Genomic DNA, 126,535 nt, shown 5'->3' on the forward strand with positions numbered 1-126,535 from the left:
ACCAGAGAGTACAACAGGGCAATTAACCCACTAATACACTAGGCTATTACATCCCTATGTCTCTTATTTTAGCCCGAGGTGATTTGAAACGCATTGGATTAAAGGATATTACAGGAGATAGCATGAAAAATAGCTTAATGTAATGAGCCATCCCGTGATGTCTGCTATTAAAGATGATTTGCAGTTGAAAACTACAACATACAGTAGTTCAGCCATTTAGAAACATGAGTAATTTAACCCTTTCCTAGCCTGTGCCCCTTAGATGAATCGGTGCTCCCTCTTCCCCCACCCCCAACTTTCAATGCCTTTATCTCAGGATTATCAAATGCACCTTATTAAAGTACAATGGTATCTTTGGGAGATTGGTGCCTGAGGTTGAGAGAAACCAGTAATCTGCTAATAACTTTTAAGACTAGATCCCTGAGCAAGTAAATAGGCTGAGGCAGAGGGAGGCTGTTTGACTGGCAACACATTCGTGAGATGGGAACTTGTAGCAAATTCCTAGACTAGCCTTAGGCCTGTCATATCAGTTTCAAATGGTAACTCAGAACTGGGAAACAAAAGCATCTTATCTTAAAATCTATGACTGTACAGCTTAGCATGGAAATGGCAGCACCCAGGGAGAGGAGGGCTCAGCAGTTGGAAAAGTTCCTGCCTGTGGAGCAGACTTGCCATGAAGACCTCTTTGATAGCTCAGGCACGTTCACTGCTGGGTTGGTGCTGCAGGTCACTGGCTTCTCATCTTTAGTTTAACCTGGCTTTGGTCAAGAAACCAGCACCAACAAGCCTGAGTACTGAATAAAGGCACCTAGAAGTCATCCTGTTCCCAAAGAGAAAAACACACTGGAGCAAACACTCTAAGCACAGAGCTTTGGCCATGGGCTTTATTCATCCTCACTGGCAAGGAAAGGACTGTGCTGCTGATGTGTGAAGGGGATGATGAACACATGGAGGTACTGGGTGGCAGATCCTGCCTGCATAAGAGCCCAAAATCTGCACTGCAGCCAAAGTGCCTTCCCATGAGTGGCTGTAGCACAGTTATGCATTAGCAGAGCTCTCCGCCAAATGATGCAGCTGTAAATCACCTTCCCAACCTGGATCTGCACAGACAGGTGATGGGGGAGCAGATGAGGAAAGTGAGGAAGAACTTCACTGTGCTCCTGCAGAAAGCCTGACTTTACGGAGCATCTGCCTGCTCAAGGCCTTCTTCAGATGAATTTTGAATTGTCCAAGGATGGAGATTCCCTCACACCTCGGGTGCTTCTTCCAGTGCTTGGTCACCATCAGTTAAAAAGTGGTTTTCTTATATCCAATCTGAATTGTATTTGCTGTTGCTTCTTCTTTCCTTTTATTGAAGACCAGGTAGAAACACCTACAGAAGACCCCTCCAGCCGCTACATCTGGTGTAAAGAAAGGGGAGAAATCAAGTATTCAGCAGGAGCAAATAAACTCAGAGCAGAACCATCCCATGGCCTCTCCCAGAAGCCAGCAGCCTGAAGCTGAGCCAAGGCAGCAAACCCCAACCCTGCCCAAGCTCAGGTACCCCACTAAGGTCTGAACAACGCTGGGGAAGGAGAGCCTGTCCCTTGGCTTGATGCTGGTTATGCTGATCTTCTAAACATAACACAGGTTTTAGTACTTACATCTGTGGGTATTTCAGCCCAGCTTGCCTCCTGCCAGCTGACATCCTCCCAGCCCAGATGCTGCTGATTTCAGTTCTCAGGAAAAATCACAGCGCTGGGAACCAGTTTCGACCTGGGCAGAGTGTGTTTCTCTTGCTCTTGTTTCTGTGTTTTCCCATCCTACCCAGAATGCAGTAAAATCATTAAATTCATGCTGTCAGTCATGAGGCTTTTTGTCTATGAGACAGGGACCCCAGGCACAATCTCTCTTTTTAAGAACCCCATTGACACAGAAATAGAGATGAACAAAACTGGCACTTATTTTTCCCCCAGGAAAAGATAGGATTTTTCTCCCCATGTTTCCTGTCAAAAAGTTTCTTTCTTCAACAAACAGAAAGAGAGTAAAAAATAAATCCCATGCAGCCCATTACAGACATTGCAGGGGGACTTGGGGAAGAGTTATAAGTACAGGAAGAAGTGGGCAGGATGGTTTGTAGGCAGGAGGACTCGACTGCTGCCTTGACCCACACCACCCAAGCATCCTCTGCTGCGGGTGCAGCTACTTGTTTCCCAGGAGTTTCCATGTGCACCAGCACTCCTGTGGGAGAGGTGGCCCAAAGCAGGGTCAGTGGCTACTCAAGGATGTGCCACTGGTTGTGTTTGCTTTCAGTCATTGCCCTGGGATTTAAAAGGGGTGTGCCAACTTGCACTGAAGTCATGAGGAGGATGGATGGCATCATTGTGGTTCCTTTGAGCAAAGTGTGAGGAATGAGGAAAAGAAACCCAAACACCAGCAAAACGCACTCTCAGGCTGAGATTCTTCTGGGCCTGAGCTGAGACATTTCTGCACCAAAGTGGAAAGAGAAGACAAGAAAAAGGCATTTCCCCAGCTGCCCCCTGTGCAGAGCATTCAGTGGGGATTTTAGGCAAAGGGTGGTGCTTTCCACAAACCTTTCTGCAAGGGCAGGAGGGAGGAGGTGGTGGGGACCTCCTTCTAATCAAAGACCTTGTCACTGTCACTTTGGCGTTAGCAGATGCCATGAACAATAACCAGGACCCCGTGCCTCTGAAATGCATTATTAACAGGCTACATTCATTGCTATCCACCCCTACTCCAGCCAGCTTTCCTTTTTGTTTCACTCTGGGCTGCCTGCATCCCAAGTGGCATGGGAACCTGTCATTTCTCATTTCCATCCAGAGGAACAAGTGATTTGGGAGAAGGGGAGAGGATGACCAGCGCTTTCTGACCTTTTCTCCTTCAATTTCATTCCTCTCCTCTGTGAGGAGAAAATGGCAATCACACTAGGTGGAACCGACAAACTCATCTCTGTGTCACTGCCTTACGTGTACAATAGCTGTGTCGCTCGGCGTCAGGATGAGGAGGCAGTGACGGGATTAGAGGCCCATGATGGCCCTTACCTGTGAGCAAATTTAAGCTTTCCCACTGCACCCCATGCTCGTTGGTGCCAGCCAAGGTAGGGTTATTTAACTGTGAGCATGGTGACGTGAAGCGCACCCAAAGAATCCCATGTGATTTGTCTGTTCTTCTTCTCCAAGTGGGATTGGTGTCTCCATGTGCTTGCAAAACCCCCCTCAAGGAGTAAGACCTTGTGATGGGGAAACTGAGGCACAGCCAAGTAATGGGGCTATCCCAAAGCCATGCCATACCTCTGTGGGTACTGAGCATCCAGGTCCCTGCTCCATTACCCCCAGGGCTGTCCTGCAGCCAAGCAGATGGGGATGCACAGTGCAGGAAAGCAGATGGATATCCAGGGGCAAACAGATGTGGCAGATGTGCCACCCCAAATCTGTTCCTCCTGCACCCACAATTATCCCATGGGGCGAAGATGAAGGACATCAAATGTCCCCAACACCTTGCAGCCACTACATGGAGGAAAGGACAGTCTGGAGCATCACAGCCACAAAGAACCAGCCCAAGGCATTACCAGAGTGCTGATGAACATAGCAATTAATAAACATCATTGCTTGCACAGGAGCAGAGTGGGCTCAGCCCCGGCATGAAGCCACCACCATGACGATGAAGCCACCATCAGCTCTAGTGCTTGGATGGGCACTGACAATTCCCATTTCACCTGGTTTTCAAACACACCTTGATTTGTGAGGGGGAATAGTTTATGGTAAATCAGGGACGCCACATTAAAGGGGATTTTCCTAAACCATTCTCAGCCTCCAAAGAATAGAGCCCAACACAAACCCACCAGAGACAAGAACAAAGAACAACTAAAGCATCATTTTAGTTAGCTGTAACTAGTCCTAGATGAGATACGGTGGGGCAGGATGATATATTCCTGTTGGCATGATGCAAACTGGCTGATTCCTCCTAATACTTGAATGGAAAAGTGCAGGAAGGTGAAGGGGGGAGTGGAGAGAGGCAGGGGAGAAGGTTTTGTACAGAGAGCTCTTCTGCAAGAAAACTCCCTTTTTGGAGGGTAGGAGGGACATTAGTTGGGAACAGCAAGAGCATAGATTTTTCAGCTCCTATAAATCATTATTACTGGAATGTCCCTGAGGGGATGAGAAGAATGAATCAGTTAGAGCCAAAACTTTTAGAGGGAGAAAGAGTAGGGAGGGGAAAAGGGAGAGAAGAGAGGGAAAAAGGGGAAAAAAAAGGGGGGAAGAAGAGAAAAAAAGGGGGGAAGAAGAGAAAAAAAGGGGGGAAGAAGAGAAAAAAGGGGGGAAGAAGAGAAAAAAGGGGGGAAGAAGAGAAAAAAGGGGGGAAGAAGAGAAAAAGGGGGGGAAGAAGAGAAAAAGGGGGGGAAGAAGAGAAAAAAGGGGGGAAGAAGAGAAAAAAAGGGGGAAGAAGAGAAAAAAAGGGGGAAGAAGAGAAAAAAGGGGGGAAGAAGAGAAAAAGGGGGGAAGAAGAGAAAAAAGGGGGGAAGAAGAGAAAAAAGGGGGGAAGAAGAGAAAAAAGGGGGGAAGAAGAGAAAAAAGGGGGGAGAAGAGAAAAAAGGGGGGAAGGAGAGAAAAAAGGGGGGAAGGAGAGAAAAAAGGGGGGAAGGAGAGAAAAAAGGGGGGAAGGAGAGAAAAAAGGGGGGAAGGAGAGAAAAAAGGGGGGAAGGAGAGAAAAAAGGGGGGAAGGAGAGAAAAAAGGGGGGAAGGAGAGAAAAAAGGGGGGAAGGAGAGAAAAAAGGGGGGAAGGAGAGAAAAAAGGGGGGAAGGAGAGAAAAAAGGGGGGAAGGAGAGAAAAAAGGGGGGAAGGAGAGAAAAAAGGGGGGAAGGAGAGAAAAAAGGGGGGAAGGAGAGAAAAAAGGGGGGAAGGAGAGAAAAAAGGGGGGAAGGAGAGAAAAAAGGGGGGAAGGAGAGAAAAAAGGGGGGAAGGAGAGAAAAAAGGGGGGAAGGAGAGAAAAAAGGGGGGAAGGAGAGAAAAAAGGGGGGAAGGAGAGAAAAAAGGGGGGAAGGAGAGAAAAAAGGGGGGAAGGAGAGAAAAAAGGGGGGAAGGAGAGAAAAAAGGGGGGAAGGAGAGAAAAAAGGGGGGAAGGAGAGAAAAAAGGGGGGAAGGAGAGAAAAAAGGGGGGAAGGAGAGAAAAAAGGGGGAAGAAGAGAAAAAAGGGGGAAGAAGAGGAAAAAGGGGGAAGAAGAGGAAAAAGGGGGAAGAAGAGAAAAAAGGGGGAAGAAGAGAAAAAAGGGGGAAGAAGAGAAAAGATTAAAAGGAGGGAAAGAAGAAAGAAGGCAAAAAGAGAAGGAAAGAAGAGTGAAAAATAAAAATAAGAGAGAAAGAAAAGCAAAAGAGGAGACAAAGGCAGGAGAAGGGGAGGAAGAGAGAGAACAAAAGCAAACAGAGAAGGAGGAAGAGAAAGGGAAGAACGAGAAGAAGGGAATCAATGAACTTTGGAAGCAATTTCTGATTCCTTTCACCTACATCATGAATTGAGCATGCGAAAAAAAGGAGGAGAAGGCGGCAGGAGGCAGGGAACTATTGCGCCTGGCATGCAGATTATCATTTGAAAAGCTTCTGTTGCTATGTTTTTGTCCCTGGGTGATGAAAATGAAATTGTCTGATGTGTGCGCCGTGTTAGATTTACCTTTGCAGGGTTCACCCACAATCAGTAGAGAGGGGTCATGCCACAATATGTCATCTCACAGCTCCATCACACCAACTCCAATTTATACGAGGAGGTATTATGCATTTCAAAGGAACCCCCTGCGCGTGGCTCTTGTTACTGATCTATATCACAGCTCAGCTGAGGGAAGATTAGTTCTGCTGCAAGGGCAACCAGACTTATTTGTTTATGATTATATTCCCCTTAAAGACGCACTATTCCTTTTTTTTAGTGTCTAATTTCAAGCATTGCGTTAAAGGGGTTGGGGAGAAAGGGGGGTTGGGATGTAAAAGGTGAGAGAATTCCACACTCCCTCCCCACAAGGAAACCTAATAGTCCAAGTCTCCCATGCATCCTGCTCATTAAAACCCAAAAAAAAAGCTCCATTTAAATGCAAATGTGAGTTTTAGCTGGGGACTCCCCCAAAAGCTTCTCTTGGAAGCACCAGGGAAATAGGATTCAGGAAGCTAAAATGGCTGACAGCAGCCAAACGCCTGCGGAAAACACTTCCCATCTAAACGCCCTCGTCTTTCCCCCTCCGATGCCCCCCGGTCCCGCATCCTCATCCTCAGCCAGCCCGGCTGGCTCAGGCGCAGCATCACTTATCACCGCTCTCCGCTGCAAGATTGTTTTACCTCAGGCAAACACCACCCCAGCGAGCTAAAACTGATAATATTAGCCTTTCAACTCCGGCTCGCTCTTGCTTTAATCAACGTTTGCCCAGAAAGTCGACGGTTTTGTCCCTGATAAAGGCTCTGAAGGATTTAATGAGGCTACCGAGTGCTGCAGACCCCAGGAAGCCCCTGCTCAGCACAGCTCCCTACGTGTTACTGAACATGGCTTTAATTTGGGGGGGTCCAGATGATAGTGGGCACCCAGGATATCACCAAGCAGCTGGCACTGATTCAATGTGGTCCCTGAGCTTTGGGGGCTGTGTAACCCCCAGTATTAAAAACCCAATGAGTCCTGGGAAGTTTTTACAGTGGAAAAGCTGATTTGTTTGATGGGGAAAGGATGTTTGTTTGATGCAGAAGGAAAGGACCTTGATGGGGGAAAGATGCAGAAGGAAAGGACCTTGATGGGGGAAAGATACAGAAGGAAAGGACCCTGTGGTCCTGCCTATGGTGGTGGGATGTTCAAAGCTGCCACAGCTGCTCCCAAACCTGCCCACCGCCGGTTACCCAGGGATGCTGCTCCCTGAGAAAGACCCCACACGCTGTGGGGCACCCCCCAAAAGCTGAATATAAAAATGGAATTGGGGTTTTCTAATGGAAAAAAGGGGAGATGTGGGATGAGGGAGGTGAGGACACCTGAGCTGTTCCCACAGTGGAAGGGTGTTTGCCTCCACAGTGAGAGCAGGGCAGGATTCATGCCGAGCTCTCACGCAGCAACACTTTCGCTTATCATCACCAGGCCAGTTTCTGACTCCTCTGCCCATGATTAACGTATCACTGCTTCTAATAAATAGGCCCATTCCCATCTAGGAAATAAATGGGTCCAGCAGGGACCTGCAAGGAGCAGAGACATGGAGCTGCTGCTCTCTGGCCCCATCTCCCGGTTCCTCCAGCCCCTCTGCAGAGCAGAGCCGGCAGCGCTGATGGGGTTCAGTGGGAGCAGAACAGCAAAGGTCACCCCTGCACCCCCAGCTTTTCTTACTGTTCTGATGATGCATTTTGCCAAAGTTTGCCAAATCCAGGCAGAATCAGGAGCATCGAAGCTGCTGTTGGCTTGGCTTCATATCACTGTCAGCCACGTCAGATGTGCAGGACTGAAAGCGATGCCCGTCTCTCTTCATGGTGCTGTCTGCCTGCTGGAACAACAGATGAACAGATAAATGTATATAGAAGACAATGAGCAGATTAATTAAGGGTGGAACCAGCTCACGTTTCACTTGAAACCTACCCAGTAGTTATGTGGAGTTTCCCCTCACTTGGGGTTTTGAGCACTTGGTGGGATGACTGTGGTACCCACCAGAATCCCACACCAAAGAGCTGCCAGCCCTGCGACAGGTCCCACTCACCCTAGGGGCCTGATCCTGCTCATCCTCATGCTAGGGGACACCCAGGGAACCCCCTAGCATTACTAAACCCCTGTGCATTGGCACAATCAGGAGGAATGTTCCCAGCAGCTCGGACCCAACGTGTTAAATATTTTCTGCTTAAGTGCAAAAATCTTTACAGCACAGCTCATTGAGCCCCTTCCTGCACTAGAGACTGAAAACCTGAGACACCAAAGGCCCCCAAAACCCACGTTCACCCAAACAGCCTCATGGCCATCAGGCTCTAACCGTGTGACACTCAATCTGTGCCAGCCACAGCACCGCCCTGGGTGAGGAACCAGGAGCCTGGAGCAGGCTGGAAGGCGTCCACCCCATCTTCAAGGGCCAGCCTTCCCTCTCCCTGCCATTTCCTCCCTTGTTCTTCGTGAAAAACACACTCATTCCACTACTTGGAAAGCTCGTAATATGATGGGTGAAAACAATTAAATGAAATAGACTGGTAATACCCATGGGAAAACATTTTTAGATATGATATTACAATCTTGTTTCAAAATTGGATTTTGCCAAGAGGAAATACAGTTTATTATAAAACACATTTTCTTTTAATTTAATTATATAATCTTTTGGCTTCAGAGAAGGGCTGCTTAAATCAGACCCATTTAATTTTCAAGTGTATTCACCCATCACCCAGGGCAAATTGGTTTAAATTAGTAGGTGACTACATAAGTTCGAGATATGTGTCAGACCAAAATTTATCTGCGAACCCTGTATCAAAGCCCATCTCCATCAGCAGCACAGCAGCAGAAATTACCAGGGATGAAGAGACAAGTGTCTGAAGAGCAGCATTTGCTCTGATTTCAATGACACCCACTACAAACCCCGACGTGGGGTTATTTATTTTTGCTCTTTGGGAATGTTTTGCCACATCAGTTCATCACGCTGCACGTCTGCACCGTGCCAATAAAACCTGATGACCTGCAGTTAGTTTCTACCAGGTGCATTAAATTCCCATAACGGGAACAGATCTTGCTAAGTCTACCATAGCCTCTTCTTTTGCAGAGATTACATTTCCAACCTAATGACAAGAGTGGTTTGTTCAGACACTGCAGTCACCGAACTCTGCCTGCGATCCGTCATGCTGGCCCGCTGCACGCCGCGCTCCTGCACCACAGCTCCACATGGACAATACCTTGTGAGTTATATCACGACTCTCTTCCCATCCCACCCTATTTTTCCCCATTACTCAGCTCCTAGAAGCCTGCTCCTGGTTCACATTTAAAAGTGACCAAAGAAAACGCATCCAAACCCATTCAAGCCTGGTTTCGCGCAAGCAGCCCTGCACTTACGGCTCCCAGAGCCTAAAGTGTGTGGTTTAGTGCTGCTCGCTGTGGTTTGGGATAATTACTTGCAAAGACAAGGGAGGAAATTCCTCAGCAAAGGGAAAATACTGCAGTGCAGTTGAGGCTGACTCAGAGGGAACACCACAGTAAGAATAAATAACACATGGGATTTGGAAGGGGTTTTTCATCACAGGTATCAAACCGCTCCCCATGAGTACTGGCTGGAGGAGGATGAGCTGCCCCTGAGCAGCCAACCCAGCCTCACCCTCAGCATCCTTCTGTGGGGCTCCTGCACGTGGGTCACGTTTGAGAAACCTCCTGCTCCAGCAATGGGTCTGGAGACCCAGCTGAGCCCTGGCTGAGTTCACCCCCATCAGCCCTCCCATAGATCCGCTCTCCTCAGCAAACACATCCAGTTTTGTACCCTCTAGAAAACCCATTGATGTGGTGCCACCAGCAGCAGCACAACCACTCTGATGTTAAATGAACCCCGAAAAGCAGAGGTTTCTGCCCTGGCCCACAAACCCAGCCAGCAGTAGATGGCAGAAAATAAAAGCAATAACAAAACAGGATTTGGTTCTTATTGGTCTTGCAAGGCTGGTCTGGTGTTAACCACAACAAAATATCGATCACGATTCTCATGTCAGGCAGCAAGTGCAGGTCCCTGTAAAGCAAAACCCTGGGAAGGCTCCCAATGCACCATCATCAACTGTATATATATATGTAGTATATATACATGTATACGTATATGTATATATATATATAACATGCATCAGTGTAGGGAAGTACTGAAAATGTGGTTTGAATGAGCTGAAAGTGTTGTTTAAAGGCAAATACTTTACTGAACTCCATCAAAACATTATCATACAGATAGATATAGGTAAGGAAGGCTCTGTGGAGACCTTAGAGCAGCTCCAGTGCCTAAAGGGGCTACAAGAAACCTGGAGAGGGGCTTTGGACAAGGGCCTATAGGGACAGGCCAAGGGGAATGGCTTTAACCTGCCAGAGGGGAGACTGAGATGAGCTCTTAGGCAGAAGCTCTTCCCTGTGAGGGTGCTGAGGCGCTGGCACAGGGTGCCCAGAGAAGCTGTGGCTGCCCCATCCCTGGCAGTGTTCAAGGCCAGGTTGGACACAGGGGCTTGGAGCAAGCTGCTCTAGAGGAAGGTGTCCCTGCCTGTGGCAGGGGTTGGAACTGCATGAGCCTTAAGGTCCCTTCCAACCCCAATGATTCCATGATTCTATGATTATTTCAACAGGTGTTGGACACCCACCTCCTTCTGGGTCTTTGCTGCTCTCCCATTCACTGCCCACTTTGGAAATGTACCCAACCCATCCCACAAGCCCAAACCCTGAGCAGCGCATCCCTGCCAGCTGCTGAGCTGCAGCTGGACCCCAAGTGTTATGAAAACATATGATCTCAGCCATGTCTGGCAAATAAACATTACAAGGGGCTGTTTCAAAGCTTTGTAGTAGCAAATCTCAGCACTTAACTAGTAATGCAATAAGTCCTATCAAGAGCATGCTGAAAGGTGGAATAAATTTCCTGGAGAACAATGAGGGTGATGGATGCACATGACCAACACACAATAAAACTGTAGAAGGGGAAGAAAAAAATGCATCCAGTCAATACAATAAAATCAGCACAAATATAGGCGATGGAAGCAAATAAATCCAACAATCCACAGATTTTACAACACTCTCACATGCAAAACATTTCTTTTTCCTTCTTCCCCAACCCCCCCCCCCCCCCCCGAAATCTTAGGGTAAAGAAAAAAATGGGCCTGTTTTGCATCTTGGTGCATTGTGAAGGCACCGGCGGCTGTCGGCACAAATTACCATTCATCTAGGCGTTGTTGTGGAAATTTTCAAGGGATTTGCAGTAATTATATGACAAAATGCTTGCAAATCTCACTCATTGCTGAATAGAAACACACGGGTCAAAGATTGAACACTCTCAGCTTGGTAATTTGTAAATGTCAATCAGACGGGGGCCACGGGAGGCACGCAGGCACAAGCAGTGAAAGGCAGAGCGATGCCGTAGCAACCAGAGAAAGCCTTTTCACTGCGTGGCTCGAAAAGGCACGGGATAGTTTTAGTTCCCAGCTAAAAACCCAAACTGATCACCTTGCACCAAGAGGAGGAGGAAAAGGAGGGGGAGAAGGGGAGGAGGGAAGGGAAGAAAGGAAGGAAAAACAGTTTAAATAAAACTGGGGAGATTAAATTAACTGATACATACATTGGCGGAGGGAGATGGTTGGCTCGGTAATAAATATGGGCTCCTATCTCCCCCTGTGCGAGACAGCAAGGAAAGCAAAATAAAATTAAAAGATATAACAATAAAAATTATAAATGCATTGCAGCCCCTCCGAGCAAGAGCTGGTAATGAACCCGCGGCGAGCCAGGCACAGCCTTATCTCCAGGGATCATAAAGAGGTAAAGGAAAGCAAGGTGATGGAATCCGGTGTCCCCCTCCCAAACCACCACCCTCCATAGGGACACAGAGCTTCTTTGAGAAGTCAACCCCACCTTCTTCCATGTTCCAGGAAGCAGGATTGGGAATTGAATTGTTTTAAACGATACAAAAGGAATAATCCGGGTGTCTCCCACTCCACAGGGAATACATTAAAGCGACCTGATTTGCCTCTAAAGAGAAGCATCTCTGCTCCATGAGGGCTGTTTCAGAGACAATTAGAGCCCGAGCTGGGGCGCTGGGAATTTGTGGCACTTGCCCTTGGGGCCCTGCAGCTTGGTCTCTATTGCAGTACTAACAAAAATGACATTTTTGGTTAAAAATGGGGATCTTTGAGGGTTCCTGAGGTTGATTCCCTTTGTTTTCTTAAAAAGAAAGGGGAAAAAAAGCCCATAGAAATGAGATGCTGCTGGTTTTGTCCTGGAGGCTATGATTTTAGGGCTGAAAAACCCATTGCAGGAGAGCTGCAACACCCCAAGAAGCCATCAACACGTTACTATGGATTCCTATTGGGTCATGCCCAAGTTTTCTTAAGTTCAGCTTCATTTTGGGTGACTTTCATGAATGCCAAAGCTGACAAGCTGCAGGGATGTTTTTTCCATACAAACCATCCCCATAATGGTAGCAAGATGCCATCACACACTGGGAAGGGCTGGCATCAGCCTAACATCAGGGGGAGGAGTTAACACCAAACCCATTTAACACCCTTAAAACTTAGAAACCTTGCCTTTGGTACAAGGAATCTACCAAACCAGAAAGGTTACAGTGAACAGAGCACACAATTTTGTCAATACCAAAGCCCGAGGCTGCCAAAACTCCCCTTGGTTTCAAAGGCAAGATTTCCCTCCTCCTGGCTCATGATTATGGAAGGCAATAACTGGTTTAACTGGTTCAAGAAGAGGAAAATTACCCTAATCCCACCATGGATGGAGAGCACCTTCGAAAGACACTGATGACCCCAAGAAACATTATCCTCCCTCTCCCAGGACTCCTAGGGCCTGCAGGAAATGCCCAGCATCCCTCTTGTGCTTGGTCTGGAGGCTGTTTCAGTATGATATAAACCCTAAGCAGATGCTGCTTCTTTCAGCTCTGAGGCCCCCAACACAAGAGGGATGTGGAGCTGCTGGAGCGAGTCCAGAGGAGGCCATGGAGATGCTGGGGGGTTATGGACTGCTCCATGGCACTGGGAATGCATCACCTGCCATTAGCTCCTCCCTCAATGGGATTTAATGAATCTGAGAGAAATTATGAAGTACCATAAAGCCACAAGTATCATAAAAAGTCTAATAAAATTGAGAAAAGCTATTAAGTTATAAATACAACCAATACATGCAGCATCACTCTGATGACAGAAACTAGCTATAAAATCAAGTCATTTTAGACCGTCACTCTACAAGTTACCAAGTCTTTTAAATCACAAGTCACACGTCCCTTTATGGCATCCAATCCTATTGTCTGTAGGACATCCATCTTCCAGTTAAACATACACGAGCCCTTATATACAATGTAGGACAAAGAACTTCAATCAGTGCTTTGGTACCTCTTGCAGGAAGTAGCTGGGCAAGTCTCCACTTTGTCCCTGTGTGATGTCTTATTTAACCCACTCCTTAAATATCTGCCACTGAAAGCAAATAACTCTAATAAGTTGCTTAGTAAGGGATGTATTTGTTTCTTTTATATATATGTGTGTGCATATATATATATATATGCATGTATATGTTATGTAGCAACTGCAAACCTGAGGGTTTACAGTGCAGGTGTATTGCTTTTTGCTCACTCAGTTTAAAGACAAGCCTTTGCTGATCATCCTCCCAATCACTGTGGAGCAGTTTCTTCCCTTTATTTTACTCTCAATGTCCTGTATGGATGAATATTCATTGAAATAATTAAACACCCCATTCACAGCCCGTTGCGTTCACCATTAGCCCAATAAAACCCAAACAGGTTAATGATGAGCTTTAATACGGGGATTTAATATCACTTCCCCTATATATTGGCTAAAAGTTTAGCTCCCCCTTTAAGCCTCATCAATTAACTGGAAATAAGTAACCTCCATAAAACCACACTGTGGCTGTAAGTCACAGGTACATGTGCTACATGGCTCTATGTATTTGTCTTCTGTGCTTTTTTAGCTGAGTTTCTCATTTTGGTTTTAGCTACAGTATTAGAGAGAGAAAAACTGAGCTGTGATTTCCCCCATTGAGGAATTATTCCCTCATTGATGAATTATTCTCAGTGCAATTGGTTAGTGGAAGGGGAGCACAGGCTGGACCAACAGTGGAAAAACACCTTGTTACTAACCAAAGACCGTGCCCTAGTAAGGAAGCCTCTTAAGGAACATTGGAATTGGTGCCTCTGCTTTTCCATGCGTTGAAGAGGCCACAGGAGCATCCTGGGCTCTGTCAGCATCAAAAGCAATGCTGGTACCTGCTAATTAACCTGCTCCAGTAAGGCCTAAGAGCTCCCCATTAGTAGTTCAGAGCAGGCTGTCAGAGACAGGCAGCGAGAACAGGAAGGACCAGCACAAATCAGGAGAGTTTATGAGGATAACTTACATTAATTTTATCCTTTATAGGCAATAAACCTTTGCTGGTTCATTACTGGCCACTGTTAAGTTTTAAGGGAGTTTTTTAACATGCAGGGGAGGTGCTGCCTCTCCCTGCAGGCTTCGCTGTGTGCTGGCATGTTGGAGGAGGAGAGGTAGGGTTTGGGATGTGGTGGGGTTGGTGATGGAACAGGAGAGGAGGCACTTTCAGCCTGGGGAGGCTTGAAAGTACAGAGGAAAAAGCACATTGGAACAGGGTGCCCAGAAGCTGTGGCTGCCCCATCCCTGGCAGTGTTCAAGGCCAGGTTGGACACAGCGGCTTGGAGCAACCTGCTCTAACGGAAGGTGTCCCCGCCTGTGACAGGGGGTTGGAACCGGATGAGCTTTAAGGTCCTTTCCAGCCCAAACCAGGCTGGGATTCTATAAATGCATCCCCATAGGGCTGGGGCAGTACCTGCTGCTACTGCCCATCTCCTCAGCGCAGGGCACCACCAGCTCGTTGCCATCACACGATGAAGATGAACCTCCCTTTATTTGCTGCTTAACTTCATCAGCTGAAAGACACTAAAAAAGCAAGTGTCAGAAATGACAGAGCAAAATACCCATCTGCAAGCAAAGTGATACTAAAGGTACAAAGCTGGAAAATAAAGAGAAAGGAGGAGTAACCTGCACACCCCACCAGTGCTGTATCTATAGCTTCACACTGATTAAACAGCATCAACTTGGCTGGAGACTTTCCCTAGGTCCTGAACATTAGAGAAATATTATTCTCAGAATTACCTGAAGTTTTATTTAATGCAATAAAAGCTCATTTTCGATGGGAATTAGTCCTGAAATAGATGACTATTAAGAAATGCTGGTTGATGCACAGCTCAGCCCTCCGAGCTAATGAACTCCAAATGGTGAAGTGCAGGGGAGGGGGCTGAGGGGTGTTTGGTGCCTTTCTGTGGGAGAGGTGGTGAACAGCACAAACAATGAGGAAAAGGCCTAATTTAGCACTGAAACCAGTGGAAGTCTCGGGACTTCCATTAGCTGAACAGCTATGCCTCAATCAGAGCTTTGGGATTCCACAGATGGAGCCCAAGCAAAGTTCCTCCCTTTTCCAAACTACTCAAAGGAGAAGAGAAACTAAAACCAAAGCAACAAACATCTCCTGTCCCAGAAGAAAGAGCAGGGGAAAACCAGAGGTTTTATGGGCTTTTACAAGGCATTTTCTATGAATAGAATTGTTAGCATCATTTAATGAGAGATTATTCCCAGGGTCCCCTCCAGCCTGAACCAAGAAGAGAAAAAGAGAAGGAGAAACCAGTAAGACAGAATCAGTAGCAGGGGGATGAGACAAGGACAACAGCAAACCTCCAATTCCCTTTGGAAGGCCCCAAGCTGAGGGTAGAAAAGGAAATGACTCAAGGAAATAACTCTGCATTTCAGGTATTTATAATCTGCAGCCATCCTTACCTGGCACCTGGATGGGAAAACTGAGGTTCCCAAGGGAAAGCTCCACCAGATGATGCCTGGGAAGCACCTGAGCGCTGCCTCCAGAGCTCCCACTGATGAATTAAGGGATAGGTTCATTTAGGAATCATTTGTTTCTCTGCAGTTTTATTTAACGCTGCAGTAGGTCTCAGCACCCCCCCAGCAGCAGCAGCTCTTTAACAAGTTCCCTTCAACATTCCACTGTACAAAAGGGATAATAAATCCCACTTCCAGAAGAAACCAGGGAAAAGGCAATGGGGAGAGGGAATCAGCTGCACTTTGGGGCAGTTTAGCCCAGAATCAATGTGTTTGGCACCAGGGCCGCCAGGAGCATCCCTTCCACCCCAGCTCTGGCATTGGGAAGCCGTGCAGGAATTCTGAGATCCAAAATGGATGGTGTGAAGGAGGAAGAACCCAACCTGGGAAAGCAGCTCCTGTCTGCTGGGTAAATGTCATCTCTTGTGAGGTTGTCCTTTTTAACTGTCTGTATAAATAAAGAGGCTCTCCATCGGCTCCATTGCTTCCGGCCGAGCTGCCTGTGCTCATTGTAGCAGTAAATGGAGTTCTTTAAAGAGGTGTATGGGAGCTCTCGGTGCTGATGGACACCATAGATCACACAGTAACACAATGCAGTGTGGATGTAGGGCCTGATCCTGCTCCCACAGGGATGTGGAAAGCTCTGGAAACCTCTGACCTGAACATGGCAAGGGTGAAGCCACCCCAGGAGCCGTGGTGCCCGGAGCAGGACTCATCTCCTGTGCTGGCAGCGGGAGGAGAGCACCACTGGCCTCGCAGAGGCAGGATCCCTAATGGCATCCTTTGCTGTCTCCCTCGCAGCATCCTTCATAGCATCCTTTGCTGCATCCATGATGGCATTGTTTGCTGCATCCCTTGTGGCATCCTTCATAGCATCCTTTGCTGCATCCATGATGGCATTGTTTGCTGCATCCCTTGTGGCATCCCTCATGGCATCCTTTGCTGCATCCCTTGTGGCATCCTTTGCACAGGGAATGGTTTGGCTTAACATCCCTGGCTCCCCTGTTGCATTCACGTCTGCCAGCATCTCCTGCCATCTTCTCTGTCTTCACATAGGGCTGCAAAGGGAGCAACCACCAATGTTATCTCCAAACTCTACAACAATGCCAGATATTGATTCACTTGAGTGAGTTCCTGTGTTCAGAACCAACACGGATGTGCTGGTTTGCACCCTGAGGCTGTGGGTGCTCTGGGAGGTGCTCCTGGCTGGAGCCATGCTCACATTTCACCCAGTTGTAAGCAAATGATCACACATGAGATTTGGAAAGAGGAGGTTTTGGCACCTCATAAACTCACACACAGTAAGGTGAAGCAATCTGGAATCTACTACTCCCATTAATACACTCTCTTGCGTGATGAATAATAACACGTCTTTATAAACATCTGTTGCTGCACAAATAAAAACAATTCTAAAAAAGAAACCTGATACAAACCAGAATGACTTTCTAAGTTTAGAAATTGAGCTGCAATCACAAGAAACAACCCATTTCAGACAGCAACAGAGATGTCTGCCTTGTCTTAAACACCAACCACACAATGAGCAGGAGGGAAAAGAGAGCCTTAAAATGCCATGCAGGGCCTCAACATTTCCCTCGTCTCCCACCATCCCATGGTCCTGCCCAAAGGGTGCCACCAGCAGCAAGTGCCTGGGTCCTGCCTCTAAGTACCCAAAGGGAAAGCACTGATGAGTACCAATGATGACTTCCTCACCCACCTCCATGCAGGCATTGGTCTGAGCAGACGGAGGGACCACAGCAGCGTCTATCACCCATCCCAAAGACAGACCCTGTTTGGAATGACCAGAAAAGGGTTTTTTCCCCTCATGTGCTCAGTGCTCTGCTGTGCCCCAGCAGGTTCCTCAGGACAGCCCTGCGCCATCTGCATCTCTCATGGGTGGAATGCACCATCTCCAGCAGCCACAGAGGAGATGGGCAGAGCTGGACCACAATGGGAGTTTCCACACCCAGCATGGCCGCATCCTGCCCCGCAACATCTCATGGCTGCTCTTCACCCAAGACCCTGATCCTTGGGGTTCCCCTTTTGCTTCCCATCACTTTGTCCTTCAGAGGGACCACAGGACCCCAGGGCTCATCCATGGGTGCGGGTTGGGCACCCATCCCTAACATCAGAGCTCCACCTAGCGCTGTGCAGCCCTTCCCACCACCAGCCTGGGCGAGGGGAGGTGGGAAAAGGGGGGAAAAGGAAGAAAATTAAAACATATTAAAGGTGTTAATAAGCGACTTATTTAAACGGAGCATCACACATTGAGCATTAATCACCCCGCAGTAAAAGTGTAATTAAGGAGTCACTCTGCCTTCTGGGGAAGGCTCGTGGAGGCCGAGAGGAAACGGGCTCTTTATTAACACAAATTATTTTATTTGGCTAAAGGTAATAATTCTAAGTGAGGTCAACGGGACTCGTGTGCATGGAGCAGCGCCGGGGCCCGGCCAGCGTTGCCATGGAGACTGAGCCAAGTTCATCCTCGCTGGGAATGGCTTTGCTCTGCCACCACCGCTTGGGATTGTTCCTTGGGAACAAACAGGCTTCAAGCCAGCAGCAGTGTCTCCTTGCTGGAGAAATCCCCTGGGAATTTCAAAGGGGAGTTTGCAGGAGCGCCCTGTTGAAAGAGTGAAAGCATCGTCCGCTTCCCAGCTGCTCAGCACCAAGGCTCATGGGATGGCACCCACCAAATGTTCTTCGTGTGGGAATGGTGTTCCACAAGCAGGACCAGCACTTGATGTTCATGTTCTCCAGCACAGCTACAGCCCAGGATGGCTGCGGGATGGTTGAAGGACCACGTCCATCCCAGCCACGCAGAGCCAAGCTGCGGGAATTCTTCCACATCACCGTCCCACGAGCGAGCCGGAGCTTTATGGGGCTGCAGCTTCCCTGGGGAACGCCACAAATGCACAAAGAACACCACGCCAGGGATGCGACCTGAGATGTTCTTTAGGCAAAACCACATTTTTCTCCCCATTTTAGCCCAGCTCTAGCAAATGCATTTGATGTCCTAACGGGACCAAGTCACAGCGAGTCATTTACCTGTGAGAGCACTTCCAGGCTCCTATAGCGCTGAGTGCAGGGACCAGCATATTTAAAAGTACATCTGATTCCCTAAAATCAAACTCTAATAAAGCCCTGAGTAAAAGCCAGCCAGGATTTGGGCTGTAAAGGCCCGTTTTCCCAAGCACATTCCTCTGCTCGGAGAACTCATGTGTTATTCTGTCTCCTGCAGATTATTGTCTGAACACAGCGGTGATTTATCTGTCTCCCATGTCATGTCATCCGTTTATGTACAGTATTATATGTAGAGTACAGCATTAACATTTTACTATTATTCTTACCTTTCAATGCAAAAAGATAAGAGAGTAAATCTGGGAGACAAGGGATGTGTCACCAGAGCTGAGGCAGCGCTCCCGGCATCCTCATCCTCCTCCCTCTGTGCTCCAAGGCTCAGTTCACCACAGGACCATGTTTAAGTGACCACAATGGGGATACTTCCATCACCAACACGTGGTGTCACCCATGATCCCCCCTCAATAAAACCACTCCCTTTAACAGGAACATCCCCCTTCAGCACAAACGTAACCCACCTCCCTGCCACACCAGAGGAGCAACAAACAGCCTGTTCCCAACTTACGGGCCCTAGTAACTTATTAGCACCTAGTCAAGATTAATCAAGCAGGGAAGACTAAAGCAGGTCCCTAATTAGTTGCTGATGATAACTATATTTGTCATCCTCTCCCAATTAGTCTACTGTACATTTTGGAGCTTAACTGCACCTTGTTCTTCATTTAAATGTCATCATTCTCCCCGTTCCTTAGGAAATTTGAGAAAAACTTGACATTAAATATAGATTATCTTTAGATTTTCATAATTAACACAACTGAACCCTCTTTGGCCTAAATACATCTCCTTATGCTATAAATCTGGCTGTGCACTTGGAAGCGGGTATCTCCAGGGATGCCATGGATGGGGGTTCGCATCTCCACGGCACTGCGGTCATGCACAGTTGGCAATGGTCAGGATGTGGCCTTAGGATCCCCCACAGAAGGAAGGGATGGGGCAGCCTTTGGGGTTTTGTTCTTTTGGGGATTTTTGTCTCCATTTCCATCGCTGAGAACATCTTAAAGAGCCTGATTGTGAATGGTGGGTCAGGTTATGCCCAAGGAAAAGTGAGGAGACTGATTCACCTCCCTCCATCCCGCTGCCAAAGCTGCTCTGGGCAGCCTCGCTCAGCCCTTCCACCCTGCAGCACCCTTAGGACAAGACACGCTGCTGCTCGACATGGATTGCACCCCGTTCCCGCAGATCCAGATTAGAGGATATTCAATATATTGATGTACAACAGAAAGCTCCAGCCACCATTAACCCTTCATTCACTGCCCGGAGCTCCCTGGCACGACTGTGCACCTCCAGCCTCCCCTGCCACCCACCAAAGATGTCACCAAGGCTGGGGTTACATCCAGCTGCAACACCCATGGGTGCCCTGCATCTGGTCACACGCCTGTTTGCTAACCTTGTGTCCCTGCATGCCATGGCAGCTTGGAGGAAGCAAGACCTGCGGAATGCTGACCATGAGCCATTCCCCACCATCACCACAGAATTCAAAGCCCCATCTGAGCGTAGAGCCTCTCTCCTGTTATATCCAACATACCCCAGCCATGTCCCTACACTGAGCCCCACTGCAAGGGGCTGAATCCAAAGTGATTGCCCAATGCACTAGGACTGCAGAAGGAGCTCCAGGGTGAGATGGGATGGGCCAGAATAGGGTCTGCCCTGCAGTGCCAGCATTCCAGCCACCATGTCCCATGGGGTCTCACACTCGCTGGCTCCCCGGAGCAATGGACCAGGACACAGCCATCCACATACAGGCACACAGGAGCTGCTCCACAGCCAAACTGATCAGAGCCAGAGGCAGGGACCAGCACAAGCCCCATTGCCCACCCCAGCCCACCAGGGCTGGATACAACCCATGGGGCACCCTCCTGGACACCCAGCAAGGTGTAGGAGCTGCTGAATGCCCAGCAGCTCTGCCCACAGCCCCTGCCACAGTGATGCTCTCACTGAGAACAACGGCCAGGCTTACAAAGAGGAGGAAGGAAAGGGAAAAAGCAATGTACGTTCCTACCTGTCCCTTAGGAAGAGGCTCAGCACACAGATCATCCCTACTGCCTATTAAGAGCCAAAAAGCCCACGTCGGTCTATGCATTTCCCAAGTGCTCCGGGGCTCGGCACATCCAGCACAGGGAATGCTGCTGCTCGCTTCCCCGGAGGAGGCTGCTGCTGCGCGAGTGGATGGGGAAGGAGAGGAGAAAGGAAAACTGAGGGGGGAAAATAAATAAATTAAATGAAGGAGTAGTCAAAAAGTGTATTAGAAGCAAATTTGGAAGGAAATCAATGGGCTGTAATTGGGTTTGATTTTTCTTCACGTTTTGTTTGGCTGGGGGTTAGGTACAGACTCCTCACATGAGCAGAGAGGAGAGATTAAAAGCACAGGGAAAGGTGCCGGATCACGAGCCAGTGGCCACCAAAGCATGACAGCTCCATCACCCTGTCAGGAGCACGGCAGGATCAACACAGAAAGGAATAAAGGGGAAACCATGCAGGGAGGAGATGGGCATTTGCTTATTTACTCTTGTAGCTGGTACTTCCCTATTGGGCGCATAAACCCATCCTGGCAGCAGGACAGGGGCTGTGCCCAATGCCTGCCCACTGGTGCTGAGGGGACCCAGATCAGTCCTGCCCAGTCATACACAATGATAGTGATGTCCCTAAAAGCATGGAAAAGGAATTCCGCATCCCTCTGGAAGAGATGCTCCTACATCCCCCGAGACCTTCACCCGTCCTGCTCCCAATACTGGTGTGAGGAGTGACATGGGTGCATGGTCCCTGGAAAATGAGATCATTTGTGCCAATTCATTCAATGTCTCCAGAGAGCATTGATACATGCCTTTAAAACCACACTTGTTCCTGCTGGAGGTCTTAGTTCTCCTCCTCTAAACAGGAGTGATCCATACAGTGCTTGGGAAGCAAAGCCGAATCCCTGCCCACAGGGATCCTGGTGTGCATCATTATTCTTTAGGTAAAACAGGTCAACAGGAGGCTGAAGAACGCTTCCCACACATCATAGTGTGGTTTGATGAACCTGAACTGATGGTGACCTTCAGTCCAGCACACTCAGAAAAAGAACCCACTGCTTTTCTCTTTGTACCAAACCTTTCCAGAGCTGAAGAGTCCAGCTCCATATGGCAGGGGTTGGAACTGGATGAGCTTTAAGGTCCCTTCCAACCCAAATCATTCTGTGATTATATGACAGTGTTGAGTGCCAACCCTCCCTCCTCATCCTCCCAAGTTATGAGCTGTTTTTCCTTTTACCCTTTAACCTTGAAAATTAACCTAAAACACAGGGCCCTGCGCACATGACTTACTCAAATAAATTGCATCCTTAATTATGAACACCCTTGGCTCCCGCGTGCTCCAGGCCACGCTGCCCCAGCGGACACCCCCCTCCTGATGAGTGGTTATTGAACACACGAACAACAATCAACACTAATTAAATACTCAGCTGTGGAGAGGAGACAATGTTTATCAAAAACTGCAAGAGGAGGGGAGAGCATCTTCTGTTTGCTATAATTAGTTTGCAATATTCCCCAGGCGGTCTTGGAAATCGAACTCGGGTTCGTTCACATCTGTTTGGCACAGGCAGACAAAGGCCACCACAGCCCTGGTCCCACTCTGTGTGTCCCCCCCCATCCCAGACTTACATCCCCAGTGAAGCATGTGGGGTGCAGCACCCGCATGGCATCGCTATGGCAGCACTGGGTGGCAGAGGAAGGCTGCCTGCCCTCCTCATCCCCTCTCTGTGGGTGTCACCAATGGGGATGACATTCAAGGGGGAATGGGCCAAGTGGAGGTATCCCAGCACTTCGGGGTCACTGGCAAGCAGTGGTGGGACAGGAGGGAAGGGGCAGGATGATGGCACAACACCTTCCCTCACCCCCCCCCCCCCATTAAAACCAAACCCCTCATCAGGAGGAAAAAATCATCTAAATGCAAATTTATACCTTTATAATTCTTTAATTCCGCTGTTTTCAGCCAAGGAAGAGCAGGACGAGGCCGTTAATTTCCCTCTGTCTCACATTATTACCAGCTTAAAGATCTACTCAGCGGCAGAGGACAGGAGTTAGAATTTCCCTGAAGGAGGGGAAATAAGGCGATTAGTGATCACCAGCCTCTGAATGCTGAAGCCTGGGACAGCTCCAGATAAGAAAACGCTGGTTTCATAGTGTGTACATGAACGAAGAACAACAGGAACAACAAAACCTCTCCGTCATACTCCACGCTCCGATATTTATCCAAGGGCTGCTGAACCATTCCCATCCTCTAGACCCACACTAGTATCACCCGGCTTCCTACACACTGTGGTAGTACAGATAGGCCAGTGGTGAAACTGGGTTTGCTAGAACACCAACCTCAGGCAATGCTCTGAAGTTACCACACTGGGAGTAGTGGTGAGCCCTTTGCACACACACCTATAGAAACTGCTAGACCTATAACACACACTGCCACATCTATAACAGATACTTATAATAGCAGTATATATATATAATATACTGCTACCATGCATAGGTACCCCCTGCATGAAGACACAATGCATCCAGATGGACACAAGTGCCCTTCTCAAGTCTATTCCACTACAATTCATCTTTCCAAACACTGTACATGATTCCATATTAAAGAACATTCCCCCTGCAGCACCATCCCCAGCCTGACCCTGGGGCGGGTGCTTCCCCTTGTGCTGGGATGATGCTGGGGTGATGCTCAGCACAAGCCCTGGGGACACCCCCACCACCGCACCTCCTGCTCCCGCCAGCAGCCGTTGCTTCCCAGCCTCATCCCTGTTCGATCCATCAATACTGGGCACAGTCACTGGGAAGGGCAGCCCCGGTCCTGATCAATAGCAGCAGCCGCCGGCTCTGTGGGTGCTGCACTTGTTGAGTGAGGCTGCAGTGGAAGAGAAGAAACCACATTGAATACATTGCTCCCCCATACAAATGTGATGGAGCAGAGGAGTAAAAACATCTTTTAGTGCCTTGGAGAGGATGAATAACACAAAAGCAAGTGCTGGGAGCTGGGGAGGAGCAGCGTTCAGGATGCGAGCACATCTGTATCCTTGCTCTTGGGCTTCATCTGATGCACCTGACACCACTTATAACAAACAAGATTTGGTAGTAAAATACACTGGAGAGAAGATTGAAGTTCAGCACAGCTCAGTGGTGCTGCTGGACCCCAGCCCTGTGCATGTGCGGGTGACAAGGGCTTCATCCCCACTTGCTCTAATCAAGAGAGAAAGTTTGCTGGGGATCAGGACGCAGCAAGTTTGAAGGTTACAATAAAGGGCAAGTCGTGTTTTCATGCCAGGGATCTCAAACCAATTCATTAATTATAGAATCATGGAATGGTTTGTGTTGGAAGGGACCTTAAAGCTCACCCAGCTCCAACCCCTGCCACGGGCAGGGACACCTTCCACTAGAGCAGCTTGCTCCAAGCCCCTGTGTCCAACCCGGCCTTGAACACTGCCAGGGATGGGGCAGCCACAGCTTCTCTGGGCACCCTGTGCCAGCGCCTCAGCACCCTCACAGGGAAGAGCTTCTGCCTAAGAGCTCATCTCAGTCTCCCCTCTGGCAGGTTAAAGCCATTCTCCCTTGGCCTGTCCCTACATCCCTTGTCCGAAGCCTCTCTCCAGCTTTCTTGTAGAGCAGGAATTAATCCACACTGCCTCCCTATGAGATGGGACATCACTGTGGATGGGAAGGGGATGGCATCAACACAGTGAGCCAGGATGAGCCGGGATGAACCAGGGTGGTGACAGAGCAGAAGCTGTTGTTGTTGTGGATGCACTTCCCAACTCAGCTTGCGGCATCAGCACTATAGCTTTATATAACCAGGCTGAGGAATCAGTACCATTGCCCTTGCGCTCCACTGTGATCTACCCTAAATACCTACAATATTTCTGGGAGTAAACAATCTCCAAGATTCATTTCTTCAAGCAGCAGCAGATGGTCAAGAGCATTTCCTGAAATTGAACTTTATAATGAATTTAGGATCGAGATGAATTTACATAATAATCTGGTTTAGATTCTGATAGTGAAGAAACCTACATAGAAACTGCTTCTTTTCAGCTCTTTGAATTAAAGTATAAATCCCCAAGTAGTTTAATTATAAACAAACTCTTCACTAGCCCAGATCCATGAGAGAAATTGAAAAATTAACTACCCAGAGAGGCTCAAGGCCACATGTCAGGCTTAATTCATCAGCGGGTTTACCTCTCGTGACCCAATGGCAGGAGCAGGATGCTCAGGGGCTGTGCCTGTTGCAGATGAGTTGAGATGTGGCTGATGCTGTCAAGTCTCCATCAAACTGTACGATCCACACCGGCTCAGCTCAGACTGGAAACATGTGGAGCTGCCCAAAGGCAAAAGCTCTTGAATCAGGGTGGAATCGTGGCCCTTTAATGTATTGCCATAAGGGGTCCACGTACCAGGAATGGATGGGGGTGAAATGAGAGGGGAAGGATGGGAACAAGGGAGATTCAGGTTGGATATAAAGCAGAAGTTCTTCCCTGTGAGGGTGCTGAGGCGCTGGCACAGGGTGCCCAGAGAAGCTGTGGCTGCCCCATCCCTGGCAGTGTTCAAGGCCAGGTTGGACACAGGGGCTTGGAGCAAGCTGCTCCAGTGGAAGGTGTCCCAGCCCGTGGCAGGGGTTGGAGCTGGATGAGCTTTAAGGTCCCTTCCAACCCAAACCAGTTTGGGATTCTATGAAGACCACCGTGGGGATCAGCTGTGCCCAGATCCTACTGGAGGAAGCATCTCCAGAACAGGCATGGTCACTGGGAACCAGGTCCCACTGTGCCTTCCTCTTGCTTCCCCCCCCAGACACAAAGGTGAGGCTGTGAAGCCCCTGAGGGTTCATCTCCCCATCGTGGCACCCAGCACAACCCTGGCAGAAACAGCCCCATGCACTGGGATGAACCCACCACAGGGGCAGCCGGTGCTCAGGGCTCTGGCAGAGACATCTCCATCCTCTCAGAGGTGCTGGACCACAGAAAGATGCTGCTTCCCCTCCTCACTCCGGGCGATGGAGAGGGCCTTCCCTGTTAGAAAAGCAAATATTTAGTGTAGATAAGCAACCCCGGGAGCGTTTTCCCCAGGTAATACTAGTAACTAAAATAATCACATTCACTTTGCTGGTTTAATTTTATATTTCCATTTCTACCTTATCTTTTTTCTGCAAGCATCATTAAACCCCACCATAACAAAAATACATGAACTGTTATTCTTTCAAGAGAAGCCATAAACCACCTCAAAGCTTTTCAAGTTTATTCTTATCTCGTACATCTTCCCCTGGTTCTTCCTTTTTTTCTTCCCCCCCTTCATGCATTTCAGAAAGGCAGTTTTCCCTAATGTTAAGAATAGTTGCATTGAAAATGAGATGCTGCCTCTGAAAAGCCCCTCTGGAGGATTAAGTAAGTAAAATATAGCCAGAAAATAAACTGGAACCTCATTAAAATAATTTTGCAAGGAGAAATCCTACTTTACAATAGGTTTTCAATATCACTTAGAAAATTCTTAGAGTCATATATATATGTTCTTAATTCAGGACCTTCCATTAAAAAAGACATTACAGAGGGAACTGAAAGGCCATTTAGTACCCTTGTTTATATAAAAATGTATATTAGGCACAGATGCAATCTCCAGCAAAAGCCCTGTGATACAGTTTGAATAAGCTCTGCTCTGCTGAGAGGTGCTAATGAGGGTTGGCAAAGCTGAGAAGGCACTGCCAGACACCTCCCCTTCATCTATTCTGCCAGGTGACACAAGCCCTCAGCACCACTCCTGCATCCCCCTTGCTCTTAACTGTTCCCTGCTTGTTAATACCCTGTGCCCAAGGTGGGTTTATGGCACCAACTTGCTCCATACTCAGTGGACAGGGATGGGGTTGCAAAACTGCCTGATTCACCCTATTTCATGGGAAGTAGCTCATGTGCCAGGAATTATCCCAAATGGAAAAGGGAAACTCTCCTTGCTGTAATTCCATGGGATATATATTTCATGTACGATGCTATCCCCCCACATTGATTGAAGCATCCTGGCGGGACAACCTCCATCCTGCACCACTTGCACCATCACTTCACATCCCCTACTTGTTCCCATGCAAGGACCCCCTCACTCCTGTTCCCACTCCCAATCCTAAGCCAGTACCCAAAGACCCAGCCTCAAAGTACAGAGGAAAAGGCATATTGGAACAGGGTGCCCAGAGAAGCTGTGGCTGCCCCATCCCTGGCAGTGTTCAAGGCCAGGTTGGACACAGGGGCTTGGAGCAAGCTGCTCTAGTGGAAGGTGCCCCTGCCCGTGGCAGGGGTTGGAACTGGATGAGCTTTAAGGTCAGGTGCTGGGACACTGGGGCAACACCTCTCCAGGAGCCTGAATCCACCTCTTCTGTACAAACCCTTCAAAGGCAGCTTTAAAATATACAGAGAAAGGACATTTATACCTAACTGCAGCTCTACAGCTTCCGTGGTCATGAAAAGGGAACCAGCAGAGTCAGGGCTGAATCCATGGGATGTGCAGGATGCAGGATGTTCAGCTGTCCAGAGAAAACAGCTGAGCTCTGGCTTGCCAAGCACAGGAAGCACTGCTGAGTTTGCAGCTTCTAAAACAGGGCAGTGAGAAACAAAATTGGCAGGTTTAACTCTGCATCAATTCAAAGCGTGCTGTTACATTTTAAAGTATATAAAACTATTGATCATAAGCAAGGCAATTACTTCTGCCTGTATTTAAAGCCACATGGAGGGTGATAAGGAGTCTCCACTGAACACACCCAGCCCTGGTGCAGGAGGGGGCAAAAACCTCCATCAGAGGGAAAAGCTCATGAGCGTGGGGTCCTCACACATGAGCAAAATAGAAAACAGCAAAAAAATAATGGAAATTGCCAAGCTGGGAACAGTCCTGAACATCCTACTTTACAAGGATCCCAGATTGGTTTGGGTTGGAAGGGACCTTAAAGCTCATCCAGTTCCAACCCCCTGCCACGGGCAGGGACACCTTCCACTAGAGCAGCTTGCTCCAAGCCCCTGTGTCCAACCTGGCCTTGAACACTGCCAGGGATGGGGCAGCCACAGCTTCTCTGGGCACCCTGTGCCAGCGCCTCAGCACCCTCACAGGGAAGAGCTTCTGCCTAAGAGCTCATCTCAGTCTCCCCTCCGGCAGGTTAAAGCCATTCCCCTTGTCCTGTCCCTACAGGCCCTTGTCCAAAGCCCCTCTCCAGGTTTCATGTAGCCCCTTTAGGCACTGGGAGCTGCTCTAAGGTCTCTCCTTAAGAAGCCTTCTCTTGCTGAGGCTGAAGCTAAGATACAGGTGACCTGCAGATGTACCCCCAGAGAACTGACAATTCCTTTATCTCCAAAGGCTTCAAAACCATCATACATGTAATTACTGTTCCATTGAAAACACACAAACTCCTTCAGCAACCTCCAAACCTCCATGATTTTGAGTTGGGCCTTGAAATAAGTGCAATAATCCTGAGCCTGAAGCCTAAGGGAGGTTAAAGTGCCTTCCCTTGAGGCAAACCAAGCCCTGAACCTCCCGGTCAGAACCCCCCCAGCCCTTAGGATGAAAGAGATCAGTGCAAATCCAGAGCTGTGTAGGTGTTATACACAGCACAGCCGCTGCAGAGACACCAAACCTGATCGCGCACGATATTTGGGTAGCAAGTTTTGTAGAGAATAAATATCACACTTCAATTTCATGGTAACTTAGGAGGGTTTACTGGCAAATACCATGGCTTTTACATGGTTCTACCAATTACTGAGCAATTACACGTAACCTAGATCTGGAGGACATACAGTAGGGCTATAATGTATTCCTCTCTCTGTTGAAAAGAAGGCAGTTAATAGAAAACACACTCTTCTATTATAAACCCGTCCACAATATTCCTGTGTGACATTAGTACAACTCCACATCGATACGAAACCCAAAGCAAAGCCTCTCTTCCCATTAACACATCACTTGCAGGATGATCAATAAAAATACACTTTAAACCGCACCATATGTCGCTCCCCACAAAGTTTTATTCTTCAGATTCAGCAGTTGGTACCTCAACCCCTGTGCAATTAAATCCCATTTAGCAGCACTGACCTTCTGATTTGAACTCATTCCTACGGCTGGTTTGGAGTCGAGCAGCGCTTTTAAAGAGTGAAACCAAACTGTCTGTGCGTTAAGGGTGGGATACACGGGAGCCTTCGCCGGGAAAGCCGCAACGGAGCAGGGAGAGGAGAAAAAGGGAACGGAAATAATAGTGCCAGCACATTTTAACATGTTGTAGCATATTTGTAAACATCGTTAATCAGGGATTAGCAGATGGTGATGTTAATTGCACCTGTGGAAGTAACAAGACCTCAAGGTTGATTACATTTACAAACTGGGAGTAGGGCTGTGGCGCAGCAGAGGATTCCTCACCACCGGCGAGGAAGGAGCCCTGTGGGCTCCTACACTCAGCAGCACCCCAGGTTGTTTCCTTCAGCCCTTCCAAGCTTTGCAAGGAGAGGTGTTCCCTGTCCCAAACCCAGCCCCAGGAATCCTCGCTGCAACCCAGTGATCGGATTGGATGGAATGGGATTCCTGCCTGTGTTGTTAACCTGTGCACTAAAGCAAAATCCAGGGCACAAGTTTCTCTTGCAGCCAGTTCTCCCTGGAGGTGATTTTGGGAGATGAAAAGGTTTGGGCTTGCCCCTGTCTGAGCACTAAAAGGCTGAGGCTCTGCATGCATCTTCTGAACCAAGGGGGACAAATATTGTGCCATTGTGCTCAGAGACACTTTGATTGTTGAGAAATCATTTTGGAAGGGCACTGACTACATTTTAAACTCCATTTGGTAAATAAGCCCCTGCCAAGCGGGGGGGGAGGGAAGAGCTGACTTTCACATTACACATACACACTTTATTCATATCTAAATATCAAAGAGACTGTATGTACAAACAGAAGTAATCAGGAAGCATGTTTTGATCTTGCTGATGTACACAAAAAATGACAATTAATGTCCTCCTTTTATGATACAAAGCTGGGAGTTTTTTACAGTTACATTACAGGGACGATTATAGTGAAGCTTAAGGCTAAAAATAATGAAAGACTATAAAAACTACATTTTAACATTTAAAAATACCCAGGAAATTAACTGCAGAAGTGGGCAATGATCCAATTAATGGCTCGCATTTATTAGATCAGGGGCAAGTCACACAGCACAAAGCTCCATCTCCAAAGGTGTGAGTGTGCAGAGGTCCCCATGCTCCTTACAGGCTTCAGCCTGAAGCAGGAGAAAGCATCATCCATGGCAGATGCATCCAAAAGCTGGCCAGAGGGGGGATCCCAGTGTGACAAAGTGAGGGCAGAACTTCCCACAGAGGGAAACAGGCTACATGGGAACGGCAGAGCCATCCAGAGTGGGATTACTGCACACACAAGAGCCTGTATTGCAGCTCTCAAGCAAAGAAGTCTGAGCTGCAGCCTTAGTTACACGTCTAAATCTCTGTCTCTCAAAATCCAAGCCTTATGCAACTGCCTGTAATCCTTGCCTGATACTCCAGTGCTGAATCAAGGTGCTCCATGGATACAGCAGCTGCACAGGGAAATCCGCAGGGGAGTCGCAATGTTCGATGGACAAATGGGAACTTCGATGTACCACATCATCCTGTTGGGAGAACTGCCGTGGGCATTGAGGTTTCAAAGGGTCTTGGGAGCCTCCTAGAAGTAAACTACCAGCTCCATCGTTACTCACCTGCCTCCTCATTTGGAATGGCTGAGAATAGTCCCATGGTGTTCAGCTTTCCGAAACACATGAAGCCAGTGAAATGCCTCCTCTGTTAAAGTACTGCTCAAATAAGTAAGAAAGTAAAAGGAGAAATAGCAGTTCCTATGAACCTGGAAATGTATATACTTACCTATAGGTCAAGAATAAAGAAATGGCTTTATCCTCATCCCTCCTTCTCCAAAGGAAGGATCCAGTCAGCCTCAAGTGCTGAACCTTTCCTCTGAGAATGAGCAAATCTGAGCCACGGGCACCCTCTGCTGGGGTACCCAAGGCGAGAGCTGTGCAGCGAGGCTGGTCTGCAGCCCCCCCGGCCCAGGGATGATTTATTTCAGCATTAAAATAGTGAAAAAAGGGAAGAAAAGGCACAATTCAGCCCACAAAATGCAAGAGATGTCACCCTAGTGATGCCACTGTTATTCAGTGGCCAGTTTGCCTTCAGATTCGGGGAACAAAGCCCTGTTTGCCACAACTGCTGTCATTTCAGAGGGATTTGGGGGTTGTCCTTGGAGAGGGCAAAGGGGCAGACACAGCTCAGGATATGTGCATCCACGCCAGGCACCCTTTCCCATCAGAGCCACAACCACACAAGTGAAGACTCAGCACCTTTCAGGTGCTCCATGTCCTGTCTCATCCCTATCCCAGGCATCAGAGGCGTTCCAAAGGCCAGGTGCTCTGAGGGAGACATGAAAAACCTCCACATCCACGGCCAGGTTTACAGACTTCATTTAGCTGAAAGGAAAGTCCTAATTAGTCACTGTGAGTGATTTACTTGTTCATCTGGAAGGGGGGAAGGGGGAGACTAAGCTGAATTGTTTGAAATTATCCCTAAAGGGCACTGTAAATTAAGTGTTAATGAGGAATCCTATGCAAAGGGCCACAGCAGCTAAACAAAATAATTAAGGTGCTAAGTGATAACATTCATTTGGTTCTCAGTAATTCAGCTTGGTTTCAACCAGGATATCTGCAAATGAAGGTGCCCTCACCCCACTGCCCATGCCATCAGCAGGATGGTGGTGCTGGGGCAGCCCAGCACCCAGGAGGATCAGGTCCACCGTAGACTAAGTTCCCTGGAAGAGTAATTCCTGATTCCTCTTCCCATCTGAAGGAAGTGCTCTGTTTCACTAGTCACACTCTGGATTTATGTATGATACAAAAAGGATTGATCCAAGTCTACAGCCAATCTTTTTGGAGGCTTTATTGCAATGGGCAGTGGTTTTTCCCCACTACAGCTGTTTTCTAACAGCTCATGTCCATCCTTTGGCAGGGCTGCAGACCTGTTTACAACCACATACAACACGGGGTGTTTTCAGACATCCAAGCACCAACAGGTAACAGAAAAACCACCTCATCATGAGGAAAATTGCTACCGAGTAGGCCTGAATCACACCTGGCTCTCACCAGCACCCTCTCAGCTGCTAAGGGGGTGGCAGCCTCAGGGCACTCTGAGAGGCAGCAGTTTCTCACCTAGAAGAACCCAAATTCTCTCCATAGCACAAGCAATGTACAAAGTCTCCCATGTAACAAGCACAAGTCTTAGCTGTCACCAGGAATTTTACTGCAAGAACTGAAGGATATGGCTGTCTGCTTTAAAAAACTACCTTTGCCTCCCTTCCTTACAGCTGCTCCTCCGAGGTGCTGGTGGGAGGTGGTACCCAGTACACGCAGCATTAAGCCAGGGTTCTGGTGGTACCGTGTGTCAGCCAAACTGAGCTCAAGTCAATATCTCCCCCTTGTAAAAGTTGCAGCGATGATGAAGACCCTGGAAAGGGCACTTCCATATCCACACCAACAGAGCACCGAGCAGCTTCCACCACCAAATCGAACATTTCAGTCACCGTGCCTCAGCTTTTGGCTGCAGATGGAGTGCAGGAGAATACCTGTAGCAAAGTAAATAAATAAATATATGTTTTAAACCACAAGAGTCATTCTGCAAGGCTGGATTTTGAATTTTAAATACAGAAAATGGGACTGTGAGGCCTTTGTGCTTAGAACTGCTCTCACCAGTAGCAACAGAGACGTTCAGTGATTCGATCCCAGGGTGAAGGGTTCTGCCAGGGGGTATGGCCAGCATCCGATGGCACAGGAGCTGTGTCTCTATGGACAGCCCGTCCCCTTCACTACCTGCAGAAGAAAGGCACTCAGGTCAGCTCACAGCTGCTGCTACATCCCTTCTCCCCCATCCTAAGTACAGTCCTTACTAATGCTCTGTTACAAGTACATCCTTGGTCTAAAGCTCACCACCAACAACGCAGAAACAGCCAAGAACTACCAGAGGTGAGAGGGGCACCTTCCTCGCCCACTCCAGCTCCCCAGATCTGTTGTCCAGTACGTGAAGTGGTTTTGAACAATACCAGTGCACCACATCTGCATGCAGAGCATAGAGCACAGACCCTTGTAGCTTGAATGCAAGCAGCCACTGTGCCCACATACACAAGCTGCTGCCAAAGGGATGAGGCAGCCAAGAGGCCATGGGCCTGATCTGGTCCAGCAAATCCCACATCCCTATTGATAGTGACGGGTTCAGCCTTTTCAGCACACAGTACCACCATCTGGGTGCAACTTGTGAATGCAGACAGTTTAACCAGAGGCTTCAATTGATTAGTTGTTAAACCATCCAACAGCCCTGATATGTTTGGGCTGATACACTGGTGAAACAGAGTTGAAATCTATCCCAGGTCATTAATAGTTGTTTGACTCACACTGTCACAAAGGGAAATGGAAAGGGAGAGGCTTTAAACAATCCTGCCCGCAGACAAGTGAGAATGCAGAAGACCACAGACCTCCCAGCCTGCTTGGCTCCCCAAAGAATTCTTCCACATTCATTATTTAGAGCTACCCAGACAGCTACACGGCTGCAGGAACAGCCAGCTCATTCCAAAGGCCTCTGACCAAAGAGGCTCAGCAGGTTGGAAGCCAAATGTTCCCCTTCAACAGCCATCCCCTGACCACAGCTGAAGTTCAAACCTGTGCTGGGACAGCAGTACCAGGGGCTTCTGCACCTCTGCCTGTGTGGCCACTGCTGTCTCACCTAAACTTAGATACTTACCTGAAGTTTTAGCAGCACTTTCTACGCCACTTACTCCTCCATAAGGCAAACAAGCTCCTCCCTGGGCTGACTTGCCACAGAACTCTCACTGGTGCCTGCTTCCAGCACTTCCCCAGCAGATCCCTGTGTATTGATCTGCACAACACCCCTCTGACCACACAGGGAAGGAAGATACTGTTATTCCCATTTCACAGACTGGAATCTTAAACTCAGTATCCCATTATGCTGGCCTGATTTAACCGGTAAGGTGCACTTTTGATAAGGAAAAGAATGCTTTGGGTAACGCATCTTGCATCACCTTCCTGCATGAAATAAGCCATGCAGGCAAGAGCCTCCTTTGGCTGAGGTAAAAGGAAACCAAAATCCCACTATCTTCCTCCTGCTGTAAGCCAGCAATGCAGGCAATGCCTGGGTGAGTTATCCAGGGTCATAGAAGAAGCCTGAGTGACACAGGAATAGAAGCCAGGCCTCCCACAGCCTGGCCTGCCTCTTCATTGCTAAGACTGTGGTTCTCCAGGGATGCTTCCAGAAAAGAAAACACATTATCCTACTTCTTCCTGATTCAACACAGAAAAGTCTTACAACTTACTGTCATATTTGCCTCCTAAGCCTCTCACACCACACTGTCATGGGACTCTCCAACTGGGACAGCAGCTATCACCAGAGGTGGGATGGCTCCTGGAGCAATCCTCTTCTCTCCCTGATAAGAGTCTTACAACTCCTAATAAAGACGGTAATTTTGCTTCCAGCTTTTACAAAGGTTCTTATGGCTCTGGCTGCTTAAAATAATGAGGAACCATAAATTCAGGGCAAAAAGACTTGCCCAGTGTGACACGAAGGAGGGAGTATTGACTGAATCAGATTAAATCCTAGTTTATACTGGTGAACAAAAACACTTCCCACTTCAGACCTTTGACTCCCATCTCTTAGCTTTATCCTTCACTGACAGCCCTCAAAGAGCAGAGCTCAAGCTTGGAGGAGATGATAAACCAGGTTTCCTGTCGCATTTACAATTAACACCAGTGTAACAACTGCAGCTCTCAGTGCAGGAAGTTCAAATCCAGGCAGAAGAGAGAAGATAAACCCACCAATTCCACAAACAGCCTTAAACCCTGAGCAAAAGACTGAAGGTGTAGGAACAAATTACCCAGAAGCTCTTCTTACACAGACGTTTAAGTGCTCCCAATCTGTTCCTGTTCACATACAGCTCCCAGTCTTTCGGGCAGCCAGCCTGCCTGTCACCTTCAGCAATGACTCCAGTGCAGACAACATTAAGCTGGACTGTCCAAATCACTCTCTGCCAAGCCAGCAAGGTGCCAGGAGGGTGAATTCAAGTCTGCAAATGCTTAACTTACAAGACAATCTGTGCAGTGCTCGGGAGCTCACGACCAAGCTGAATTATCTCTGCTGCAGCTACGCTACATATTCAGATGTAGGATGTTCCTTCCAACAACCTCAGCATCAGACGACTGTAATGTTCAATTTTCTTTTCAGCCAAGAGTTAGTGCTCAGCAGAGAGTTGAAATCATTACTGCTGCAAGGTCCGGGAGCTCTCCTCATGCATCTACCAATCAGCCTCCAATCTCCCCTGACAAAAGGATAGTTGGACTTTTTCCTGGAGAAATCTCTCATAACTCAAGGTAACGACACCACTGCCACTCTCGCCCCCTTCCTCTCTCCTGGTGTTGTCGTCATTTCTGGGATGCATTTCTTTGTGGTCCATCAGCAGTGCTGCCAGCCTCCCTGCTTCCTTTTGTAATATAGCTCCACACATCTTGCAGAGATGCCAGATTTGCGGCGTTGTCTTGTCAGTATTTCTAGGAGTTCAATAAACATTTTAATTAAAGGAATCTCTTCTGAGCCAAGGACACCACAGCACGGGGCAGGATTATAGCCCCTCGATGGCTCATCGCCAGCGTGACACTACTTCCAAGTGTAAAAGCTCAAAGCAGCCCTTGTGCCAGGTGACACGAAGTGGGGGAGCTACAGCATGGCCACACAACGGTGCCTACAGCAGCACTCTAGGGTGAATTTCCTTCTCCAGCTGCCATGAGGCTGCCATTCCCCTTTGCTGCTGCACAAACCCAAACCCTGCCTACAAAACAGCACATAGGTCTGGCAGGGAGGTTACACCTCCTCCTCCTGATGGTACCACAGCAGCAAACAGCTCCTGCTGCCTTCTCCTAGGTGTAGAAAGCCACCACTGACTGGTTTCTGTGACGGTCTCCATGCCACAAAGCCCAGCTGTGTTCAGACCATTCCCAGCGACAGCTCCTCATGCTTCTTTCTGGGCACAGACACACATTCCTGTATTTTTAAAGAGCAAACATGACAGAGCAAAGACATGGCTCAGCTCCTCCTTCCAGCCTCAGCACAGCAAAAGCAAACATGCACTTCCTGGGTCTCTCACTCAGGTTTGTGGTTTGCCAACACAGAAAATCCAGGTTCAAGACTCTAGGAAAGGACCAAAAGCACCACAGAACACAATGCAAAACAACAGCCTGTGGCTACACTGCCCCAGACCTGTCCTGCCACTGAAAACTGCCACCTAGACCCCATGCAGCTGCTAAATCCCCTGTTCGGCTACATGGACTGGTTTGTTCCTGCAACTTGTTCTTCTGGCTCCCTATTTCATTTGCAGCCAGCATTCCATTAGTTCTTTCTCAGCTCTTCGTTTCCAGACCAAAGTGTGATATGATGCAACAGACCCACAACTAGCTTTGGAGTGAAACATCACCCCTGTTGCTTCCTCACACGTGCACTTCCACCAAGCCCAAAGCTCAGTCAAATGCAATACCTATTACTATAATAACAGGTTTACTCCACTGAAATTCCGAGCAGCTGATGACAGGGATATTCTCTGCATCCTCAGGCTTGCTGACTGTTCCCAGGACTTCCCAGCCTTCTGCAGCTTTAGCCTAGAAAGAGAAGAGAAATAAAGGTTAAAAATCTGCCTCCTTTTCAAGCAAAAAAAGAAACTAAGCCATGTATATAAACACTTCTTTTTTACAGCAATAAAAAAAGTTTTTTTTCCCCATAAAACAGTTCTAGGAAGGTTTTTCTTTCTGCCAGGAAAGCACACAAAAAGAGTAGTGTTAAATATATTACTATCAGGCTAACCCACAGAGCAACGCAGTGGAAGTTCTCAAGTGCAGGCTCAGCCATCAGAAGCCCATGGTAACGCTTTCAAACACAAGTGCAAGTAAACTCAGCAGCCAAAACTCAGCTCATACAAAAAGCAGAGCACTCAGTGCCTCACATACCCAGAGAAGCAGCTTTCCCTCCTGTTCCCTAGTAAAAAGAGCTTTTATTGTTTGTATTGGAAATCCATTTTAACAATGAAGGAGCTGCTGTTTCTTGCCAGCTTCCTTTGAAACTGGCACCTTTTACATTACATTATATCACATCTGCACCAGCCAGGCAATGCCAAGGGTTGGGGGAGTGAATGTGGGTCCAATTAAATGAACTGCTGCAACGGTTCAATATGTTTCTAATTAAAGATTTACAGTCACAAAGTGATTCTTCCAGGTGTTTCAACTGAATATCAATGGGTTTGATGTATCTTTCATTTCACCATCATCCTGAAAGTGCCACACACCCATGTTTTCCCATGTGCATTCCCCTTCCTTTTGCAGCACGTTCTGCAAAGGGCCCTCTCTCATCTCACCACGTAAGTACAGGCGAAAAGATTCCCCGCAGCTCCTACCAGCCCTGGTTTCTCCGCTCTCTGATGCTCCAAAGGCTGCCCAATGCTGCCATCACGTGCCTGGGCCCCGGAATGCAACCTCCGACACACGCCGGGCAGGACCTGCTTCAGGCAGCAGCGGTAGCTTCGATCCCCACAGAAAGGAAGGGACACAGACCTCGTCTTACCGAGCTCGCAGCCCCTCAGGAGACAGACACAGCGTTATCCTGCTCTCGCCATCTTCCAGAACACCCACAACTCGGACCTGTTTCCCCACCGTTTGGAATGGGGTTGGTTATGCACACCCGTCAGAGGCGGTCCGCCAGCACAGACCACCGGCAGCAGAGAGGAATGCAGAACAGGAACACATGTACATAGGAATTCCTTTTCCTGTACTGCCTCTCTGTTCAACCCGTGCAGTATCTGAGGCTTCTTGATAGGAAAGGGAAAAAATGTGGATCACTCTACCTTCAAAAAGCTCTGGAGATCACCGGTGCTGTAGACATCGAGGACTTCCATAGCTCCAGAGCTAGCTTTGCTCACTGTTGGAGTCAGGGGGCAGCTGCAAGGCAAAAAGAAAGGAAAAGTATCACATAAAAGCAAAAAAAGGAAATCCAGGATAATTTTTGTTTCTCTATTTCCTTCTCTTGCCTCTGCAACCCAATTCCAACTAGTCCACTAGAAATCTTGTTCACCATGTGGATATATTTTCCTATGGAGAAGGGCTCAGAAATGAACCCAGGAAATAGGGTGCAGTTTTATGCACCAATGCACAACTGAAACACAAAGTGGGTTACAATAAAAGGCGCCCAGGGAGGTTCCTTTCCAGCCTGAAACACCACATCCCACAGCCTCCCTGCAGACTGCAGCACAAAGCAGCAGCTGCCCAAATTCAGCTCCAGCTCAGTTCTGGAAAGCCCTTTAAGAAGCTGTCGGGCTGGAAACCTCTTTGGGAGCCAGCAGGAAAAGACAGAGAAGAGCTGAAGGAGCAAACAACCAGCCCCATACCTGTTCCTCTGGCTTGTCACCACTCTGTCCACCCCCAGGAAGTATGCGGAGCGCAGCAGTGCCCCCAGGTTCATGGGATCCTGGATCTGCTCCAACACCAGCCAAATGAGCTGCCGGTTCGGGCCCTCTTCATCCCTCAAATCAGGCGTTTCAGCTTCCTCCAAACTCTTGAAACGCAGAGGAGTGGCCTCCAAACAAACTCCTTGGTGGACCTGACCTCTGCAAAGATCATCCAGCTGCTTCCTGTTGACATAGTGCACAGGGACTCCCCGGGCTGTGGCCTGAAGGACAAACTCACTCATAACAAACCGCCGGGAGCCACTGCTCTGCTTGAGGAACAACCTGAACAAGTCCCTTCTCGGCTGAGAGAGGGCCAGGGAACATGGGGAGATCCCAAACAAGATCTCGGAGCCTTTAGTCCTTGCAATGACCAGAGGCTTTCTCTCCAGCCTCTTCTTCGCCTTCCACAAGCCACCTTCTCTGGAGCTCCACAGCTCCCCGCTGGCAGGGCCAGCCAGCCTGGCCCCTCTCTCTTTGGATCTGTGCCCTGGTCTCGGCTGGCTCTGCGGCGCCAGGCTCTCAGGGGAGGTGCTGGAGGCCCGACAAGCCCCCGGCAGGGCTGGAGGGTGAAGCCGACCGCCACCTCCCATAGGGCCCGACGCTGCCTCAGGCCCACCTTTGGCCGAGCAGCCCCTCAGGCCCCTCCACCACGGGCCGCAGCGAGAGGGTGACAGCCCCGCAGCCCTCCACACGCGGGCCGTGAGCACCATTGGTGCCCCGAAGGCCCTTCCACGTGGGACAGGTACCCACGGGCACCGCGGGAACACACCGAGGCCCGCCCCGACCGCGGCGGCAGCACCGACACCGAGGAGCCCCGCGCCGCTTCCGGGTGGGCACATGATAGCACCACCGAGACGGGGTGAGCCGCCTCCCCCGGCAGCGCCGCCTGGGGGCGGGAGGGAGCGGACGGGCGGTCCACACGGCATCCACCGGGAACCGGGGTGTCTGCTGCCGGCCACAGCCATTCCATTAGCAAGGTCATTCCATTAGCAAGGTCATTTCATTAGCAAGGTCATTTCATTAGCAAGGTCATTTCATTAGCAAGGTCATTTCATTAGCAAGGGCAGCAAAGGGCTGTTTTCTCTCTGACCCCATTCCCAAAGGTGCTGTGTGCTCAGAGAGCCTGTAAAACCCACAATGGGAAAAAGAGGAAGGGCTCCAAGCATGTCCAGCATGCCCCGTGGCTCCCCAACTCACTCCTAACCTGTAACTCCAAACCAAAATGCTGCTCTTCTAATTATGTGCTATTTTATATCCATCTTTATTTCATAAATGGGTAGACAAAGGGCAGGCAAACAGGGAACCAGCTTATTCACAGCAATAGGTTTAGGGCTTCCAAGGGTTTATCCCACAGGAAAATACACCTGCACAGACTATGGGGGACAAACCACAATGATGTGATTGCAGGAGGATTTTGCAGATAGAAGCCACAGTGTTTTTCATTCCTCTTCTATACCATTACTCTGAAGCATTAACTTACATCAGGCCTCAAAAAATACCATGAAATTGCCTTTATAGGTTCAAAGATCTTAAGTGAAGTCATGTTTTTCCTGCTGCTTACCAGGGCCAGCTGTGCTCATGGTTCCTTCCCCCCAAAAATGAGAGCTGAGACTACTCACCTCATCCCAATCTGCCAGATAACGTTTGCTGATGCAGCTGCTCATGACTTACTGGCAAAAACTGTGGCTTTCAGTGACTGCAAATCTGAGCTCAGGAATGTGGCTCTGCACTTGGCCATGCTGAAAGGGGACTGGGAGACAAAAATGCCTTCAGTTAACACAACAATAACCTGTTTTGCTTCAAGGGGAAACTGAAATAGCTTAATATCCAAGTCTGAGAAGCAAGAGCAATTCATCCCTTGCATAGTTTAGTCAAACCCAGTCCATACCAGCAGCCTACCTGAGGATTTCAGTGACTCCACTGGAACAAGGATGGGCAAATCCAACCTCCACAAGTTACCAGTGAGACAACTGGATGCTGTTGTGCTCTGGAAAGCAACTATGAAGAACCAAACCCACACATTTCTCTCTGAACTCTCCACAAAAGGTTTAGCTGTGAAGAGTAAAAAGGATGTTATAGCACAAGGATGTTATAGCACAAGAACTGCAACATACACAGCAGGAGAACCACAGTGTGCCTCTCTTTTTATTCTTTATTTTACAGGTCACAATGAGAAACCTACTGATAAATTACACAGTTCACCCTTCTGTTTGGGGGTTTAAATGCCTTGGAGTTGTGCTGCCAATCCCATCTCATCCCAGGGAGGTGCCACCATGTTCACAAGGCAGAGCAGCCAGACAAACCCCTCCATGAGCCATGCTTCATGTGGGAAGTTAAGAGGCAGCAGCGATTACACCCTAAAACCACATTTGAAATGGAAAAATATACTGGATATCATTTCAAGGTTCCTTTATAGACTTGCAAATGTTACCAATGTTCTTAGGGAAAAGAACAGAACAAACTTCCAGACAAGTTAAATTTGCATGGAGCAAGTACCCAGAACGGCTCTCTCTCAAGGCCCTGCATCTTAAGCAATTCTCTCCAAAGCCTCTTTTACAGAGCAGAAAGATAAGTCAGGTCCCTTCTCAGCCATGGATTTCAAAATCTGCTTAACTCAGCACATAGTTGCAGCCATCAATATACATTTCACCGGTGCTATCCCACACTCTTGCTCCTTTTCTGCTCAGAAATATATATCTATATATATAACTCCTAATTTCTTAACCCTTTTTGAACTCCCAGTTCAATCATCTTCTCTTAAAAAGATGGCACACACTGCACAGCACATCTACTGCACTTCAACAAGCTCCTGCAAAAGAGACACTATGGAAAACATCAGTTTTTGTATCAAGTTTGGCTGAACATCACAGGGGTGTTACAGAAAGCACAGCAGAGACTGAACCTTCCTTAGCCAAATGCCTCTGAATGGAGGATCACAGTGGCTTGGAGACAGAAGAGCTTTTCCAGCTGGCAAAAGGGATTGCTGGCTGTGTGCAGACCTGGGCTGGCTGTTCCTTGCAGGACATGATCTAATCCAATGCCATGGCTGAAACCCAGCTCTGTGCAAAGAACCCAATACAAAGCCACCACCTCAACAAGGTGAAGAAGGGCAGTGCATTACAGGCCTCATGAGGCATGACTTTCACTCACAGTAAATGAAAAGGCCACCTCCAGAGATGAGGCTACAAGTACTTGCCAGCAGAAACTAGTGACAGAGGAAGAATGAACAGAACACACCATGAGCATGTATTTATAAAGAGGAAAAAAAGGGGCAAATTGCCTTTGTTTTGGCATTACAAAGTAAACGTTACCAGTTTTCTCCTTGTATCCTACAGTTGCTCACCTTTGGCACAAGGAATTCTAAGTATCACAAGATTTCATTAATAATAATACTTCATCTCAACACAGCACTTACACAGCGCTTCTCAGATCCAAAGTGCTTTACAAAAATCTGTGAGTCCTCACAACACCCCTGTGAGGTAGGTAAGTATTATTATCCCCATTTTACAGATGGGGAAACTGAGGCAGAGAGGTAAAGTGACTTGCCCAAGGCTGTATAGGGGGTTGAAACTCATGCTGTAGTGGCCCAATTTTAGTCTCTCTTATAGTGGTGGAACACAGATGAACTCCCACTTGTGTAAGCAAATCCACAACCCAAGTTTCTCTGGCTTCCAATCCTCCGCTCCAATCAACTGACCATTCCTACTCCACTGAAATCAACCTTTGCCTTCCAAAACACTACAGGAAGTCATAGAATCATAGAATAGTTAGGGTTGGAAAGGACCTTAAGATCATCTAGTTCCAACCCCCCTGCCATGGTCAGGGACACCCCACACTAAATCATGTCACCCAAGGCCTCATCCAATCTGGCAGGTCCAGCAGGAACCTCCAGAGACAGCAGGAACAAGTCTGCAACCTTAAGGCAACACGTACATTAACAGCTCCACAGCGAGTTGGACTACACACAGACGTGTTTCTGCCACACTCCAAGAGTCTTAAGACAACTCAAGTGGTCTCCAGCTCTGCATGTATCAGCTTTGAGGCTGATTCTCTTCTCCCCCAAGCTAGAATAAATCCAGAGCAAAACAATGGGGCTGCACCAGTGTAGAACTAACACAAGATCTGAACCAGACCTTTCACCTGCTGCTTGGCAGGCAAATCTTTTCCTTTTGGACAGCTTCGGCATGGTTCATTTCACTCTCACTCTCTCCAAAGTGTGTAACTCTGCATATAAGCAAACTTTCAATGTTCCCAGCTCACCAGCATTTAAACAGAACCAGCATTTACACATCTTTCTAAGACTCATCAGTATTTCCAGAAAAGTGTCAATGCATGCAAATATCACATACAGAAACATCAAGAGTGCTGGGAGATGATACCAAGGATAGAGGTGATCACAAGACAGCGCACATTTAGTTTTTATTTAAATTACCAAACAACTCACTCTTACTGTAACTATATCACTTAGATTATCATTCTAACCTGCAGAAGTGCAGGTGCTTGTCCTCCAACTATTTACCTACCTACCTAGAAAGAAAGAGAAATATCAAGCACACACATTTATACTTCCTCAAACTCGGCAGGCATGATCCATGTGAATGGGAAAGGAAGGCTTGGGGAGGTGGGTGAGATTGTACACTGGGTTTAGGGCAGTGGAGTAAGAAGTAGAAAATATCACATGCATCATTACCATCAGTAATCAATCTGATGAAAATAAACCCCAGAATTAGATGGATTCATGTATGACATCTCAAACCCTAAGCACACTGAAGCTGGCAAACACCTTGCGCCACTTCCCCTCTGTCCAGACACAGCATCAGCAAATAACATCAAATAAACCTTATAAAGAAAGCAAAAGGAAGAATAAACCAGCCTGGAGACAACGATCTTCCACAAACCACTTCCCTGCATTATTTGCAAATACATTTTACTCTTAAAACAGTGTGTTTTGTGGGCACAAGAGACCCACCACTGGTTTTTCATACGCTGGCTCAGCACCAGCACCAACTCAGAGAGAGGGAGAGAAAAACAATTCTTCAAACATGATCCTTGGTACTTGATTAAAACGTTGCCAGCCAGCTGATGGAACCCTGGAATTGCCAGAGGGTTCGAAGTGGAGTGGATACACGGTGCTGCTCACAGTCCTCTTCATCTGCTATGATATCTGTTCTGTGGGCCTCATCTGTATATCTCCAATCTGGAAGAGACCAACAGAGGATTTTATTGGAGCACTGAGGTTTCATTTTATATCCTGCACTGGGCACTTCCATGCTGCAGCATTAGTGACAAGCTGCACGTGAAGAATGTTCCTGTGGCTAGAAATGTGCTTGCTTAACTGAGGTATTAGGAAGGAATGTATGGTGAATGTGACTGCTCTGCCTTCAGCAGAAGGGATAAAAGCATAAATATGGGCAGAAAAGGTGCAAGATGACACTAATTACAAACTCAAGCTTTTAGTTTAGTCCTGCTCATAGGGAGCCAAGCAGAAGCACTGCTTGATCAGCCACAGGCTGGACTTTTAATGTTAAGACAAGGCAGCCAGCTATCCCAGTGACAAGACAGCCACATCTTGCTCCAAAGGAGCAGAGTTCACATGAGGGGCTGCTAAACCTCTCCTGATCAAAGTTTGCTTTTGCAACAGGAACTTTTTGCATATACTAAACTTTGACACCGCTCCTGCCTCCAGCCCAAAGCTGGTCACTTATTTATTGTTTCACAGGAGGGAAGCCCCTTTAGCAGCACAAGCATCTCACACTATCCCTCCCGTTCCCATTGCCTTTCACGGTACTCCTCCAGAGTCAGAGCAGCCTTTGCTGAATCCTCCACAGTCCTCCAACCCAGACCAGCCTACCTGTACATGAGGTGGGGCACTGAGGACATATATGACAGCATTAGCCATATCTTCAGCTTTGAGACACTGCAAAGACACCAAAGAGATTCTCAGTCAAAGGGCACCTCAGAAAGTTAACCACAACATCACTCCTTTCCTAACATCAATAATGAGTTTCAACAGTGTCACTGGGGCATGTTAGGAAGGTGCAAGCAAGCAGGAAAGTAGTAATTCACTGAAAATTTATCAAAGGACATGTCTGGTGCTGATAATTCTCCATTTGCTGTGAATACTCTTATTCTACTGGCACAGTAATTCTGCCAGGTCAGGCATTGCCACTCTTATCAAAAATGCCCAGAGAAGCACAAGAAATCCTGTGCTAGCCACCTGCACAACAGGCTCTCCCGTCTCTTCTTGTGCAGGCATATTGTATCTCCTCATCAATAAAGAACTCACAGCCTGCAAAACATCAGAGCTGATATTTATTTATAGTGACATCCAAATAAAAGGAAAACAATAGGGAGTTGAAAATTGAATCCAAATGAAAGTCTAATGTGTAAATATCAGTGCAAAATCTGAGCTTTGAGTGCTGAGACTCTGGGGATGCTGATAATATCTTGGAAAGCACTAGGCACTCTGCAAGGAAGAAGTTCTGCAAGAGCCAGTTCCTTGTGCTATCAGCTAGGAAACTGCTAAACTATAATCAAAGTCACTTCCCTCTCTTTCCATTCTTCCATGTCCTACCCGAATGCTCTCGTAGGTTGCAGCAGCTCTCTCGGGGTCATTGTCATGAAGTTTAAAAGCAAATCCTGTTTCCACCAGTCCTGGGGAGATACACTGGAAAAAAGCAGAGCATATCCTAATAGGATTTGTCATTCCCCTTCAGTAAAAGAATAAGAAAAAAAAAGAAAACAGAGAACACTTTTTTAGCACTGAAAAAGCAAAAGCAAACCAAACCCCAGCCCCCTTTCTATTGTTCTCCTTCCCCACCCTCCTTTTACTAGAGGAGTAGTTCCAGTGAGCAGGTTTTGCCTCAATGATTGTTGTGGCAGGCACTTCCCTCTTCATGCCCCAGAGGGACAGAGAAGCAGAGAAAATGATGGAAAAGCTAGCAATACAAATTCAGTTCTGGACACATCACTCTTGAGATGCAAGCTGTGAACAAGAGCAAACAGCCCAGCTGACTGCCATGAGCTCCCCTTGCCCCTCAACAAGCAACTGCCCGCTTTGTGCACCCAAAAAGCTCATTCCCTGACACAGCTCATTGCTGCCCGGCTTTCTGCACCCCAGACTCTCTGCCTGTGAGAGAGGTGGCCAGCAACAACTAGCCACAGGACTTGAACATTCCCAGTTTTACACTTCCTTGCCTGTCTTCCAGAGGGAAAAACCTCTGCCCCATAAAGCCTGCCAGCTTTCTACCACCCACAAAAGCAAGAGAGATGAGGAGAGCCCACGGTACTCACTGTAGCTCGTATATGAGTCTTTGCTTCTCTGAGTTCTTGCCTCAGGCCCTCCGTGAGGGCTGTAACTGCATATTTGGTGGCACTGTAGAAATGCACCACTGACTGTGGCACAACACTGTGGCCATTCATGCTGAGGAGAGAGCAGAAAGGAAAGTGCTGAGAGGTGCAGGCAAACAGAGGACCAAGAAGAAACCAACAGGATATTCAAACCACTGTAACAAACACAGAAAGAGAGGCTGACACAGCAGGTAAATGAAGAATTCCCTGCTCCTGCAGCAAACGTGTATCACCAGAGGCTCCTCTCCACATAGTCTGATGGAGCTGGTTGAGAAGTTTCAATCTTCAACCTTGCACCATCACAAGTGGTTGGCATTATCCTTTTCCCCTTGGTTTGGTTTTTTTTTTTTTGCATTTAGACCAGCAGAGGTTAAAAACAATGGTTTGAAAAATCAATCATCCCAATCCTTGGAAAATCCATTCTTGGGCACCACCAGTTCACTTCAAGATTAAAGCTCTGCTGCTTAAATCCTCTTTATGAGACAGAGAAGAGGAAGCCCATGTGGCTGATCTGACATTCCCCCCTTGCATACCTGTTAATGTTAATAATATGCCCATCATCAATGTTTCTCTCTTTCATGGACTGGTAGGCCTCTCGGGTGCAGATGCTTACAGCCATCACATTTACCTGAGGGATGAGAAAAGAAGAAGAAACTAAGGCCAGCAGCCATGCCTGGCACCCTTTGACTTCCCCACACATGTATGAAGCCAAGAATGCAAGTTCCAGTCCCCAAACCCACCACAGTTCCCACAAACAGAGGGAAATGCACACCCACATCACTGCCACCAAGCTGGGGCTCAGTCACAAGGTGCTTGGGGCACAGATACCCAGCTTGTGAGACAGCCGTGGCTTGGTTAAACTCAGCCATATCACCTCTGCAATGTGCCACCTTTAATGCACTGATGCCTTGGGCATTTGCTGACCATAAAACACAGAGTCAAAGGTTCCAGGAAGATGGAGATATGGAAGCTCCCCCAGCTGAAATACAAAGCAGCCAGAGGTATGTGCAAGACTGATGAGCAAGTCATCTCAGCAGCAAAAATTGCTCAAGTTTATAGTGGTTTAGATTTGCAGAAGTGCCTGAAAGGTAGAAAGTCTTTGCTGACACTGCCTAGAAAGGATGCAGCCATTTCAAAGCAGGTCCTACCTAATGACACGTCACTTTGCCAACTAAATGAGCAGCCCAAACAGGACTAAAAACACCACTTGAACTAAATACCCAGGAAGAGCTAGATTTCTGATGAATCACAAGTCAGGTGCAACTATAAATGGGAGGAGCAGCAGGAACAAGGCCATGTGGCAGTGAGCAAAAGATATGTGAGAGGGCTGGCGATCATCACTGTGAAGCTTACAAACAAGAGTAGGGCAGGCTAAGCAGGACTTGCTAGCACAAAAGGATGTCCACCTTAGTTTGGAGACCAGAAGCTAAGAGGCAAAAAGGGATGGATTTGAGATGCAATTACTGAGCAGCACATAAAAGACCAACAGGGTCAGCTGAAGGATCTTCTGGTCTCTGCTTCTGCCTCAGATGTTATTTCCTATTGATTACTAGAGGCCCTGCTTGTGAGCTTTTGTCTTGGCAGCAGATAACTGCATGCTTATCTGATCCTGGAAGCACCGAGGCAACAAGCAGAGTCATCATCCTCATCCAAGTGCACTTTGGTTAAGCACACAGTAACTGCCAGGTATCTCAGTCATCATACTAGAACTACAGATAAATTTCCTGGCATTAGGTTGAAAATTTACCTTGACTGTGCAAGGAAGAGTTAGCAGACATGTCACCTCAGCACTGGAGCGAAGCCCAGAGCAGGAGGGCATCTGAAGGCTTTTGGATTTCACAGTAAGGTGGTCAAGGAAAGCAGGAATAACCTGCTCCAGTTTGATACACTAACCAAGTGCGGAGCCAGTCCTTCCAGATACGGATCTGGGCAACTGTCAGTATGAAAAGCGTTCATGACAAGCAATATCCCCGCTTTCCTCCCTGCCCCAAGACACCCTAAACCTACCAGGCACTGAGTCTTTGGTGCAGTCACTTCCCAATTCCACTCCATCTCCAGAAGCCACTAGAGGGTAACATCATCCTAAAGCCTGAGACCCGGCTCCACCGCTGTGCTGAGGAATGCTTCCTTGTGTGGGAAGATTTACAACATTGTGACAACTCCTGGCAAAGCAAGATACTAATAACAGCCACATGGGAAAGTCCAGAGCCTGTATGATAAGACACCTGGGACAACAAGTGGCTAAAGGCAGCTGAGCTGGGAATGCCTCACTGCCTTTTCCTGATAGCACCCACTGGATTTTTAGGTGAAATCCTGTTTCAAAATGTGGAACAGGCACTCAGAAACCTAACAAAACATGCCTGGAATAATAAGCAAGCCTTAGGGCTCTATCACTTTGAGAAACAATCTACAGGTTGTTGTCACAAATACCCACACAAGATGGTTTTCAGCCTTGTTGCCATTTTAAGAACAAAAGGTTCAAAAGTCCCTCAGCAAAGATGGCCAACATATCTGTGCTCTGCTTCTGCACACATTCATGCTCTGCTCCTGCACAGCACGCTGCAGGTCTGTGACCACCACGTGTGTGTGCTAATGCAACAGAAACAACAGCAGCACAGTTTCTAGTCGTTAATGAGTTCCAATTGCCAGGCTGGGAGAATATAAAAGACACTGTTCCTGGAAGGCTGAGCACTTCCCAGAATCAGCCTTTTCTATAAAGCTTCAAAATGAGTATCATAGCTCCTAAGCACATAGAAAAACACAGGTTACAGAAAACTTATATACCATCTGTGCTGAGATATAATCAAGAACAACAGAGCCTTGCTGCTCAATGAATAATGCCAAGAAGAATCAACCCCATTTAGCATCTAGAGCAGCGAGAGGATGTGTGCTGCAGTCCTTTGTGCCCTGAGCAGTGCAAATGGAAAGTTCAGCTTGAATGCCTGGCTGTAAAGGTCAGTAGGTAGAATGTGAAGGAGTTGTTCAAACCCCAGTGCCTGGAGTCAGCGTGTACACAGCACCTGGCCCCAGCGACTCCTGTGCAAGTCGGGAAAGGCTGGAGGACTTTGGTCCAGCCTCATGTCAAGCACAACCTCACAACCAAGAGGAGAGAGAAGGGGGGAAGCTGCGAGCCAAAGGACGATGGGCTCAGAACCTGCCTGAGATAACACTCACACACCAGATTTGCTGTCTGGCAGCACTGGGCTCTGTGCTGCTGTAAAGCAACAGAGACAATTCCTAATCCAAGACTCCTGCAGCCCAGGGAGAAACAGCTTCCCCCTTGGGAATAAATACCAGCCAATAAGGAATGGACCATTAAAACAAAGGAGGAACATGTAAATAACAACATGATTTTGACTGTTAGATGTATAGCAATAAATTTTATGGAATAGGTATATTGAAGAGAGGAGCCTGGAAGGAGCCTCAAAGCTCATGAAAAATGAATGGAAGCAAAAATCAATTTACCAAAAAGAAAAATATGCCTTTAATTTAAGGCCCTAATGCCTCCTAAATTGATATATCAATGGCTGTTTAGAAACTTCTCCTGTCTTGCAGCCAGAAGCACAGTGAAACTCTAACAGCATCTCAGACCATGCTGTTCTCTAACACCCTTCTCCAAGGGACCTTTGGAAGAAGCCTCTCTGCTCCCGCCTAGCTCTGCAAAGCCCAGTGATCCATGGAAGGTGCCGTCAACTCTCCCCCACCCTGACCCTCTGAGAGCTTCAGAGCATGTAGGAGAAATGATTGAGTTTCCTTGGGGCTGGTGTGCCACAGCGGGGAGAGCTGTCACTGCAGATCTCTCCCCAGACCCCACTGCCACAGCATGAGAGAGACTACCACACAGGGAGGCTGCAGCCACAGAACAGGGGCACACAGCAAAAGGAAAAACCCTTTTCTACCCCTTATCAGCAGGGTAAAAAGCAAAGCTCAGGCTTGTCAGGCTGCTTAGGTTGAGCTGGATGAAGTGTTTGGCTCTGCAGTTTCCCAAGGCTTCACCTTTGCATTAAAGGTGTAATTCAATTACACACAAGTCAAGAGCAGCTGCTGGGAAGCTGGTGAGAGGACAAAATCTGCCAGTGGGATGAAAGTTTGGGTGTCTTAATCTGTTCTCTGTGCCACAACAGCATTTTTGTCAAGCAATGAGAGTAGATATAGCTGCACAGATCACCTCTGGGAATAAAACATGCCCCCAGGCTGGTTTCCTAATGCTGCCCTTGCAAAGCCATCACCTTTCCTCTCCTCCCACCCCATCCATCACCCCAAAGCAGCTCCCAAGGGTGCACACAGCAAGTACCCACAACAAGAGGGACACCACAGGCTTTCAGCTGCTGCAAATACCAATGCTGGAGTGCCTCATACAGGACAATCCTTATTCCAAAGTATTTCTGCCTAAAAAGTGGTGGAAGGTGAGATAAAGGAAGCACTCCCACCTGAGCAGCCAGGGAAGGAACACAAAGAGGGGAAGGGCCTTCAGCTGGCAAAAGCCACATGTTTCCCCACTGCCTGCCCACCTTATAGAGAACAAAAGGTCAGAAGAACAAAGACAAATCAGTGCAAGGGACTTGCAGCATCCACAGAGCCCTCCACACAAGATGAAATCACAGTGATCAGGACAAGGGGTTTACAAGGCACAGGCAACCAGCCAGACAGCACTAGGGAATGTCCTGCTTTACACCAGCTCAGCCTCAGCTACACTTCATTTTCTTTAAAGACTCCATGGCAACCGGGACAGGGAGATGCGGCTGTGCAGTGACCCAGGCTGGGCAGCCCATAAAAGCCTGCCTGGGCAGACAAAGCTGAGCTGAGCTTGCTTTGGCTGCAGTCACAGCGACCAGCAGACTGGCCAAAACCCTAACAAGAGCTTAATTAGTCAGGATACAGCAGCTCTTGCCCTGACAGCAGGAGCTGGAGGCCTCAACAGGCTTCTCTCGCTTTACACAGCCCCTGAAACTACTCCTGATGAACAGCCACTGGCTGCTGCAGGAGCCAACAGACCCCTGCTGACTCCACTGTCAGACATAGAGGACCTGAGCCTCCAGCTTTGAGCAGCTTTTCTAATAGACATGTCTTTTCCTTCACTAGGACAAGCTCTCCTAGCTGCTGGAGGGGCTACAAGGCTTATTCAAGGTTTATTCAAGGCCATGTTTCAGCATCTCACTGGCCAGAGCTGCAAGGTGGACACTAAAGTAGAGCTGTCGCAAGAGCATGCAAACTGGCCTGGGGTCCCACAGCTGTAGCTGCCACTGCTACATGCAGAAAGGGCCATCACATAATGACAAAAGATGGTGAAACCCCCAAAAGACATAGAGCAGGACCTCAGGGCAGCAAGACCCAGGGAGAAGTGCTGCTGGTACATGGCAAAATCCTAGCTGAGCACAGGAAATTACCTCATTCACATCCAGCTCTAACCAGATCATGGGCAGAAAACTAAGCTATGAAGACAAAAAGCATTACAGCTTTTAAAGCCAAAAAGAATCTGCCCATTTTACAACCCACTGCTACAACTAACAGGATTAACTACAAAAGCCAGTGCTTGGCATTCAACTCCCTATTTTATTGAAGCAAAAAGCGTGAGGCTCATCACCCTTTAGAAAGCCACTGAGTTACAGGGGGAAAGTGCTACTGAAGGTATTGAGTGTTTTCATACTCCAAAGTGAAGGCATGTGCCTCAGCAGTGCATGATGTCTTTCCACTTAACAATCAGCAAACCCAGGCCATATGGGAAGCAGGTCCTCAGCTTTACATACATGCAATAAATAGATGGAGACAATGATGCTGGTGGCCAGAAGAAATCAGAATCTAGCACAGTTCCCACTCCATGTGGCGCTACTCACATCTATCATCGTCCGCCAGCCCTCTGTCTTCCCCGAGAGCAGGGGCTCCGGGCGAGCCAGCCCCGCATTGTTGATGCACACATCAACTCCTTGGTGAAGGGTCTTGATGGCAGAGAACATTGACAGGATCTCCTCTTCATTGGAGAGATCACACTTGTACGGGATGAGGGTTCCAGGGTAGCCAGCACTCTGGCATTCAGCTGCTAGTTTCTAGGGAAGAGAAAGGAAGGAAGAAAACAGCCATCAGCCTCATCTCCTCCTGGAGCAGCTTATCCAGCCGTCTGCTTATAAACACACCCTGGGGCTAACAAAAACCAGCAGGCTTCTGGTGAGCCTGTCTTAGAAGCAGGGACTAGGGAAGTCATTGGAAATGCTAAGAAAAAAGAAATATCCATATTCATGAGAGTCTGAGCACTTCAGCATTGAAGTTATTAAACTTGAGGACACATTCTGTGCTCATCCACCACCCCAGGCAATACAGGTTGAGGTGAGGAGGTGTTAGCAAAATACAAATAAATACTGCCATGGCACCAGGCTGCCAGACTGCTGTGTGGATAAAGGATGTGGCAATAACATGCCTGACAATGTTACCAACAATTATTCCAAGCATCCACATCTTTTATCAGAGTAGGTGATATAAAGCAAATGAAAGGCCAAGAGCTGTGTTAATGATGTGGCAGCCACCACGCCAAATCCTCTGGAGGATGCCCTTTACCCTTTGATGTTAATATGAAGCAGCATCTCATCTCCGATGTGTGGTATTAGAGACACTGACAGCTTCCAGCATGGGGAGAGCCACATGATGTCTGGTTTCTGTGCAGACAGACCCCGGCTACAAGCGTCCACCAAATCACTCGAACACCATCACCCGCAGTGGCTTCACCAACGTCACATCTCAGCGGGTGCAGTGAAGCTTTCCCTGGCCAGAGGCAGCTTTCCCACTCCTCCCCACATACCAAAGACTGCAGTTCCCAGCTGTTTATGAAAGGAGGAGTGAGGCCTAGCACAGGAGTCACCCAGCTGGAAGCAGAGGGCAGAGGACAGACTGGACATAAAGGCAGCTGTTGGAGCAGTGTCTGCCCTGAAGCTCACCCAGCCTTGGGTGAAACAAGGATGCAGGGAGGCCAGGACACCAGCCACGGCGCCCCAGGAGCATCCAGAACATCCCTAGGAAGCTCACACACGAGGGATGCTGATGTTCTTTTTGCTTGCTACGAGGTGCAGCATGACTTCCCAAATCATAACACGTGCTCATCATCAGTGGCTTTTTCAGTGACTAACTTTCTCTTAGCCAAGTTTTACACAGAGCAGGGCTGAGCATCCTCACTGGGAGAGAGACAGACAAGCCAGGACCTCCAAACCCCTCTCTGCACCCCAAGCACATTCATCTTACTCCAGGGCAAGTGGCTCTGTTTGGTAAATGATTTCCAACCTTTCTCAATACCTAAGGCTGCAGAAGTTGGCCAAGTCCCTCAACAGTGAGCTTAAGCTTTTCTGATTTGTTTTTCACAGCAATCCACAGCTCTCACAGACCACAGACCGAAATCAGCCCAGGTCTATGGGACTGCTCCAGAAGCTGCTCTCCTGTCTGGGTACAGTTTCAGTGGAGGCACTGCAGTAACACAAGAATTATTATCGCTCTCACAGCACCAAGCAGAAAGGGGATGGACACGCTGAGTCCAGCCCAGGGATCAATACCTCCCAACAGCATCACGCTCTGGAGAGCTCTGCTTGGGCTGAGCTAGACAATATTGCTGCTCAATAATAAAGGTGCTTCTGGGGCTGAATCGTACCTCTCTGTACCTCCTGGAGCTGGTTCCACTTTGCTATACATGAAATCTTGTTGATTATGTGCTGGTAATAGTAGAAATACGTGTACTTTTTAAAGATCAGAGTAGCCACTTGAGAAAACAGTTGGAAGAAAATCTGCCAGAGCAGCATTTAGAAAATGAAAAGCAGTATGAAGGTGCTAAGCCACTCCAGGGACAGGACTCATTCCTGCAAAGACAGTGGAAGGCAATATAGACAAAGAGCTATCAGTCACATTCTTCATGATGTGGCACCAAGGTGACAGCCTCAGAGCTCTCTCCATCCCACTGCCCAAACTCGACCACTCCACTACAGGATCCATTCCACTCAGTATTTGCTTGTAAAGTACCACAGCTCACATCTGGTACTTTTTCCTCATAGCTCACCAGGTGATGGCCAGAAGTATGACTCTGTCCTCTCCTGAAAAATAAAGTATCTCTCAAGCTCCTTCTTTTCCTGTCTGGTGTCTCCCTGCCTCAAATGAGCCTCAACACAGATCCTTTCATCTCTCAGGGTACACTTCTATTAACAAATTCTCTTTGAAAATGAAGTGCCAAACACCACTGACATGCAGGCAGAGCTGAACGTGCTTCAACCAGCTATAGATAAAGAGTCATCACAGGATCTTCAAAGAAACATCAACTGCAGGCAAGTTTGCAAGAGAAGACACAGGTAAAGCAACTCTCTGAATTAGGGAGCTTGCAATACTCTTTCAGAGCACCCATTAAATCACTCAAAGCTCATTCCACTTTAAGCACACCACATGCACAAGGAGGGGAAGGAAAAAAAAGCTGGTTTTCCAGATTTGATAAGCAACTTGAGTGACCACATAATACAACACCAATACAGACGAGGGCCAGTGCACCTTCAGCAACTGGAGAGGAAGATTTGAAACAAGACCTGAGCACTTCCATACCAAAATGTTGTCACTGGATGCCTGGAAATGGACAGCCAGAAGCTAGACCTACTAGCACAAACTGGGATAATGCAATATAAAGAAGAAACAGATACCCTGTTATGCTAAAACATTTAACCTAGAGCCATCCCCTGCCATGGACGGAAGCCCTCACCCTGCAGTTCTGATATACCTAGCATGAGCACAGTGCCCAGCAAGTCAGTTCTCCCAAGAAGGGGTTAATGCTCTTCATGCATATGATGCTTGGAAAGGGCACAGTGCCATGCATTTAGATTCAGTCTTGGTTAAATGGTTTAACAAAACTAATTGATATAAAAATTTAAAGAGACTCTTAAGGGGAGTGGAAAAAAAGAAGAGAGTCATGTAGAGCTTTATTTGGGAAATGATCCCATTAACTTCAGACACATTTAGTTCAGAGAGATTAAAGCAGAAGAAGCCATTAGGTAATTTTTAATCTAACCTGCCATTCATCACAGGTGTTTGCATCCTACTGATTTAGCTTATGCTTAAATACACAGCTAGACCAAGAAACCAACTGGAAAGAAACCAAAGTCATCCCAATTACTTTTGCTGTCTAAAGGAAATGAAGGGGAAAAAGCATAATGAGCAGCATCACAGTTGTGAAAGATAACTGGGGGCTTCAAAATCCTTTTATTGTACTGATTGGCAAGTTTGAAGCTTCTTTTAATTAAGATTTAATACCAGTGCAAGAGCATAATAGAAGAAGAGATATATAGTGAATAAAGCACTAAACTGGGGTTTGTTTCCATAGTGAGCTCTGTGACTATGGGCAAGATTCAGAGCTGATTCCCCATCTGTAAAGAGCAATAATCACACTGAGCCCCTTCCTAGAGCTGCTGGGTACCCAGCGCTTTTTGCCTGCATCTGATCCAAGGATCAGTGTTGTTTCACATTTCTTCCAGGTCCTTTTGCCTGGATCCAGGTGCCCAGAGAGGGCCTCTGTGGGAGTCTAAAGGGAGTTTTCAAATGAATAAAACAGTAAAGTGATTCTCCTTCCCTCTCCTGAGCTTTAAATTGATACTTCTCGATGATTGCTTGCTGATCCCCACTCCTCAGCTCAGATCTGTGCCTGCTTCAGAACAGAATGCAGAACAGTGGTGATGGGAAAGCATGGAAAATAAGATTTAAATGGAAAAGCAAGTGCGCAGTACTCTGCTGTGCACCCATGCCAAAACCTAGCACAGATGAAGAAAACTAGCACCAGTTTCAGACTGTTTACCTGAAGTACACCTCAAATACAGGCTGCTCGGTAAGGGAAACTGAACTTTTCAGACTGCTCCAGAAACCTACCACCTCTTGGCACAGGCAAAGGTGAAAGAATGACCAAAAGCTCCAATGCCCTTGCCAGACTCCCTGCTAAACAGGGATGTCACGAGTGCTCAGCCATATCAAACATCCAAGATGATTTTTATTTAGCTCATTTAGTTCTAAATTTCCAGTGTCATACAACAAGCCAAATCACCCCATTTACACTGCCCTAAACATCCCTGCTACCTTAAGACATTCAAACAATCACTCCTTACATCAAGGCTGAAGGCACTTGTTTTTTTGCTCAGATCACATTGCTCCAGACTGGCATGGGGGAGGAGGAAACACTGCTCCTATGATGACAGCTCATTAGAGCAATCTCTCTTGCTTATTCTGAGGTATGACTATCCAAAACAAGCACCACAGGTGCCTGCCTGCTCTTCAGCTCCAACATGCATAAAACAGATTCCCACACAGCCAGGCACATAGATGTTCTCCTTCCTCAGAAAACCCTTATACTCTTACTAATGAAGCTGCTCTATAGCAGCCACCCATGGTCCTCCTCCAGCCCTGGGCTGCCTTCACAAGCAGGGTTCAAAGACCGAGTGGTTCAACACACCCAAATGCCTACAGACAGCAAACCTCAAGCCACAGGCTGGATCACTGCCTGCTCAAGCAACTGATTTCCAAGGCAACCTGCAAACACAGCTCTCAGAGGGCAGAGCTGAGCATGAGCTTCAGCCTGACACCCTCAGATCATTGAATCATGGAATGGTTTGGGTTGGAAGGGACCTTAAAGCTCATCCAGTTCCAACCCCCTTGCCACAGGCAGGGACACCTTCCACTAGAGCAGCTTGCTTCAAGTCCTGTCCAACCCGGCCTTGAACACGGCCAGGGATGGGGCAGCCACAGCTTCTCTGGGCACCCTGTGCCAAGGGCTCTGCACTCTCACAGGGAAGATCTTCTGCCTAAGAGCTCATCTCAGTCTCCCCTCTGGCAGGTTAAAGCTATTACCCCCTTGTCCTGCCCCTACATACCCTTGCAGCACCCCGGCTCCTTCCAACCCAAACCCTTCAGTGACTCTACAATATTGTCACCCAGGAAATAACCATTAACACTTCCCACATGGACATTGGCAGAAGTCAGGGCTAAAGCTCGACTTTAGCACAGCCACTACTTTCTGCAGAGCCCCAGGAAAACCACCATCATATTTACTCCCCACCACTGCCGGCTGCATCTGTGCCTCCCCACCCAGGGACACACTCCATTAACCCAAAAACCAAGTCAGAAAATGCCTCTATGTGTGAACACTGCTCCTGTACAACCTTCCCACCTCCCCAGAGCAGCACAGCCAGGTTTTACACAGGGAAACTGAGGCACAGGACAGTGACCTGATCCATGCTGTTACACAGCAAGGCAGAGGCAGAACAAGCACCCAGCACACTTCCAAAATCCTGGGAAAAGCTAAGTTACTACTTATTTTTAGGGCTGTAAACACAACATACACCTATTGCAAAGCCAAAGGGAACAGGAGAGACACAGAGAAAGGGGAGCTGCTACAACAAGACAAATTTAAAGCATATTTTGGGGGTAGAAGGATGAAACCAACCTGGTTTAAAAGCAACCCTTCCCCCAAGCACCTCCTGAGCTTCAAGGCTGAGAAAAACCATCAGACAGCAAAGCATTTATTCCCATTACTCAGGACAGCAATTACAGGGATCTCTTTCACATTTATCAAGAAAGGTCAGGGACAAAGTGACAATAAAAGCACCTCAGAGCACCCACCCTCGGCCTTCACCAAACACAAAACAAGCCCTTCCAGAGGCCAAGGAGATTCCGAAGGTCATTTATTTACACCTGACAGTGCTGTGGGATTATCCTGCCTGAAGCTGCTCCTGCCTTAAAAAATAGCTCATCGGGCTACTGAGCAGCTCTGCAGCATGCAGGCTGTGAAAGCAACACACAGGCCAGTGGAAGAGGAGATGGGGAGCCTCAGCCAGGCTGCCCAGCAGTGAGAGTCAGGCACTAAAAGTCATCCCTCACAGTCAGCCACGAGCCTGTTGCTTTAAGTCACAAGATTAAGACAACACAGGCTCAGAGGTGAAACCTGTGGTTTGGGGAATGCTCCGTGAAACCCAGCCCCAGCTGTAAGGGGTTTCACAGACCCCACTGCAGGGACATCCATGGTTCAACTCAACAGACGTGACAGCTAAAGGAGGAGGCCAAGATGTTAACCACTGGCACAGGGTGCCCAGAGAAGCTGTGGCTGCCCCATCCCTGGCAATGTTCAAGGCCGGGTTGGATGGGGCTTGGAGCAAGCTGCTCTAGTGGAAGGTGTCCCTGCCCATGGCAGGCGGTTGGAACTGGATGAGCTTTAAGGTCCCTTCAACCCAAACCACCCTATGGTTCTATGATAATTAACCACCTTGGCTCACCAAAGGGATCAAGAGTCACCTTACAGCCCAGCCAGTGACTGGTGGAAGCAACCATCCAGCCTACAAAGAGCTACCTGGGATGCTCAGTTCCCAGAAGGAAGGCTCAGCTACTTCTTCCTTCTCCCACACTGCCATGGTGCAGCTCAACAGAGAGAACACTAACCTCTTCAGAGATTGGACTGCTTGAATCTGCAATCGATAGCTCAGCTTATCAAAGGCTATTTCCTCAGCAAGAGATAACCTTGACAATGCAGTCCCTGGTTATAAATGTTACCTTTGATCAATAACTGTCACAAATGCATTAGAATTAATTGTTAAACCTTGTGTTTTAAACCACATTTATTGCTTCCTGCACAGCTCATTCTCCACACACCAACAAAGGAAAAGAGAAATATGTTTCTTAGAACATGACATCCATGACTAAATCTCTCCAACACCTTGACACAGGCCATTGCCCATGGGCCTCAATCTCACCTTGCTCACTGACACAGCCTCTGGAGATCGTTCCCCCACCAGCATCCTGGTCCTCTGGCAGCACAGCCAGGTACTGCTGCCTCAGGGGATGCTCCCAAGAGTGCTTTATTTGGCCTGCTTTAAGGTCTCTTCCAAGCCAAACCAGTCTGGGATTCATGAAACTCTCACAGGATGAACTGACTGTGACTTAACGTGCTGTCATGTACCAGATGAGTTGTGTCAAATCATTAAATCCCAGCAAGTCTTCCCACACACTGGAGAACCTAGTGATCAACAACAGTATCCCTGTGAAGGTGATCATCTAATACGGAGTAGTTTCCACCAAAGCTTGGTCTTACAGGCTGCTATAAACTCTTGGCTAACTCATTTAAGCACTAACACTTGCTCCTGACTTGGAACATGTGTAGGTATCTGAAGAACAGAAAACATTGAGCAAGAAAACATGCCAAATCATCTGTTAGCACCTCAAGGTTTCTCACTGAAAACAACCTTTCAACCTTAATTATTTCCTGGCATTCAAAAGTACAATAAAGCATTTGAACTACATTTTATTCCTCGATGTCTGACTATTACAGTTACTGTGGGATGACCCACATGAAGAGTCCCCACTCACAATAGCAGCATGAAAAAAAAAAAAAAAGAAGGATTTTTGCAGTTTTTGTAAGCCATTAACATTTTTATTTCAAAGTCAAATAAAGAGCACTGGAGTCATGACCAGCTCTAACACCAAATCCACAATTCTGCAATTCCTTCAGTATCTTGCCTCAAGCCCTTACCTGATTTTCCAAGAGATTAAGAAATCTTGACAGAGCATTTACTGCCCAAGTTAAACTCCCTACAAAACATCACTAGTTTACAGGAGGTGATAAAACCACCACATAGAATGGTTCCAGCCACTTTACCTTCAAATGGATGACTAGTGTCTAACATTAATGAAAACATAAGCTTTTGGGCTACAAAGCAAGCTCTGTGCTCCTAGTTTTAAACTGTACCATTTGAACTCTTCCCATTTCAAGCTACTTTGATTTATTTTGGGGGCTTACTCCTCTGTACACCATTATTCACAGTGGTATTTATCAAATTAGTGAATTTTAATACAGCAACAAAACCTATCCTGCAGCAACTACAGCCATGATGCTCTAACCTCCCCTTTATTCAGATCTGGCAACACCAAGCCCGTAGCTCCTTCATATTTCTCTCCTCTAGTCCCTCCATCACTGGACATCAGCACCACTTCCCAATCACACTCTTATGTGCAAGCTGCTCTTCCTGATACCTTGAGTCCCGACCAAGGCTTCCCACAGGGATGCTGTCCCCTAGCTCCCAACCAACAATGACTTGAAAATTCAGGTGCCCGAGATAATAGCTTGTGGACAGATCTGACTATACAGCAATCCAGGTAACGACATGCTCGAAGAGCACTGATAGCACAGACTTTCCTGTTCCCTTCTATGTTCAGTGCATCTGAAGCTTCTCTGGCAGCTCCCGAGAGACGGCCTGGCTGTATCACCCAGCACAGTCAACCCCACACACACCACCAACTCCTGCTCCTCCAGATGCCATGTCCAAAGTCAAGCTCCAGGTCACTGAGCTCAATAGTCTGATGCCTAAATTTCTTTTTAAAGAAAAAACCCACAAGGCGAAGCTCCCAGAGGAAAGATTTGTTACAAACAACTCCACTCCAAAGGCACAGCAGGAGTGGGTGAGGAGCTTCATCTACGCTGGCACAAGCATCCCTGGCAGCCAGGCAGTGATGGACCTGTTCCCAGAGTGACCTGGCTCCAGCACTGTCCCTTCCCCACATGAGCAGCACCTCTGGGACTTTCTTCCTCTTTAAGGAAACATGCTGCACAATAAATAAAACCAAGAATAGCAACAGAGCAACACAGAGTCCAGACACCTACCAAAACAAATGACAGTGTGCTGTGAACACAATTCAGTCCTCAGAGAGGACAAGAATGAAGCAGGGACAAACATAAGTTGCAATGTTAAGCACAAGAGGTTACAACACAACAGTAACAAGAGGCTTGGAAGATGCGCAACAGTCAGCATTGTCTGGTATGTGTGCACACCATGCAAGCCAGATAAATCACCTATATCAAACATGACTGCATTCTGAGCAGGTTCAAATAAAAAGGCAAAGCCTATAAAAGAGTATTCTTAAATATATACTGTGTTTCTGCCTGAAAACTTTCAGAAAGGTAAGCTTCCAGGATTCAGAAAGGAAGGAAACTCCTCAGAAGCACTGAAGGAAAATACAAGTTTCATTCATGTTCTTTACCAAAAAAAAAAAAATCAAAAGATCTCAAAGTCCAATACTGGAAGCAACAGTATTGGAAATGGCTTTTCTGTTGTTTTTGGAGGAGAATGGGAGACAGCATCCTTTACCAGCCTCCTGAAGCCAGGCTGTGGAAGTGCATTAAACACCATCAGCCACACATGGGAAAGCCTTTGGAGAGCTCAGCTTTTCCTGAAACCACAGTATCAGAACACTGGGAAGCCCAAAAATTAGAAGCAAGCCCCAAAGGATAGTTAAATAAGCCACACTGGTGCATGTTCTCTCTGCAAGTGGCATCTTTCTGATTCATGATGTAGAACAGGAGAAGTTTTGTTTCTTTCAAGTGTTTCTTTATTTAACCCCACTTCCCAGCAGCATTATCAAGCCTTGGTTTCCATAATTTTTTGGGGCACAACTTTATCTTGGTGTGGTCAACTGTGCACAGCAAATCCTTTGCTAAGGAAATACAGACACTGGATGTTCACATCCATCTCCTTCAGCTTGACAAGCACCAACTGAGATGACAATATTTACGCTGACTAAACTTCTTTCTTCCCTCCCAGGAAACTTCTTGAGAAGTAAATAAGCTTTCGCTTACACCACTGCAAGATGAAACCTACAAATGCATCCGACTACAAAAAAGAGATCCCACAGAAACGATTTCATTTAAGCACCTTCTAAGCCAACAGCAGGAGGTTTTTGACTTAGTTCTAGTGATGCTCATATCACAGGGATAAAATCACATTAGGGACTGAATCTCTATTTTAACGTTGTCCCAAAAGCTTGCTGTATGTTTTTAAGAGGGTTCAGTCTCCCGAAGGCCAGCGGTGGGGCAGAAGTGCCTTACACCCCACACATCAAGCAGGGTTTAACGTGCCCGTGGACGCTTCTCAGCCCAGACCAACTCCTCATAGCGCTCCGCCGGGTCACGCAGATGCTATTTATACCCTCGGTAAGAGGCAGCTCAACAAAAAACCCCCAGAACTGAACCTGCTCCTCGGTAACTTCCAGCCAACCGTCCCTGCTCCTCCAGAGGGGGAAAACCCCACCGGGAACTCCGCCCGGCCAGGGCAGCCCCCCGCCCCGGCTGGACCCGGCTTCTTCCCCGAGGCGGGCTCCAGGAACCGGGGCGGGAACACCGCGGGATCAGCCTCCTCCTGCCGGGTACTCTTCACAGCCAGCCCCCACCGTGCAGCCGGACGGGAGCGAGCCAGGCGCGGCCCCCGCCCCGCCGAGTCCCCGCCTCACACAGCCCGCGGCCCCGGCCCTGCTGCCGGTAGCCCTCCCATCCCGGCCAGGCCCCGCAGAGAGGTGGCCGCTCGCTCCGAGGCCCGCCCGTAGAGGCAGCCGCCACAGAAAGATGCCCCCAAGCCCCCGCCCCGGTACCTCGATCTTGTCGACGCTGCGAGCGCACCCCACCACCTTCATGCCGTGCTGCACCAACGCCCGCGCCACGGCCGCGCCGATACCCACGGAGGCACCGGTGACCAGCGCGACGCGCCCGGTCCAGCGCTCCATGGCCCCGGCCCGGCCCCGCCGCCGCGCACAATGCACCGCCCGCCCGCCCTGAGGCCACGCCCCCTACGCCCTAAACCACGCCTCTGATGCCTCGTCACGCCCATGACCACGCCCACAACTACCACGCCTCCCGCCTTGCATGCATCGAGTTTGTGAGGGCTCAGCCGGCGGTGGGCGGGGAACGGTCACAACCAGATTTGGGTTTAGGGGTTTCTTCCCCAAAATGCTCCCAGTGAAAAGGGGTGTTTTAAACCCAGAATAGCACAAAATGGAAGCATTAATTCCAACCATGAGACAATACCATAACCCTGTCACCGCGTTACCTATTCACCAGCACACGCAGCAAGGAGGAGAAAGCTGCTTCATTATTTCATAAAGAAGCCAAAACACATCCAAAAATGCCACAGAGGCTCTGAAAGTTAGATTACATGGGGAACATTTTAACTGCAGATGCCCCATGGCAGAGCAGGTGCTGCTGAATGGTCCATCCTGCTGCAGACGAGATGCTCACACCTATCCACATCCTGAAAATCCAGTCCTGGGAAGGCAACAAACAAAACACCCAGCACCAGTCCAAACAAAAACCAAGACACAGCGATGGGGGATGTGGGAGGGAGGAAAGGTGTTTGGTGGGACCAGGGGACAGAGCTCTGGTGCAGGATGAAGCGGCTCTGTGGAGGGACTGTCATCCCCAAGGTCCAGGGAGCACATTTAAGTAATTCATAGAAACTTCTGAAGAAACAGATTAATCGAAACAGGAGAGACAAAGGTCCAGCTGTCTAATTAATGCAAGAAGAACAGGTTGGGATCCAACAGAATCATAGAATAGTTAGGGTTGGAAAGCACCTTAAGATCATCCAGTTCCAACCTCCCTGCCATAGGGAGGGACACCTCACACTAAACCGCGTCACCCGAGGCTCTGTCCAACCTGGCCTTGAACGCCACCAGGGATGGAGCATTCACAACTTCCCTGGGCAACCCATTCCAGTGCCTCAGCACCCTCACAGGGAAGAATTTCTTCCTTATATCCAATCTAAACTTCAATTCTGTATAAGCTCAGCAGAAGCAGAGATCGCTTCAGAAACACAGCACCGAACTCTGGCGAGACCTTCACTACCTGCTGTGGGCAAACAGGGAGCTGTAAACATCAGAGTGAATAACCAGACAACTCAGTTCACCCTGTGGGCACTAGGTGCATAGACTTGGAGGAGGATAAACCACAATTATCTCTCAAATCTAAAGTTTTGGGCATCCAAACCACACAGGTCTCGAATGGCTGGGGGCAGTTCTTTCACCAAAAGGGTGAAAGAATTGGAACAGGCTGCTCAGAGCAGGGGTGGAATCACCATCCCAGTGTTCAAAACCAGGCAGACAAGGCCTCTAGTGACACAGTTGGACTTGATGATCTTAAAGGTCTTTTAAAACCAACTTGATTCAATGATTTCATGATTATTGAAAGTCTTGATTCCCAAGCAGCACCCCCAGAGCTGCATGGGCAGCCCACTACTGAAAATTAAAACACTAAAACAAGAAAATGCACAGGTACACAGCATCTTTAGGGTTTGTTAGAAATAAAGCAGCAGTTGCGTACCTCATCAGGCAAGGGGTTCAGCTCCCCATGGTGCGAGGTCCTCAAAGAGCACTGGGCTGCAGCCTGGGTGCTGGACACAGGAGCTAGTGTGGTGAGGAGGGCCCCTTGGCTATAATGAATTCATCGGGAGCATTGTAGATGCCATCATCCTGCACACAGCAAACAGCACCAACAGCATCTGCTGGTGGCCAACGGGGTCCTCTGGTCCTCACTGTGCTCTGCGTTGCTGGGAAAGAAGGAAAACGAGTGTGGCAGTCTCTTCATTTAGCAGCATCAGTGAGTGTCTTGATGGAAAAATAAATGAAGCCCCCCAAATGGTGCAGACTTCAAATGCAAATGGCAGTGGGCATGGGCCCCAGAGAGTTCTGGCAAAGCATGTGGAATGTTCTGGAAGGCAGCAGGAGCACTGGTGGCCACTGCAAAGCCCATAGCATACCCTAAAAGGCAACGGAACCGCTTGGCAGGCTCTGGCAAAGCCTGTGGAGCGCTCTGCAAGGCAGCAGGGAACCAGGGCTGTGACAAAGCCCGCCATCACTGCGCTGAGGTGAGAGGGAGCGGCTGCCTACCCCATGAGGGCCTCCCCTTCCCGTTGTACATCGAGCACGACGCCGGCACAGGCGGTGCCCCGTAAAAAGGGCAATGAGTTGATGAGTTACGGGGCGCTTCCCCTCATAAAAGAGCAGAAACGATTAAAACAGATTAAAACAAACACAAACCCCAACGCAACTCCAGCGGTGTGAGGGCCGGCCGCGCCTCCCGCCGGTGCCCGTTCCCGCCTCGGCGGCCCCGCCCGAGCAGGACCCGGATGGACCTTACGTGACACGGCAGGGGCCCGGCGGCCGCTCTCGCTGCCCGCTCTGCGGGGCGGGCGGCAGGTGAGGGCGGGCGGGGCGGGGGAGAGGCGGTGCCCGCTTTGCCCTGCTCCCTCCTCCGGTCGATGTGGAGCCGGGCTGGGCACGGAAGACGCGGCGGCGATGGCACCGGCAGCAGCAGGTGGTTCCCCCGCGGCCCGGCAGGGGGCATGAGCGCTCGCCGCCGGTACCGGAGCGGCGGGAGGCGCCTGCCAGGTGAAGGGCGGGAAAGCACCCGCGGCGCTCGGCTGAGGGGAGCGGGAGGGTGTCGGGGAGCGGCGGCTTCCAGTGACCACTGAGGGAGAAGGGAGCTCCTGCCCTGCCATGGACCGCAGCGGGACCTCGGCCTGGGTGGGGTCACCCCATAGAGAGTTGACTGCCGCACCTACAGGTGCTCTGTGGTGTCCCCGTTAATGTTTAGGCTGTTTAAAAGGATTTAGCAAGATGCTCAGTATTTAAGTGCCTAATTAATGCTTAATTTGGTAGAAACCTGGTTTAACTACATCTCTGGCGCAGTTTCTGAGCTATCTTGTGACTGTGCTGCTCTGTCTGTAAATTCGGTGGCTCCTCACCTCAGGGTGGTGGAACTGGGAAGCCGTTTCGAGCTTATCAATGCTTGTCCATGCTGTGAAACTCTGTGTAAGGCGGTAATTGCTGCAACCAGTGAGTACAGCTTGAGTAGCCTTTATCCATGGGTTGTTAGGCAGAAGCTCTTCCGTGTGAGGGTGCTGAGGCGCTGGCCCAGGGTGCCCAGAGAAGCTGTGGCTGCCCCATCCCTGGCAGTGTTCAGGGCCAGGTTGGACACAGGGGCTTGGAGCAAGCTGCTCTAGTGGAAGGTGCCCCTGCCCGGGGCAGGGGTTGGGACTGGATGAGCTTTAAGGTCCCTTCCAACACAAACCATTCCATTATAATTCAGTTTACTGCAGCTTGGGGATCTCAGCCCTTTTTCAGGATGCTGCTTTGCCATTCTGACATGGATTCATTAGAATTGACTGAATGCTGTGTCTTTTTCCACTTTGTTCACACAAGAAAGTCTCTGGAACAATGTTATGGAGAGCCTGCTAAGTCCTCTCTTCTGCATTCTCATAGGAACCCAATTCCTCTTGAAAAAGGGAGAGTCTTCCTAACAATGTGGTTGGCATCTCCCCAGCACAAGCATTTGCTAATGAGTTAGCTTTGAATAGCAGGTTGTTGGGTCTCCTATGATGGATTTGTACATTAATACCTTTAAACAAGTGCATTATGTCACTTTTTTGTAAGTATGTAACTTTGCCAACACCACTGTGACCTTGGAAGGTATTTAAGGGAAAGTTGTTTAAACCAATACAGAAAAGTTGAGGGAACAGCAGAGCCTTAAAAAGCTCTTTTGAATCTTAGAATCAAGTGAAATTCGATGCAGCTTGAGGGTTGCTATTATTCCCTAGGGAATGAAGTAAAACATGCAGGTCCAGTTCACTTAGCAAGTGTACATGAGACAGTATCTGAGCTGTAGATATCAAAGCTCTGGGGAGTAATCTGTCATTTAAATTACAGATTAGCTTGTAGACTGGAAGGAGATATTTCTGGTAGAGTTGGATGATGCTGATGTATGGGCCAGTTACACATTTGATTTAGTAATAATGTTGTTTATTGATGATGTTTTCTCATTAATTATCTGTTCCTCTGGACCTAGATATATTTGAAAGTGAAATGGATGCATTTCATAAATAAAACAAACCGTGTAAGTTTAAAGAGAGATTTAACAAAGATGTATTTTTGTGCATAGTTAGTTATTGTGCATGCTTTAAGTGGCAAGAAGAGGATATTCAGATGGATGCATATTCCTCATGAAGCGAACTGAAGAGAACCAAAATGCAGAAGATTGTATGTTGGAAAACTGGTCAGTGATCAGGTTATGTTTGTCTTTCAGGAATACTCTCTGTTCCAGTCACATACTGCTGTTGCACTACTCTGTGTCCATGGGTGAGCAGGAAGTGAAGCAAACCTAGAGAGGAACTTCACATACCCTTTCATGAGCATCAAAAAACAGGTTAAACTTGTCAATGATCAGTCTCATCATTTTAACTGCCACTAATGTCATTCTTAAATCCTGGACTAATTACGGGCTGAGATCTTGTATGCTAAACATCACTATTTAGGGGATTGCTCTGTGTTCCAATGACAACAAAGGCTGTTGCTCATGAGCACAACATAATTAATGTATGCTCTCTCACGTGTTTTTCCTCAACCTTGGTGTGATGTTGAAGGAGAATTATGAAAGAGGAAGAAAAAATCCTTTTTCTCAAACCTCTGTTTCTGTTGGGAAAGAGGATCTTTCTCGTACAGTGCCAAATGGATGAACTTGCCCAGAACACATTTTGTGGTCAATGATTGCGATATACTTAATGGAGCTGAATTTGTTTATTCAGAATATACTCTTTTTATGTGAAGAACACTGGATGTACTTGAAAATTACAGAGAGTTAAAGATCACAGTTTGGGTCAGTCTTGAGTTGTTTCAAATAGTCTTAAGAGAAGTAGAAAAAGAGCAGTCAAAGCACGTGTGTCAGGTAACAGCATTATAAATAATACAGTCACAATAAATACAGGCTTGCACTCAAGTTTTACTGTGCATCTTATAAATTAAGCTCTTGCAAGCTGTTTCTTGATGATAATTTGTTTACCTCCTTGAAGGAGTCACTGACAAAATAATCTTTCCTTTATGTTGTATATATTCTTTATCTGTGAGGCATTGTTGGCTTGTTTTGATAATTGATCATATCAGAATAAATGTTTCAGGACAAATATTAAAATCATTAATAAGGTGTAGACTTTGAGAAGCCCTTCCATGCTCATTTCTTTACCTATGCATTGTAGTGTGGTAGAAAAAGGATGATGAAGTGAAAATCCATCTTTTGAAATGTAGAGAAGAGAAAGTAAGTCCCTGTCCTGAGCTGAGACAAACCTCTTTAACAGCAGCTTAAAAAAAAGTGTTTGAAACTGCACAATACCTACTCATCTAGGTTTATTAGGGTGCCAAACAGGATCTAGAATTCACCTCCATAGAATGTGGAGCGTTTGATCTGATCAGCTCTCTAAAGATTATCTGTTTTGGCTGGAAGCATCCCAGTTCTGTCTGGGTTCATTCTGAACTTGCAGTGTTCCCTTTAAGAGCTGAGGTGTACAGGCAGGCTGATGATGTGCATGATGACTGTATTAGCAGATTTCATAAGGCAGAATAATTAATCATGGCTTTTAAAATTTTATGTCATTTCTGCTTTTTGATTTGGATTGGAAGCAACCTTTCTGCAACATTTATTTAGTCAATAAATAAATGTGCCAGATGTGCATGTGCAAATACTCCTTTTCTGTTTATGTTTTATAGGGATTTGGGAGAAGGAGCTTGCAGGGTTAGAGAGCTAGATAAAGCCTCTGGTAGTATAATGTCTTTGTTAGGATGTTGTGATGCCACTGGAGACACCCCAGCAATCCTGTAAACAGATGTACTCTTTATGTAATGCAGTGTAAAAAGAACAGCAGGGTTTCTACTCTTTCCTACTCTGCTCTTCTAATTACTGATTTTATAATGCAATGTGTTGTTAGTCCATCCCATCCTCCAGCTGAAGATGGACTGTGGAAGCATTGTAGTTGGCATTTCTATGCATGCTTTTTCTGTGCAGGAAAGGAAATTGCTGATAAGCAGTAAAAGCACAATGTAATACGCAGAGTTAAATACATGTGTATCGGATGTGTGTGTTTATGTACAGTGTAATGTGATGCAGTGGGCAGGAAAATGTTTTCTCTGTTGGAAAACTCCCATTTCCTTATCTCACAGGAAGTGCTAGAACTGGACAGAGCTGTTACAGTGCGTGTCTCTCTGCATACAGGCTCTGCTCCGCCTGTGCCGCTGAAGGTGATAGACCCAGAGCTGGGTTGGGAGCAGCAGTCCGGGTGTTGCACAGCACCCATGGCCAATGAGAGCGTGCGGTCAGGACGCGCTTGTGCAGGCGGCCTATGGCGATGGACGGGCTGGAGCAGCAGCCACCCAAATTCCCCCCAGCAAATGACATTGTGCTGCAGCAGCGTGGTGGAGCCAATCACACCCGCACCGCACAGCCAATGGGCGCCGGTGTCTTACCCAGCCGCTGGCAGGGGCTCTGTGACTGTAGGACCTTGGTCCAGCTGTGCAAACAGCCTTCCTGCAAAGACAGCCCCTCCAAGTTTGTTTCTCAGCCCGAGAGCCATCCCTGCTGGGATTCATTTCCCAGCAATAACAATGCCATTGTAAATTATCCGGGGAGTGACGTGCCCTGCCTGCCACGTGATCTGCTGCGGGTGGGGAGGGCGCCGAAGTCATTTGAGTCTTGTTTCCCATTTAGCATTGCCACGGCTGCCTCCCCAGCAGACCTGCCTCCGAGAGCCAGAGGGATGGTGGTAGTTACGGGGCAGAACAAAGTGAGTGGAAACCCGGATGATGCCATGTCGAGCTCGGATGCAGAGGATGATTTCCAAGAGCCAGCCACTCCTACCGCAACCCAGGCAGGACAAGCACTACCTCTACTGCCTCAGCAGGTAAGAGCTCTCTGGTACTGTACTGAGAAGGGCCAGTTATTGCAGCACGTAATGGTCATGTATCAGAGAATTTGGGATTTCTTTGTTGGAGGATTTATGGATATCAAGTTCAGTTTCCGTTAGTAGCTAAATGACTGGATAAAGCTAAGTCTCTTGATTTTTTTTTACTTCAATAGCTCGGCAGCATTGCTCATGTTTGATGTTCCATCCATGTTCGGACTTGACAAATACAACTAAGTGTTTATTCTGATACCAGAGCATCTTAAGATGTGATATTAAGATTTTAGGCCTCCTATAAACCTAAATAGAGAGTCACTGGGGTTTTTTTCAGTGTATAGTATTAAATAGTATGGTATAGTATAGTATCATAAAGGAACCAGTAGAGTAGCAACTGAGTGCAAGTCCCAGGGTTGGAGAGGGTGTTTTGTTTTTGTTTTGTTTCCCCAGAAGAGCCAGGAGGAGGGAGGCATTCATGCTATTAATGAATATGTGGTATTAAAGCTGAGTGATTACTGCTACTTCAGATTTCCAACTAACATTAAAACATCCGTGATTACACCAAGAAGTCAGCCAAAGTATTCAAGTTCTTAACCCCTGAACCTCACTGCTTTGTGGCAACAGGCTGGGAAAGAAAGCATTTGTCATACCAAGTCATGTTACATTGGCAAAGACTGCATGCTGTGTCTTCTAGAAGTTGTAACCCTTTTGGTCTGAATGTGTCTGGCAAGGATTAGGGGCTCATTTGTGATGATGTGGTTGCTTCTGCAGTTTCCAGAAGTTGTTCCACTCAACGTAGGAGGCATGTATTTTACAACAAGACTGTCAACACTGAGGCGGTACGAGGACACGATGCTGGCGGCTATGTTCAGTGGAAGACACTACATCCCAACAGATGCTGAAGGCAGATATTTTATTGACAGAGATGGAACCTACTTTGGGTATGTGTCCTCAGTAGTATAGTTGAGAAGTTGTTAATGAAGAAAATTATTTTTAAAGAAATGAAGAAACTATTTGTTTTATTCTTAAGGGCTGAAGTTTTACAGTAGGAAAAGAAAAACAAGTTTTGAATTTGTACATTGTCTCCTTCAAAGTATCTTCTTTCAAGGTATCAAGTTGAAGTTTTGAAAAAGAATGTATTTGGCATTGCTTTTCACAGGAAGCTCTTTTGTACAACACTGGTTTTTAATTGATATTACAGTATATATGATAAAAGAGGGGAATGGAAGGAATGCATCTATGTTCTTAACTAGTTGGAAGTATAATGTTTTCAGTGTTTAAATAGGATATAACGTAGCTGGTAAAAAAGCACAAGCCTCAAATATTATTACTGCTGATAGTGCCATGTTCCTTCACCTTCAGTATTCCTTCCTATGTGTTTAACTTTGTTTTTAATTAAACTAACCATGATCATATTAATACTCTGAATGAGTGTGAGATCACTAGCAAAGGTTGCTTACCTTTCCATGTTCATGGGTTAAGGTCTCTCTCAAAGCACACTTTGCAATTTAATTTACATTTCTTCCTCCTCCTTTGTAGACATTTCCTTAATCTCTTCAACAGAGAAAGATTGAATTCATTTCAAAGCACATCTGGATTGTGCTGTAATCTGGGACAGAAATAGATTAAAACCACTATATTTATTAGAAAATAATTGTTTCTCTACATTTGGTAATTTGAAAGTGCCTGGCACTTTGTTGACAGATCACTTCATTTGTCATGTTGTCAATCTGAATTAAAAACATAGTTGGAACACAGAGCCAAGTCAGCATGTGCTGTGTTTGTTGACATGCTGATGAAGATTGCAGGAATGTTTTGTTTTATTTACTATGGTCAATAATAGCTTTGTTAATGCTTATAAAGTGATTTCTTTCCATGCTAAAAAATCTTGTAGCCTGACACTGTTTCCAAACTAGAAGGAAGTGTTATTATCATTATGATATATACTAAAAGTGTATGTGGCCCTGATCCTGTGAAGAGAAAACTTCCTTTGTAAATGCACCATCCATTCACTACAGTCCTGGTTCTCTGTGGGATGTTGTCCATGTATCTAATTCTTCAGGAAAATGGAAAAGATTGTTTTTTCACAGACCTAAATTTGAAATACAGTGACTATGTTCTCTTTCTTGTAAAATACTGTCCCCTCTTCTGTTTTAAGTGGTTAGTCCACTTCAGCCTTTTTGTTTAAAATCTGATGGTATTTGTGTTTCAGTGAGTTGTTCAGTGCATTTTGGCAGAAATATGTTACTTAATAACATTTTTGCCCTTCTTTTAGAGACATACTTAACTTTCTACGATCTGGTGATCTGCCGCCAAGAGAACGTGTGAGGGCAGTTTACAAGGAAGCTCAGTATTATTCCATAGGACCATTGCTAGACAATCTAGAGGATATCCAGCCTCTGAAAGGAGAAAAAGTTAGACAAGCTTTCCTGGGCCTTATGCCGTATTACAAAGGTAAATAAACAAAGTAGTATTGACTGTTTGTTCCAGCATGATTTGAGTAGTTTAAGTGGTGCTTTCAGCTCTGCTTCAGCTTTCAAACTCCATTGTAGTTGAGAAGTTTGTTGTGCACTTTTCATGCTCTTTAGATCTTTGAGGTCTCCACATCAGATTTGTTCTTGCTGCATCCAAGGATGTGGATTTTTATGCTGCCTTAAAAGAGAGCAAGATCTAGGCCACAACACGTAAGGCTTATTAAAAGAGGAGATTTCTCTGTGTTCGTGTTTGTGCCATTGGGATGCAACTGAATGAACTTGAGCACATAGTAGGGACATGGAGTTCACAAGATGACAGATTGGTTTAATTAGTATATATTTAGCTTTGTACAGCTTTTTTTTTTTGCTTCTAATATGTTAAGAATAACTTAAGCACTGTAGTAATGTTTCACATTAAATAATGGCATTTGTTTTTCTTTTGCTAAGTGCTTCAGTGTTATTTTCAACTTTTTTATTCTGTTTTTTAGACCATTTGGAAAGGATCATCGAAATAGCAAAGCTCAGAGCTATGCAAAGAAAAGCAAGATTTGCAAAATTGAAGGTCTGTGTCTTCAAAGAAGAGATGCCCATCACTCCCTATGAATGCCCGCACTTCAATTCTTTACGTTTTGAAAGGAGTGAGAGTGAGACAAAGCTATTTGAACATCATTGTGAAGTAGATGTATCTTTTGGGCCCTGGGAGGCTGTGGCTGATGTATATGATCTTCTGCACTGTATTGTGACAGACCTGTCTGACAGAGGGATAACTGTGGATCATCAGTGTATTGGGGTGTGTGATAAACACCTGATAAATCACTATTACTGCAAGCGTCCTATCTATGAATTCAAGATTACTTGGTGGTGAGTTACCTTGTCCAGAACAGTGCAGGGGATAAAAGGACTTCTAGATGACAATTGCTTTTAATATTTTTGCAACGTGTCTCTGGAAATGCATTGCTGCTAACATGTATTGGAATCAGTCTGCTGAAAAGTTGGCTAATGCTTAGCTGCTCAGCACAAGGGAACCTGGTACAGAGGTTGGAAAACCTCTGCAATCTTGAAAAACCAGCCTGAAACAAGACTCTTGGCTCAGGTACCTTAACAAGGCACAAAACAAAATCTCACCTCATGGAAGTTACAGAGTGGAGCATCTAACACCTTCTATAAGGTGGCACCTTCCATGTGGGTTTAGTATCAGAATCTGCAAAACGGATATTGCAGCTCCCACCTGCATTGTTATAAAGTGGGGGTGCTAAGAATGCTGACATAAGGTGGTTGAATTTTACCCACTTAGAAATGTTTTAGTCACTACTTAAACTTGCCACTTCCTAAAATCGAGTAACACCCAGCACAGAGATTCTGGAAATGTAATTTTGATGTAATAGATCATGAAAAAAAGCAAAAAGAAAGGAGCATTCCCTATATAGTATTAACTGTTGTCATGATTAAGCTAGATTTCTTTTTTAATTAAGAATCTGCATTGTGACTTATAACATTATATTTCAATTATTTCCATTGTTATAAGAAGGAATAGCAGATTTGGAATATATTCCTTAATGCTTTTAGGAATAATAACTGTTCATGAAAGACTTGTGCCTGTTTTTAGCCTTAGAAATTCTAAATGTTTACAGTATCTACAAAAATAAAAGCTCTTTAGAATCAGGTCCTTTACAAAGGCTTTTGGTAAATAAGAAAACCCTATGTGTATGTTCCTGTTAGCAGAAGTAAGAGGAATATTTAATGTATGTTATTTTATTACTGACTCTTTTTACATTCTCTGATATTAAACTTTGTTCTAGAGTTAGAGTCAAGTGATGATACTAGACAAGTGCTTTCTTCACCTCACCTTCTCCAAGCAATGAAGTCTCATTTTTAACATTCTTGTTGACCCTTCCAGGTATAATGTCAGGAAAAATAATTTCATAACCTTCATATTCGAATAATTCTCCAATTATAAACCAATATATCTCTGTAGTAAATATCTTTCCACGCTGAAGGAGGCAGCCATTGCAGAATCATGTTCTTTTCCGAAGGTAATAGTTGCACTTCTGACATTAGTAACCACATTCCAAGGTTGGATTACTTAATGTCCACAACTGAAAGGGAGAACTAAACATCTGAAGATATAACTGTTGTGTGAGGGACAGAAAATCAAGTACTTCTCCAAAAGACCCCATGTGAAGTAGCCTCAAAGTAATCTTAAGGAGAGGCAAAATAAATGTTTGTGTATTGCATTCCGCTGGATTAGCTGATGCAAGAATATTGCTTAATAAAGCTTTTGACCAAAACACTTCAGAAACATGTTAATTAGAATTATTCTTAAAATTAGCTCAGGTAACTGAGAATTTTAATAATTGTAAGAACTTTATGATCAAATTGTCTTGCAAAAAAGCAGCTTGTTCGCATTGTCACACTTGTATTTATGTGATTTAGGTTTTAGTGATGTGCCTCTCTGAGATGGGGGCGTACAGCTCTGATGGTCTCTTTATATATGTTTACTTACAGAGAATCATTGTCAAGTGCTGAGGTTCAAGTCCAGAGCTTAGATTTTGAAATGGAAGGAGGAGGAAATCATGTGCATTTGGATCTTCATATAAGCTCATTTCAGTTGTTTTCTTAAATATTGGCCTTGTGTTACAAGGTGTTGTACTTGTGTTTGACTACCCAAAATTAAAAGTCAAATGAGGCTACTTAAGATGTTTAAGTTCAGGATTTACAGTACCAGTTTATATAAAGATTACAATGAGAATTGCAGTCTTACTGGGTTAATCAGTAACCATATATGTATTTCCATAGGACATAAGTCTGGTTTGAATTTCAGCACAAACGAAACAGACTGATTTAACAATATGGTTTTAGTTTGGCTGTAAGGCTTCTTCTGCTGTTACTCTAGAGAAGCTATGATGGCAAAATCCCTGTTTTGATCATGTTTGCTATTTGTTAATATGCACACACTGATATTTTATAACATTCTCCTATTTATTGCTTAAATAGATAAGGAAGACTAACTAAAAAGACAATTAATCTTAGTTTGTATCACTTGCATCTCATTTGATGCTTTCATCCTTCAGATCCTCCAGAAGACAGCAAACATTAAGTGCAATATTGAAAGAGAAAGCAGGGATTTGAGCCAACATGCTTTCATTAAACATGTACATTCTGTGTTGTGACTTGTGCAGGCTAACAGTATTGTTACTGACTACACTTCTAAGCAGTCTTTGTTTACAATGATTTACATGATGTTGCCTAATGTGGGTTCATGTTTTGGCAGAAACAGGAGAGTTGGGCAGGCGGATGTCAGGGAGCTCAATCTAATAACTGGTTTATTATTGACTTACCTTTTCTTGGCGTGTAGCATAACTTTTGAATTCTGCATTTGCAACAGAAATGTGAGTAGTTGATCTATTAAATCCATGTTTAAGATGACTGATGTTTTTGTATATCGTGGATGCTTTATAATTGTCTAATTAAACTAAATGCCTACGTAATACTGCTTTTTTTCTTTAGGACTTTCCTTTCTACCTGACTAGGATAGAGGTTTGCTAGAACATGTATTTACCCATTTCTTTGTGCTTCTCCTACTTAGCTTCTTTGCCACTTAAGCATCTAGACAACTACTTTTCCATCCTCAAATACCCTGTGTTTGCAACCTGATGCCACGAACAAATTGGTCAGGCAATGAAGGGTCTTGCATTACCAATATAATATTGCTAGGAATATCATGTTTGCAGATAGTTAGAAGGACAATGCATGCCCATCCGTTTAGCTCATTCAATCTGAAGGAAAGACATTGTGCTCTAAGACAGGATACTTGCTACTTCTGGTTCTTTTGTCTATGGTTCTCAGTATATCTTTGTTTTTCCTAGTGAAATCTGAAGTTGCCTGTCACTGCCCCCCAGAACTGAATGCAGCCTGTTCCAAATCTGTCCTGTGCATTAGGCATGTGCTGGTTTTTGCAAACATGGAAGAGGGAGGGAATTAGTTCTGCAGTGTATTTCCCCAGGGACAGTCCTCACTAGCTCTGAAGGAATACTTCAGTGGGATCCTGATCCACACTCCCCCACATCTCCATTTGTAGATGAAGGGTAAGAGGCGTAAGGAGATAAAGTGCTTAGCCTGAAGATTCATGGTGAGCTGATGACTCTGGATTCCTCCATGGTCCTTACCCCTTTCTCTAACCTTCAGGATGTACAACTTTATGTGCAGGAAATTTACTACTTCTCTGCTGCTCCCCCAGATTTATTTGCAAGGTGAATATTTAGTCTGGTTTAAAATTCTTTTAATATTACAATATAGTGACTGATAGTTGCTAATTACTGGCAAAAATATGGGACTAAATTAATTAAAATCCCTTATTTATAGCATAGTCACTTTAATTTTACTTTCTGCTTTGTTTTTTCCTAAAGGCTGTTAAAAAATGTAAACTCTTACTTCTTAAGGCTTACATCTGTTTCACAGTAATATGTTTTCAGCCTAAGTACCTGTATTTTGGGGTCCCAGGGCCTTGTTTATTGTGTGCCCTGAGCTGAAGGAGAAGTGCACGATCCCTTAAAATAATTAGTGGTATAATTAAAGGTCATTATTTTCACTCGGCACTTGCAACCCCTGGGAACCTTCCTTCCCAACATTATTCTTGCCACTCGTTCTTGTTGATAGATGATCTGGTTCAGGTGACATGATGAGGAAGATGATGGAAGTGCCAACAGGGAAAGCCTTGTGTCCGAGCTGATTGTTTGCACTGCATTTCAAGATTGTTTCCATTTTACTTCAAGAGGAAGGCTTGTCACCATTTATGTGAGGTCAGGCAGAGGATCCAGCCTGTCTGGAAACCTGTGTCCATCCGTTTCCTGTGTAAGTTCATTTTGTTGCAATGTGTTGTTAAGTGGGTGGGAGAATCCAGTGGCTGTGAACTGTACAGCAGTGACCTGTGGGGTGGCTGTGGGTCACACTACTTGAATGTCAGCATCACTCAGAGATCTGAGGACTTTTATATCACATCTTATACACTGGATCTTTCTTTTCTGCATAGCAAAGCAATCAAATTTGAGATGCAACCGCCTGGCAGGTAAGAGCAGACTTCAGAGCAGAGACTGTAGAAAGATGCTCTCTTAACTCCTCATAAATCTCTGGGACATGATATTTCTTTCGCTTAATTTAACAACTACTCTAGGCAATTTATAGACCCCCCAGGCTTTAAGTTATGGTTGGTATTACTGAACCCTGGAGTTGTGTTGATCTCTTTGGTTACCTGTAGACAAACAGTTGCCAATGTTTCCAGGTTGGTCACGCACAGCAGAGAGGGCCCAGCATAGTCCTGAGTTTTGGGCTATGGAAATGTGATTTAACAAACAGAAAAGAACCTTCCAGTCTTTCACTATCATGTTCTGTTGCTATCTTCTGCAAATAGTCCTCTAACTGGAAGTTGCTTCCCAAAACAGTTCTTAGTCATTTAACTTACACAAGCTCAGTATAAGTTTACCTCCACTTCCACTGTGACTTTTGTAAATGGATTTTGTTTTGCTGAATTGTAAATTGTATGTGTCTATGCACTGTAACCCGTAATGCCTTTGAAAACCCAGGCTGGATGCTACCAATCAGGGTTTGATGTTTAAGTAAGTTCATGCGTGATGTTTAATACTGTGGTATATTATTTCTTACAACGGTTGACTTTTCAGTTCAGGTAACACATAGTCCATGTTTTTTAGCTAAAATACATAGAAGAAAATGTGGATATAAAGTCTGTGTTGTGCAATAAAAGTACATTCCCTTGAAGACTGCTGGAATCTGGTCTGCAGTCACTGCAGTCCCTATGATTTGAGCTTGCTTTGCACATGAAAATTACATCACAAATCTCCATTGCAGGCTTCATTTGATGGCACCAACCACTAACTTATTCACCATCATTTCCTTCAAAGGAAGGAAACGCTTTTGCAGTGTCTGCAGTCTCCCTGGCGAGATGGGCTGGTATCAGCCCTTTCACTTCTGCTTCTTTCCCCCCATACTCTTCTGCTCCTATCAGACAGTCCCAAGGAGGACCAAAGTGTCCCTGCTTGTGCAGTGCTCAGTTTCTGAAGTAACTAAATTACCCTTTTCTCTGCTGTCCATTTGTCTTGCTAACACCATCCCTTGCTTTCACAGCTGGATGTCTGTGTTGAGCCTTGCTGTGGACGGAAAAAAACCACAGACACAAGAGGACTGTGTAAATGAGAAGGGAAAGAGGAATAAGGTTTAAATAGCACTAGCTATTTCTGTTCCCTCTGCAGTCCGCGTAAGCACCTGCTCAGGAGTGCTGCCTGACCTGAGTTTGAGGTAAAAGCAAAGCATTTGTCATAGAATCATAGACATCAGAGACTGGTTTGGTTTGGAAGAGACCTTAAAGCTCAGACACAGGCAGGGACACCTTCCACTAGAGCAGCTTGCTCCAAGCCCCTCGTGTCCAACCTGGCCTTGAACACTGCCAGGGATGGGGCAGCCACAGCTTCTCTGGGCACCCTGTGCCAGCGCCTCAGCACCCTCACAGGGAAGAGCTTCTGCCTAAGAGCTCATCTCAATCTCCCCTCTGGCAGGTTCAAGCCATTCCCCTTGTCCTGTCCCTACATCCCTTGTCCAAAGCCCCTTCCCGGTTTCCTATAGCCCTGCCATACCCGCCAGCCCCAGCCAAGCTCTACCCGCGCTTCCTTCCGGCATCGGGCGCGGCCCCCGGAAGCCGCGGCCCGTCCTTCCGCCGCGGAGGGGAGGGGAGGGCAGGGGCGGACGGGCTGGGCCGCGCTCAGGGCAGCGCAGCCGCTGAGAAGAGCGGAGCAACGCGGAGCGGAGCCGCGGGTCTCGCCCCGCCCGGGGCAACTGGTGAGCCGAGGCTCTGACCCCGCTGAGGGGCTGCCGGGCCCCGTCGGGGGCTGCCCGGGGACTGCTTGGCCCGGCGGCGGGAGGGGGGTCCCGCGCTGAGGGAGCGGTGGCGGTTGAGCGGAGCGCGGTCGGTGTCTCCATTCCCCCGCCGCCTGTGATGTAAGTCCCGGCGATGCCGTGTCTGGGTCGGCTTCGGGGACGGGGAGATGTCGTAACCGTCCCCGCCACCGCCTCCCCTGGGGCTGTACCCGGGCTGAGCGCACCGGGAACGCAGAGAACCGTGCTCAGCCCGCGGCCTCTGCATGCAGCTCCTCACGTTAAGTTGTTTTTCTATGTGTTTATCTTAATCCCATGGGTGTGTTTCAATAGCTAATCAGGGGGAAGGTGCCACTAAAACTTTGCAAGTCGGGCTCCTCTGTTTCCCTGCCAAGTTGCTTGTGGAACTCTTTGGTTATAAGCATTCTTGCTGCGTGGCTGTCTGCTGTAAGGCTGGGGATCAAAGTCTTGAAACCCAAACCAGATGGAGTTTGGAGTGTGTTTAAGATGCTGAGCAGTGCGTTTTGGATGCTTCTGTGGGTATTTGTCACCGTGTGAGCACCCTGTGTCTGTCAGGTTGTTCTCTTGCAGCAGGGAGTGGTTGTATATTCAGAGAGGGTGTGTGAGGTGTTGAAAGAGAAATGACACACCTGGAGTAACAGAACGTCTGAGGAGGTGATTTAACTCCGGCTTAAATCCTGCTGGTGTGGGCAGGGGCACTGGTGCTTGTGTGAGGGGTTGTTGGGTTAACTGAGGGGGTTGTTACAGGCAAAGTTGAACTCATTTTGGGGGGTTGAGTGGGCCTGTGATGTAGCCCAGTGCTGGGAGTTGGTGGCACCACATAGTTTTGGAGAAAGGGTGGAAAAAGTGAGGTTGTGATTTAAGTCCACTATTGGCTTTCCATACTTCTCTTGTTTGGTCTCATGGTCATGAAGGTATTGTTTGAAGTGGTGCTTTGTAGTGGCAGTTCTTCATGGGATGTGTATGGAGCAGCTCTTGGTTTTCCAGTTACTTGAGACTCCTTCGAGCCAGCTCAGCACAGAAGGACATAGTGTTTTCCAGGAGCAGAACTTTAATCAGAAGCTGTTGGCCTTCTGGACATGGTTACACAAGTGTTTTGCAGCAGGGAAGGTTAAGAAGAGAATTATAACTCAATGGAATGCTTTGCTGACAAAACTCTGAAACACCCAATAGAAGGGAAGAAAGGGTTATAAATCAAGTTACACTGATTCTTAAGATGACTTTATGGAACAAACTCTGATTATAAGATTGATGATAGTTCATGATTCTGATATTTAATCTTGGTTTGCAGTGTTATCTAATCTAGAACAGTCTCAGCTGCCTCCTGATGTTTGCTATGTAATGCCCGATTATGAGTGTTCTTTCTTTCTTTCTTTCTGATATTGGACTACTTGTGACCTCAGACAACACCTGAAATCGTACTTGTGGAGTCCTTTAAAGCACTGTCAGTAACAAGTCAGGTACAAAGTGTATAAGATGTTCTGCAGTTTTTCTCTGAGGTTTTAACCTGTAGTTTTAATCTGAATCCAGGTGAATGTGACTGACATCTTGGAAAATGCACAGTGTAGAAGCTCCATCGCTGCTGTTTCTGAGGAGGTTTGACAAGTTTTAGCTAATCCTCTTCATATTCTTACTTGTTTTCCCAGTCAAACAGCACAAAGCAGTTTTCAGCTGTTTCTTGTGATTTCATTTCGAAGCACAATCATGAGTCACATGTAGGTGGTGAAACACAGCCTGTTCATTCATGAATCCATGTTACTCCTGGCTGAGTGGCCAGTGCCGTGGGCTGGAGTTAAGGTTTCAGTGTGGACAAACAATACTGTAGCTTAAGGTCTGTGCTGACATTTGAGGGGAAAACACATCTTCAAGTTGAAGTTGTGAGCTCTGTGGGTAAAGTGGTGAAGCCTTGTGGCCATTTGATTTCAGAGGTTTGAAGTGGTGGCTGCAATTTCCCTTGCCAAATTACAGCTCCAAACTGTGGTTATTTTCAGGTGGCTGATGAGACCATGTGTCTATCATTACAACTAATGATTTCTGTCCTCAGGATCATTAATTAGCAACCTGCACTGTTTATACCAGGAAACAAGCACTGCAGCTGAAATGTCTTGATTGCAAGAAAGATGCACGTTGAAACTGAAGACTCACGCTCTGCAAAGACAGCAACCATGTTCCTTCCCTAATTCCTAAGCTGTCTAATGGCTTTTATGTTTTCTGTTCTGAGTCTCTTGGATTGTGCTGCTCCACCCTTCCCTTTGGAGGAAGTTGGCTCATTAGTTAATTATCCTTCTGCTAATTACATGCTGGAATGTTCAGGGTTGCATATGAATCATGCACGTTTTGACACTTAGGTGGCTCTGAAGAATTTTGTGGCATTTATTTATTCTTTGGAATAAATACGTGCTATTTTAAGGATGTTTTCCCATTGGCAAAATACTGAGTTTTAACCAAATCTCATCCTTCCACCCCTCAGTTTTGATGCACTTTCTAACCCACCGTGTAAATCTGTGTTCAGTAACTGAAGTTGCACGTGCTTTTAGGTGGGACTTGCTGTCAAGTGTGATGTTCTGTTCAGGCACCACTAAAATGTAAACCAGCAACTGTTAATGTAAGAAATGTGTCTTTGGAGACTTCCTCATTTTTAATTCCTTTCCTGCCTGGGGATGGCCACTAAGGACCAGACAGTTGCAGAGACATTGCGAACCCTCTTTGGAGCACTGTGATACTGTTTAATGAGAAGAATGAATGCAAGTTGTTCATTAAGTGCTATGAAGACTTAAACTTGAAAAGCCAAATCACGTTCGCTTCAGTTGCTCATAGTTGTGCCAAGAGTTTCTCAAGAAGACTCTTGATTTCAGGGAGTAGAGTAAGAGAAAGAGATGAGAGAAAACAAACAAAACCCGAACCGAAAGCAGGCGGAGGGATTCGGATGTGAGGAGACATGGGTTTGTGATCTGAAGTGTAGAAGGCTGAAATAGGCTTTCTAGAAGTCAGAGGCAGTTTCATACCTTTGTGGCAGCCTGCCTGTTCTGAGTCTGTTATGTGAAACCTTTTCCTGTTTTGGGCTAAGTTTAAGGAACTTTGTTACCAATATCGAAAGTCATTCATAGAACAGTCTTACACCACTTTCATTTCCAGTGTTAGCACACAGAGTGAGGTGGAAACTGGTTTTCATAGCTTGTAATAATTTTAAACTGACTTGCAGTTACCTCTTACTAAAGGCATCTATGGGCTGATTAAATGAGACCCCTTTCTACTCAGCTTTGATATCTGAGCTTTCTCAACCAGCTCTTCTACCAGAGGTGACCCTAAGCAATCCAGGGCTGATAAATAGTTTATGAAGAAGTCAGTATCTCGTTGTGGCTGTGATGCAATCCGCATTGACAAGAAGGGTATCTGCTTACTCAGTCCCTGGGAAGGAAGGTAGGTAGGTAGGTACCAGAAAGGAACAAGACATACAAGCTGCTGATAAATCTATACTCCTATCCCTCCTTTCACACACTGTGGTTTTCCTGAAGCCAAAGCTGTGTCTGCAGTCTTTGGAAACCTAATGTGTTATGAAAATGATCTTGGGTTTCTTGCTGGAAAGACTGTGTTATATAAGCAGAGTCCCTTTCATGTGTGTGTTAAATCAGCCCTTAGTGACAGATCCTCTTTGATGAAGGGAGCCCCTTTTCCATACCACGTTAAAGCTAGGAATGCATTTGCCCTTTGCTGGGACTGTGATATCTGCTTTAATGTGTTCACTGTGAATTTTCCAGCTCTCTTGTAATCTGGTCTGTGTGAGAAGTAGAAGATAGTCTTTTGCTGCTGTTGAGAGCTTTGAGTCACAATGTCCTCAAGCAGTAGCTGCTGCTACTTCAGCCCATAATGTCAGAACCATTATGGGGTTCTGACAAAAATGGACTATGGATTTATGGACTTACAATTGGAGGAGAGGGCACCTTTTGGAAATGTAGAGCTAGTTTTGTGCTTTATGTAGGTGGCCTGCAGATCAAGCTATCGCGTGTGATCATCGGGTGTTGACAAACTTTTGAGCTCTCTTCTTATGCCATAGTTTTAATTGTGAAATAGCTCTGCTTGGGAAGGTTGTATCTTTAGTCCCATGGGAATGTCATGGAAGATCATTAGATAAAGTAGTAGTAAAATAGTTGCACTCCATCAGTGCGATCTGATTCATTCTGTGCTACTGTTCAACTTCACTGTCTTTTTATATGAGCACTCAAGATGTCAGAGGTTGGGTGTCCTTTGGGTGGGATGTGAGCAAGGTGTTGCTGCCTGAGCTTTGGTGACTGTCGTAGGTTGTGTTTTGGTCTCTGTAGCTGTTTCCCAGCATTGTACAGGGAATTAAGATTGTAGATTGTAATCTGCAAATGTTGCCTGAAGACGAAATGCTTTGATGGAATCCCTTTGTAGGTTTAGATGTATCCTCATTGCTTCCCATGAAAAATTTGGCCTCCCAAGACCTGGAACTAGAAAATCCTTGGAAACTAGGATGTAGGTTTTATTAACTGCATTCAGTGAATGGTGCTGCCCTTCATGTCAATAGAAAACACTTCTTAAGAAAACCATTTCCACTTTGCTCCACTCCAGGCTGACCTTAACCCTTTCGTTGTTCTTTGGTACTACCTGCAACAAAATGCATGTTTCCTGTGTCTTACCTCTTTCTGTGTTTCCTTTAGTAAATCTTCAAAGATGGATTGAAGCGTATGAAGTATGGTCACAGGCAAAGTGATGTGGCTGTTGGCCAGCAGGAGTTTGTAGAAAAGTTGGGGTTTCTGGTTTTGGCACTTCTATGACTGCGGTAACTAAAACCCTGTCCTGTTTGCATGTGTGCTTTCAGCCGCAGCTTTGACAGAATCAAAGAGGAACCACTGGAGAGACAGCTTAAAAAATTTACAAGAAAGGGAAAAGTTGCAACAAAACATGTCTAGGAATGAAAGATCATTAAATTACAGCGATTTCATTGCAGAAAGTTGACTTCAGATGGATTTTTCATATTCAGTTTATTAAAATGTATTGAGTTGTTCTGTTGAATGTGGATGCTGCCCTGCAAAAATTGGCTGTGACATTTTTAGTGTAATGCTTGCCTGTGTTTAAAGAAAGCAGAGAGCCTCTGCTCCAAGTGCAGCATGTGATTCCTTCATATTGATTCAGGGTGACCTCTTTTGTCCCTGGATCCGAAACTGATGCAGTCGAAAACACTTGAAGGGGAGGAAACAGAATAACTTGCATTCTAGTGGCTTGGCTTTGTGACTATTTACAAACCTCTCCTGAAAGAATGCAAGAAAGAGAAGAATCTTGCTATTAAGAGACCTGCTTTGCTCACTGCAGGGAAAGCTGCTGAATTTGACACTGAACAGAACCTTCATTTTAGTTCTAATGTACATAAAGAGCTAGCAGGGTGCCAAAGGTAACTGTGGTGCTTAAAGCTCTGTGGATACAGAAAGCTAATTCATGGTGATTTGGATAAGAACAGACATCTGAATTCATGAAACTGGCCTACAGACTTGTAACTTACTCCACTGAGTGGGTGATAAGAGCAGGGGTGTTATTTCCTTGGGTTATAGAGATGAGTGTAATATTTCGTTGAAGCTTGTTATGGAAATAGTTTTACCCATTGTGTATTTATAGCTCCCTGCAGTTTGCAGTGAAAACATCCAGGCTGATCAGCTTTACATTAATGGCAATAGGGGAAATTCTGTGTGTGGTTTCTTCTAGTACAGGCTCCTCCAATAGAAATCTCTAACCAAAATGCTGCTGCAGCTCCTACTTTTAGGAAGTGGTGTTTAGGCTGAATCAGCAGCAACTGGAGGGTTTCAAGCTTTTGCTTCCCCATTCTTTGCAGAGTTGGTGATAAAGGGCATGTGTGATGCTCTGAGAACGGGCTGGGTTTCCAGACAGTGCCAACATGCTGTTTCTGTCCCAGGCTGTGCAGTGGACAAACATTGCTGTTTGATTTCTGATCTGGTAGCCGGATTGGTGGTCGGCAGATCTGTGTGGGTATCATTACAGTCAACATAAAGACCTCACTTGTGGAATCAGAAAATGAAGGTAGCACAGAAACGAGAATGTTTTGGTGAAGGCAATGTCCTGATTTCCCTCTGTTAATTTGTCTATGTGGGAATGAAGTAAAGCTCTCAAGTACTTAAGATGTAGTTGGTTGGTTCTCATTTTGCTTTGCAGAAGCGTATTAATGCCTGTTAAACTGTCAGACATTTCTGTGGGAAAGAAAAGAGTATTCAGCTGCTCTCTGTCTGTAGAAATGGGATGCGTCATTATAAATGATGTCATTAAGAAACTGATTCCCTCACTATTCCCAGCCCTACAATGAAGCTATTTTTAGAAACTCATTTCTTTCAAAGACAGAAAAGCTGTTCTTGGAAGGGGCCTTAACACTTACATAGGTAAGATGGAATATTTAGTTTGTTCCCCCCTCATAAAGATCATGCCCCAGGGATGGAGCAGCCACAGCTTCTCTGGGCACCCTGTGCCAGCGCCTCAGCACCCTCACGGAGAAGAACTTCTTTATATCTAATCTAAATCTCCCTCCAGCATTTAAAATTAGAACTAGTTGAAATGCCCTTGAGAGCAAGCTGGCATGTGGGATGGTTTCTGTCAAGCAAGGAAAGAAAAGGGAGCGTTGGATTGTTGGAAGACAGGCTCTGCATAGTGGTGGTATAGGCATGAGAATAAGTCAGTCAGTATGTATAAGTTCTGTAGAGCTGTGCTGTGTGCAGGTGCCCAGCTTAACTCTGAAGTAACTTGAGTGCTAAAGGAAATGGAGATCAACCTTATCCATGCTGATGTGCCCTGCTGGGTTAGCTATGGTACTCCACTGTGCTGTGAAGACACATTCTTCGAGGCCAAGGATCTGTTACCTAGTCTCTGCAAGTGATTCTTTGCAGAGACAGTCTCAGCATCAAGACAAACCTATTTGGGTTTTGTCTCTTACTCGGTTTGCTTCCTTTGTTGGTGTTAACTTTGTGTTCCTTTTCCTCCGTTGCTTTGTGCCTGTTAGGAGCAACGTGCTTGTGAGATCAGAGCCTTTTCCCATGTGTGGAAGTAGCTGGCTGTGACTGGTGCTGCTTTCTAGGCTGGCTGTCTGGGACTGTTTGCAGGTCAACGCTGTGCAAACACAGGAATGCTGCAGTTGGCTTTGGGGCTGTGTGCTTGTATAACTGCACCCTTCCTCTGCTGGCCTTTATTTTATTGTTATGGCACTATTAAATAATTAAAACAGATTACTTCTTTCTAAAAGGCAAGCCTTCGAAATAAATGATTTCTAGCAGGCTGCTGTTATGTTTCTGTCTTTAACCTTTCTCCCTTTTAACAGGAAGAAAATGAGCCTGAAATCTGAACGCAGAGGGATTCACGTTGATCAGTCAGAGCTACTGTGCAAGAAAGGATGTGGTTACTATGGCAATCCTGCTTGGCAGGGATTTTGCTCCAAGTGCTGGAGAGAGGAATACCATAAGGCCAGGCAGAAACAGATTCAAGAGGACTGGGAGCTGGCAGAGCGGTAAAGAGCCCTCTTTATTCCTTCATCTCCTGCAGCAGGGTGACTTCACCAAATACCTTTCCCATCTCCTGTTTTCTAGCTCTGTCTCAGTTTCATCACAAGTTCTCAAATCTGACGTTTCCATCAGGAATGGAAATGTTCCTTTTGATGCAAAGATGAATATTTATGATGTTCTAATTTAAGAGGTTTCAAAACAAAGTCTGTGAAGTAACAAATGGAAACACCCCCCCAAGCTCTCAACAAATGCTTTGACCTGATTTGCATACTGAAGTCTGTAGTTCTGACTAGGGTGAAAGTGATAATTTTGATTAAAATACCTCTGCCTCTAGAGACCGAAGTTATTGTCTCCAATAGAGCCAGCACAATGGTTTTCCATTCCAGCTACTGAGAAAAACTGGTTCTAGTCTTGTCTGTTGTCAGTCTTTTAAGCTGAAGGGTTGGGCCCAAAAGAATCAAAACTTTGGTTTTGATAATTTAGGTTAAGGTTTCTAAGCACGTATTTTCTGCAGAGCTGTCTAGTTTTCCTTGCTTGACCCTGAAAATGAGTGTTGCAGGAAACCTGTACCTGAGTGAGAAAATAAGAGCAGCTACCACTGCTTTTTGTTGGGTAGAAAGCAAAGGATTTATCCCCTGTCTGAGAAACTGCAGAGCATCCTCTTTGTACTACAGCTGAAACATCCAGGTGTGAGTTACATGACATCCACTCTGCATTAACTGTTTCAGGGTTATGTGAATTCTTGAGATGGAGTAACATCTAGCTCAGTTGATTGGCAGCTGACTTGAGCTGGCCAAGATGCTTGTTCATATTGACACAGTTCTCTGCATACACTTACCTTAATGTATTAGTTTTGTATGTCAGAACTCTAGAGATAAATGCCCAAGAGACTTACCTGCACTTGAGTTTGGAACCTTCAGTGAACTTGAGTTACCAAGTGATGTGCTAACCAAGGTCATTGGGGGAAGAAAACAAAGGGAAGGAAAAAAAGGCATTAAGTGCAGTGTTCACATCAGCCTCCCTGAAGAAGGTGACGTCTGTGAAAGCTTTCTGAACTTCAGCTGGGTCCAGACTGATGGTTGTAGTTTGGAAGCCCAAGGTTTGCTGGTATCTAACTCCTTTAGACACTCTTACCTTAAGCCTTGAAGGAATTTGGTTTGTTTTAAACTGGAGCTGGAACAGATAAACTTCTAAGAAAGGTAGAAAGAAGTGCTTGAAACCTTTTGTAGCCTTATCAGAAGGTGCCAGGTAAGCTGTTTAGTACAGTAGAGGACATTTTTTGTTTCCTCTGCCATAAGTTTGGCTTTAACAGTAAATAAAAACTTAAGTCTTATCAGAGCAGATAGTTACACTGTCAGTCTTAACATCTACATACAATAAAATGGGGTATTTAAGGAATTCTTTAATGCATAACTGTTCAGTAGGGCAATACTAAAGGAACAGATAAGCTCCGGTTGTTTGTTGTAGGGAGCAGACTTGTCAGCACAGATAAGAGACAATACCCTACTCAAGAGATTACAAATGCAAGACCATTTATGGTCCATCCTGAGCTGGATGGATGTAAGTTTAAAGAAAAATGGCTTAACATGGTAGCATCTTGAAGGGGACTCTAGCTTAACCTATTTTAATTGTCCTGCATAGGAAGAAGAGTAGGATTGGTATGCGTGCCCTCCCCTACTTTCTACATGTAGATTAAAAGATGGGCTTGGTCTTTGCAGAGCACCCATCAGTGTTGCAGTGAAGTGGTTTGCCTCATTCATTCAAGACTCATACGTATTTCCAAGGCTTTGAAAACCAATTATGACAACAGTGATTTATTCCCCAGAATATTTCTGAGATTGTGACAGGGTATTTCACTTGTTCAGCTGTGAGCCACAGTTTTATCTTAATTAGATGGTAGAGTAATAGGTTGTGAAAGTTGGGATATGATGCAGGGAGGAGGGCAACTGAATCAATTGTTGGAAGCCCTCTCACAGTCTTTCCCCTCACCTCTGCCTGTGCAGATTTGAGGGCTGTGACATGAGGGGAAGGTGACCATGATTATACTTCAGTCTCCTCCCTTTTGACCTTACTACTTAATCCTCTGTGGCCATTATAAGCTTTTCCTTGCCTTCACCATTGCAGCATGGAAAGAGTGGACAGAGATGTGGTAGGAAGTGGGAAGTGAAGATAGGCATAAAGGAGAATTAGGATGTCAAATGAGTAATTTATTGCACAGGAAATTAGCTTATTTGTGCTGGTTTAAGACCTACACTTTTCTAATTGCAGGCTTCAGCGTGAGGAAGAAGAAGCGTATGCCAGTAGCCAGAGCACCCAAGGGGCACAGTCACTGACCTTTTCCAAGTTTGAAGAAAAGAAAACCAATGAGAAAACACGGAAAGTCACTACTGTGAAGAAGTTCTTCACTGCTTCTTCCAGAACAGGAGCTAAGAAGGGTAACTTCCTCCTTTGCTTTTAATGATTCTGAGCAGCATGCTGAGTTAAAAAGTGTTTTTGATGGATGTATTGTTCTAAAAGGCAGAGTAGTGCACTGTGACTTGACATCAGGAAGTTGGAGGGTGATTACTATGTGTGAAGTCTTCCTGAAAACACATTAAACGTGAGCTTTTGGGTGGTGCCAAATAATGTGTTGAGTACAGCAGTGCCCTTCTAAACCTGTGACCGTGTTTGTGTTAGTTATACAAGCAGTTCTTCCACTGAAGTGAAGTGTAAATGTATTCCTGGTGGTGGTACATCACTGCACTGAGTGGAAGTATCTCATTCATATGATGCACATTCCTGCCAGATTCATGAGTCAACCGCAGTTGGGTACTGTGGTGTAGGACTTGAAATGGGGGTTAACTCTTCCTAAAGAAAGCAGGAGGGAAGGGACTGGCTGTCAGTCACCTCAAACAAGCTGATATGTCCAAGTGTGATAGAAACGCTGATATATCGCATGATACTGCTATAATGATCACTCCAACAGCTTTAATAGGAAAAAGGGAATGTGTAAGCAGGGTGCCTTTAAATGAGAATGAATCTGAAAGGAAACTTGTGCTTATGTGTATGTGGGTTGTGAATATTGAGTCTGTGGTTGCCTCAATGTTTATTCTATAGTATGTGTTGCAAGAATGATCAATGGCGCTGAAGTCTTTGCATAGCAGTAGCTTACATGGGCAAAAGCTGGAAAATATTGTGGAATAGGCATTCCAGAAGAAAAAGCAACGTTAATGTATCTTAGCCTTATAGATGATGCATTTCCTTAATGAGAAATACTAAATGTGCCTGAATTTAATCTTAGACTTTGTCTTGGTGCATGGGCAGCAGCTGGCTAAATGTCACATTCAGCTATGTATGAAAAGCTTCTTTTTTAAGTTCATTCGTTCTCACTCTCCATGTTTTCTTTTTGTGTTTACCCCCTTCACCACCTCTCCTGACGTGCTCCTGCTCTTGGTGTCTCGCTTGGCTTTTGCATTTATTTCAGTGGCTCAAGAGAAAGACGTTAAGCAAGGACAGCCTGGGAGGGAGCGAAATGCTGATAACATTCTCAGGGATTTGAAGGAGATTTTTACTCCCTCCTGGGAACTGGCTTCCCCTACTGAAGGTAATGCAGTACAGCTTGAGCAAGCTGTCTGCCTGATTTTAGTAAGCTTTACTTCTTAGTTAGGCTTTGCAAAATACAGACTAGGGTTGTGCCAGTTACAACTCGTGCTGTTGAAGATGGAGGTGGCAAAAAAAGCAATTCCAGCATCTTGAGGGGAATTTGAACCACTAAACCAATTCTTTGCTCTTTGGTGAGGAGAGTGTAGGAATAAAGCTGAAGCTTCTGAGCTCTACCTCAGTGTGTCATCTGAAGGGTTATGCAGTAGCTACATCTTGTGCTGCTTCATATTTGTATCAAAAAAATAATCCCAGGTTGCCATTATAAATCTGATTATAAATTGAAACTATTTCAGTTTAATAATTCACACTTCCAGAACTTTTTGCACTCTCAAAACATCTCCAGATGTTTGTTATATTAATCAAGAAGACAGTTTCCTATCAAGCGAGGACATGCTGGTTTCTTTTGAGCCAAAAGAACACCAAAACTGCTGATGCAAACAGCTTTAAGATCTTGTCCTGTGTTATTTGTTTGCAATTCTGATGTGTTCTGCTGACTAAAGAGATTTGAAGGTGTACCATCCTCTGTAAATTATATGAAGAGGAGTGTTACAGAGCTGAAGTCAAACACTGTTTATGTTCTTTGCTTGGACACAGATCCATGACCATGGCACAACCATAGTGAATCACTGGAGTGCTGATGTTCTGCTGTGACACCTTGCTTCTATGTAGAATGCCTTGAGAAAGAGCTTCATATTAATAGCCTTTATTCTCTGTAAAGGTGATTCTTTCTTAACTCTTCCCATCCTTTCTTTCTTTTGGCCTATCTCCTCTACTAGGTTCTCCTTAACTTGTTCAAATGGAATTTCTTTAATCAGCTTCTTTTTAGTTAGACTTAATTCTTCTAGAGTACATCACAAAGCTGAAAACATTTTGTTGCTGAAAGTCCATTTGTTCCTGCAATCCTTAGGAATCAGTTCACATTGTACAGAGTCATTTTCCTTAAATCAGGATTTCAACACAGGGGTTAATGAAGCTGCATCACGTCTGAGTGACAACATGTAGTTCTCGGCGTGACTCATGAAAAACACACTTCATTTTAACATTCAGTTTTTTAATGCATACATTAGCAGTCATCTGCCTCAGTTGACTACATCATTTAAATAACTAAAAATAAACCATTTTAAATCTATAACTGAAAAAGTCATGCGCCTTAAGGTCCAATAGTGGAACTCCATTTGATAATGCAATGAACTTGGTGTTGAAGTGAGTAATAAAACTTCAACTTCCAAATGAAGTCAGTAATTGTGGAAAAAATAGCTTGGAATTCCATTCTTTCAAAAGAGGATCTGCTTTCTTTGGGTGTTATTTCAAAACCATGCTTTCTGCTTACTGGTTGCATGATGTTAAATGTGGCAAATTTAGTTCAACGTACAGGAATGGTTGCCATTCAGCTTGAATACTATACATGCATTCCATCTTGAATCTTAGGGATAAAGAAGTTAGGAGGAAATCCCCTCTGGAAAAGCAGTCTTGTGTAACTAGGCGGGAGGTTGATTTGCACTCTCTATCTTGATTGCTACAGCTGGAATTTAAATATTTGCAAAACCTTTTCCATTCTTATCCCTTAAATACCATAAATGTTCTACTGGTACCTGACCAAAGGATTATCCAGAGAAGGTTACTCTGCAAGGTCCTAATGAGTCTTGTGGTCAGATGATCCGTGTTTGTTGGTCACTGGATCGTACAGCTTTGAATTTAGTACAGTGCTGGATCTCTTGCAAATCAAATAACAACAAACCAAAGAACCACCAGTAAGTTACCTCAAATCCAAGTGAAACACACCAACTTAAAAATACTAATCCCATTAATTTCCTTTGATTTTGTTTCCTTCTATTTTGTTCTGCATGTGTGCTTATGGAAAGAGATGTTTTTTGTTGTGCATGTTTGTGTTTTCAGATTGAAAGATGTGTCTGTATCGTGTTGACCATGGCTATTTTCATGTTTTCTGTCTCTCTGCTGCTTGCTTTTCATCATGTTCATTTACATCATCTCTGTTCATTCCTTCATTTTGAACAGTGTTGGCTGGCAAGTTGAAAGGTGGGTGAACTAAACTTGGGTAGTGAAGGTATTGGATCAGTACAATTAACTTGCAGCACATGTGTTGGAAAGTCGGATGTGTTTGTGTGGAAAAACCCCGTGGTTGCAGCTGTATGAACTTGCATCCAGTGCTGTGTGCAGTCTGGTGTTCCTGCCTCCTTGAGTGTGGAGCAGATTGTTCCTCCAACAGACACAGTGCTGCTGCCCTTGCTGAAACACAAGTGGCCAGGTTCTCATTTGCACTGTGGGTGTGATTCTGTGGCATTTGCTGCCTAGTGAAGAAGGGCTGCTGTGTTTGCACCAACCTCCTGCATCAGAAGACAGTCCTTGTTTTCTGCTGCTGCTCGTGATGGGAAGCCAGCCTGGGAAGCTGATCAAGAGGGAAAGTAACCCCATAAGCAGCACTGATTTCTGAGTAGGACTGCCCTCTGAGCTAGTTCATGAGCCAGTTGAGAACTTGTGTTGGTGCCAGCAAAGCAGGATTGTGAAGGTGAGGGAGAATGGGGAAGGGACCCCTCCATTGTTTTAAACTGCTGCAGAATCCCATTTGAAAACCTTGGTCTAACATAGTTATCTAACCTGGGAATGAAAAATGTAAGAAACCCAAAAGCAAACCCATGTTATGGTAATCTGCTAATATAAAAATGCCATTAAGTGTAAATGGGTTTGTGGCTGTAAATGTTTTGCTGCTGCGGGATACTCAGTTTCCTGGAGTTCTATTTAATAATATCCAGCATTTCACTGGTAAAGCTTGAGAAATAAATGCTCATTCATCTGCACAGTTGAAAAAACAACCTGTAATTTTAAGATATGTTAAGTACTTCCTGCATTCATCCATCAGTGTAAAAAACCTAATCTGATGTGCCCCTGTTTTCCTAGCAGAGATCCAAGAAGCCAAGGCTCCCAGCCCTTCTATAAACAGGCAGGCCAGCATCGAGACAGATCGGGTATCCAAGGAATTCATAGAATTCCTCAAGACATACCATAAGCCTGGACAAGATATCTATAAGCAATGTAAACTCTTTTTGGACACGATGAATCATAAAAGGGTAAGTTTTGCATGCCTCTGACATTAATAAATGGGGAAATTAGGGAGAGATGGAGAAAACGCTGCTCTTCTTCCAGCAGTTTGGGTTTGATATATTGTATACAGGAGTCTCATATGTCTGATATACGTAGTCAGATGAAGAACAGTGGCAGTCTTAACTTCTGAATGCCTTGCTTTTTGGTATGCAAAGAAACCTCCAACCCCAGTGTCTTGGATATATTGAAAGAGCTTTCCTTTACATCCCAGATAAATTAAGTCTGAGTAAATCCCACATAAATCAGACTGTGGAACAACAGTCTTCTAGACAAATGACTTGTGGAAATTAGAATATAGTATATCGTGAGTTTTTAGATACCTTAAGTCTTAAAAAGTTATAAAGAAAGTATCAACCCACACATCTCCTTTCTTTTGGGGAAGGGGAACTTGACTGTGCTTTTTTAATACGGAATACAGGTTACATCTTCATTCTCCATTAAAACTTTAATGTTCCTTAAATATTAATGTGTCACTAGTGCCACCTGTGGTTGAAAGGAGTCAGTGTTCAGCACACCTCTTTTTTTCCCTTTCTACCTTTCCTGTTTAGTGTGTAGTTAACACAAGTTATATCCTCAGATTGGACTGAAATCAAAGGGAGTTGGGGTGGAATCTGACATGCCCTCCGCTTTGAAAACAGCTTGAAGTTTGTTTAGAACTGATTGGTTATAAACACCGAAAGTCCTTTCATTTCCTAGTTTCTTGATGGCTTGTGCTAGAGAAAAAGAAGTCTTTCTTAAAACATACAGTTTGCTCCTACACATAAATCAGGCCTAAAATGCAGCACTGCCATCAGAGCTGAGACTGCATCCAGGGTAACTGTCTAGTTTTTGGCCTTAGAGAATTCAGGATCTGAGTTCTTTCTCAGTTCTGTTTTGGTTTTATGTATGGTTTTATACTGACATTAATAGTGCAAAGAGTCTTGATGGGTAAAATCAATTTTAACCCTTCAATCTGTTACGTTCTTCAGTAGCTCAGTTAGCTAATGCCCAAAAGACAGCGTTGTTTCACAAGTAACACTGTGAATATATTTCATAGTAACTTTATCATTAGGAGTCTTTATTGAATAGTTATTATTTCAGATTATGATTTATGCTCTTGGTTTTTTGATGGACTTACGGTGTCAAAGGAAAAGTTAGAGACAAAATAGGGAGCAAGCATTCAGCTTCATAGTCTATGTTGGTTTGTGACCATTACTCAGGGATGTGTCTGGGGAAAGTGGCATTCCACCTGTGCAATTTTATGGCTAATATACATCTGTTCAGCAAATAAATGTCTTTCACATGCCAAGGAGTCAGTGCATCTTGGTTCTCGCATTTTGGATATAATCTAGCCAACAGAAGCACCTCTGATGATACATTTGCATTCTCAGACTGTTACTGCAGCTGGACACTTCCCTTAATCAAACCACAGAGGAACTGCTGTCATTTCTTCCATGCGTGCACACTTAATCAGTTTTCTATTACAGGACTTAAGTATTGAGGAGCAATCTGAGTGTGCTCAGGACTTCTATCAAAATGTAGCAGAGAAATTACAGACACGTTGGAAAGGTATCGTGTTCTTCTTCCTTGTATCTTACTGCTCAAAGAATAATGATTCGAGGGTAAAGCCTCAAGTAAAACCAAAGCATTTCTAACCAGCTGTTAGAAGTGCTGTTAACTGATTCTAGTACCATAGCTAAGACTATTCCCAGCAGCACCAGTTCTATGAAGTTTTGCATTCTAAATAATTTGTTAATACAAAATAAATTGGGTTCAGTTGTTTTAATTTGTTGTTTTAAATTCAGTACTGTTTAAAACTAAAGTTGAATGTGGAGCCTCAACCCAATGAACAGGCTGTGAGCCTTACGTTACACTGTAATGCACAAGAAGCCAGTGAGACAGGAGCTTTTATGTGCCTGGTGTGTAAGTGGCACAGTTTGAATGTATCCAGGGATACGTTTAAAGGAATGAAAATACACCATTTTTTAAATATCCATTCTATTAACTCAGGTTGGCTCGAGTTAGTAGTACTGATGTGGTGATAATAGGACCAAACTGTATTAAATCATCAAAAGAGCCACAAAATACTTGATTTACAGTATGGGGGGTGGGATTTGTACCTTTCAGTGCCCCCTGAAAAAGTGGAGAAAGCAATGGATCAGATTGAAAAATACATTATGACTCGACAGTATAAGTATGTTTTTTGCCCTGAGACAACAGATGATGAGAAGAAAGATCTTGCTGTCCAGAAGAGAATCAGGTAAGGCTTTAAAAGAAAACTATTTGGGTAATCCACAGCCCTGTAAATGAGCTCTGAATCGAGCATGTTACAAACCTGCTGTGCACACAAAAATGCCATGCTTCTTAAGCAGAGGGTTAAACCCATTTTATTTAAGAAGCAGAAGGAATGAATAGAGTGAATAATGAAAGTTGCTACGTTAGGGAAACAAATTGGTTTGGTTTTATAAAATTAGAGCAAAAAGAAAGTATTTCTTCTGGAAATAAATTACTTCAGTGGAATAAAGTAGCTTATGACTGGACTGGTGCCTCGTTTACACAAAGCACTCCTTGTGTGCCTTGAATTCAAGCAGGAGCTGGTTTCCAACACCTGAATGTCACTGGCACAGAACAATTTAATGGGTTTTTTTCCTTGTCACAGGGCTTTGCACTGGGTAACTCCACAAATGCTCTGTGTTCCTGTCAATGAAGAAATCCCAGAAGTCTCTGATATGGTTGTAAAAGCAATTACAGGTTTGTGACCAATGGAGTTTACATTTCCAGCTTTCATTTTCATCTCTTTTGCTCGTGGAGGTTATTTTCTGCTGTCATCAGAAGGGGGTCCAGGCTTTCAGATTTGCAGTAGTCTTTATGGTATCAGACTAGTATGTATCTGTGGAGCAGGGGTAATTGTTCTACCCCGGAAGAATCTATTTGAAATACTTGGACTTAACCAAGAGAAGGTTGAAAAAACAGCTCTTTTATGGATCAGCAAGCACCACAGATAAAGCTGCTGCAATATGAGTATTGTCCAGTAAGTGTCCTACTCATTCAGGTGTCTGATTAATACAGTTGTAGTGATTGGAGAACCTTTTTATCTTCCAGATATCATTGAAATGGATTCAAAGCGTGTCCCTCGTGATAAACTAGCATGTATCACCAAGTGCAGCAAGCATATATTTAATGCAATAAAAATCACAAAAAATGAACCAGCTTCTGCTGATGACTTTCTTCCAACACTTATATACATCGTTTTGAAGGGAAACCCACCCCGTCTGCAGTCTAACATCCAGTACATCACCCGCTTCTGTAATCCAAGCAGGTTAATGACAGGGGAAGATGGTTACTATTTCACCAATCTGGTAAGTGTGGAGGTTTTACACAAGATTGTCTTTTATTTGGAGGGAGGGATTCCCAATAAAGGCAAACACAGCATAACATTAAAGGGAAATTAAAACTAATCTTCCAGTAGTCGTTGAGGTTACTTGAAGTACAGCAGCTCTTTGCTTTCCATCTCCTCCCTCTTCCTTCTCTGCTTTCCAAATCAGACAGCTTTCTCTGTAATGTTAAACCCTTCGTTTGAACAGTCTGCTGCTAAGACAGGCTCTTTAAAGCTTCTGCAGGAGACATTTATTGCTGTGTGCTTGTTTAATTGAGAAGGAATTATGACTATGAACTTGGCTTCTCTGCATTTCATTGTAAAGCAATTCTTGAGGGAAAATAGATGAATGGAATACTTGGAATGTTAAAAATTCCTTTGAGGAGAGCATCTGTAAGGTAAGATGGGCATTTGACATCCCTTCCTTCAGAAAATGAATAGAGAGCCTATTAGATCCCTGCTGATCAGATCGTTAAGTATCAATATAGTGCTTTTGTCTAGCTGCCATGTACCTTCTGTTCTCTCACCTCCCAGATAGAGAGACCTTAGAGGTTTGTGGTGTACAGCAGGATAAAAAATGAAGGTGTACATTGCAATCTGTACCTTGCAGTGATGCTCACTCTCTGTTTTGTTTGTAGTGCTGTGCTGTGGCCTTCATTGAAAAACTGGATGCTCAGTCTTTAAACCTAAGCCAAGAAGACTTCGATCGGTTTATGACTGGTCAGACATCCCCGAAGAAGCAAGAGTCCGACAGTTTCTCACCTGATGTGTGCCTGGGTGTTAAGCAGATGTATAAAAACTTAGACCTCCTGTCTCAGTTGAATGAGAGGCAGGAAAGAATTGTCCATGAAGCCAAGAAGCTTGAGAAAGACCTAATAGATTGGACTGAAGGAATTACAAAGGAAGTCCAAGATATTGTTGAGAAATATCCATTAGAAATAAAACCAAAAAGTCAAGCCTTAGCAGCTATTGACTCTGAAAATGTGGAGAATGACAAGCTGCCCCCACCACTGCAGCCTCAGGTGTATGCAGGATAATTATCAGTGTTACCCTTGAAAAGCAGCGTTATTCTCACCTAGTGCTACCTGCTACTTGGGGAGGGAAGTAAATTTAAGGCTAAAAAATCAGATGAGCTTAAATCAGTACATTTTTAAAGATGCATTTTGTTTCGGTTAAGTATAATGAGTTGTGTTTATTTTAGGTGGATTTCTATTAGGCTTTTGTGGGGTTTTGAACTGAATTTCAATTTTCTACACAAGCTGATGTAATTTTTAAGCAACACTAGTCCATTGACATCTTTCCTGAAAGCTTCCTTCTGGGCATGCACTTACTTGGTTTTAATGGTTAGTTTAACTTGAATTCAAGTTCCAGCAGAAACCTGAATGGCGCCAATGCGAGCCTGAATTTCTCCTGTAGCTGTAAAGATGAAATATATATTGTAAAATATGTAAAATTGTAAATAGATTTCAAATCTTAATGTCTCAGCTGTGCATGACATCTTGTGTTTGAGTGAAAATGATACCCAAAGTATTCATTTTAACACCTTTTGGTTAAATCCCGTTGCAGTATAAAGGCAAGTACACTGTTAATGATTCAGTAAGGTAGATGGTACTGATTGAATTAGAGGAAATTGTTGTAATGATCTGAAAACTTCACACTAATCTCAATCTGCTCTGTAAAAAAAGTGCTATTTAAAAGATGGTATTTCTTCATGTGAACGTTCTCTCTGCTTTGTCAGTACAACTGATAGCCTTCAGTGGTGCATAGAGTGCTGGTATTACTGCTTCTGAAGAGGATGTTGAGCCAAGCTTCAGAAATGGGAAGAAATATTTGTATTGAAAATACAAATTCATGAGGAGGAGATAGTACAAGAGTTGCACGAGAAGTGGCTTTCTTTCCTGGCATTGCCCAGTAACTTCCATCAATGGGTTAGGTCTTGATTGCTGTTTTGACAATCCTGGTAGATGAATAAGTTCCTATGATTAGAGGTTGCTTTTTAGAAGCAGCATGAGCAGAAAAGTGCACTTTACTTTCAGGAAACATCAGTCTTCTGATCTTTAGTGGCCCTCCTTAGCAAAGGGACTTCCGTTGCTAAAGCACTGAGCAGCAAGGTAAATAGGGCTTTATGCCACTATGAGGTTAGATGGGTGTATTTCAAGTTAAGACTCACACTGCAGAGAGTAACCCCTTGCAATATAACTTTTTTATGCCAGTGAAACATTTAGATATCATTGAAGTATCTTCCAGTTCAGCCAGTCTGCCATGACTTGTTGGTGTACTTGAGATACCCTACGTAAAGCAACTTGGCTTGAACCACGATGTTAAATTCTTACCATCGAGGAGGGAAGTACTTACCTCTTTCTTATGTTCTACTGCTTTCAAACCCTGCCATTGAGAACTTGCGCTGCAATAATTTCAGACCACAACTGTGATTTGTCCCTTGTATTTAGCCTTATGAACTATGCATTCCTAGTGTTCCAGAGACAACCAGTTACTCAAAACTCCACTGCTGAGGGGAAGCAATGAGTTAATCGGATGATCATAAGAAATTTTATTACTTAACATATCCATGTATCACTGCACTTAAATTGCTTAAGATCTGACCATGATTGCAGTAAATAAAACTGTAAAGTCTTTATTTTCTTTATAAACAGTAGGTGCTACTTCTTGTATCCAGGTACACCGGTTTTCCCAAGGGGGGGAGGAAGAAACCACCAAACTCTGAGCTGTTGTGTAAATTGCTATGTTTAAATAAAAGTGTGTACGTTATTCCCTTGTTAATGAGTGCCAGGAATTTCATCACTGGGTTTTGTAATGCTGTTAATGATTAATGTGAATATAATTGTGGCTGCTTCAGCATTCCCTGCATTTTGGGAGGCACAGTTCTCAGCCATTCAAGTGCAAGTCTAGGTAACAATGTCTTTTTCTTTGCAGAAAGATCATTGTAGTGATTAAGTACTTAAGAATGACTTGCTGGTGCATTTGTAACTAAAGTATCTCTTATTCAAATGCCATCTTGTTATCAAGCCACTACAGTGGGAGTGTTTTCAGCAAACAACTCCTCCATAAGGCAGGTAAGATTGATTTCCATACCCTATCTAAAAGCTAGTAGTTTGCTCCAAGCCATCGTATATCCTGGGTAGTAAAAACACTTGGGGCAGCTTTCACAGGTTACTGTTGGAGTAACTCGCTTTAAGACACTGTCAGTATTTTATTAGACAAATGACCTCTCTGTAGGTAAAACAAGGGGATGTTGTCTTGCGTAAAAGTAGTTTAGTTGCTCTAGTAGTAACTGCAGAGTATTATTCCAGGGTTAACCATTCAGACTGGCAAGCCTCAGACCGCCTGGGACCAGGCACTGGTGCTCTCGATGCTCTAGTCCCAGAGGCAACTCAGGGTGAGATATAGCAAGAAACACCAGTGATGGACAAAGTCATGGAATAGCATCTATGGTCAAGTTACTTGTAACCCAAAGAGTTTAAGTGAAATGCTACCTTACATTGAATTGGAATACAGGCTGCTCTGCTTTGGTGACAGCCACAGCATCCCAAATCACTTGTTTTCAACAGCCCACTACTAGTTCGGTATTACTGAAAGCTTGTGCAGCTCATTAGTAGGAATCGGAACTTACATTGTAAGCTGCTTTGCATGTGAACTCCTTTTTTATTTTGCTGTAGTAAAGATATTTTAGGGGAGGACTGATTCATTAAACTGTACAAGGTCTTTGGTGTATGATTTGTTGTTTAAGTGTCTCGAGGCTTGCCAAATGTGCGTTGGGAATGCTGCTTCTGCCTTCCAAGCACTCACTGAGGAAATTAGTGGCTGTCTTTGAAGACGAACCCCTTCCTCACCTTTCTATCTTCGTGTAACTACTGCTTCCAAGGTACCACAACTATTGCAAATGCTTAGGGATGCTTTTCTTCCAGTGTGTTGAACTGCTGTGGATTGCAGAGAGGGAACCCTGGCTCTGAATTGCAGCTGCCCTTGCTCTAATGGTAACAGTGGAGTAGGTGGCTACAACTGAGAATGCTGGTGGGCTGGGAATACCGTTACCAAAGCCACTGTCCCTTCTGCTATCGCTCCACCACCACCATTAACCACGCTTTGAGTGCCTCACACCTCCCCTAACAAATTCCATCTGGTTTTTAAGGTCAAACCCCAAAGTTTTGGCTAGTTTTCAGTGGAAAGAAGGGGGAATGGAGGGAGGAGGTGGCCCTAAGAGATGCAGGAGCGGGTGCTGAGCATCTCCGCTTTCGAGCCCGTCCCCAGGCGCTGGTACCCGCTCGGGGCTGTCCCGCGCCTGAAGCCGCGCCCGCCGTCGGCTCCTCCCTCGCAGCAGTTTTGTCCCTTCCGCGCCGCCATCCGCGGGGGGTGAGAGGTGGCGGCCGCGTCCCCCGGAAGCAGCGGGCGGAGGGGGCGGGTGTCCGGGAGCGGCGCCGGCAGCGGCCTCCCCGCAGCGCCCGTCAGGGCAGGGGGATGGTGCAGAGCCCGCCAGCGCCGCAGCCCCGCTGAGAGCCGCCGGGCCCGGACCGCGGCCGCCAACCCCGCTGCGGCTCCGGTAAGACACGGACGGGGGTGGCTCTGGGGGCTGGCGGGGCCGGGTGGGTCGGGTTCCTCCTCCTCCTCGGCCGTGCTGCCCGGGGTACGGGGAACCGGGTGCGGTGTGGCGGGCGGGCGGGACTTGGCTCGGCCCATGCGGTTCAGCGTCAGTTTTGCTTCGTTATTTACTTCATATTTCGTTTAAATAAGGCTGTCGGTGTGTGTGCGGCCTCGTACCGGGAAAAACAGTGCGGGAGAGTGATTCCGGTAGCGCCAAAGGTGTTTCCTTTCTGAACAGCGATTCTTTCCTTGGTTCTTTGCTTTTCTCTTCGCATCCGTGTTTTATCGCTTTGACTGTTTTGATTTAACTTGTCTAAATGTCTAAACCTGATATTTCTAATAGTGGAATTTCTGGTGCATCATGCCTAGAACATGGCTGCTAAAGCCGAATGGTACCTGTGAACCGGGTATCACAACCGCAGGTACGGACACAGGGAAACGCCAGCAGAACGAGCAGCTCAGAGCTCCAAAGCAGTTTTGGTTCTTCCACTTTCCCTTTGTTGGCTTTTTAAGGGCTTGTCTTCTCCCGGGAAGTTTATTTGTGTGGTTGGCTTTAGTGATGTAATTACAGAGGTTAATTTGCACCGTTAGACAGGCGTTGAGTCTAGATAGGAGTTCATAGAGGGTCCATAACACATCCTCATCCACCTTCTGGAAAGCTGTGGGGTTAAAAGGATAACACAGAACCCCAGACTGGTTTGGGCTGAAGGGACCTTAAAGCTCATCCAGTTCCAACCCCTGCCACGGGCAGGGACACCTTCCACTAGAGCAGCTTGCTCCAAGCCCCTGTGTCCAACCTGGCCTTGAACACTGCCAGGGATGGGGCAGCCACAGCTTCTCTGGGCACCCTGTGCCAGCGCCTCAGCACCCTCACTGGGATGAAGGCCTGTTATGGTAAATCATTAATGCACTTCTGTATATGAGTTATAGGACATGTGTACTAGTCCTTTTGCATCAAAGTTGGACATATAAAGTGGCTCCAAGTTCATCTTGTGAACTACTGCCGCTTCCATCCACCTGCTTTTCCTTTGGTCTTTGGGAATCAGCTGACACCCAGCTTCTGGCCAGCAGGTCTGCAGAAGAGGGGATAACTTAGGCACGGTGAGCAGAGATAACATTGAATTGTGCCTCCAATCTTCAACCCCAGATTTAGTCAAAGGGGGTTAAGACCTTAGTGGCTTTGTTCCCTTCTGTGATCCGAGGAGTGGCTCAGGCCGGTGGAACATCATTCTTCTGCCCCACTTGAAAGACAAGAACTTGAGATGCCGCCTGATAACACAAAGCAACACTGTGCTCTTGTCAGGAGAGAGGAACATCTGAGGGCATGAACAAACAGACCTCGGTGTCCTTGTGTCCTTTGTGTGAGCCGGATGCATCCGGTGAGAGCCAGGAGGCTGGCACATCCATCACATATCACCCCGGGACAGCGTGTTGAGGAGTGAAGCTTCCTCCTTAAACACTCCCTGACATCTGCAGCTCTGAGCTGTGGTCAGCTTTATTGTCTTTATTAAATAACATACCATAGACATGAAGCTGATTTATCAAATGAGCTTTAAACTAAGCATTCACAAAACTTGCTGGTGTCAGAATGTTGCTGCTTTTCCCAAATCTCCCCTTGCCAAAAGCAAGTCTGTTTTGGGAGTTTAGTTTCTTTGAGGGAGCCATTCTGACCATGAATAAAGCTGATTCCAAACTGGGGACTCCTGGGGTTTACTTTGGAGAAAGCTTGTGTCTGTCCTGGCACATGAGGTTTTGTTAATTATCCAGCTGTGAAATGCAGACTGTACTTATTTAGGAGAGTGTGGGCTAAGGAAATGAAAGTCCTGTTTCTTTTAGCAGGGGTTCAAGTGTTCAGACATGGTGATATTTCATATTTCAGCTATTGCCCAAGTCTCTCATTTCGGTCGGTTTTGCTGCTGTTGGTATTTTCTCCTTCGCAGCCTCTGGCTGTTTTCCTGCTTCTCTTACACAGCCAGTGTTACCTTCTGTCTGCATCCAGAACTCTTGTTTTGCTGTTCCCACTGAAGCTGCCATTTCCTCCACTTGTCAGTCACTTTCTGCTTGTGATTCAAGCTGTGTATCTGTCTGCATCTCTGTCTCCTCACAGTTCTCATCCCAGCAACACTTTCCATTAGTCTGAAGAGCCTTTTCCTGGCATTTTTCTGCCCTTTGCTGGATTCGGTACCTCATTCCTCAATGAGTAGTTTAATGAAGTCAACGATTAACTTCCTTCACTTGGTCACTAAACCAGTTTCCGATTATTAAACTGTTCCTGATGCTTCTCATACTTCTTGAGTCAAGTCTGTGAACTGTGTTTTTTTGGCTCTTGTCAGTATGGGAAATGCAGGATTTGATTTCTTATAGAACCTTGACGGATCTTATAAAACCAAATACTTTTGCCTTCCTCTCCCAGGCTCTCCTGCTAAGCAGCAGTAATCAGAAGAGCTGTTTTTAATGCAGCTTCAAAGTCCTCGAGTCTAATATTGTGTCCTTTGTTGTAATCCACATTAGATGATGATAAGTCGTGTTGGAAGTCATCAGTTTAGCTTGCAGAAGATGGAAGGATTTAAAAATGCCTAAGCCTTTGTATACTTTTGTATACAAAAGTGAATATGAACTCTTGACTATAAATGCCCTCCCTCAACCTGCTGGTCCTGCTCTGGGGATGCAGCCCAGGACATGGGTGGTTACTGGGCTCCAAGTACACACTGCTGGGTCATGGGGAGTTTCTCATCACTCAACACCCCCAAGTCCTTCTTCTCAGGGCTGCTCCATTCAGTCTGCCCAGCCCCTGTTTGTGCTTGGGATTGCCCTGACCCAGGCACAGGACCTTGCACTTGGCCTTGTTGAACATCATAAGGTTTGCACGGTCTCACCTCTCCAGCCTGTCCAGGTCCTTCTGGATCCCATCCCATCCCTCCAGCATGTCAACTGCACTGTACAGCTCGGTGTCACCAGCAGACTGATGCTGAGGGTGCACTAATCCCTGTCCGTGTCACTGACAAAGATGTTGAACAGTGCTGGTCCCAGTACCCATCCCAGCTTCACAGCTAGCACAACTGTGTTCAATTTTGCTTTACTATTTTAATGGTTTAGGTGTTAGACATCAGGTTCATTTGAAGAGAAGAAAAACAAATTGAAGATATTTTTGGTACCTGCTGCTGTTTACTGTTGTTAAATGGGAGGCACTTTAGCCTGAGATCAACACTGGCTTTGTTTGCGTGTTATTTATGGATGGCTTGCTAAGAAAATCATCCTTTGGTTCAGTTGTGTTTATGAGTGTTTCTCTGGCATGTTATTTTCATACCAAATAGTTAACCCTGATATGACCCATTTCCTAACCCCTGTTGTACTACAAGTAATGGGGTGTCTTTGAAAACATAATTGATTTACAAATGAACTGAGCTGCACGGTTAAGATTAAACATCACTATGTGCAATAGGATGTTCAGGCTTAGAAAACATGCGAGGTCTTAATGGAGTGCTGTTGGGATGGGTTAGTGCTGGCCTCCCATCCTTCTCTTCCACCTGTGGTTTCATTCCTTAAGATACATCAGTATTTATTATTTAAACCCCTCCAGATTTTACATCCACGACAAGAAGGGGAAATATTTATAAGGAAATTACAGTGTTTTAAGCTTTCTAGTGGAAAAATGGTAGTTGTCGTTACAGCAAGATACACGTAAAGATTGTCAGACGTTTGCTTTGACCTCCTTATACTCCATGGTTTGAGGTTCTTTTCCTTTTGGCAACTGCAGTTTTACTTTTAATACCTGCTTTAGGACAGCAGACATCTTTTAAATTGATGTTAGGAATTAGTTTCTTTGCTGTTAAGCCTTGAAATGGGGATTTAATATTTCTGCTATGATTGACTGCATTGATTTTTCAGTCTTTGCAATAGACTTCATGATTTTCCTTATTTGTTGAAAACCTCATAGGTCTGTTTCAGAAGTTACGTTTTCAATCTCTCCTTATTTCTGTATGAAAGCACACAGAAAAGGTTACTTCTTTAAGGTTGCTGTGTATGGTCTTGGCTGTGCTGCAGGAAGACTCCCTAAAGTGTAGAGTAAGTGACTGCTTACTCACTTTTTAGGCTCCCCAATTCTGTGTTTGCCTGGAACTCTGACATATGAACTTTTGTGCCTTTCCATCCTTCACCATTTGTATCTTTTTAACTGTATAGCACAATTTCCATAGCTGGTAGGGGCTGATTTAAGAGCATGAGATCTCCTTGGTGCTTGTTGAGTGTTTCTTGGTGACTACCATCAGCTCTTACTCTGTCCGACCATGGCATTTGGTCATGATGAACACACCTCAATACTGAGCAATTACTTTGGAGTTGGAAGCCAATGTTCCAGACTGGCAGTTTTCATTCTTCCTGTTGTGCTTGAGCTCCTTGTTAGGCTGACTGTGGAGGTTTTTATTGCACCAGTAGGAAAAGGCTGAGCTGGAGTGCAGAGAGGCCGCAGCGGTTATTAGAGCTGCTTCCTACATTATTTATCTAGCTAAAAAGTGAAATCTGATCTCGCTTTTTGACCTGCCAGTAGATAATAGCATCCAGGTCCTTTTGTTGTTTTTTAACTGTGTGAGAAAAAATGAAAGTTTAGATGATATTCATTAGGTATTCATTTATACAGAGGAAGTTGATAGTTACAACTAGAGCTAGGAGAAGAATAGCATTTCCTAGAATCCCAGAACAGTTTGAGTTGAAGGGCTGAGAAAGTTGGGGCTGTTCAGCCTGGAGAAGAGAAGGCTGCGTGGAGACCTCATAGCAGCCTTTCAGTATCTGAAGGGGGGCTACAAGGATTCTGGGGATGGACTCTTCATCGGGGACTGTAGTGACAGGACAAGGGGTAACAGGTTCAAACTTAAACAGGGGAAGCTTAGATTGGATATAAGGAAGAAATTCTTTACTGAGAGGGTGCTAAGGCCCTGGAATGGGTTGCCCAGGGAGGTTGTGAATGCTCCATCCCTGGCAGTGTTCAAGGCCAGGTTGGATGAGGCCTTGGGTGCCATGGTTTAGTGTGAGGTGTCCCTGCCCATGGCAGGGGGGTTGGAACTGGATGATCTTAAGGTCCTTTCCAACCCTAACTATTCTATGATTCTATGACCTTAAACCTCATCCAGTCCCAACCCCTGCCACGGGCAGGGACACCTTCCACTAGAGCAGCTTGCTCCAAGCCCCTGTGTCCAACCTGGCCTTGAACACTGCCAGGGATGGGGCAGCCACAGCTTCTCTGGGCACCCTGTGCCAGCGCCTCAGCACCCTCACCAGGAAGAGCTTCTGCCTAAGAGCTCATCTCAATCTCCCCTCTGGCAGGTTAAAGCCATTCCCCTTGTCCTGTCCCTACAGGCCCTTGTCCCAAGCCCCTCTCCAGGTTTCCTGTAGCCCCTTCAGGCACTGGAGCTGCTCTCAGGTCTCCCCTTCAGGAGCCTTCTCTTCTCCAGGCTGACCCAGCCCAGCTCTCTCAGCCTGGCTCCAGAGCAGAGCTGCTCCAGCCCTCACGGTATCTCCATGGCCTCCTCTGGACTCGCTCCAGCAGCTCCATGTCCCTCTTGTGCTGTTGCCCCAGATCTAGATGCAGGACTGCAGGGGGATGTCACCAGAGTGCAGTAGAGGGGGTTGCTAACAGCTCCTAATGGAAAGAGGAGTTAAGTGACAGGAACATTAACCAAACCCTTAAATCTGGTGGGAATACACGTTTTGATTTCCATGCATTGATCTGATTCGCAAGTTCTTTGATAATTAGTGTTATTTAAGCACATTATTCCATAAAAAAATCAGTAGTTCTGCAGGCAGCAGAGTGGAAGCATTCCTCTTGGTCCTGCTTTGCACCAGCCATGTCTTACTGCTATTTTCACATCAGCTCTAGTACTGAAATCCACAGTTGTTCCCTTTTCTCTCACAAATGCTCAAAAGGCATATTACACTTCGGAAATTGCAGCTTATAGCATTTCCTAATTGCTTTCAAAGCCTTTGAGTTATGGGAGCCTATTAAGCAAGCAGCACTTAAAAGCTGGTGATCTCTTACATAAAGATATTAACCCAAATATTTTTATCGGTATGCTTTTCAGCACATCCAGTTTTACAGCTGATTTTAGCCCCTGTGGTAAACACGCATGCTAATGGAGCTCTTGGAAGCCCCTTTAAAAGGGAATCACAGTGCTGTATATGCTGCGGGTGACATTCAGCTTTGATTAAATGCTGTAATAAAGCCTGCATCTGTGTTGTTATTTTCCAAAGGAAATCCAGAAGGGAACACTGAGCACAACTCTGCTTTTGGTTTATCTTTTGATCTTTTTCCATCTCAACATGTGTCTCCAATGTTTCTAGATGGAGTGTTTGGGATTTTTAACTAGGACTCATTTAAGGAATTAGCTGCCAGTGACAAGATAGGAAGCAGAAGCGTGGGTTGTACTCGGCATGATCCTGACCAGCACCAGCTCTCCCTTTCCCTCTCCTGCTGCCTTTTAACTTTCACTGGCCTGTTTGGCCATAGCGCAGCTGATCTTGGACAAAGACAGAAGTTCTGGTAAGGTGCACATTTATATCACCTTTGCTTTCCTCCTTCTCCATCCTTCCTCTGCACTGTGTATTTCACTCTCAGACTGCCCTGGGTTCAGCAGTAGCAGTCATTTTTCTCCTTCTTTGTCGCTGGTGCAGAGCTGTGTTTTTGACTTTCAGCCTGGGAACAGTGCTGATAACACCGATGGTTTTAGTTGTAGCTCAGTCATGTTTACTCTGACCAAGGACTTTTCAGTCTCATGCTCTGCCAGGAACGAGGGGAAGCAGGGAGGAAGCAGAGATGGGACACCTGACCCAAAGTAACCCAAGGGGTATTCCGTACCACAGCACATCGTGCCCAGTATAGAAACTGGGGGGAGTTACCTGGGAGGCCAAGATCGCTGCTGGGGTTGGGCTGGGTATCGGTCGGTGGATGGTGAGCAATTGTATTCTTTTCCCTTGTCATTATTTCCCTTATCATTATTACTGTTGGTGGTAGCAGTAGTGGTTTTGTATTGTACCTTAGTTACTGGACTGTTCTTATCTCAACCCATGGGACTTACATTCAATTCTCCTCCCCATCCCTCTGGGAGCGGGGGGGAGGAAGGAGAGTAGTGAGTGGCTGCATGGTTCTGAGTTACCAGCTGGGCTTAAACCACGACACAGACACAGTGTGTTTGTGTAAAGAGATGTTTAGCACTCATTCTTTTTGAGGAAATGTTGCTGGCTTTCCTGGTCTTTGCAGAGTAGATGAAAGTCAGTTGATGGTGCAACACAGTACACCCAGGAGGTGACCTTGTGCTCTGGAGAGAGCACTGGTTCAGCATGTTTCACCAAGGAGAGCAAGTAGGTGTGTGGGGAGGAGAGGGGAAAGCAAGCAGAGCTCAGTGTTGGGTTATTGCCACAGGATCTTGGCTCCCTTCTGAGGGAGTTGAATTTTCTCCTCTTTGGGCGGTTTTGCAGGTTTTGACAATATTCCTTCTGTTAGGAACAATGGGAAGCATTTCTGCCAGTAAAATCTTGGATAGACACAAGAAAGTCGTGATCATTGTAGGATCTGAAAAAGACTTTGTCTGCAAGCTTGGCCTTTTCCCTTCTCTTGCTTTCTTTTAAATTAATAGATCAGAGATCACTCTCTCCCTTGCCCTCTTTCCCAAACCTGTCCCTCTCATCCTCTTACCCCTCCTCAGCCAGGCTACATCTGGACTGTAAGTGTGCTTCTGCTAAATGAGAATCACCCAGACCTGCAGGGAGCAGTGTCCTTGACTTAATTGAATGTTATCAGATCTGTATGAGTGCTCAGACATTAACCATTGAAATGCTGAACTCTTTAGATGCTAGTCCTGAAGTTTGCCTTTTCCTATGAATTTGGGTTTAAGCAACACTGCTCTAAGGTCTCCCTTTTCTAGTTCAATTGGGGTTTAAAAGCCTTTTCAACCAGGATTTTTAGGTTAGACAAAGAGAAGAGGTTTGCTTCAAGTTCCTTCCTTGCAGAGCTCCTGAAGTAGGTGCCTCAAGGCTGCCCTTTAACATTGGACTTGTGCGTGGCGATGGGGAAGCTGATGAAGCAAACTGAGATTGAGTCTTTCTGCTTTGCGAATGAACATTCAGAAGGGGAATCGGGCAAAATATAACATTTAAAGTTCTAGATCCTGCAAGAATCACATAAAGGAGGTTTCCAGCCTGCATTCCAGTGCAGTTTTTAGCTGGTTCTGACCACAGGATTCTTGATGCCTAAAATGTTAAGCTGCTTCTCCGCTCCCAGTTTGAAGGTAGAGGCTTTTGGGGCTAGGGACAGGGTGAAGAAGGAGCTCGAAGGCTTCAACCTCAGTTCTGAAAGTGTATGCAAGGACATAGAAAGTTTAATCTCTGGGTTGCATTGCAACTCCATCCGCACTGTAACTTGATAAATTCAAATATTACTAGAGTTAAGGTGTAGCAGTGCATATCCTGCTTTCATGTGTGGGGAAAGGAAAGAACTGGGGTAATTGCTTAATACTTGGCTGTGCTAAAGTTGTCCTCTTTTCTTCAAATCTATTCTGAGCTGGCAGTTTCAGATGCTGAGAAGGTGATGTGGAGCATGTTTTGATTTGTGCTTTCTTTAAGGCATGCTGTGTTCAATGAACAATACAATCATGAAATTGAATCTCATTTTAGTATATGATCCCATGGTTCGGTGTCAGACTTTCCTCTTACATGTACCAACCCCTACCCTGTCCCCCCCACAGCCCAGTCACTCTGCTGTAATGTTCTTTGCTTCCAGGTGAACAATCAGAATAATGTTCTACATAAACTTGTTGGAGAACCTGAAGGTTTACATCAGCAGTCGACCTCCGCTTGTGGTCTTTATGATCAGTGTAAGTGCTATGGCAATAGCTTTTCTGACACTGGGCTACTTCTTCAAGATCAAGGAGATCAAGTCACCAGAAATGACTGAGGTAGGTACAGAAAGTTTTCCTGACCTAAACAGTGGGAATACTGATTTGAACACCATGCCCAAAGCGAATGAGGTGGGATTTTCACCCCACAATAACATGGGAGTGTGCAGAGTTTAATGGGAGATTGCCTTCATTTATACTTGCCTCTAATTCCATAAGGAAAGAGGTTATTGGTATGAATGTTTGAATAGTCTTATTTCAAGGACAAAGCAGAATCATCTGACATGAATCTTCCCTACTACAGCTAGAAGCATTTCTTACTCTGTCATGTCAGCTAGTTTGTTTGTGAAACTTTCTTATCATGGAATGGTTTAGGTTGGGAAGGGACCTTAAAGCTCATCCAGCTCCAATCCCCTGCCACAGGCAGAGACACCTTCCTCTAGAGCAGCTTGCTTCAAGCCCCGTCCAACTTGGCCTTGAACACTGCCAGGGATGGGGCCCCAAGTATTATCTAATAGTACTATTCCCTAATGAGGGAAACCTTGCTAGAAACTGCTCATAGCCTGAGTGTGGAGAGAACAGACCGAGTTAGCACCTTCCTTTTGTAGTTTAAAGGACGTTCTTCTGCTACACTGAGCAGTGGTCAGGCAGTGGCTGGGATTGAACACGTCTGACTCCTGTAAACAACTTGTTGAGATAGCAATGGTGGTGTTTGTGCTGCTTTGTGAGCCGTGTAATTCTGTTAAATGGCTTGGAACTGCAGATGGGATGATAGTAGCAAGGTCTGCACTGCTCTAGAGAAGTGTGAGCCAACAGTTAACCTGCTGATCTGGTTGAAATCTTCATGTTTGTCTTAAGGACTGGAATACCTTCCTCCTGAGGTTTAATGATTTGGACTTCTGTATATCTGAGAATGAAACCTTAAAGCATCTCATCAATGATACCACAACTCCAGAGAGTACCGTGACTAGTGGACAGGCGAGATCTTCTACACAGTCTCCCCAGACTCTTGAGGACTCTGGTCCAATAAACATCTCTGTTACCATCACATTGACACTGGACCCACTCAGACCGTTTGGTGGGTATTCTCGCAATGTCACACATCTAAGTTCCACCATTTTTGGACACCAAATTGGACTCTCAGGTATGTAAGACTTGACCTTTATGAATTGGCATGCTAACTATATAATCATGTAAAAATTCACCAGTACGTTACTGTGAGATCAGTCTTTGCTTAGAACATATATGTGTTTCCAGATTCGTTGTGAGTGTATTTCTCTATATAGAGCCTTTCACTTGTCTGCTAGAAACACTTTTCCCTGCATTCAGAATGGAAAAGAACCTGCAGGTATGCTGAGATTAGCCTTTGCAGCTTTAAATGATTAACTTATTGACAATGGAAGGTAATCTTTAAGCCAACAAAAATCCAAGCACTAAAAGCTTCTACAGTGACTGTCTTCAGTTGTATCTTGATACATCTGCAAGTCCTTAACTCGTATTTTAAAGATATTAATGTACATACATTAGAGATCAAGTACCGTGTTGTCTAAAAAAATAGAGTTTAAAATGCATACGTGAATAAGCTTTCATATTACAAACAGCACCAAATAAGATGGTTACTATTTCTGTGGTGTGAAGAGACTGATCTGCTGTGCGGCTGCCCACAAGTTTTGAGAGGAGACTGTAGGAAATCAGTAGAAATCAATAACAGAACCTCATTGAGTTTTAGCTTTTACCAGGGTTGCATTTTATACTAATGCCTGAAGATGTGTTGAACCTCAGAGACCTGGGAAGAGACATTTGCCATAACTGTAAATCTGTGTTACTCTATTTTGGTGTTGATATTTTGCTACTGCTTTAAGAGCTATCAAATGCAAGTTCCATTTCTGGATTTATTTTCAGTATGGATATATCCACAAGGAGTTAATGCACGTTGTTTAACGTGCACCTTTCTGTCTATAGGAATGCCTCCAATTTGAAAAGTAAGCGTCAGCAAAAGCAGATGTGGAACAAAGTCTTTGAGAGGAGAAAGGCTGCAGATCTATGATTTACTTTCTAATACAGTTCTCCAACCATGTGTGAATTCACTTAGAAACAGTGAGGTTTTCATTGCTGCAAGGAGCTCAATGACCCCATTTCTTCTGGGGCAGGAGAGGTTACAAAGACCAACAGCTGGGAGTTTTGTAGCTTGCTGTGGTTTTTAACTTCCTTTTTGCTCTCTTTGTTGATAGCAAAGATCCTGGATGACTTCAGAGGCGCAGATTCAGGGTGATAGTTGCTGCCTTAGTCATTTGTGCATTGTCCTTATCCTAGTGATTGTTGCTCAGATACTTCTGTGAATGAAAACCAGCTTTCCTCTCTTTCTTAAAGGCAGAGAATCCCATGAGGAGATAAATATTACGTTCACCCTGCCGGCTGCCTGGAATTCTGATGACTGCGTTCTTCACGGCCATTGCGAGCAGGTTGTATTCACAACCTGCATGACTGTGACAGCAGCCAGCAATGTGTTTCCTGTCACAGTGTAAGTGCATTCTAAACACTCTTTCATAGGCTCATTACTGGGTGATTAATTCCTGAGCTGTTTCTCTGAGGTTGTTACTTCCTCATGAGCTTTAGCATTGCCTGGAAATGATGTACGTGCCCTTCTCCCCGTGGTAGATACCTTGAGACTCTTGCTGTCTTTTGGCAACACTGGATTTCTCTGTGGATATTTTGAGCTATAGTCCCTGCCGTTCAAAAGGTGATTTAAATGTCACCGGGAACAAAAGAATCTGTGACTATTTGAGGAAGATGCCCTATAGTTGAGTTTCACCAACTTGTGTGAGAGCTAAGGCTTGACAACTAAGGGTTTTTAACTCTCCCCTGCTGAGAAATCAGTGTAAACCAAATGGCAGCAAAGCCACACTCCCCAGCAGGTACAGACCTTTCATCAGAACAGTTTCCCTTTATCTTCTCTAGATGCCCTGCCACTATTCAATACAACCTGGAAAGCCACCAGATGAGTGCGTGAAGCCTTATGAAACCCAGTGTTGTTCCAGTTAAGCTGTGGGATATTGACTTACTGAAACAACATGCAGTTAAATCCTGATTTTAGTACAGGAACCATATGGGTTTTATACACTTTTTTGGTTAAGCTTTGGGTTTTGTTCTTGTTTTGCAAAGTCCAAACTAAAACCCATGTTTTGTGCTGCTTGACTCAGTTCTAAACATTATTCTTGCTGAACATGGAGAATGGCAATGAGAGTGCTAACTCTTTCTGTTCTTAATGCAGTCAGCCACCACACTGTATTCCTGAAACATACAGCAATGCCACGCTCTGGTACAAGATCTTCACCACAGCAAGAGACTCTAATACAAAATATGCACAAGATTATAACCCTTTCTGGTGTTACAAAGGAGCAATCGGGAAAGTGTATCACGCTTTAAACCCCAAACTGACGGTTATAGTTCCAGATGTAAGTGCTGCAGTGGTTTTCTATGTCCTGTTGTATAAATGCTTAGCTCTGGTTTAACTGCGTATGGTTCTGTTCATGTCCTAAACCAGTCACACTTGAGGCTGGTTTATCCTGTAGTGTGAGGGCTGGGACAGAGTTAGGTGTGCTTTACCCCTGGGGGGTGTGATGGTCTTCTCGTCACCTCTGTGTGCCTCAGCTTTTATTAGCTAGCATCTATGTTTTGAAATCATTTGGCAAAAGACACTTCCAGTGTATGGGAAGAGATCTCTACTATGAATGTTGAACATAAGGAACGTTTTGGCTCTTTGTGCCATGATTAGGAATCGCTTCTAGAGATCAAGGGGAGAAAGTTTATTCATGAAGGAATTTCTGTGTTGATCTGATAATTATTGCTTTAATATAAAATGTCAGCTATTGATGCATTGTTAGTAAATTGTTTTACTTCTCTGTGTAGGACGATCGCTCTCTAATAAACCTGCATCTCATGCATACCAGTTACTTTCTTTTTGTGATGGTGATTACCATGTTCTGCTATGCAGTTATTAAAGGCAGACCAAGCAAACTGAGGCAAAGCAATACAGAATTCTGCTCTGAGAAGGTGAGTCTGTGTAATGACAAAATATTGACTCTGATAAGGAAACATGGGAAACCTCCTTTTTTACATAGTACAGCCTGATTTCTCTTATCTCTGGAGACGTAGATTTAATTCCCGTTCAAAGAGACATGGGAGTTTCATTGTGGACACTACAGATGGGTGCCACAAAATACATATATGTGCTTTGTAGATCCTCTGAGTTCGATTTCGCTCCTACAAAAGTGGATTATTGCAGTTCAGTAAGTGCTGTAATGCAACTCCTCTGTGTTACTTGCACTGTTTTATATGCGATATTGAATAGATGGCATGGATTAGTTTCATTTTTTATCACAACAGATTGAAAACTGAATAAACCATGATACCTAACAGTTGTTAACCAGAATTCAATTAAAACAATGGCAAGGCTGTTGAAACAGCCCTTATTCAGTACTGTGCTGGAGACCTGCACTTTGCTTGACAGATTAAATATGAATATATTAAATTGTGAATGTTGGCACCTTTTGATCATAATGATGTTTTGTAGTATAAGCTGGGGGCTTTGGTTTTGTTTTTAGTTTCTGGGTTTAGTTTTGGGGGCTTTGTTTAATTTATTATGCAAAGTACAAAACACCTTCAAGCTCACTTTGATCTCCTTTCCAAGTGCGACTTCTCAAGGTTCTTTGGAAAGGCAAGGACAGATATGCCAGCTGCATGGAGATAAGTACTAACACTGTCACAGGATTAAGAATCTGAGTTTAATGGAATGTTTTCTTTCCCTTTTGTTTAGGTTGCATTGTCAGAAGCATAATCCATCCTCTCCTTTGGCTGAGAATGACTGAGAACCGAAATCATTGCCTGCTGAACCCAGACTGGGTCTTAACACTCTGTGAATACATTATCTTGCAATGTTGGTTTATTCCAACCAAAGACATTTCAAGTGCCTGTAATTGATTTGTACATATTTATAAAGGTATATTCAGAATAGGTGGGATGATGCACTTGTTCCGCATTGTAGTGCGGCCGGAACCGTTCAGTCTTTACCTGTGGACATAGCCGAATGTTTGTGTAGATATCTTTAGTGATATGGCTACATATAGTCAGAGCAAGATATTTTTGTCTAGCTGCATCTGGGCAGGTTAAGATGCCTTTGCAAGTGTCTCAAACAAACCAACAGATCTTTGGTTTTTTTTTGCCCAATGATATGTACAGTGTGTTTGAAACAAGTATGCACCTTTGATAGAATACTGCATTTCCAGTGCCACCAATCTACTACATGGATTAAATGTGTGTTTGTGTGGCCTAATACTTTCTTCCGTTTGCTCCTTGCTTGCAAGAAACGATATCAAGGTTTTAGATACTTTTTTCTTTTGGAAACAAGGAAGTACATATTCACATTTTAATAGTGCTGTATTTAGGACAAACTTGTGCTTTTATTCATAGTAAGAAGTAAGAAAAAGAAGTGAAGTCCCATTTTAAAATGTTTCTTACTGGCAAGTATGAAGTCTGATTATTTTGTTCGTGGTCTTTGTCATTCTTTTTGTTTCCTTTGGCTTGCTGAATGCCAGAGAACCGGTCAGCATAGAGACTACCTGGAAAGCTTTCCACTTGAGCTCCCATCCGCAGCCCTCACACCAGGAGTGGGTGTCTCTGCTGCAGAGCAGCTTTCTGTAACCTCTTGGTTTTCTTCCTAGAAAATGGAAAGCTCATAAAAAGGTGCATTGTTTGAGCAGGCTGATGGGGCTCTGCACAGCCTCGGGCAAGTGCAAATAATGGAAGAATAAGAAATCCCATAGTCTGTTACAAAGCTTCTCTTCAGGACTCTCCAGCCATCTCTGAAGGACAGCTGAAAATGACACTTTTATTAGCTTTGTCCCATTTCCATGTAATGCTGTCCACTCAGGGGAGAAGGACAAGGAGAAGACCAGGGCTGTTGTGATTAAGGTCACAGAAACCACATGGTGAAACACATACTGTTCTCTGTGTCCATTCTTGAGTTGGATCTTCCATTGCATGCATTTCTCCCTTCCCATTCTGGTTTTTGCTGTTTCATTCTGGCTTCTTATTGAGCAACTTCCTTAAGCTTTTCCAGCATACATTTCCACCACTGCTTTTACAATCCCACTGGTTGCCTTAACTGACCTTTCATCTTGTCTTTCAGCTTTCTTATCAGGTACAATAACTGCAGGTCTGCATACATACACAGAGTCTTTTTTTTTTCCTCCTCCTATTGCTTTAAACTACACAAAAGAAGAAACCTAAGTCAAATATCTCACAGTCTCAATTATGCTGGCATAAGATTCTTGGTTTATACCCTGCAGTCACTATTTAATGGTATCCTGCTGATCTGTATATATGGGACTTCAGTCACTTCACCGGTCTTCAGAGCATTTGAGGCAAAATAGTCACACCTTCTTCAGAACATGTTTCCTTTATAGAATTCCAGTTACTGAATGGTATTAACTAACGTGTGTTTTCCTCCAGGGACGTTAAGGCAAAGCTTTAGAGATGGCCTAGTTTGAAGTCTAGGGATAAAATGAAGCTTCCAGTTTCCTCCTGATGCTGCTACGGGCTCACACTGCTTCACTGAAATGAATCTATGAAGTCAAACCAGGTAGATGGCTTCTCATGGAAGCTGTCTGAACTGTTCCTTATCACACACCCCCAGCCTTCTGCATCAATGACTTGGAGAGTTGCTTACGAGGGTGGCTTGATCTGGGGACCAAAGGCAGGAATAGGAAACAGATTGGGGTGGTGGTGCAAATAGAAAACACCCAACACAACTCCTTTAAAATAGCAGAGCCGAGTCCTTTCTGTTTCAGCCAGTTTAAAACCAAACTCCAGCTGTCCAAACTGGAAGTTGGTCTGTTGGGGAAAGCAGATTTATTGGGCTTTTTAAATCTGTTTTTTGCTGTTGGGTAACTAAAGGAACCTACTTTGTAACTTATCACCCACTACACGGAAGTACCCAGAACTACTCCAATTGTAACCCACAAATACAGAAGGGAAAACATTAAGAGTTGTGGTTTTTGCCCTTAGTTTACACCTTTGCACCCCTGTGTTGCAGCAGAGAGGGTGTCCATCAGGCTGAAATGCTGCAATACTCAGGAATACTGGTTTGTTCCTAGGCGCAATGTACAAAAGTTAAATGCAGCCAAACAGAAGAGTAAAAACTTAATATTAAAGTTCAGATCATATTGATCTTTCCTTTTTTGTTTTGTTTTCTTTTTCTTTTGAACTATGACTTGAATCAGTTTTGATTCTATTTGTACGTGTTTTCTTGTTCTTAGAAAGCTGCCATTTCCTTTTGCATTTTCCTTTGGCATTACATAGAAAATCTGAGCCTTGGTTTTCAACCCTCTGCAGGTGACCGTAGGGTTAAGATGGCTGTTTTGGTTTTGTTCTTACATTTCACTTGTCTTGTTGCATGATGGTTAATAGCTGATTTGGAAATGACATTTCTCTCCTAGATTAATTTTGTGTTTGTAAGATGCGCATATTGCTTTGCAGAATAAAACCCACGAAGTTTATCCTCTCGTCTTTTTATTTCTACTGCCCAGTTGCTGTGGAGGTGGTGTAAATCGCATGTGTTACATGGACCATTGGAGGAAATCAGTAGTGAAACTCTGCAACAGATGGGAATGTCAAACCCTTTGTTTGGTACAATGAGCACTTTATGTAGATTGGTTTTTCTTTTATATATTATGATGTAGGTGTCCATCATGAGAAAAGCAGGCTTTCTGACCTAGACCCATCTCTCCTGTGGCTGCTCCTTCATGATGACTCATTACAAGCACTGTATAATTTACTCAGCTGAACCAAAACCAGATGTTGGGTGTTTCAGAGTGCCTGGGGGTGGCTGGAGATGGTTGGAGGGGTTCTCTGGGTGGCTGTTGGAGATAAAGTAACTCATTAAGTTCTAGCTCCAGTCACTGTGCAGCTGGAGTAAGCTGCACCTGTGTGTTTTCAGTGCTTGAGAGGGTAGGAACATACTTTGCTTTGCTCTTGGAAGCTGGTTAAAAGCTGGGTTTTGTGTATGTGACAAACTTAAGGCAGCCAGCCTGTCTTCCCTCTGCAGAACAAGAGTTCAGAACATCCAAATGATGCCTACTCACATGTGGTGGCAGACGAGAGCTTTGTTTAAAAGCAGATCTGGTTTGTAAGTTTTACTGCAGAGAGGGACTCTGAGAATGAGTAGAAAAAAGTGATTTTAATAGACCATTTCGTATGCATCCCCTTGGTTTGGCTGTAGGAAACCTGGTTGGAAAGTGTCTGCCCTGAAGGAGCATTGATGTCCTGTGTTAGCATGGTCTGAGCTTGGAGTGAGGCTGTCCCTACTCCACTTAGCACAGCAGTCATTGGCCTCCACTGAATCCTGTCCTTCAGCCAGCAAAGAGGAAGAGAAAAGCAGTGGGACACGTACCCACTTGTTTGTTAAACAACCTCTTTCATAACTCGAGCAGCCGCTATTTGGCGAGTGTACAGCTTTGTTCAATGACTTCTAGAACTTCCTTGAAGCAAATCCTGTTTTCAGAGCTCTTGCTGCGTAGTTACACTTGAGTAAACTTAGAGGAGGATCTACGGTGAGTTCCCGCTGGGAAAGAAGTCCTTGGCAAATCAGTGTGCGGTTGAATTCACGTTGCTATTTCCCAACCCTTTTACACAGGAGAAAGTCTTGCTGTAATTTAATGCTTTAAATCAGGTTCTTCCCAGGCTCAGGATGGCATGACCAGCTTGACACTGGGTGTCTTACACAGCTGGTACAATGAAGGGGGAGGAAAGGCTGTTTTGCTAATTCCAGGTGCTGGCAGGTTGGATGGGTGGGGGATTCATTTGATAACCCTGTAATCGGGCTGTTTGCTCCTAACACTGGTGTTTGTTAACAAACTGAGGTGTGAGGGCAATGAAAAATGATGTCAAGCTTGCTCCTCTGGAAGAAGCCCACGTGTGGGGTGTTTGCAGTCACATTACAGCCATCGGTAGCAGCCTGCTGCAGGTCAGGAGGAGCAGCAGCATCTGCCATCAGCCATGGCTTCTCTAACCAGTGCTTTGTGCCAAATAGGTTGGTGTTACATGGAAGTGTTGCTGCAGAGGAGGAGCAGCATTCCCCCCTCACAGCAGCGCCTTTCTGTGAGCAGATTGAGCCTTCTTCTTATAATACCATTTCAAACAAACGTTCCCATAAGTTCATATGAAGCTGCACACACAAAGGCAGCTCGGAGGTATCCATTGACTGGGTATCCTTCCTGTTCGCTTTCACCAGCTCTGGGAACTGACCTTGAGGAATCTGTTAAGCCCAGGCTGAAAACAGCTCCACTGAACAAATAGCAGCTGTGCTGAGTAGCAAGGTGCAAGGCTCTCAGGAGATCAAGGTTCCTTTAGGGGTGACTTGAGCTTCCTTTGTGTTTGTAGGTCTGTTTCTCCTTTCTAAAGGGCTTTTCCAGCTCCAAGTGCTGTGACCTTTACTGATGGAAGTAATTTATCCTCTGGCTAGAAAATGCATCCGATCGACCATGCTGCTGCAAGGAGGAGGAGGCTGTGTCCTAACCTGCCAGGCCACCCAGCAGAACCTGTATTCCCTATTTACCTTCTGAAGGTGTTCCTTTACAGCACGTTCAAGAAATGGTTGGGACCTAAGCAGAGATTTCCTTGTGCTCTCTTTATTGTTAGCTCCTCGCAATGTGACTCTTGTACCTCGATGAAATAAATAGGATCATGGGATGGTTTGGGTTGGAAGGGACCTTAAAGCTCACCCAGCTCCAACCCCTGCCACGGGCAGGGACCCCTTCCACTAGAGCAGCTTGCTCCAAGCCCCTGTGTCCAACCTGGCCTTGAACACTGCCAGGGATGGGGCAGCCACAGCTTCTCTGGGCACCCTGTGCCAGCGCCTCAGCACCCTCACAGGGAAGAGCTTCTGCCTAAGAGCTCATCTCAGTCTCCCCTCTGGCAGGTTAAAGCCATTCCCCTTGGCCTGTAACTACATGTCCTAGCAACAGAAGATACAATCTATAGCTGCAAAAAGAGTAGAACAAGCCATAGACCAGCTTTTTCATGGACCTTATTAATATCTGGGAATAAAACATTTCACAATACATGACATTATCATCTATTCTTTGAAAAGATCCCTTCTGTTAATGGCCTCTATCTTCTATCAAGGGGAGGTGTTACAGCAATATCCTCTCTAAGGTCTTGGTATGAATTACACCATGAAGTTGCTTTGTCTGTAGGGAAGGGATGAGAGCCCAAGAGCAGCTCAGGGAAGGCGAGAGCCTGAGAAACACAGGTAAACCCATTATGTCCTTGTGAAACCCTTTATGTCCTTGTGCCCATTTCACCCCAGAGCCCTGCAATGGACACAGTTGGCATCTTCTAGAAGGCCTAAATTAGAGCCAGGTGGGTTGGAGCCTTGGTCCTGCACAGCTGGAGCAGGGTGTGAGGTCATCAAGCACAGCAGATACCAATCACCCCTGAGTGCTCCTCACCTCGGCAGTGAGAGGCTGTGGTTGAGCTGAGGCAGTCAGCATCTGGCAATCCCTGCTGGTCCATGGGGTGACTTGTCCCCTCAGGGGATCCCGGAGAGGGATTTCAAGCAGTAAATGGATGGCTTGCGTGCAATGGAGTAACCCCTTGGAGGTGAACAGGCTGCACTGGAGCTACTGGATTCCTCTGGCCCTGGTAAGTCCCGGTCGCTAACAGGGAGGGGGGTTGTAGTGGGGTGGCTGCAGGGGCGTTCCTTTGGTGTTGTGGGGCAAAGCTGGGCTTCAGAGAGCGCTCAAAGGGCGTTAGGAAATGGTGGTCAGTGGTTTAGGGGCTTGCTGCAAGGCTTGGAGCAATGGGGATGGCTGAATGTGCCCCCATCATTGATCTGAAGCCCTGGTTGTGTTCGTTAAGGCTCAGAACAGCTTGGAAAGGAAGAATTCCAAGGAAATTCTTCCCTGTGAAGGAAGATCATATAAGATAACGTGTAGCATTGGGGCAAACTGAAAACTGCCGAATGGGGAAGGGGGGCTGCATGCCGGGAAGGGGATGGAGGCTGGGAGCGGGGCTGCTACCCCCGGAGGCACCGGTAGGTGGCGACAAAAGCCCGGTCTTGGACCGCCGGCAGCTGGGACCGGGTCTGAGCCTCCTGAATCCATAGCGCAAGGATAGGCTGGTTCCAACCTTGCCTCGTGTTTCCTTGTCATGTTGTGGACCCCCTAAAATTGGGGGTGCGATTCATTTAGGAAGGGATGACAAGTTGTTTGAACAGCAGCTGTTTTCCAGCCCTTTCCCTTGATGTTCCCGAGTGGTTTCTTAGTTCAGGTGTTCGCGTGGGCTTGGTCAGAGGAAGTGGCCATGGAGATGCTGTGAGGGCTGGAGCAGTTCTGCTCTGGAGCCAGGCTGAGAGAGCTGGGCTGGGTCAGCCTGGAGAAGAGAAGGCTCCTTAAGGGGAGACCTTAGAGCAGCCCTCAGTGCGTAAAGGGGCTGCAGGAAACCTGCAGAGGGGCTTTGGACAAGGCCTGTAGGGACAGGACAAGGGGGAATGGCTTTAACCTGCCAGAGGGGAGATTGAGATGTTTATGTTGGAAGCACAATGTGCTCAGGAGCTGCTGTGTCTCTATGAAGAGAGGTTTCACCAGTGTGATCTGTCCCTTCTGAGGTGTCTTAGTACTGAATCAGCAATGCTGAACGCTGCTGCTTTCTCCTCCCGGCCCCACTTTGCGTGGCACAGCTTTGCCCATACACACACCATTGATTGCAAAACCAGATGGTACCTCGCTGCCAGGAGATCCTGGGAAACATCCCTCCCCTGCTGCCCTTTCCATGGGGAGAGGCTGCCCTGGGCATCCCCCTGCTCATTTCCCTGAACTAGGGCCCTTCCAGCCACAAGCCTGTGGGGTTCCTGCTGTTGTAATGAGGCTGAAACCTTTGGCATGGCTGGGGGGGAGCCCATTCCTGGAAATGGTAAACCATCCTCTGAGCTGACCATCCATCCGCCTCATCACCCGAGCTTCTCCATGATGAGGGCTAGCAGGGGTTGCTTTTCCTTCTGGCAAATGGAAGTGTGTGTGTGTCTGTTTGAACCTTGTGGAGACAATGCCAAAGAGGCGTTAGAGGAGTTTAGTTTAACTTCCTGGGCTTCCAGAGGGTGACTCACTAATCCATCCCATGTGGAAAGATAGGGATCTGCTCCATGCCAAATGGGAAGGGGTTTGTGTGTGTGTGTGTGCATTCTTGATGCTAACAAAAGGACAAAGCAATGTGATTGATTTATCTGCTACCAAAGCCACAACAGAGAAGAGCCCCCTGAGCAGAGCCAGAAACATCATTTCAGCCAGAAATCCCTTTGGAGTCTCTGGATTGGTTTGTGGCATCTGTGTTTAGGGGTCATCTAATGTGCATGGATGGATGGGGTGGGAAGTGCTGTGTGTCCAATGGGAGTGGGCAGGCTCACTGGTTATGTTTTGGGGCTGTCATAGCTTTGTGCAATGCTGATACAGAGCATCTCAAGTCAGGATACCTGCTGCGACGGATGTAGGACCTGGCTTCTAAGCCTGGTATCTAAGTTACAGGCAGCTCCATGTTCTCCATGGATGGAATTAGCTCCATTGAGCTCTCACTCGCCCACTCCAACTGTTCACAGGGACTGTGTTAACATGGATGAAACCTCCCTGCAGTGGTTGAGAACATAGAAGGAGCCCTGGATTGGGATGGGATTGGTGCTCCCAGCAGGGAAGGGCATTGGTGTAAGGCTGCTGTAGTCATAGGTGGCAGCCACACATCTCTGCATCCGTGTTTCTTAAATGAGACGTTGTGTTTAAGACGAGTTTTGGGGTGTGATGAGGTCTTTAAGCCCTCCCTGTGATGCCCAGGCAGGAAGGCAGGGCCCTGTGCTTCCACTGTGTGCTGGGTTAACGCTGCTGGTGCTCACTGCGCTGCAGCTTGAATTCAAAATCAGATGCTTGGAGCCCTCTCTGCAGGGATTCAAAGCGCTCCTGGGTGAATTCAGTGCTCAGGGCTGCAGCAGAGGCAGAGCTGCAGCATTTAACTTTGATTTTTCTTTCTTCTTGTGCCTTTTAAGGCTTTCACGCCTGTAACTTTCCCTCCTATCCCCTGGGTTCACCCCATCACATCCATCTGCTCATCACTTGTCTGCAGCTGTCCTTGGCAGCAGGCATCTTGATAGCACAAGCAAGGGCTGGAACGTGGAGGTCTCCCTGTATTTTTCCTCCTATTTATGGGCATTCCCAAGGGACAGCATGGGGAAACCTGGTGTGTCCATTGCCCATCCATGGGCTGACCTTCCAATGGCAACTGTGCACTGGGGTAACAGGCTCTTCTTTCCCAAGGGGGGGTGTAGGCTATCCCACATCATGTAGTGATTTGCCCCCACTTATATAGAAGGGTGAGATTGGGCACATCTCCTGCAAGATGTGGGTCTAGGGATGTCTCATCCCCTCTAAATAGCCATACTCCCCTGGGTCACAAGGACTTAACACTCTCATCTTCTTACAGTGCATAATAAGCTCTTTGCTCAAGAAGCAAAGGCTTTTATCTAGATTAGGGCTGAGAAGACTAAGCAGGGAAGAGGCCTCTGGATTTGGTCAGGGCTGTTTCCATCTGGCACTTGGAGCAGCTCTGTCTGTTCTGTACTGAGTCTTGTTGTGGCTTTGGGTTAATGTGTGCTCAGTATGCTGGAAACACAGAAATGGACCAGAGCGTCTGCGCTGGTTGTCCCAGGGCAAGAGCTTCTCCATCCCGGCTGCTCTCATCCCTCTGATGGCATCTGGTAATAGCAGAGGCTCTGGGTTGTTGAAAAGGGATGTTTGTTATCATTGAGCTGATGACAGAGAGCCCTAAAAATGCCGCTCTGGGCATAGCAAAGTGTTATGTCTGCACTGGTGAGGGGATGGAGCCTCTGTGTTGAGTCCGCTGGGGCGGGATGAAGGTCTGACCCATCGGTGGTTGATTTCTGTGATGGTTTTAAGGTTAATTTTGTTAATTCAGGTAATTTAAGGTATTTTTTTTGCTGGTGGCTAATTCTTGTAACTGCTCTGAGGTTAAGTCCAATCACTGCATTCAAAAGTGATGTCCTAACCTTGAAGGACGTTCGTGTTGCACGTGGTATCACTGCGATGCTGAGCAATGCCACAACAGGAGCCCTACGGCAAAGTAGATCCACACTTCTCAGCACTTCTTCTATATCCCCCCAGGGTTTAGGTCTGCATTTTGGGTTATGGCTCATCTTTCCTTTCTAAAGTGCCTTAAACTATGAAGGGGAAGGGGCTCCTCACCTGTATCCTCTTCCTCTAGCCCTGTTTTTCCTTCTTCCTTGAGAAAGCAGCAGTTTCTTTCCCCCTCTTTACCTTCATCAGGTGGTTTCTGCTGTTATTTTCTTGCCATCCCTCTGCTTGTCACGATGAGGGAAATGATCCTGTTTGTGCTGTTGGAAGAAAGAATGAAATCCAGGATGGGAGAGGTGGATTTTGGCTCTCCTGGGTATCACCCGCAGCATGAAGGCTGCAAGATGCGCTGCCCTCCTGCATCTCCCCACAGTTGTTTTGTATTTAACATCCTGCTTTTATGAGCACATTGCCCATCTGGGCTGGATTATTCTGGCATCCCAAGGCATGCTTTAAGCTGCGTTTCCCTTCCCCCTCTTCCCAAGGAACAAATGTCTTATACAAAAGACTTCACCAGCCCCTTGTTTAGTGCTGGTTAATGGGAATGGGGCTTTGGAACACAGACAAGCCCAAGAGCTGGAGCTGAAGGTCTGAGCACCTGGATCTGGGCTTCTTGGCCAGGCTGGGAAAGGGAAAATCCTGGGTTCTATCAACTCTTCTGCCCCTTTGGGGTGACCAGAGGATGAAGGGGAGTGTTCACCAATGAGGTTAAATCCGTGCCATACCCACTGTGTATTAAGGGGAGGGGGGGTGTCTTGGGCATCTTGACTGTGAATTGAGGCTGATTCCCTTTGGATGTGCTCAGGGACAAGACTGAAGGAACACTGGGATTTTACTGCCTGAATAAATCCATTTGCTGTGATCTAAAGCCAGGTTTGGCTTCACAAAGCCCCCGCTGTGATGGGAGGGCATGGGGGGCCCTGACCCCACAAGTGTATTTCCTATCGCACGAGCAGATGATGCTGGCTCAGCTTGGCCTGACTCACATCACCCTTCCTGGCTGAAATGACCCCACAGTGGTTGATTTTGTCAATGAAACGGGATGGAATCTTGCTGCTGGCGTGGTGCATGATGCGAGTTGGGTTTTATTGTCTATTTTAACCCACGGACAAGGCTTCCCAGTGAGGTTTACCCCTCACAGACCTTGTTAGGCCGGCTTAGGAAGTGGCATCATCCCAGGTTCATCCCTGCACCCTTCCCAAAAGAGAGGACAAAGATAGAAGGAAATGCAGTATTGAAGAGAACCACAGTGTAACGCTGACATCAGCTGCCTTCTTTCTAATCACTGTCACAGTAACCCAAAAAGAACATGAGTGTTTCCAGAATCCGGAAGTTTTCCTTATGCCAGTGAATGAAAACTGTGATTTATAACTATTGCTTTGAAACGATTCACTTTTTACACCAGGTTGGAAAGAAACGTGTGGTTTAAGCCTCTCTGTGGCCAGGAACTCTTGGATTTAGGTCAGCTTTACCCCATGCTGGAGAGACTGGAACTGCAAACACAGTAGACTCATTCCTTCCCAAAAGAAGGGTCTTTTCTGTTCAATGAATAGAGAAGGTGCTGGAGCTGGATTACAGCATCACTTTGGGAATGTCCAGCTCTTGGTGCAGTCCATACTGGGGGTCTTGGGAAAACATGCCACTCTTCCCTCTAAGTAGAATATAGAGCTCTTCAGCTCTAACAAAGCTAAAATGAGAAGGTTAAAGCTGAATTCTGCAATTAAATTAAGACTGTGCATCGTGCTGCACAAGGTGGAATTTGCTTCTTGTTATAAGTTATAACCCGATGGAAGTTATAAGCCTGAATTTCTTGCTCTTTTGATATGGCCTGAAATGAGTTCCTCCATCCTAGGAACGATGGAAGGAACTCAATCCAAGCCTGTGATGACAACACAGCTCAGTGAGGCCACATCAGCCAAGGAACATACACAGCCCATAAGGGAGATGAAATGATGAGGATTTATCTGTTGCCCTCCCCTCTCCATCTGCATTTCTTTTCCTTTCAGGCTCCATTAAGCAGCAGGTACCAGAGCTTAGAAATTGCCATTTCTTCACTGTTTTAATCCTGGAGAGCTGCGTATTTCAATGCCAGCCTCGGATGCCAAGGCTGGTGGCAAATCCAGGCTGGAAACTTGCCTTTCCCTCACCCTTAGCAGCAAAACCCCCAAGCTCCTGCACTGGGCAAACCGAAGGCTCCGAACACAGGGTTTATTTAAGCAGCTTTGCCCAAATAGGATTTGCAGCCATTTGGTCCTCATAAACAACCCCCAGGTTCAGCTCCTGCTCAGCCCCAGTAGCTCGAGTGGATGGAGGTTGCTTTGTTCCTCCTCTAAAGGTGCTGTGAACTCCGCTGGAGCTTATTGTGCGCCGTTGTGGGGGTAATGGGGCTGGCACCGCTCTTCCTGTGTCTGGTGCTGAGATTTGATGGGGTTGAAGCTGCCAAAGAGCAGCAACTTGGTCTTTAACTGGCTTTAAAGGGACAGAAGGGATGTTGAGCTTAAATAATAGGATGAAGTTCCCTGTGAGGGTGCTGAGGCGCTGGCCCAGGGTGCCCAGAGAAGCTGTAGCTGCCCCATCCCTGGCAGTGTTCAAGGCCAGGTTGGACACAGGGGCTTGGAGCAAGCTGCTCCAGTGGAAAGTGTCCCTGCCCGTGGCAGGGGTTGGAACTGGATGAGCTTTAAGCTCCCTTCCAACCCAAACCACTCTGGGGTTCCATGATGATTTTATGGCCTCAGACACTGAGCTCTGCGTCCTGGAGCAGCAGATGAT

The 126,535-nt window shown here is 45.8% G+C and overlaps 5 protein-coding genes across 10 annotated transcripts; 3 read left to right on the forward strand and 2 right to left on the reverse strand.

Moving 5' to 3' along the window:
* Positions 1 to 23,496: 23,496 nt before the first annotated feature.
* MRM1 (mitochondrial rRNA methyltransferase 1) lies at positions 23,497 to 39,025 on the reverse strand. 2 transcript variants are annotated; one of them, XM_080630148.1, is made up of 8 exons: positions 38,157 to 39,025; positions 37,617 to 37,710; positions 36,261 to 36,381; positions 32,419 to 32,538; positions 32,016 to 32,294; positions 28,749 to 31,146; positions 25,589 to 25,705; positions 23,497 to 23,556 (listed from the first exon to the last, which is right to left on the reverse strand). In XM_080630148.1, exons 1-5 carry the CDS (start codon positions 38,924 to 38,926, stop codon positions 32,245 to 32,247), a joined length of 1,155 nt encoding a protein of 384 aa, XP_080486274.1. In that variant the 5' UTR covers positions 38,927 to 39,025; the 3' UTR covers positions 23,497 to 23,556; positions 25,589 to 25,705; positions 28,749 to 31,146; positions 32,016 to 32,244. The 2 variants fall into 2 exon arrangements, with proteins under 2 accessions (XP_080486274.1, XP_080486273.1); XM_080630147.1 differs by having other exon boundaries at positions 28,749 to 32,294.
* Positions 39,026 to 43,371: 4,346 nt separating this feature from the next.
* On the reverse strand, positions 43,372 to 62,099 carry DHRS11 (dehydrogenase/reductase 11; the record flags this gene model as incomplete). Its single annotated transcript, XM_080630224.1, has 7 exons — positions 43,372 to 43,413; positions 44,068 to 44,133; positions 44,791 to 44,883; positions 45,510 to 45,639; positions 46,100 to 46,194; positions 51,401 to 51,610; positions 61,968 to 62,099. 7 exons carry the CDS (start codon positions 62,097 to 62,099, stop codon positions 43,372 to 43,374), a joined length of 768 nt encoding a protein of 255 aa, XP_080486350.1.
* Positions 62,100 to 68,932: 6,833 nt separating this feature from the next.
* KCTD7 (potassium channel tetramerization domain containing 7) lies at positions 68,933 to 72,427 on the forward strand (the record flags this gene model as incomplete). The annotated part of the gene is made up of 4 exons (XM_080629782.1): positions 68,933 to 69,091; positions 69,860 to 70,029; positions 71,364 to 71,542; positions 72,051 to 72,427. The coding sequence occupies exons 1-4, from the start codon at positions 68,948 to 68,950 to the stop codon at positions 72,425 to 72,427; spliced, it is 870 nt and encodes a 289-aa protein (XP_080485908.1). The 5' UTR covers positions 68,933 to 68,947.
* Positions 72,428 to 78,287: 5,860 nt separating this feature from the next.
* Positions 78,288 to 98,820, forward strand: RABGEF1 (RAB guanine nucleotide exchange factor 1). Of its 4 annotated transcripts, XM_080630062.1 has the most exons (11): positions 78,288 to 78,408; positions 85,799 to 85,984; positions 88,248 to 88,414; positions 89,443 to 89,562; positions 91,638 to 91,658; positions 92,538 to 92,707; positions 94,208 to 94,289; positions 94,848 to 94,980; positions 95,380 to 95,471; positions 95,823 to 96,079; positions 96,735 to 98,820. In XM_080630062.1, the coding sequence occupies exons 2-11, from the start codon at positions 85,806 to 85,808 to the stop codon at positions 97,131 to 97,133; spliced, it is 1,620 nt and encodes a 539-aa protein (XP_080486188.1). In that variant the 5' UTR covers positions 78,288 to 78,408; positions 85,799 to 85,805; the 3' UTR covers positions 97,134 to 98,820. The 4 variants fall into 4 exon arrangements, with proteins under 4 accessions (XP_080486188.1, XP_080486185.1, XP_080486186.1 ...); XM_080630059.1 differs by lacking the exons at positions 89,443 to 89,562; positions 91,638 to 91,658 and having other exon boundaries at positions 96,735 to 98,816; XM_080630060.1 differs by lacking the exons at positions 89,443 to 89,562; positions 91,638 to 91,658 and having other exon boundaries at positions 92,541 to 92,707; positions 96,735 to 98,813.
* A 174-nt stretch (positions 98,821 to 98,994) lies between these two features.
* Positions 98,995 to 117,093, forward strand: TMEM248 (transmembrane protein 248). Of its 2 annotated transcripts, none has more exons than XM_080630065.1 (7): positions 98,995 to 99,170; positions 109,463 to 109,637; positions 110,436 to 110,721; positions 111,948 to 112,098; positions 112,849 to 113,032; positions 113,487 to 113,630; positions 114,394 to 117,093. In XM_080630065.1, the coding sequence occupies exons 2-7, from the start codon at positions 109,479 to 109,481 to the stop codon at positions 114,412 to 114,414; spliced, it is 945 nt and encodes a 314-aa protein (XP_080486191.1). In that variant the 5' UTR covers positions 98,995 to 99,170; positions 109,463 to 109,478; the 3' UTR covers positions 114,415 to 117,093. The 2 variants fall into 2 exon arrangements, with proteins under 2 accessions (XP_080486191.1, XP_080486190.1); XM_080630064.1 differs by lacking the exon at positions 98,995 to 99,170 and adding an exon at positions 100,534 to 100,654.
* The last annotated feature ends 9,442 nt before the right edge of the window (positions 117,094 to 126,535 follow it).

This window comes from Psittacula echo (genome assembly GCF_963264785.1).
Source record: "Psittacula echo genome assembly, chromosome: 15".
NCBI lineage: Eukaryota > Metazoa > Chordata > Aves > Psittaciformes > Psittacidae > Psittacula > Psittacula echo.

What these genes read in the sequence shown, in the direction of transcription:
- TMEM248 (XM_080630065.1), top strand. Translation starts at nt 109,479, where the DNA reads ATGTTCTACATAAACTTGTTGGAGAACCTGAAGGTTTACATCAGCAGT. An exon ending in ACACCAAATTGGACTCTCAG is followed by an intron (nt 110,722 to 111,947) that starts GTATGTAAGACT and finishes TCTTTCTTAAAG; the next exon opens with GCAGAGAATCCCATGAGGAG. An exon ending in AATGTGTTTCCTGTCACAGT is followed by an intron (nt 112,099 to 112,848) that starts GTAAGTGCATTC and finishes TTCTTAATGCAG; the next exon opens with TCAGCCACCACACTGTATTC.
- RABGEF1 (XM_080630062.1), top strand. Translation starts at nt 85,806, where the DNA reads ATGAGCCTGAAATCTGAACGCAGAGGGATTCACGTTGATCAGTCAGAG. An exon ending in ACACGATGAATCATAAAAGG is followed by an intron (nt 92,708 to 94,207) that starts GTAAGTTTTGCA and finishes TTTCTATTACAG; the next exon opens with GACTTAAGTATTGAGGAGCA. An exon ending in GGTTGTAAAAGCAATTACAG is followed by an intron (nt 95,472 to 95,822) that starts GTTTGTGACCAA and finishes TTTATCTTCCAG; the next exon opens with ATATCATTGAAATGGATTCA.
- MRM1 (XM_080630148.1), bottom strand. Translation starts at nt 38,926, where the DNA reads ATGGTGCTCACGGCCCGCGTGTGGAGGGCTGCGGGGCTGTCACCCTCT. An exon ending in ACCTGTTATTATAGTAATAG is followed by an intron (nt 32,539 to 36,260) that starts GTATTGCATTTG and finishes TTTCTTCTGCAG; the next exon opens with GTAGTGAAGGGGACGGGCTG. An exon ending in GAACGTCTCTGTTGCTACTG is followed by an intron (nt 32,295 to 32,418) that starts GTGAGAGCAGTT and finishes ACTTTGCTACAG; the next exon opens with GTATTCTCCTGCACTCCATC.